The sequence below is a fragment of the Armigeres subalbatus genome, chromosome 3 (genome assembly GCF_024139115.2).
Source record: "Armigeres subalbatus isolate Guangzhou_Male chromosome 3, GZ_Asu_2, whole genome shotgun sequence".
In the NCBI taxonomy this organism is placed as follows: domain Eukaryota; kingdom Metazoa; phylum Arthropoda; class Insecta; order Diptera; family Culicidae; genus Armigeres; species Armigeres subalbatus.
Window position 1 is genome coordinate 195,393,691 of NC_085141.1, and position 113,983 is coordinate 195,507,673.

The 113,983-nt window shown below is 31.9% G+C and overlaps 1 protein-coding gene across 2 annotated transcripts; it reads right to left on the reverse strand.

Annotated features, from left to right (window-relative positions):
• Positions 1–22,872: 22,872 nt before the first annotated feature.
• Positions 22,873–112,404, reverse strand: LOC134224487 (calcineurin-binding protein cabin-1-like). Of its 2 annotated transcripts, none has more exons than XM_062703846.1 (22): positions 112,249–112,404; positions 112,046–112,137; positions 111,866–111,979; positions 111,157–111,798; positions 110,955–111,102; positions 53,712–53,892; positions 46,053–46,209; positions 45,740–45,993; positions 45,516–45,681; positions 45,156–45,452; positions 39,448–39,598; positions 39,243–39,390; positions 37,005–37,133; positions 36,546–36,824; positions 36,094–36,441; positions 35,285–35,452; positions 27,150–27,798; positions 26,814–26,927; positions 26,498–26,746; positions 26,265–26,428; positions 25,575–25,995; positions 22,873–23,354 (listed from the first exon to the last, which is right to left on the reverse strand). In XM_062703846.1, exons 2-22 carry the CDS (start codon positions 112,133–112,135, stop codon positions 22,926–22,928), a joined length of 5,298 nt encoding a protein of 1,765 aa, XP_062559830.1. In that variant the 5' UTR covers positions 112,136–112,137; positions 112,249–112,404; the 3' UTR covers positions 22,873–22,925. The 2 variants fall into 2 exon arrangements, with proteins under 2 accessions (XP_062559830.1, XP_062559831.1); XM_062703847.1 differs by having other exon boundaries at positions 112,046–112,170; positions 112,249–112,400.
• Between the last annotated feature and the right edge of the window lie 1,579 nt (positions 112,405–113,983).

Here is a 113,983-nt window from a genome sequence, read left to right on the forward strand (position 1 = left end):
CGGACAGCAGAACAAGGCGGACCAAAACGACAATCTTTATCTTGTAACTAAAATAATTTTTGTGTGGATCTACCACATCAACACCATCCTATTTACTACTTTGGACAGAATGCAGGAGCAGTTGATCTCCACAAATGTCAAATCTGAAACTAATCCGCAGGCAAATTGGCAACCATTTACGCACGCGGAATACAGTATACCATACATGACTGAGAGTATTGTACCGCACATAAAAAATCTACTCCTCCGCTTATTGATAATCGCAACAAAAAATGAGCGCCAGACAGTTGCCTACTTACATCCAGAAAAAAAAGCTACTTTGATATTTTTAAAAATTCGGCCGCCACGTGTTGGATTGTGTGGATTGTGGCGATGAATGCTTTGATCGAGGTTAAGGAGTACAAGAGAAAAACAATTGGATGGAATGGGGCATAGATAGCGATGTTGTGGCACGTTCATTGCTGATTGACGAGGTGTAGACAGGGATATACTGTAATGATACAAACAAACGATTTTTCGAGCGAAGCGGGTGGGAACAAGGTGGTAGCGATTGGACATTACCTTGAAAAAGTCGAGCAATGTGAAGGTGATCCATACTAAGGTGATAGTATAAGAGCGATTTGAGAGAACACTCAATATGGTTCGTGTTCAGAAAGAAAGGGAGTGAATTCATGCCCAAAGCCGATAGCGCGAAGTGTTCGCGCTCCTCGATTTCAAATAGCACCAACAACGGCATACACAGTGTGCGCATCGGCAACAACCAGCGATGAGAGAGCATAGAAGGCGAAACGAGTCATCATCATCGCCATTATCATCACCATCATCATTATCATCATCGTACAGTTCGTATTTCACTCAGGAAATACTGTGAGTGACCGGCCTCATTGAACGAATAGCCTCTAAAGAACTGAGACTATCCGTAAAAAACGAAATATTTATCAGAGGGAAGAGAGGCGGTTCGCTCTAATGCATAGTGTATAGCCGCTAATTCTGCGATATATACGGAACAAGGGTTTTAAGTCTTCGTATGAGCGGTGCTATGAAGATTGTTAAAGACTCCGAAACCAGTGGATTCTGTTGTTTTTGACCCGTCGGTTAAAAACCTTTTATCACAACTAACATGACCGTACTTGTTGCAAAAATTGGTGGTATCGATACGGATCTGATATTCCATGGATCTCTTGTTTCATGGTCAGATCAAAAACCTCAGTAGAACTGGAGGAGTCCAGGAAGCAACCACGATTGGAAACATTCAAAGAAGGACCAATCTCTAGGCTCATGTAGCAGTAGTACACTGTCATAAATTTTAATTGGAAGTTTCGTTCGATTAGCTTCTCAAAATTCTCAATAACCAATTGGTTTAAAACCTCACACCGAATGAGGAACCTGAACGACAATTCCACGAAACGATCTGATAAAGGAAGTACTCCCGCAAGTACCTCTAGACTCATTGCATGAGTCGAGTTCATACAGCACGAGCTATTTGTACTGCGGATATTTTTTTCACATCTGTGAATGCCTTGGAAAATGATCACAAAAGTTGTAATTTTGTTTCAAGGCACAATACATCTAAGACATTCTAAATCTTCTCTATATACCGCCATCGGGGTGACAATGGGTCTGGGGGTGAGAATGGGTCATCGCTCTCACCGGCAGCCCTTATATTTTAGTCTTATTGCCCTCAGATACATTCAATCCATTCTACAAGCATTCTAAGTAATTGAAATAGTGACCCATTCTCACTCCCATTCGACCCATTGTCACCCCCGACGACGGTAATAAAAATGAAATAGTCTGTGTTCGTAGCCGCATTACTCGAAAACGGCTGGATGGATTTCATTCCTTCAGCAAATATGTTCGTTGTCATTTCCGCCGGGTTTATATGGTATTTCCTTATGCGAAAATCACGATTAAAGTTGAGTTAATCGTGAAAAACTAAAATTCAGAATCGTTTGGAAATTTCGCATGGGCAGTTCATGGGCGCGCATTTTCGCCTACCATGCAGGCCAACGTCTGTCGGGGGTCTAATAGCTTAAGATAAAAGAAGCAAATCATTCAGATCAAAATCAAGCATCAATGAAAATACTCTAGTACCGGTATTTTCCCGATACTACCGGTACTGAGCTTTCTCAGTACCGTAGTACCGGTACAACAAAAAGGGACCGATACTAGGAACCCTATTCGGGGACTGCCACAAGGTGCACACAATTTTACCACCCAACGACTTTGCCAGCGAATTACGCAAAATTTAAAGCGGTGACATATATATTTTTATGTTGTAAACAAATGTAAACAAATCAACAAGATGTTTATGCTCCGTTACTTGTGCAAACAAATTGAATTTTCCGGGAAAAACTACAGGTCAATCGAAGGTTCAATACGGAATTGTCCGGAGTCACAAAGGAAGAAACAAAAAATATTTAAAAAAAATTAAAAAATCATGTGGAAGTATATAATAATGAAACCAATGAAAATCTTTCAGCATAATTTAATATCCCATGAGTTTTCCCTGGTTTTCCCGATTTTTACATGAGCATGAGCGCGAAAAAATGAAGCAAAGAAAATAGGTATAAATGTAACGTTCCGGTCTTAGACGATCGGTATGACACAAGGCCCTCGGTCGGCGCGACCTATCTACGTATACGAGGGGCTCTTCGATAATGTTAGAAAGCTGCGCTTTTGAATGTGTTCTGTATCGTCATAATAATTAATTATAGTATGTGAGTGAAAATTAGCTCATTTTGGTCATGTAGAGTAGTACTATTGTTACACATACGAATAATAAACAGTTTTTGATTTGTTTGGTTTAGGGGAAGTGCACCGGTGCAACTTAGTACCTATTTTGGCCAACCCTGAAATCGTTGAAGCTGCGTTGAAGCGTGAGGGATATATCTCTTGTTGGAACTAATAAAACCCTTGCGAATTGCTTTATTTTTGAAGTTATTCGCAAAATTGGCCAAATTAGGAACATGTCCAAAACCGGTACAGTTCCCCTACCATAATCACCAAAAGACATTACAAAATTACGAATTATGCTTAGCTTAGCTTAGACTGACTGTACATATCAATGGTTGCTACTCCGTGATTGATCAGAACTGGTGCAAATTGCACTACGATCCAAGTGAATAGTGGTTGGGATTTACCAAATATTCTCGAAGTGCACGTTTCAGCAGCTCGCAAATGTTGATCAATAACGGCACCGGCCAAGTCCTTACAGTCAGTTGGGAAAGGGAGGGAATGTGAGTGTGTGGTAATTGTTGCTACTAGAGACCGAGAATACCTCTGCATCTCCACATTTACCACGGGAAGGAAGTAGTGTTAGTTGGGTGGGGTTATCAGTAACATAGATCGGGATTCACCATGGAAAGTGATGTGACCTATGAAACTTCTACACAGCAGTATTAGCATTTTCTTAATTTGTGCAATTGTTCATTCTTCGCGAGAATAAACAATCAATCGCTCAAAGGGAGCGATTGGTCATGTTAATTTCGGAGTAAGCGCCCGCTTTATCATTTCATTAACGTAAGAAAAGTAAAAAAGAAACGGGATTAAAATTGAAAATAATTGATAGTTAGCGGAAAGCTAATGTTATTCAGCAACCCTTATTTTATCTCTATTTGACGTTAAGTAAGAATGTAAATTTACGTTCATTTTACATGTCGTTTATTTTGCATTACTTTCGCGCGCGTGTGTGTGTCACTTGCCATGACCAGTATACCGTAATCAGGATCTCACTGGTATTAATCCTGATGTGCCGGTTGGCACTTTTGTTGGGCTTGTGCGCTTTGAGCGGCACACGGTCGCTTCCCAGTCTACATAAAATCGCACATGGTGCAATACAAGATGCTAAATTGGAGACGATATACATACATGTTGTGTGGAAAAGTACCTCTATCGCCTGCACTTCAGCATCCTACACGACACCATATACGTTCATGTGTTGACTGGGTTTGATAGGGCCTGCTTATGGACACATGCAGCTTTTGTAGAGGTTTAACAGAGCCCACTGTCAAACCCCACCACATCCTAGGCAGGCCCCCTAACTCGCAGTGGCCATGGGGAGGGGTCGTCAAGCCCTTGGACATAGTCCCTGCTGCCCCTACCAAAAGACATTACAAAATTACGAATTATGAATGAAAAAAATATGTTTCAAAGACCTACATATTTTTTTCGATTTACAACTAGTTCGTATATCCCGGGAAATCCCGGGATCCCGGGATGTTTGTATGTTTCCTTAGAAAACTTATTTTTGATTTAAAAACGATTTTATTCAATGTTCGTGGGCAGCAGGGACTATGTCCAAGGGCTTGACGATCCCTCCCCAGGCCATCTGCGAGTTGTGGGGCTTGCCTAGGATGTGGTGGGGTTTGACAGTGGGCCCTGTTAAACCTCTATAAAAGCTGCATGTATCCGCAAGTAGGCCCCACCAAAGCGACCGTGTGCCGCTCAAAGCGCACAAGCCCAAGTCCTGGTGTTAGGTGGGACGCTAAACAGCCCTGACACGACGGCCCTCCGACGAGACAGGAGGTTTGCGCTGGCCCAATAAGCCGCCTAGAAAACCAATCATTACGAACAATATAAGAGATAATGCGACTCGATATAATCGGCAAAGACCTAGGCGACGAATACAGGATCACGATTGGAAGCTTGGAACATGGAATTGCAAGTCGCTAGGTTTCGCAGGTTGCGACAGGATGATCTACGATGAATTACATCCCCGCAACTTCGACGTCGTGGCGCTGCAGGAGATTTGCTGGACAGGACAGAAAGTGTGGAAAAGCGGGCATCGAGCGGCTACCTTCTACCAAAGCTGTGGCACCACCAACGAGCTGGGAACCGGCTTCATAGTGCTGGGTAAGATGCGCCAACGCGTGATTGGGTGGCAGCCAATCAACGCAAGGATGTGCAAGCTGAGGATTAAAGGCCGTTTCTTCAACTATAGCATCATCAACGTGCACTGCCCACACGAAGGGAGACCCGACGACGAGAAAGAAGCGTTCTACGCACAGCTGGAGCAGACATACGATGGATGCCCACTGCGGGACGTTAAAATCGTCATCGGTGACATGAACGTACAGGTAGGAGGGAGGAAATGTATAGACCGGTCATCGGACCGGATAGTCTGCACACCGTATCGAATGACAACGGCCAACGATGCATAAACTTCGCAGCCTTCCGCGGAATGGTAGTCCGAAGCACCTTCTTTCCCCGCAAAAATATCCACAAGGCCACATGGAGATCACCTAACCAAGAAACGGAAAACCAAATCGACCACGTTCTAATCGACGGTAAATTCTTCTCCGACATCACGAACGTCCGCACTTACCGCAGTGCGAATATTGAATCCGACCACTACCTCGTTGCAGTATGCCTGCGCTCAAAACTCTCGACGGTGTACAACACGCGTCGAAGTCGGACGCCGCGGCTTAACATTGGGCGGCTACAAGATGGTAGACTAGCCCAAGAATACGCGCAGCAGCTGGAAGTGGCACTTCCAACGGAAGAGCAGCTAGGCGCAGCGTCTCTTGAAGATGGCTGGAGAGATATTCGATCCGCCATTGGTAGCACCGCAACCGCTGCACTTGGCACGGTGCCCCCTGATCAGAGAAACGACTGGTATGACGGCGAATGTGAGCAGTTAGTGGAAGAGAAGAATGCAGCATGGGCGAGATTGCTGCAACACCGCACGAGGGCGAACGAGGCACGATATAAACAGGCGCGGAACAGACAAAACTCGATTTTCCGGAGGAAAAAGCGCCAGCAGGAAGATCGAGACCGTGAAGAAACGGAGCAACTGTACCGCGCTAATAACACACGAAAGTTCTATGAGAAGTTAAACCGTTCACGTAAGGGCCACGTGCCACAGCCTGATATGTGTAAGGACATAAACGGGAACCTTCTTACGAACGAGCGTGAGGTGATCCAAAGGTGGCGGCAGCACTACGAAGAACACCTGAATGGCGATGTGGCAGACGAAGATGGCGGTATGGTGATGGACCTGGGAGAACGCGCGCAGGACATAATTCTACCGGCTCCGGATCTCCAGGTTTTCTATACTTTCTCGCATTGAAAGTCTAATCACGTCTAACAGCACCAACAGCCTGTTCGATCTAACAGTCTTTTGCTGTAAAAGACAAGCTAAGACTTTATTGGTACCTGGAAATCTGCGTAAATGCAGGAGGCTCCCAAGGAATTCCAAAAATACGAATAGACTTCATAAAAATTCCTAAAAATATGGAAGCATATAGACTTTTTTGAACAAACACTTGAAAATAAACAGGAATTTGAAGAAAAAAAAAGCAGATAAACTTTTGATAGCGATTGAAGACCTAGCATTACCGTAAGTCATTAACAAATTCCAAAGAGGCTAAATGTTGGTGAAAACTTATAAGAAAGTACATAGTTAAAGGAATTCTAATGAAATTATACTACTAAACATTTAATCAAATCAATATTTACTTAATCGAAGCATTGTTTCGAGACTGATTTGCGATTCGATTCTGTAGAATGCAAACGTTTCCCCTAAAACTAATTCCCATTTTTGATAGAGAAAAGCTTATTCTGTCGGATACATATCGTTAATTTCTCAGAAAATACTCGCTTTAGAGTGAAAATACTCCAGCCCTCCTGCGGCTCCGGCGTGCTTCTATTTGACAGAATGGTATGACCTTTTTAATATTCGAATATCCCTCTATTAGTTGCACTGAATGAATTAAGAATATATAATCGTTTAGATGGTGTAAAATCAAAGAGCAGAACTTTTTGCACAAAATGTAGGACAACATTGTTTGCTTTCCAAGGTTTGTTTACAAAATAAGTTACGCCCAAATCGCAAATCTGTCCTGGTTTGTAGATGCTTTTTTCGAGTAATTCTCATAATTCATTTCAAAAATACAGCCTCGAATTCAAGAATTCAAGTGTTTTAAAGTTATAATCAGATCAGCTATATAATAAACACAGAGAAACAGACGTCTCACTTAGAACAAAATGCAATCAAAATCATCGTCACGGAAACATTATCGCCCAATTCTAAATTCATTGTGTTCACTCAAACACAAGCAAAATCTAAGGAATCGCCATCAGTGGCCGATTGACCGCCCACAAAAAAATGAATCCACCGTTAAAAAGGTGAACGATGGAACATGTGTTGAGTGAGACGTCTGTTTCTCTGTGTTACAAAATTAACATATAGGCACAGAGAACAGACGTTCATCTTCATTCGCGTTGTTCTGTAAAAGTTTGTACTGGTAATTTTTAAGGTAATTTTTAGTGTACTGATGAATATGGTTAAAATTTGCCGTGTTTTGCTTTTTGGCGCTAGTGTTCATTCCTAATTGCTCCTAGGCTCGCTCCTGGGTAGCAGCACTACATTATTTGTGTAGTGTATGTCAACGCCAGCGCTTAGTGAGATTGAGCTTTTATGTCGGGCAGCCTGCGTTGGCGGTGCTGAGGTGCGATTTAAATCTTTACACACTTTTTAAACGAAATTTTGTTCGAGCATCCATGTTTGTTCTCTGTGATATAGGTACTTTTGGATTATAAATTTTTAAATTAAAAAAAATGCCTACGACTGCATCAAATTCCCGGGGTTTTCCCGGTTTTTCCCGGTGATTTCGAATTCCCGGGTTTTTCCCGGTTTTCCCGGATTCCCGGGTGATTGGCCACCCTGACCGTCTCTCTCAGGGCACCAGGAGAGAGTGTGCATTATTTGTTAGACAGTAGGAGTCCAAGCAAAGCTTTGGTCAGGAGCTGGTCAGCAGCAAGAACCAAAAAAAATAGGCAGAGCATCGGGGTCGGACCACTTGTACTTGCGCACGTGCTGGAAAGTTTGTTGTACGAACGTCGATTGGAAGGACGTGAATTGGATCAAGAATTGTTTTGCAGGCCAGAAGCTCAGGAAGACTGACTCAATGTTGGGCGGCGCGAGAAGATTAGTAAGGCGAATATCAGCTAGTTAACACAACCTCGCTAGAGACGAGAGATGGGTAGGAAACAGGCGCCAAATAGATTTAGCCGATCTTGTACTGTAGATACTTGTCGTTTAATTAATAGAGAGCTGTAGCTGCTGGAAAAAGTATAAGTAATTAGTTCTCCATTGAGTGGTATAGGGGAATCTAATATTTTTTGTGAAGGTGTTCTATTAACTACTTCCGACATTTTCAAATAAAATTGCTTCTAGATTTTTGAGAACAGTTTTAAAACATTTCCCGTATGCTTCTCCGTGCATTTTTTTTACAAATATCACCCTTCAACTTCTTCTTCTTCTTCATACAACCTTTAAGGTTCCTTCAAACACACGCGACGCGACAATCGCGATGCGATTCTATCGCTTGGTGACTGCGATTCTGTCGCCGTTGGTATGAAAGCGTAAATGGATCATTGCCTGCAGCGACCCAATGATAGCATCGCGGCGACTAGCTGTCGCCGTTGCGGCGATGAAATCGCTTAGGTCTGGGGAGCCTTTAATCGGCAATACCGACAAGTGTGTTTCCACAGTTCGGAATTTTAATTTTGCGTTGCATGAAATTGTTCGATTAGGAAAGATTAGTCGTTCTGCACACGACTTTCAGAACATTTGGTTGGAAACAGTTCCCGCATAATGGAATTTCTAAAATAGGAAATTAGGAACACAGGACTTTTGCGTTCACCCAGTCTATGCTGTGACCACTATTTTCTGTGTGTGCTGCCACGCTGGATTCGTGCGCTTTCCCTGTGTCTACTGCGTTCCTGTGTTCTCGAAGACGAACCTTGATCTTGCGGCGTGTTTGACCAATATAAACGGCTGAACAGTCTTCGCAGGGAATCTGATAAATTCCGGACTGTTCATCCGAAGGGATCCTGTCTTTTAAATTACACAACAAGTCACGTAATGTGTTTTCACTTTTGTGAACTACTTGTAGCCCATGTCGTCGAAGTGTGGTTTTGATGGGATTCGTCAATTTGGGAAAAACGGTAAACTGATTCTCCTGTTTTCGTTAATTGCTGGTTCTAGGGTTGTAATATTCTGACGGAGCTTTTTCCGTTCGTGTTTACGGAATATTTTCTCTACAAACTTTTCATCGTACCCATTGACTTCTGCAGCGTTGAGGATTATTGCTTTTTCCTCAACAAAGTTCACATTCTCCATGGGTATGTTGTAAAGCCGGTGGGCCATGGAATGAAAAGCAGCTTGTTTCTGCGAACCAAAATGGTGGAGTCGGATCTGATGTATCGGTCAGTCGATGTAGGTTTACGGTAAATTTCAAATTTCACTGTATCGTCATCCTTTCTTGTAATCATCAGATCAAGAAAAGGAAGTTTCCCTTCCATCTCTTTTTCCATGGTGAACTTGATTGTACTATGTTGTGAATTTAGTAAGGCAAGTGTTTGGTCTAGGTAGCGTTCTTTGACTTGTGCAAAAATATCAAAGGTGAGGTGAGAGTTTACTGCCCATACTGAGACCGAACGTTTGAGAGACAAATAAGACATTTATTAAATTATTAAAAAGTTATTTTAAAAATAGTTAAAATTATTAAAAGGTTAAGAAAAGTAGAAAAGTAGAGAAAAAACACAAACAACAAAAATTAGGACACACTCTGTTGTTTTAGGCAGAAGCAGTAGCAACTGTACCACCACGCCCATCTTGAAACTATTATGACCAGAAAGTCGATAATGTTATAATCCAAAAATTCATCTTCATTTTGGCAATCCTTGCAGGGATAACTGGAAATCCAGAAGAAGTATTGTAATTGAAAAGAATATTGATAGGTTAAACTCCATTACCACCAAGCCAGTGCCAGTGTGAACATTTCCATTCGGTCAAACGGTAATCGTCATCAATAAAGTAGTAACAGAACTGGAAATGATTGCATTATTAACGCACATATGGGCTTAGTTTTCCTAGGGGCGTTGTGATTAAATTGATGTTTATTGCTAAACGAAGGCTTGCTAAACTAATTCAATAACAACTGCGTTTTCCACGTTTGAATGAATTTTGTGATTCGCGGTCACCAAACTGAAGCGATAAATGTTGCTTCGTAATTTATGCAAATTATACCAAACCGACTGACAATGATAGAAGCTACTATTTGCTAATGGATTGATTATCTGTGTACCACCAGTGTTTGAATAAGCTTGTTGGATTTGCAAATATAATAGAATTCTTTATTTCCTGTCCGACAAGTTGTCCACATTTTTGTTTTTTAAACTCATTCCTAATGAAATAATCTGTTTTGTTTTTTTAATATGGATAAAGATACTTTGTCTGCATTTTTTTTGAATTACCTGCTGCACCGATCTGCACTATTTCTTATTTGCATAATGAGGAATTGAATTAACTCCCGAATGCCTAACAGACGAGGTAGTTAGTTTTGACGTAGAATTACGTACTTCGGAAAGATTTTGGATTCCACGAAAAGAGTTCAGGAAGTAAAAGCCAATAACTCAGCCGTTTTTCAACGGATTATGGAGATCTTGGTATGAATCGATCAGTAAACTTTCTAAGATTTCATACAACTTTTCTAAACAGTTGATACAATGCATTCAACTATCAAAAAAATTAATTTCGTCAGGCAGTTTTAAAATTTCACTTTTTTAGTAAATTGCCTACATTTCGGCAATTACCCATCCGGCATGAACACGCACAAAATGTTAATGATCAAATTTCGCATCCACTATCCGCACTATACGTAATTCTATGTTTAATTTGCGGTCGTGTCTTTGATACAACCTTCTACTTTTTGTAATTTTAAGTTGTTCAGATTTTGAAAAGTCTTTGATTTTAGTCAATAAAATATACTTCAATGCATGGTAAAATTTGATTTAAAAATATATATCAAAATTCTACACATTTATTGAGAAATTTGGGCTTTAGATGTTTAGTTTTTTAGTGAAGTTTAGTCAGTTCGGAAAAACAAATTCCTATGGAATGTATCACGTCATTCGAGTCAAGTTGATGACCTTCTTGCTGCTCTGGTAGCCAACAAAAGAATCCATCAATGGATTTAAGAACTAGAAAGGATTTCTGGCAAGCCTAGCCATGATGTCTGATAGAGAAATAACTTGTCTGAGGAAATGCGACACCGCCAGCACAGTGGGACATGGGACAACTATGCTTGTCCCTGTCTAGACCGGCACCGGGAAAAAAACCCATCCACTTTCAGCATGGTCTTGCTTTGTAGCCGCGCGTCTTATCGCTAGGCTAAGGAGGGCCCCTGAATTCTGAATGATGCTCATGTTATTATGTTGGCAACTTTCATTATTGTTCAACCTTCAAGTGACTTCACGCGAGTGTTCACTTCTAAAGATTTTCAAACCGATAACCAAGTTACCCACAGAGTGCATACAATAAATAAGTTTCTTTTCGCTACTTTATTGCGTGTTTTTAAGTTGTTTCTAAATAAAATCTAATACATTTTAATTTGGGCCTCCTTAGCCGTGCGGTAAGACGCGCGGCTACAAAGCAAGACCATGCTGAGGGTGGCTGGGTTCGATTCCCGGTGCCGGTCTAGGCAATTTTCGGATTGGAAATTGTCTCGACTTCCCTGGGCATAAAAGTATCATCGTGCTAGCCTCATGATATACGAATGCAAAAATGGTAACCTGGCTTAGAAACCTCGCAGTTAATAACTGTGGAAGTGCTTAATGAACACTAAGTTGCGAGGCGGCTCTGTCCCAGTGTGGGGATGTAATGCCAATAAGAAGAAGAAGAACATTTTAATTTTCATGTTTTAATTCGCCATATTATAGCGTCAAGCAGATGATTCAGCGTTATTTACTTTAATGTATTGCTAATTGAATTAGTTACAGTTAATTACTTTTTTTATTTATCTATGTATTATGTATTTGTTTAAATTTTGTATTGTTTTTTTCTCTAAGAATATTTTTGGAGATTTTTTACTCGTTGGAATTCAAACATTAAATGTTGCTAACGTCTTCTGGGTTTTAAAAAAGTTTCCAGGAAATTGTTATTATTTTTGAAATTTTATATTTAGTAATTGCTTTAACAGTGATGACAAATTCTACTCCATTATGCAATCATCAATTTACTATTATCAGCAGACGGTGGAATCAGAGGCACTACAAAGTGCAGCAGTACAAATTGAGGATTCATAGAAACGGATTGTTTGCGGTCAACATAAAATGTGTTTCAACAAAACCAACTCAAAAAGCCAACATAAATTTTATGCTTAAATCTAAACTCGGTAAACATAGATTGTTTTTGTTAATTAAACCCGTCCCTCGAACATGCAACAATACACAACCTGGCATGACAGTCGTACCTACTTCATCCCGCCCTCAAAGCATGTGTACTTTTTGCTCGTGTGAAAAACACGAGACTTCCCATTCTACGTGCTCCGTTGTTTGCAGGTTATGGAAAACTGTCGTTGAAAGTGTAAAGATTAATTCCCCGGAAGGTAGAATAAACAAAACGACAAAAAATGAGATCTCGATAGATAGCTATAGTTCTTAAACGAAGAGTGAATTCAACGTATCCAACCATATATTTTAGAAGGATGCACTAAGCATGGGAACGACCACAAAAGTGACACGAGTTCTTCTGGAGTGTAACTATCCAAAGGATCTGCACCTGAAAGTGTGCAACAATTTAATTTCTTCATCAAGTTTCAGACGTTTCTGCTTCAAGGTTGAAAAAAACATGTCAATTAAAAAAATATGAAAGCTGTTATTTTCACACATCCTCCAATTGAAACATTACCATGTCGCAGCTCAACTCGGTTGACATCAGCACGTCTGTTCTACAGTTATAATCAGAACTGTGCAATATTAGGATGGTGTTTGTACATTGATAGAAGACTCAAATTGATGGTCTTTTTTATATGGATAACCTTCATTGTACAAAGCGATTTTTATCTGCTAGCACAAAATAAAAGTAAAAAATAAATAATTACAAAAACCGTATGATCCATATGAAGATGTCAGAAAATATCAACATTTCCATTTTAAGTGGTGATGTTCTGTTTTTGGAAAACTATACAATAATTATAAACGTATAGTTATCGATCAACTCAGTGTAACTCCTGAAACTTGGAACACACATACCTTATCTTAAGGAGATGATGATAGGTGGGTTAGAGATGCTCTTCGCTAAAGCAGGGGGGTGGGGGGTGAGGGAACGAGTCTAATGTTTAGTTAATGCTTAACTTAGTGTAACTTCTGAACCCCTTGGCCGATTCCAACCAAATTTGGAACACACATTCTTTATTTTAAGGAGACAACGATAGTGGGTTAGAGATGGAAAAAAGGAGTGTATGGGGGAGAGGAATTGTTCAATTATCGATCCACTCAACCCTTCATCGAAATCATGGTTTGCCCAGTGAAAAGAAATTATTAATGTGTTTCCTTCTGGATAGTGAATGTGATCCCTTCTTTCAAAATAGACGTTTGCCCGGAATAAGGCATCGGTGGGTGTTTTTCGTTCTTTAAAAATAGACGAAATAAGGCGATTATGGGTATGATTCCTTCTAATCAATCAATGTTTTCAAATGAAATCTGCCTTCTTTTAATCAAATGATGAAGTATCAATAAGAAAGCACAATTAGTCATAATTAATCACAATTATCCTGTTGACCAATTGGTTTATTCATACAATCATACAATTCCCAGCAAGGCCGGGTACATACAGCTAGTATAGTAATATGCATAGGTATCCGCGAGAGCCATTTGGGCCAAATTACAATCAAAAACAACCTGGCGCGAGGTCAAGGCCTAGTTGAAGTTTAACACGGGTATTGGGCCCTCCTTAGCCGTGCGGTAAGACGCGCGGCTACAAAGCAAGATCATGCTGAGGGTGGCTGGGTTCGATTCCCGGTGCCGGTCTAGACAATTTTCGAATGCGAGGCGGCTCTGTCCCAGTGTAGGGATGTAATGCCAAGCAGAAGAAGAAGAAAAGAATTGACAAAAGGCGCAAGATTGATTTTTGCTTTGCATACACCCAACCGGCGGATGTTAAATTTTCTAACAATTCTGTATAAGAATCTACCAAAACCTGTATAAGAACTGGGCATATGGGAAATTGTTAGATCCTTATACATGTATTGTATAGAATCTAACAATTTTGTTAGCTTTTCTAACAATATTTGTTTGAGAGCTTACATTTTTTGTATAAGAATCTAACAATTTCGCATATGCCCCGTTCTTATACAGGTTTTGTTAGATTCTTATACAGAAATGTTAGAAAATCTAACAACCGCCGGTTGGGTGTAGTACCTTCTCCTTAGCCGTGCGGTAAGATGCGCGGCTACAAAGCAAGACCATGCTGAGGGTGGCTGGGTTCGATTCCCGGTGCCGGTCTAGGCAATTTTCGGATTGGAAATTGTCTCGACTTCCCTGGGCATAAAAGTATCATCGTGCTAGCCTCATGATATCTTCTTCTTCTTCTTATTGGCATTACATCCCCAACACTGGGACAGCTTAGTGTTCATTAAGCACTTCCACAGTTATTAACTGCGAGGTTTCTTAGCAAGGTTACCATTTTTGCATTCGTATATCATGAGGCTAACACGATGATACTTTTATGCCCAAGGAAGTCGAGACTATTTCCAATTCGAAAATTGTCTAGACCGGCACCGGGAATTGAACCCAGCCACCCTCAGCATGGTCTTGCTTTGTAGCCGCGCGTCTTACCGCACGGCTAAGGAGGGCCCCAATGATATACGAATGCAAAAATGGCACCTGGCTTTAGAAACCTCGCAGTTAATAACTGTGAAAGTGCTTAATGAACACTAAGCTGCGAGGCGGCTCTGTCCCAGTGTGGAAATGTAATGCCAATGAGAAGAGAAGAAGAAGTACCTTCTTATCTGGTTGGCTACAGGTTGGTCTGATTCCAACGCGTTCAGCCAGCGTATTCGTGGTCTTTCACAAATTCGATGGACTCTATTCGGCTCTCTGTTGAATATTGTTTTCGCTATTCTTTCTTCCGACTCTCACGCAGCCTACTGAAGTCTGTCGTATTTTTTACGTAATATTCCGATTTTATCACCCCCTGGTGGATGTTGGGGTGACAAAATGAAACTGTTGAAAAATGCAGCAGTTTATACCTTGGTAAGGCAAAATGCGTACTTGTTATTTTTAGTCACAAAACCTAGTAAAATCTACTCATAGATTATTCATAATAAACCACATACGGTAAAGGTTATTCCATGGATATCATGTTATTTGCGGTATTATTTACGAGAATAAAACGAGCGACAAAATCTGGTCGAAAACGTGATAAAATCGTGAGCAGACGAAATCAGGGAGTGACAAAATCGGTTAAACACTGTATCATCTCTAATTGCATATTATTCGGCAACTCGGCCGTACTAGAAATATTTTTTTGTTGAATAACTTGGCCGCGATATGCACAGCACATGCTTCCGAAATGGACAAATTGATACTAAATTTGCAAAACCCCTGGAATGAACGAATGCTTGATTTGCCGAACAGTCACATGTGCTCTACTGTTGTATATCCACAGTCAAGCGAGCCCACATTGTTTATTATCGAGAACTTCACACACTATGGTCGCTAACAACGGACTGTGTTATGATTTGCTTGATTTCAAATGTTATTGTTCAGCTTTACGGATAAATAAGATATTGAACAAAAACTATATCCAATATTTATCTTTATCGCCAAATCACGAAATAACAAAAAATTGCACCAGTTTTTTTAAAAAAATGGTTATCTTCTGGTCCGAATTCGGGTCATTTAGTACTGTTTTTCTTCCCTTTTTCAGCAGTTTAACAAATGTGTAGTACACTAAATTAATGATTTCGTGTGTGTTACTTCTACGTGAAGTTAAACGATTTACAATGATAAGGAAATGTAATATCATCTTCCAAACTTGGACGTACAGCCAGTGGAGATATATCAGCTTCCACACTGATATTCTTCCCTCCCTCTTCATACGGGAGCTTGGCAGAAGGAAGGTCGTGTGATATGTGCCATCACAAATATTGCCCTCCGCTCGCTTTCAAATCGACTTCTATAAAAACATTATTCACGCCTGCCGTATCCTAACGGGAACTATCAATTCTATACTTTCGCCTCTAATTCTATCATGAACATGTACGTCCAAGTTTGGAAGATGATATTAGCATTTCCATATCATTGTAAATGTGTAGTGTTTCCCAAGCTTGTTGACCATAGACCATAGTCGCGGGGTGAACACCGATACCCGAGCAAAGTCTGAAAACATAAAGAGCGCATATAGAAAACATATTTTGATATAGATATCAAATTGAAATCATAATTTGTTTTCAAATATGAATCATCATGACTGATTACATATTTTGATCTCATTTTGCTGTTAATTTTTCTAAATTGTATGATATGACATCAAACTGTGTACTTATTTTGTTATCGGAACCAATATCAAAATTAGTTTTCGATTTGCTCTCAAGCTTTGCTCGGGTATAAACACAAATACGTCGAGTGGAAATAGGCCCAAACAAATGCCTTTAGATACAGTCCTTATATAAACGAAAGGGGTCTCCAGTTAGCCTTGCGAGCAAAGGCGTGGAGATGGTTAGTTCGATTCTCGGTCCGGACTATGATGTTTTGACTTCTATAAAAAGCTGCATCCGCAACCAGGCCCCAACAAACCAACCGTGCCTAGTCCTGGTGTTGGGTGGTACTTTAAACAAATTTGACCCGACTGGTTGAGCGTCTGTTCACCAGGGAGATAAGGCTCCAGCCAGGTAATACAGCGGCTGAGTATGAAATGCTATGCCCCAGAAGCTAGATTATGTTGCCGTGAACCATTTTCAAAGTCCTATGAGTTATCCTAGTCCGGATTCAGATGAAGATTGGTGCGACTCTTTGGCAGCAGCAGACCGAATTTCGTTCCAGAAGATCCTGTATGGACCATATTGTCAAGCTCCGCATCATTCTATACTACCACCACTTGCATAACAGTCCCATATTGTTTTTTCGCATACTGAGATAATGGTTCAAATCGCATCTTCCATTCATTGAGTTAACTCAAAAGCTTGAGCTTGAGCTTGAGCTTGATTGACTGCTCGTAGTTGCTACTCCATTATGACCAGATCAGCTGTTCTTGCACAGGGAACCAACAGATGTTTGCTTGGGACTAGCACACATCTTAAATGTACAAGTACTGGTGATCTCATTTGTTAGGTCATACTGGCGCCTGCCACGTCAGAATGCAAGTCAATGTAGGGAAGGGAGGAAATGATGATGCAATCACTCGCCCACTGCAAGCCGAATATACCTCTGCACTTGCCACGAGTTCATGCGGAATTTGTTGGAATTTCTGGGTTAGGTTGGAGAGGCAGTTCATTTCCAATTCTAGCAGATTACTGATAGAATACTCAAGTTGAAGGTATAGGAATAGTAATGGAAACGGTATGGAAGTCCATTTCCAGTTCTAGCGATTGCTAGAACATGAGAAATAAAGAGAAAGATACAAAGTAGGAGAATGGAACGGACCTGGGATTGAACCCACGACCTCCTGCGTATGAGGCAGAAGCAGTAGCCATATGACTACCAAGCCCGCTTCCCATTCATTGAGTTAACTCAAAAGTTATGAAAAGTCAAATGGGACTGCTATGCGAGTGGGGGCAGTGTTGCAGGTTAACGATTTCCTAGAGTCTATATATTTGGTTTTCATTGACTATGAAAAAACTTTCGACCGTCTCAATCACGAGAATATGTGCCCTGAGACGCAAAGGGATTCCTGAGAAAATCATCGACATCATCGAGGCACAATACGAAATCTTCTCGTGTAGTGTGCTGCACAAAGGGGTCTTGTCTGACCCCATCTGGGTCCTAGCCGGTGCGAGGCAAGGATGTATCCTATTTTTTTGAATACTTTATTAACGTGATTTTTCATTTTAAAAGTAAGTTCATCACGGGAGATGTATCCTATTGCCGCTACTGTTCCTCATCGTAATCGACGAGATTCTAGTAGGTGCGATTGGCCATGAATTAAACCACAGGCTGCTTTGGCAGCCTGTAACCATAGAGCACCTAAACGAATTGGTGGATTACGTTGTACTCCTCGCTCAACGGCGTTCTGATATGTAGAGTAAGACCTTGCTGAGCGCTCGTCTTCGGCAGATTTAGTCATCTACGTCAAGAAGACCACATCGTTTAAATGTGAACAATGCGACTCCTTCCAGTTTCACAGTAAATGGGCAATCAGTGAGAATGTTGGTGGTAGCCGTGCCAAGATCGACATAGGCGCAGTATTTTCGATTATTATTCTAATGCAATCTGCTACTACCATAATTCCGCTCACCTCTACTCTCTTCTGTGATTATGTTTGGTTTAAAAAATCGCTAAAGAACACTTAGTTGATTTTTTTCAATTCTCTATCATGTTAGTTCTCCAGTCACAAGAACTTCGATCAAACCATAAAATCAAAAAATCATCAACCATCGTTCTTTTCCATTGCTTTCATATTATTTTTGTAACTCTTCATCCACCTCAACCGAAGGCCAAACTGTTTCTTTTTTTTACTCAGATCTTGTACCGAAGTCCAAATTGTTTTTGTTATAGATCAACTTTTTTTTGTTTTAGATCAACTTGATCTCCGTCTATTTCCATCGCAGAGCATTTCTCAGTTAGTTTCATCGCATTTTTTCATTTGTTTCTCCTCTTTTGGGGCTGTCCATGTACCATGTTGACAGGTTTTGGTCAGTTTTAGATACCCCCTCCTCAGCGTAAATTTAAAAAAATGTATGGATCGTGGACATTTGCCATACACCCCCTCCCCCTAAACTATCCACATGGTATATGAACAGCCCCTTTCCGGATCATCTTGTACTTTTGCTACTCCGCCTATTTCCGCCGGAGCGCATTTCTTATCTTTTTTTTTTCGAACTTTTCCTCCTACTTACTCTCTTTTACACAACAAAATACCACCGCATGGCTAGCTACCAACCACGCCATGTCTTAATCGAGCGAATGTCTTAAGACATCCGTCGAATAACTCTTTGATTGGAACATGGCCTGCTTATCAACACCTATTAGCATTTCAGTATTCTAGTACCTAGCATTTCTTCAGTTATTAATTTACAGCTATTCTGTGCCCGACATTGCATGAGTATGTACCTTATTGACACACATAGAAACATAGTGTAGAAATTTGCTTTTCTTCAACTGACGTGATGACATAGACATAGATGGCATCCTTGGCGATGTTTCACATCTGTAACGGGATAAGTAAACATTTCTGCCTAGGGCTAAAAGTCTCCTTAATAAAGACACACAAAAAAACATTTCTTGGCAGACAACGGCGAAAGGAATACATACAAAAAGGGTTTAACAGTAAACAACAGGAAGACATTCTTAAGGGAATAGATCAGCGAAAGGGATGAGTGAACAATGGTTACAGCCTAACATCAGCGGCTTTCAAAAATGGTGGACAAAGGGCATTCAAGATCACGACCCACCAACACTTCCCTAATGAGCTTCGGCTGCTTTCCTCAGACCCTCTGCTGTGCAAATTTCGATTTTAATTTGATTTCTACCTAGCGTGATAACCTTAACCTGTTGCCAATTTAGATGTTAGTCGACTTCTTTTATTTCTTTATTGAGACTTTGCCGCCATGAGCTATGAGTCTGTCTCTGCTGCGATGTCATGCTGAGTTCACCTGCCGTTGAATGTTCTCCACTGATACACACCATGTTTCGCTAGCGTATAACAGCACAGATTTTACGTCAGAGTTAAAAATACGGATTTTTTACCGTTCACATATCTGCCGTTTTTATAAATGTATTTGTTTTTATTCGCAAAGGCCGCCGTTGCCATCTAGATTCGTGCGCCTATGTCGATCTTGGTACGGCTGTCTGACGTTATTTGGCTAACAAGATATTGGAAGCTTTCAACATTCTCACTGATTACCCATTTAGTGTGAAGCTGGAAGGAGTCGCCGTGTTCACATTTAAACGATTTGGTCTTCTTGACGTTAATGACTAAATCTACCGAAGACATGAATTATTTGAATGAATTTTGAACTTCCAATCAAAGCAATCGACTTCCAAATAGTAGACTATCACATAAATAAAAGTTTGATTGACAAAACGGAACAAAGAAAAAGAGACGATACTAACCAGAATGTTTGGTACATCGCCTATGTATTACTAGAACTACTGGTTCGATCGGGACATACTTCAGAGTACACAGCCCACGAGAATTCAAATATTCGACGGATGTCCTAAGACATTCACCAACGAATAAGGAGGGACGAAAAACTGGAACGACTACAATTAGGCTGCTAAGCTCTTTTCAAATGTTATTCTAGCTACAATAAATCTTCGCTGCAATAATTGTCTTCCAGTGATATAATTGAATTCGTGCTATTTCAAATCTCAACACATGTTGTAAATACGCTATAAGCAAATTTCAGGGCTGTTACAAAATAGTCGAATTTCAATCCGCGAAATCCGCGACTAGAAAATTGAAAACCGCGACTGTAAAAACAAATCCGCGACAAACAAAAATATAATTTCTTACTTATAATTATACGTTTTATAATTTTAATTTTTTTCAATATGTTTGCTTCTAATCTATTGGCATATTCATCAATAGAAAACAAAATGAAAGAACATTTACTTATTTATGTTATATATAAAAGAACATAGTTAACGCTTTAACTATATCATGAGCCACAGAAAATATATGTGCAGCGTTGAACTATGCCCGAAAGTAATTCAATTTTTAATATTTCCGGGAAACCCCCCATTTGAATCGATGTTGTATCATTGCATTTCTTTATAAGTAGGTTGTGCAGATGGCAGTCTGTTGTCATAGGGCTATATTTGAATTATACTTTTTTAGTACACTATATAGTATTCTTCTAATCTCTACTATCATTTTACAAGGGCTTGGACGCATCAATAACCTGTCAGGCTATTTATTGATCAGTCATTGCATTGTGTACTTCCATCAATTCGTCAGCTAGGAAATAATATAAGACCATTTTTTTTTCAAAGCAAGCGATTCTCTACAGAACTCTGCAGAGGCCCAAGCAAAGCCTGACGAATCTGATTTAAAAGTACTCAGGCGAAATGAAACCAGAGGAGGCCTGCGAATTTTTAAGAACTTGGATAATATTCACGATTTGAAAAATGATGTCATTATCACTACGTATGAGATAATGGATGGGTATTGCTAAGCTTATACAACACGGCAGACTCGACACGTTGTTCATTTGACGGAAGAGCGTCAAGCGAAGATAACATGCACTAGACATCCTAGAAGAGGCCGTAGTCTTCTTGGTAAGCCGCGTACACGATGGCGTTTTGCCATCTATAGTGAGCATTACAACATCGTATGTGCTATCCATCGTAGGATTCGTTTGGAGTCTCAAGGAACAAGTTCAGTCAGACAGTTTACTGCAACTGAGTAATCACGAACTCTCAATGGATATAAGAACAGCTAGGAATTTTGAAGCGAAAGTAATGGAACAAAAACTAGCCTACCAAAAAGTTATTGGAATGCATAATAGAACAAAGGATGATTACTGAATGGTTTGAATAGGATGCCTGCAATAGTGGGAGTCATTGAGCATGGTACAAAACTAGACCCAACTGATGGTCGGGAAATAAAAAAAAACCTCTCGTTCAACCGACGATATTCGGATTTCTGAATATCACCCCAACAATTGAAAGGCAGTCTGATCCTTACTCACAAAAAGAAAGGTCGAATAATCCACAAGGATTTTCTGTGTGGCAGCTAATATTGGCGAGAATGGTCAAAATGTGGCATTCCCAACCTAGACCTCAATCCTTCAGCTACAGCAGCAAGTTAACATACCACCGGAGAACAGCGCGCATAAAAAAGATTACTGCGAGACACTCGAGGATGCAGATGAACCATATTTGCACCACCCTTATGAAAAAAAAGCCATACAAAGCGGCAGGAACCCCAAGATTCCAGTCCGGAGAAGCCGGAACCGTCGAACCCTATCATCGCAATTTTTGTCTATTTTATTAGTGTTTTTGTGTTTTTTTTTTCTACCAAATTTTATTCTTACAATCATTTCAATGTAGTAATATTAATTCAAATAACTGACGAAGCCCTTGGTTGACTCACAAGACGGTCCTTCTGGTCCGGCCTTCCTCTTAATTGAAATTGCTAAATCCTTTTAATTTCTTTCCTCATTGGCGTTGAACCTAAAATTATAAATTTCAAAACACCTAAATAAAGACAGCTTCGATCAGCTATCAGTTCCGTCCCGACAGTTGCAGGTGTGAATATTACTGCGTTTGATCCGACTTTATCATCGACACTCTATACAGCGCCAGTAATCATAATTGTAATTCCGCAATTAGCGGCACAAAAGTTCTAAGCAATAAAATAAATAGCTCTCGGTATTTCGGTAATCCAGAAATGCAATATGATCGATCTGACAATTCGACAGACTTTCTATGTGTCCACTTACACCAACATCCATACGACTATTGAAAGATTATTCAAATACTATGTGTTTGGATGTCGAGGGGTTGCCCATTTTGCAAACACCCAAATAAATGACATGTTGACTTAATCCTAAAATTAAATTGAGGGAAATCGCGATTTTCGCGTAGTTATCGTAGTTATCAATCCGCGATTTTCGCGACAATATTTGACGGAACCGCGATTTTCGCGACTGGAAGTGTAAATCCGCGACAAATCCGCGCAATTCGCGAAAACGCGAAAATCGCGAAATCCGTTATTGTTGTAACAGCCCTGAAATTTAAATCTTCTTCATCTGGCGGTATTGTTCACCGCCTGAACCATTATACGTCATGTCATATTATAGGCGGTATTGATCACTAGCTGTCCTAACTTCTCTAGATAGAAACTTCAGATAAAGAATGGTTAATCCGAGGATGATTTACTGTAAAATAAATGTTGATGTGATATCTGTAATAAAAACATTTAATATTTTATTGCAAAAAAAACTTTTTTCATTTATTTTTCAACGCATACATTACTCCATTGGTGCGTTTACGTCCTTATTTGTAGTGCCACTAGACGTAGATGGTTTACTCAGGAATAAACTTTCAGCAATCATCTTGTTGTATTGAAAAATTGCGTTATCATAGCCAAGATTAGAAAAGCTCCCGAAGTTCATCCTCGAGAAATCAGATACAGTATCCGTCTTAGAACATGTTTTCAATAGTTCCGATGCACTGCGTGAAACAACTGGTGATATAGTAGTGTTTGGTGCCAGAGTTCCGGATGATGAAAAAGATGGAGTAATTGTCACAGGTGTAATCGTAAGTCCTGGAAGAGACACTGAAGTAATTGATGGAGAACCTACTGGAACCATTCCATGAGATGTAGCTGCCGTGTTTGAAGCGTTTAATAGTTTTGGTGCAATAATTTTACGATGCTTCGTCAGTCCTGGAATAAAAGCCTAAACAAAGAATAATTATGTTTAGTAGGCATCTAAATTAAATTAAATAAATTCATTACAAATATTTTCAAAGAACTATGTTCTCTCACATTTGAACCGAGATTCTGCTGGAAAACTCGTAACTCTGGGTAGAAACCTTTACGTGGTGTGTTACAAGGAAATATATATTTTCAGCCCATTCTGTCCATAACGCCATTGATGTGCGTAGTTCGAGTTTTAGGGGCATTCTCGAGTCCCTTTCGAAACCGGCAGAGGATTACGGCAAGGTGATGGTCTTTCGTGTCTGCTATTCAACATCGCTTTGAAGGGACTAATACGAAGGGCAGGGATTGACACGAGTGGTACGATTTTCACGAAGTCTGTCCAGTTATTTGGCTTCGCCGATGACACGTAACTTTGATAAGATGGAGGAAGCCTACACCAGACTGAAGAGCGAAGTTTAACGGATTGGACTAGTCATCCACACGTCAAAGACGAAGTACATGATAGGAAGATGCTCAAGAGAAGACAACGTAAGCCACCCACCACGAGTTTGTGATGAAGTCGAGGTGGTTGAAGAATTCGTGTAATTCAGAACAATTCGGAGACGCATGGTGGCAGGAAATCGTACGCCCTTTGGACTCCGCAAAACGCTCCGATCGAATAGAGTTCGCCGCCGTACCAAACTGACTATCTACAAAACGCTCATTAGACCGGTAGTTCTCTACGGACACGAGACCTGGACGATGCTCGTGGAGGACCAACGCGCACTGGGAGTTTTCGAAAGGAAAGTGTTGCGTACCATCTATGGTGGGTGCAGATGGCGGACGGAACGTGGAGGAGGCGAATGAACCACGAGTTGCATCAGCTGTTGGGAGAACCATCCATCGTTCACACCGCAAAAATCGGAAGACTGCTTTGGCCCGGGCACGTAGCCAGTAATTCGGTGAAAATGGTTCTCGACAACGATCCGACGGGAACAAGAAGGCGAGGTGCACAACGGGCAAGGTGGATCGATCAGGTGGAGGACGATTTGCGGACCCTCCGCAGACTGCGTGGTTGGCGAAGTGCAGCCATGGACCGAGCTGAATGGCCTTAGTCCGGCCTTAGTCTGGTAATAAATAAATGAATTCTAAGCCAAGTTACCATTTTAGCATTCGTGTATCATGAGTTAACGTAATAATACTTTTATGCCTAGGAAATTCAAGAAAATTTCCAAACCGAAAATTGCCTAGACCGGCACCGGGAATCGCACCTATCCAGTCAGCATGGTCTTGCTTTATAGCCGCGCATCTTAGCGCCATGCTAAAGAGGACCCCTTATAAAAATGTCGGCCACCAACTAGGTAAAAAAAAACAGAAAAATCTCCTTATGCTTTCGACGCATTCACCAACAACTTTTATCGCCTCGCGTTTTAGGCGAGTGTACCTACACTGCCGTCCTAAGAATAGTTGTCCCATGTTGTTTTTTAGTTGATGGCCTTCTTGCTGCCCTGCACTGCTAAAAAAGTTTACACACAAAAGACTTTGAAATATGCTCTTTTGACTATAAAGTATTCAAATATGACCTCAAAGTACGCTCTTTCGTGGGAGAATGGGACTACACACAAAAAGGAATAAATATTATGCACAATTATGACTATCTTTTATTCACAAATGAATAACATTTATGCATAAAAACAGGAAAAGTGTGTAAAACTTATTCTTTTTATGCGTCAAATTTTACTCCTTTTGTGGGTAGTCCCATTCTCCCGGAAAAGAGTGTATTTGTGCCCAAAAGAGCATACTTTCATCTGTGCGTGTGGTGGCCAAAAAAAGAATCCATCAATGGATTTAGGAACTATAAAGGATTGCTGGCAAGCCTAGCCATGATGTCCGATAGAGAAATAACTTGTCTGATCAAATGCGACACCGCCAGCACAGTGGGAATGGCATCGTTAAAAACGACATGAACAACTTGCTTAATACGGCAACAGTTATGTCACCTTTTCAAATGTTCGGTAAACACCTTTTCAATACCTTCAGCGAAACAAATAAATTAACTGGATTTGTTCACCTTGTAGCGCGAATGTCCATCAACTTTTCGTCCCCGGTGGGATCCGAACGAACTGGAGCATTTTGCTCTACCCTCCCTAAAGTGTAACGAAATAACAAAACTATGCCCCAATGAATTTCGGGCGCCACTTCAATGGCCCCATAGATACACTAGCACTAATTCTAGTCAAAGCGTTTCACTACTTACCGCAGATATTGGCTGCATTGGCGTGATCATGGTGGATGGCGTATCGGTGCACAGGTTGACAATTTTGTTGGCTTTCTCCATTTGTTTACCGACCATTTTTTCCATAGATTTACGATAGTTTATCTCATACGTACATAGCTTTACGGCGAGGTCCAATACGTTGGCTGACTCAGGAATTGTTGCTTTATCTTGTACAAACGATTTATACGCGTCGAGCAACACAGCAGAAAAATTAAACTCTTTGTGTTGCATGTGTTTGATGCACCTTCTGTACCCTTTGAAAATGTCTACGAGAAGCGTTAGGAATGCAATATCATTTTTCTGTGCTGCTATTTGCTTGAGAACGCTTCGGTACACTGAAATACAGGTTGACACAGCCTGGAGAGACAATTCGTTGCGATCATAGTCATTCAAATATTCTCTGAAAAAAAACACAATGAATGCTTTAGTTACTAATTGGCGCCCAATGAGAAAAGGTCTATTATTTTGACGTCTGACATAAATAAAAACCCCGAGACGAGCCAGCCTTGGGCTGAAAGTCTTGCTAATAAAGATATAAAAAAGAATAACAACCGAGGTATTCAGATTATTAACATGCCTTTCAAATTATATGAATATTATTAGCACATTATTTGACTCGATGACTGAACTATACATTGTCTAAAACCCACTTTCGTCATCTTTACTTACTTATCGGTATCCGGTCTTCGATAGAGTTGAATCGCCAACTCAAGAAGCGTTTCGTGATCGTTATTGTTTTTAAGTGTTTCAATTAGTATTGCTACGCATTTGAACAAATGCGAGGCGAAACTTCCGGGCCTGTCGATATCCGACGAAGGAATTCTCCAAATACCCTTAATCATATAATAAAAGAAACAGAATATGATGAAGAAGACATTTAAATCTATGTTGAGTCTACTTACATTGAAAAAGTTATTGCTTCTCCTTTCCGTGAATAAGCCAGCAATTTGATTCCCTAATGTAGCCTTATACGATCCTAATAACAGCTGATTACATTTTTCAAACGATTTAGTCTCGCCTGGAGCATTCAAGTAGTGGTACGCTAGCCTGTATACAGATTTGTAATGCTCTGGAAATCTGATAACACATTCTTCTAGATTTTTTATGCAGTCTTTAAAAATGGCATCCCGATCGGTAGATGTAATGCATGTCTGAAAAGTGATAACAAAAAATATTGATGACGTACCTCGGCGATAAGTTCATATTAGGTTAGGCTACCTCGTCATCAGTGGTAGTGTCACTATCAGTTCCAGAGCTTTGAGAGTCCGATACAGATGACATTGAACTGGTAGCATTGCTTGTTGGAGTAGTATTGGATAAAGGGGTGCTTTCCTAGATAAAAAAAAAATCAAGTAAAAGTTTCAATGAAAGTGTACCTACTGCAAAAAACGAGAGGGTGTTCAATTTTTGATTAAATTTCATGAATATATGCAATCCTCATCTAGAACAGAAGCATGCGTGTACTGAGTACACGTGGTTTAATAAATGCCCCGATCTAATTGCACCTTATATTGTATCTATCACACGCGTTATAAGAATCATAAACGTTCTTACCTGTGATGCTCTTCTAGACAAGCAATCCATTTTGATAGGCTTCAATACACGATTTTCGAAAGGATTTTCAATTCCTGTCGGCTTATTTTCTTCAGTGGCAGTGTCAGATGCAACGTCACTTTTCGACATCGCTACCGGACTAAAATTCACATTAGAAGCCTGAGGTTTATCAACTGATTCAACCAGCTTTCTCTTGAAAGCCGCGTCACTAATTTTGGCTCTATTGACTGCAAATGGGCTTACTGATAACTCGTTGAGGATTTTTTTGAATAAGCTTGCCTCTTGTTTACAGATTGATGAATGTTTTTCAGTGTACTTCATGATTGCTGCATTGGTACGATAGAATAGTTCCAGCGCTTCGATGGAAAGCTGAGAAGGGTTACTGTGGTTGATCTTGATTGGATATGTTGCACTGCACTCATACAGACATTTGGCAGCTTTTAGATAATGAGTGAGATAAACTGCCGGTCGTTCTTTCCTTTTTTCAGCAATTTTACCCAGCATATAATGGTACAACCATTTGTCGTCCTCGCTGACTTCGTTGTCGTGATCCTCTTTCTGGTTTAAGTTGAATACTTCATTCACTCTGGTGAAGCTTCCAAATGAAACGTCCAAATAATATGTTTGTTGCGTCTTCAAATATGACGAGCTGTGTACAAAAAAATACATTAGATTTAACAAATGCTTTCATATTTGATTATTCAAAACAATTCAAAACAAAACAGAATCTAATTCGCAAATATTTTACAGACTTTGCGCAACCTCAACTTTCAGTTCGAAATTACAATCAATAGACAACGACAAATAGGATTCAAGAACTAAGGCCACTCCGTTGAAGTTATGCAGTTAGTAATTTATCGAAACTACATCACAATTGTGAAAAGCAAAGTATATCAAGAAGCTTGATGAACCCTGGCATCAGCTCCATCATGGCGGATAGAGAATCTTGGGCTAACAACTTACATTATGTCAAAAAATAGTCTGTACATTGATCGCTTGGATAAAAAGTAAGTAAAATGAAAAAAAAACCAGACTGATCCACTTAGCAGTGATTACGCCTTTCTCGTGTATTATTAAACAACCCAATCAAATACATTATCGGGGAATTCGTAGAAATACTGAATAATTTGTGATATTAATTTTAAAATCACTAAGTAAAGTATTGGCGTGCGCGTTTTATGCGAGCTTTTTATTATACCAGAAAGCTGGAGAAACGTTATGGCGTTATGCATCGTAACCTGCATGCAATCAGCTTGCGTTTCAATTGTAGTCCTAAAGTCGTGTACTAAATCGAATAGAAGAGCTTGCATGGATTGATACTTCAAGGCATTGCTATAACTTAATTACTATGTTTCATAACTATTTAAATATTTAGATTTTTTTTTGAATGCACAATCGTTATGAAATTCAATAGTGATCAACTAAGCTTTATTCTCTGTCGAATGTAACTTGGTGTGAGAGAATCGGTTTAGAATTAGTATGTGAAAAATTGGCTAATGTTTTTTCACACACACATACACACGGACAGACAGACATTTTCTCAGTTCGTCGTGCTGAGTCGATTGGTATGTAACACTATGGGCATATGGGTCTCTGAGCCTTCTAGAAAAAGTTCGATATTGGAGTGAAAAGATAGCCTTTCGGAACAACTTTGTTGCACAAGAAAGGCAAAAACGGTGAGTACTTTGTCTTTACTCCTGTGTTGAATTCTAACCCACCACTTGCTTTCACCAACTAAAAAATATGTTTTTTCACTTATCCGGGATTATGGCGGAAAAAAACTAAAATTTGGCTTCATCCACGGAACAGCACACGTTGGGTAGAGGAAGCTTTCTTTGTTTTTCATAACAAGCATGAGAGAGAGAATGAGAAAACTCCCTAATGATGAGTAAAAATTTGAATGAATTCTCAATTTTTCCCATATTAAATATCACATAAACACAAATTGCCTGGCGCACCCCCCACCCCCCACCCCTAAATAACCACCAAATTGCATGAAATTATACCAGACACATGGAGTAGCTTGTAACTGTATAGCCTGTGGGTAAAAACTGATGAAATTTTGACTGTAGCTATCTAAGAGTGTAATGCTCACATTGGCAGAAGTTTATCACAATCATTCAAGTGGTTATTGAGATGGCATCGTAACAAGAACAGTTCCACAAAAAATGTGTGCGTCGTTGTGGTAACCCCGACTGCCATAGATGGATCGGGAAACACCTGGGAATCCATCATTCGATGGTATCACGGGTGACGAAATCATTCAAGGAGATCCAAATGAGCCAGCGGCGGCCAAGCAGCGGCATAAAAAGAAAGAAAACTAATCCGGAGAAGGCAAGGAAGGTATTGAATCTGCTCAAGCGTCAACCAAATCTTTCGATCCGCGATGTGGCGAAGAAAGCGAAGGTTTCCATCTGATTTGTCCCACCTTATCTGAAAGAATTCGCCTCAACCTTGGAAAGCTTGCCTAATTAATCTATACCCGCAATGCTGGATCATTTCAACGACTTCGAACTGGCACTACTAGTGCCAGGGTGCACGGTTCGAAAAGGCATGAAATACTCTTTGTAGTGAGTTAAAAAAAAAGTTGAAAAATTAGCATAGCATAGCATAGCATATGTGATTGTACAAATCGTGGGTGGCTATACAATGCTCAATTCAAGCTCCATCCGGAATAAGGGCGAATGTCGCAAGAGAAGACTCTCCCCTTAAACAAAAGTGACAAGCAGCAGATCTCTCTCTGGTTTATCACTTCAGAACGAAAGAAAACAATGCGAACTTGCATTCTGAGGTGATAAACTGCAAAGAAACTCCCTGCCTGTCACTTTCATTCAAATAAGGGGGAAGTCGACGAAGAGAACCCTCTCCCGCGACACCCGCCCCCTTACCAGCCAGAGCTTGAATTGAGCAATCTACTGTATATTGTCGCAAATTGGTACTTGGGATTAGTACCTTTTTCTATACAGTAGCAGTTGTATACCTGGCCACGTCCTTACAATCACGGAAGGAAGGGAAGGAATGTTAGTTCAACATCTACTAGTGAAGATGCAGGGAACCCATACTACCTTCATAGATGTCTCGGGAAGGAAAATTTGTGTTAGTGGGAAAGGTAAATAATAGGGAGCTCTATTCGACAATATAGAGCGTTTGTCAATAACAGTATATGCTGTAAAAGTAATAAAATATATTCATCAATTTACTTACGAACCGTCCTAAGGGAAAAACAAAACAAAACACAAAATTTCGGCAAATCGCGCCGTCGTTCTGCCGTCCGAAACAAGAGCCAACACGCACTGAACTAATTAACTTTATTACCGGCCGCGCAATGCAAAACACGAAATTTCGGCAAATCGCGCGATCGGTCTGCCGTCCGAAACAAGAGCCAACACCTTAAAAAAAAAAAAAAAGTTGAAAAATTCCCCATAAATAATCGTGGGTGTCGCCAAAGGGCGATAGCAGTGGCGCCGGTAGTGGGTGGGACAAGTAGGACATGTCCTACGCATAAAAATACCTGGGTAGGACAGTCGAAGCATTGTGCTACCCATGATTATGGTAAGATCATATAATATAATAGAGCTAATAAACTATAGAGGAAGATTGTCGCTGTCGTCACTGGCGGAACATCTTTTGCTGGCGAGGATAGGGCACTAAATGGCAACAAAGGAAAAATCAGTACGTTTTGACAGATAGGTACCCTACATGTTTGGGACGATAACAACGGGAACCGCAGCGACAATCGTCCTCTATAGTTTATTACCTCTATTTATAATATGGATAATTATAAGATCTAATACTGTTTCAATTTCTAGATCGAAAAAAAATTTGTTCAAAAACGTTTCAGTGTTAATCAGAGGTTTGAAAGTTTATCAGAGGTTAAACTGACAATCGTGGAGGTTTTCAGGATTGTAAAAGAGAAATCTATTCTGAAAGGCTCTTCAGAGTTTCAGGTTTTTTTTCTATTCCAATAAGTGGTCAATGATGTTTTGAGATTTTCCAAGAAGTCTTGAAGTTTCTAATAGTTTTGCTCTTCCATAAAATTGAAGAAAATTTGCTAGAAGTACGTAATGATTTCTGCTAGTTCGGGGATGCTCAGAGAATTTCTGAAATTTTATAAGAATAGACAGACCGACAGGCGAATTGAACAAACGTTTAATATCTAAACAAGGATATAACTTAGCTTAGTTCAGCCTGACTGTACTTGTCAATGGTTGACTGATCAGAATTGGTGTAAATTGCGCTACGATCCAAATGAATAAAGCTTGGGATTTACCACATATTCCGGATCTACACGCTTCAGCAGCACTCAAATATAGATCAATAAGGGCCCCAGTCAGTCAGGAAAGGAGAGAAATGTTAGTGTGTAGTTATTGTTCTTACTAGAGATCGAGAAAACGTCTGCATCCCCGCAAAACCACGGAAAAGAAATTTCGTTATTTCTGTAGGGTAGATAAATAGTAAATGTACACTTCCATCGAGGATTTACTTAAAAAAGTGATGTAGAATTTATGTGATGTAGTCTTTGTCAGACCTCCTGTCTATAAGGCAGAAGCTGTAGTCACTAGGCTGGCGAGCTCGTTTCCAAAAATTGAGAAACTAAACAATGATATGAGAGAACAATTGGAGAAATATGCAAAAATTAAGTAGTTTATGATGATTGTAGCACATCCGCTCCTCTTCGGCAGGTTTAGTCATCAACGTCAACAAAACCAAATCGTTGGATGTAAACACGGTGACTCCTTCCAGTTTCACAGTAGCCGGGCAACCAGTGGAGAATGTTGAAAGCTTCCAATATCTTGGTAGCCAAATGGCGTCAGACGGCGGTACCAAGATCGACATAGGCGCACGGATCAAGAAAGCAAGGGCTGCCTTTGCGAGTTTAAAAAATATCTGGAAAAACAGGCAGATAAGTGAACGCACCAAAATACGAATTTTCAACTCTAACGTAAAATCTGTGCTGTTATACGCTAGCGAAACATGGTGTGTATCAGTGGAGAACACTCAACGGCTGCAGGTGTTCATTAACAGATACCTGCGGTATATAATTCGGGCCTGGTGGCCTCACAACTGGATCTCAAACAACAAGCGCCATCGTCGTTGTCACCAGAGGCCGATAGCAACAGAAATTCGGGATCGGAAGTGGGGCTGGGTCGGCCACACTCTACGTAGGGGCGGAAACGAAATCTGTAAACAAGCATTAGACTGGAACCCAGCGGGACATCGCAGCAGAGGCAGACCCAGAAGCTCATGGCGACGAAGCCTCAATAAAGAAATAAAAGAAGTCGACCGAAATCTAACCTGGTAACAGGTTAAAGCGATAGCCGGGCAACGCTCAAGATGGAGATCTTTCAAGTCGGCCCTTTGCACCACCGGAGGTGTACAGGATCCATAAGTAAGTAAGTAAAAAGGATGTGTGGACTTTGGTAGCAAGCCAATTAGAAAAATAACTATGAATGTTTCGTAGAGTTAATTTAAATTTGTAGGAATCACAAATATACCTACGCTTGCATGACATTTAAGTAGTTAGAAAGAAAGAAGTCTAAAATACGGAGTAGCATTATTCTTGAGATTTCTGAAAACTCATGAATCCTACAGTACTGTACTAATTGTTTATTGTGTGATTTCATCAACAGACTACAATTGGCCCTAATGATGTATGTAAATATTAATTAATACTAAAAAACGCACATAGTCAAGAAAATATAACATAGTAGCATTTTCAGGATAAAAAATTAAAACAAATAAAATGCAGCCTTATCACATACAATCAACGAAAAAATTCAGAAAATCTACGACGAAGAACATTCCGCGTCAAGTTCAAGTCGAACATGGAAGAAACGTTCTCTGGAGGCCGTAGATTGCAGTTTCTGCACCGTAGTTAGTGCGACGAAGGGGGAGCCTCAGCATTGAACTGTTCCGTAGCGGTCTTGGTTGAACGTTCATGTTGACTTGTTGTAAAACTTGTTCGCAATCCATTCTTCCTTGAAGTACATCAGCTACACATAGGGCTCTGCCCACATCCCGGCGGATACGCAGTGGCTCTAAGGCAATCAAGCGACAGCGATCTTCGTAACTAGGAAGATGCAACGGGTCTCTCCAGTTTAGTCTTCGAAGCGCAAACCGCAGGAAACGCCGTTGAATAGATTCAATACGTTCTACGCCGTTGTTGTAATACGGGCTCCATACTGACGAACAATACTCTAGTGTAGAGCGCACCAAAGAACAGTACAGCGATTTCAGACAATAGACGTTCGTAAAATTTTTCGCTGTTTTCATGACAAAGCCCAGGGTTCTAGACGCTTTGTCGACAACGTATGAAAGGTGGTGTGAAAATGTCAGTTTTGAGTCTAAAACCACACCCAAGTCCTTCACGTGATTCACCCGTTCGAGTGTAGTTCCCAGCAAATGGTAATTGAAGATAATCGGCTCTTTTTTGCATGAAAATGTGATAACGGAATATTTTGTCGGATTAACAACCATCCGGTTCGTAGTGCACCAATCAGCGAAAGCATTGATTTGACCTTGGAGAGTATGTCAATCAGTAACCGAGCAGATACGTAGGAATATCTTGAGATCATCGGCAAATGATAATTGTGGACCCTTAACAGCGTGATGGACATCATTGAAGTACATGATAAAAATCAGCGGTCCTAAATGGCTGCCTTGTGGTATACCCGACGTTGCACGAAAGTACGTTGATCGGTTGTCGCCTAATGCGACCGTTAATTGGCGGTCAGTAAGATACGAGCGAAACCATTTCAAAAGATCCCCACCGATACCTAATCGGTCCAGTTTTGCGATCGCGATGTCATGATTCAGCTTATCGAACGCAGCAGAAAGGTCTGTGTAGATCACATCCGTTTGGGCCCGAGTGTTCATACTTTCCGTGATGTACGAGGTTGAACACAGTAAATTCGTAGTTGTGGAGCGCCCAGTTACAAAGCCATGCTGGTCTGTGTTGATGTGTTGCTTGCAGTGTGCACTGACGTAATCAATGATAACAAGTTCAAATAACTTCGATACGGCGCATAACGATGTAATTCCCCTGTAGTTATTAACATCGCGCTTGTTACCCTTTTTATATACAGGAAACATTTCGGCTATTTTCCAACAGGAAGGGAATACTCCGCTGGAGATTGAAAGCTGGAAAATCTTTTGAACTGGAGCCAGTACTGCCGTAATCTGAAAAAGTGACGTATAGGCCATTTTCCAAAAATGGTGTTAACGAGTACTACTCATCGAGCTCTTTAACAGAAAAATGGAAAACATGCCTGTTGTAAAATGGCTGTTACGTCACTTTTCCAGATTACGGCAGTACTGTTCTACTACTAATACTGAACACCTTGAAAGATTCTTCGACGATCATAAGCGTTACTGGTAGATCGTAGAGATGTTTCTAAAAAAAATGAAAAAATGGTTCGAATTTCTAGAATTTTGTGATAATAATTGCTTGAAACCATTGAATATTTTATAAAATTTACAGAAAACCATAATCAATTCTGGAAATTCGTAAAGATGTTTGAATACATACTTTTCGGAAATCTTCTATAATCTATGAAAATGCAATGATTGTCTTAATAGTCATAGGGAATAACTTCTCTGGGGATGTCCGAAAAAATATCTTGAAATGCGAGAGGATCTCCGGAAAGTCCCTGTAACTTTCTAAAAGTATTTTATAGATTTTTGTCCTCCCCACGTCTCGGACCGTGACGGCGCCTCTGGGCGATAGCAACTGGAATTCGTGAATGGAAGTATGACTGGCACAAATCTCCCAAATTGAGGTGAACGTTCTGAGCCGACGTTCTGATGACTGGGTTGGTTACATAGTACGTTAACAAGTGAAGAAGGTGGTACATACAACATATAAAGTAGTGGCTAAACTGTATAAACTACGTACCGCCATCGGGGGTGAGAATGGGTCATTGCTCTTACAGGCAGCCTGAAGGTCGGATAGCAAAATCGTTCAAATAGGTCTCTTATATTCTAGTCTTCTTGTCCTCAGATACATTCAATCTATTCAACAAGCATTCTAAGTAGTTGAAACAGTGACCCATTTTCACTCCCACTCCCCATTGTCACCCCCGACGACGGTATTGAAAATGTAATGCATGTATGCATAATTAGACTGAAATACTTACCAATCCTTCGAGTGAATGACTGTTTTGATATGCCTACCACAAAACGAGCTAACATAATACGCAAATGAGCCATATTCAACCCATACTTGCGGATCATCGTCATTAAACTTCAACGCCTGCTCAAAACATCTTATTGTGCTGCTAGTTTCATCCAGAAGAGATCGATAACTGTAAATAAAATAATAAGTATTTTACACAATGTAAATTTGTAGTGTGACTCTTATGCTATGTTATGTAATGGGACTTTAAATATGGGACGCACATGACTTGGTACTTGTTACACTCATGGACATGCAAAATTGCTATTTTTATTATGATTAATGGAAGTAGGTATATTTGAAATGAACACTATTCATTGGATTAACTCAAAAGTGATGAAAAGTCAAATGGGACTGTTAAGCGAGTGGAGACAGTCTAGCTACGTCAAGTTTTTAATACACACAATTACTGTACTATGTTGCCAAAACAATATTTCTTTTAGTCCGAAACAAATATTATTTTCTTCTTCTGTGAAATAACAATGTTTGAGTATGAGTTCATAACATTTTTGGGAAAATAAAAAATATTCATCGTTCACAGAAAACTCTAAGAAAACTGATGTGTTGTGATTTTAATATTTTTCACGCACCCTCCATACTCCAAAGAACAGAACAAAAGAATTTAATATCTATTCCGGTCTTTTTGATTTCTGAGCCTATACTGGAAATGGGACCATTATCTGAAACACGTGTTATTGCCCTAAGATAGGTCCCACAATTGTATTTAGTAATTATGTCCAATTTACAATTAACGAGAATTTAGAAACTTACTTCAGCACTTCAGCAGAATTCAAGATTGTTTCACACTTGCTAGCTTTTGATAAGGAAATTCCCGCCCACGAATCGAATCGGGTAGGCTCAACAGTCAAATCCATTGCATAGTATTTTATCGCTTTACCAAAGTCTCTGTTCTTAAAATAATAGTCCGCCAAGATATAGTATATGGTGCGAATTTTGAAACATAGCAGATCCTCGCGAACAACATTGGTGAAAACACTCTCTTTTCCATTGATGAATTCCATAATTGCTCCGGTATATGGCGCAACGTCGCAGGCCTCTGGCATCAATAACAAAATGTGCTGAAGAAGTGCTTCCATGTCAGTTGAAATTGAATCGATTCTAGAAAAAAAAGTTGGCCTAATTTATTGAATTCTCACATACCTTCATTTTGCTTTCAGTTACCTCGTAAAAACCATGAAATTGTAATTCTGTATTACACTTACTTGTAAGAATTGAATTCCGGTAATACATCCGGCCGATATATGTCGAACAGCTGAACAGCTCGTTCCCAAGTTAAATTTGCTGCAGTAGATTCATGATCTTGTAGATGTCTGGTTCTTCCCTTTTTCGGTGGATATCCGTAAAGACAATACGTGGTCTGCTCTATACATTCACTTACAATATCCCGGTACGGTTCGAACATGGGAGAACGTATCATAGGAACAATGGCATCAAGTACCATAAACAAGAAGACGTTGTTTCCTTTGGAGCACCACTGTCGCCTAAAGAAAAAATCATTGATACGTTCAAAAATACGTCTCGGATTACCCTTGTTAGACCCTTTCTAACCCATCTTCGCATTAATTATCTAAAAGACATATGGATCGTCAAACTTTGCAAACCGATCCCCCTCCCCTAAAAACGTGACGTTATTTGTTGATGGATACTTTTTGTATAACTACCTTCCGAGAAGATCATGAGCAACGAAAAACAGCATCACAGAACTAAACAGAGATTCCTCTTCCATGTCAATTGTAGGTACTTGGTTGATCCCTCTGTTTTTCCGACAAACCATATTCAAATCATCTTGCCTGCAATAAATAAGATTATTAATGTTTTATTTTCCACATCATTTAAAATTAATTTTAAGGTTCCTCCGTAAAAATTGGCTTTTTAGACTTATGAAAACAATCCACTAAACAAGCTCTAAGGTATATTAATAAACGAAATGGTCTGCCCCAGTGGCTATCATAATTTGGCAACCGTAACTGATCTCTCCATGGTAGTCTACGCAGTGCAAATCGTAGAAAACGTTATTGCAGGGACTCGATAAGTTGTTCTGCACCGTTCATAATTGAGATACCGAACGGCGGAGCAAAACTCCAGTACCTACCGCACCAATGAGCGATACAGAGACTTCAGACAGTAAATGTCAGAAATTTTTTAGCCATCCAAAAGATTAAGCCCAGGGGTTTGAAAACCTTACCTACAACGTACGCGATACGCACGTAGGTTTGGTAACCAGAATTACGCCCAGATATTTGACATGAGTCAGACGTTCTATGCTGGTATTCAAGAGCGTGTAGTCAAATCTAACCGAATTTTTAATCCGAGAAAAAGTGATCGTCGAAAATTACAACCTTTATACCGTGAAGTACCCTAATTTCGCGCAGATCTGACAAAGTTAAAACGTTCATTGAAAAACATGTAGTGGCCATTTGGGAACATTTGCTACTGCATCACGTAGAAGGATTCTAGGTTCTCAAAAAAATGTTACTTGCAAACCTTGCTGCTATTTAAAAAAAAAAAATGCGGTATGAATTTGAGACCGTTGTATGCTCCTTATTTCGCGCAAAAGTGTTCCTAACTTCGCTCATGTTTGGAATGGAATATCGTTATTGGTTTGATGAAATATAATCAATTGACCAATAGAAGCATGCATCCATTGTTCAAAATATACAGATAACGGTATCAGACAGCCGTCAGTGACCCATTCTTTAGTCGAAATGGTATGCCCCTATATTTCGACCCTCTGGAGCTTTGCTTAGATTTTACTTCATGAATTTTAGTTGACACAAGTCATAATTCCCAATATATAAATCCTATTTTAGGAAATAAGATATTGTATCAGCAATGTTTATTAAGCAATGTGCATTAAAAAAATTAATTTTCGAGACATCATGTATGAAAGTCTATAATTCCGCTATCTCTTACTTAGACAATCTTCAAATATGTGTTTCATATAAGACATCTTCAATATTTTATAGAGTAATTCTCGCTGAAACCGGGCCACTATTTGCACGAGGTTCTTAAAAATGCCTAAATTTACATTCTTTCGAAAGCTTTCGGTGAGTATATTAAGGATCTGAGTTAAATTCATCAGAAATATGAACCCCTCGTTAGTTATACACGAAATCATTTTAATGAACCCCTCGATTTTTGTCAATTCTTGACTCACCAAAACTGTCATAACTCCAACATTTCTCAACCGATCATAGAGATCAGCATATCGTTGGAAACAGGAAGAGTGTATCCTCAATTTGCAATAATAAAATTTCAAGCAGCCATATTGAATTTGGCCGCCATCTTGGTTTTCTTTTTAAAAACCATTTTTTCGCCAAGTTTGCAATAACCGATTTTGAATAATAATACATCGATGGAAAGCTTAGCTTATATTGTGCATTCTTTCCGAAAGTCTCAGATGTATGTTTTCTCTATCAAAAGTTATGTATGTTTTCCCAAATTATTTTTTGAAGGGCCATCTGACCAACGAACATAATTTTTATGGTTAATATGGTAATACGACGTCAGTTCCTTGATTTCATACACTATTCTAATCCAAATATGTTTCAAAAATCAAAAGCATATCTACAACAGTATTTTATTTGAAGGGCTCAAAAGTTTTGAGCATAACGGAGCCGTATTCAAGTTATTGTATTAAATAATTCAAGAATTTTTGTATTGGTGCGCTTGAAAAAAAAAAAAAATTCAAGATCGAGAAAAAAAATTTTATTCGAGGGTGGTTGGAATGCATAGTAATTAATGCAAAACCATGCAAAATGATAGAAAATATGCGATCTATTTCCCTAAAGTGCTTTTTTGACGTTTCTTATGTGATTTTTTCAGTAAATTTTACGATGCACCGGAAAGGCATCATCGCCGCTAGGTGGATTAATCTGGGTTTTTTAACTAATACTTACCTTTGTAATATGTAGTGTATAACAATCCAAGCTCTCCAGCACTCAACCAAATACTGGTTAGATGAATGTTTGTCGTGGTGGGTGTCCAACAGATGAGTTAGTAATTTGTGAATAGTTTGCACCATTCGAGGAATGTTTTCAAAAGACACTAAAATAGATTGTGCGTTTACATAATGAATTAATCAATAGTTGCAATAAGCCTTACATAAGTTGTCTTCGCTTTTCTCGATTAATGATTGAACATATAGCAAAACGAAATTTGCTAGCTTTGCGTATTTACTTTGATGATAGGAGTTCGAAGAAACATACAAATCGACTGCAAACTTCAACGATTTCTCTGACCAAATCATACAGTCCTGAAAATAAATAATTTTCATTATTTTTATTTAAGACTAATAGCCTACAGGCTTTACCACTTAATAAAGAATATTTTGATGTGGAAGTTCAGACATTTTATTTTCACCTAAACTACAAAGTGTTCCAAAAGAATTATCTCTGGAACGTGCTAGGAGTGTCAGTGTTGGAAAGAAGGTTATGTGTTTGAATATGTTTAAATGATATAACGCATTGATGTTGTTTAACGAATAATATTTGCGATGTTTTCGTATGATGTTGAGAGAACAGGTTTGATGTTGGAATGAATAAACGTGATTGATCAGTTGAGATTGAGTCCTCACGAAAAGATCAAATGTTCTAATTTTATTATGCAGTAATCACGGAAGTATGAATTGGTATAAATTCGAAATCTATGCTCGCCAATGAATTACCTTTAAAGAAAATAAGTGAGAGCAATACTCTGTCAAATCGAAGGTCAATATATCTCTGTATTTTTGATTTCCTTGAAATTTTGCTCATACATTCTTTGTGATAAAAAAACATAATTTGCATCATTGGTTTGCCATTTTGACTCTAGCCTAACCTTTGACAAGGGCCTAAACATATGCAAATTAAAATTCAAAAAAATATAACTTGAAAACGGTTTGTCCGATCGTTTTGGTGTCTTCGGCAATATTTTAGGTAATCATTGGGGCTATGTGAATATGTTGTAGTAGATAATATATGCACTTTTTTGCACTATGGGTCATGATGGAGAAATCATGGACAAAAATTTTTTTTCAAATAAGTTGGTTTTCCAAAAATAGCCAAAATATTTGTTTTACGTTTTTATCGAGTCGATTTTATGAAAGTGCACAAAATTTCCAATGGAAGTGGTTTACTGTAATTTTATTTCTAAGTGCCACTGTTTTTGAGATACAGCGGTTACAAAATAAAATATACCGATTTTTAAAATTTTCAGTCATGTTTTAATGTTTTTCGATGCCATTCAACCTGGAATCACATTTTACTGATCCATTGACATTTATTGACAAATGCTAGTAATGGAATAGTGGTTGTCCATTTTCATGGTATGAAATGGTGGAGAAAAAAATCTTTACTTAGAAAAAATCCAATCCGAATCCTTCAACCTAACTATTTTTTGGTATATCATTTAGCGGAAGACTTATTATGAATATTGAAGGTTGATCAGGATGGTGATAGACAAATATAGGAAAAGAATTTAAAAATTACTATCCTTAGTTAAGAGTAGAGGAAAAGCCTTGTGTATTTTTAAACCTTTTGGCATTCGTTGCAGTATATGGATTTGTATTCAATTTGTTCGTCGTGCAACGCTGGATGGCTCGAAATCAAGTATTCGGATTGCAGACAAGATGTCAACCTCGTTTGTGACCTTAGATGGATTGAAGCAGGGTGATGCATTTTCGAATTTATTGTTCAACATTGCATTCGAAGGCGCTATCAGGAGATCTGGCGTCCCGAGCAAAGCTTTAGAGCAAATCAATAACTTGTTTTCATGTTGTGAAATCGCCGAATATGATTACTTAATTTGATATCTTTTTGGTCGTTTTAACGGTAAAAATAACAAATTGTATAGCAGAAAAATCTTACTGTGACATCAAATCGAAAACTATTCCTGCTATCGATGAGAGCAAATCGATAACTTATTTTGATATTGGTTTCGATAACAAAAATATATATATATAGCTCTTTTAGTGGAATGTATTCAACCGTCTAAGACGAATTAAGTACTGTCCATTTAATTCCACCAGTTAATTTTCGTTATCTTTGCAGATACGTATTTCGACCACAACTGTGTGGTCGTCTTCAGTGTCTTGTACTTGACTCGACTTAAAGAAAACAATCGCAACTTACACTATTTATACTACGCTAGGTACCTAATCTAATCTTATTTGCCTACTTTATTAACCTATACAGTAAATTACTTTATTGCTTAGGTAGAAACTTGAAGAGCCAAGAGCTGCCATTTCCCTGATCCTTATTCAACAGCGCTGTTTGTACCTGTCGGTGGATTTCCAAACTCTCAGCTACATCGAGTTTCCATGGGGAAGAGACATTTCTTAAGATTTTAATATTTTTATTACGGCATCAAATATTAAAATCTTATCTAGTTATCCCACTCGCGCTGCCATCTGGCAACCGAAGTCACCCTGGTACGCTCGCGGGCTCCTCTGGTGCCACGTAGCTCAAAACACTCCTCGTCTTCCCGGATGACCAGCCCGACTGGCAACATACTCGCTATCACGCAGAATGCGTCGTGCGATACCGTGCGGTAGGCCGATATCACTCTGAGACACATCAAGCGGTAGGTGCTCTCCAGTTTCTGCGAGTAACTGGTTACCTCCAGTGCTTTTGCCCAGGACGGGCCGCCGTACCGATCCCTCCCCAGGCCATCTGCGAGTTGTGGGGCTTGCCTAGGATGTGGTGGGGTTTGACAGTGGGACCTGTTAGATTCCTATAAAAGGCTGCTTGTATCCGCAAGTAGGCCCCAGCAAAGCGAACGTGTGCCACTCAAAGAGCACAAGCCCAAGTCCTGGTGTTAGGTGGGACGCTAAACAGCCCTGACACGACGGCCCTCCGACGAGATAGGAGGTTTGCGCAGGCCCAATAAGCCGCCTGGAAAACCAATAATTACGAACAATATAAGAGATAATGCGACTCGATATAATCGGCAAAGACTTAGGCGACGAATGAAGGATCACGATTGGAAGCTTGGAACGTGGAACTGCAAGTCGCTAGGTTTCGCAGGTTGCGACAGGATGATCTACGATGAATTACATCCCCGCAACTTCGATGTCGTGGCGCTGCAGGAGATATGCTGGACAGGACAGAAAGTGTGGAAAAGCGGGCATCGAGCGGCTACCTTCTACCAAAGCTGTGGCACCACCAACGAGCTGGGAACCGACTTCATAGTGCTGGGTAAGATGCGCCAACGCGTGATTGGGTGGCAGCCAATCAACGCAAGTATGTGCAAGCTAAGGATTAAAGGCCGTTTCTTCAACTATAGCATCATTAACGACTACCCACACGAAGGGAGACACGACGACGGGAAAACAGGTGGAGCAGACATATGATGGATGCCCACTGCGGGACGTCAAAATCGTCATCGGTGAGATGAACGCACAGTAGTCCGAAGCACCTTCTTTCCCCGCAAAAATATCCACAAGGCCACATGGAGATCACCTAACCAAGAAACGGAAAACCAAATCGACCACGTCCGCACTTACCGCAGTGCGAATATTGAATCCGACCACTACCTCGTTGCAGTATGCCTGCGGTCAAAACTCTCTACGGTGTACAACACGCGTCGAAGTCGAACGCCGCGGCTTAACATTGGGCGGCTAAAAGACGGTAGACTAGCACAATAATACGCGCAGCAGCTGGAAGTGGCACTCCCAACGGAAGATCAGCTAGGCGCAGCGTGTCTTGAAGATTGCTGGAGAGATATTCGATTCGCCATTGGTAGCACAACATATTCCAGAACGAAATATGTACATTCTACGAATGGTGCAATAAAAGTTCATTTAATCATCGTGCAATGTTCTGTGGAATTGTTCTGTAGCATACCAACAGCCCTTTTTGCAATTCTGAGCTCAATCGATCAGAACCAATTTCCAGATCGAATGAGTGTCGGAGGTGTATGTTCCTATATATTTTGTTTGAAATCCCCATACAAGCTTCAAATCAAATGCGCCAGCTTATGCAACAAAAACAAGCGATTGAGCTGAAATTTTCAGAGATTGATTTGCTCACCAAAAGACACAATCCTGGGGGTGCCCCGTAGAATTCGACAACATTTTTTCCCCCATACTAAGCTGGGCCAGTCTACTACTCACGATCTAGTTGTGACATCAGAAGCTATACAAATCGACTTTTCCAATTATTATGTTTTTAGCTGAAAGCTTTGTAGCTCACGTATAAGTGTATTTCATTTTCTTCAAATTTAAGAGAAACTGACTTTTGACAACAAATCACATAATAATGCGAATATTCTAATAAGGTATTTGAATCAAAAAAGACCGAATGAACTCGGCAGAGCAACAAAGTAGACCGGAGAGAGTGCGCGCTCGCTCCGGTCAATTTTGTTACTCTGTCGAGATCATTCAGTCTTTTGTGATTCTGTCTTATGTGATTCGGCCTTTCGTAGTAGACCCAAAGATTCTTTCCCAAGATATTTCACTTTAAGGTTGTATTTCGAAAAACAAATCATTTGTTTTTGTCTATGTAAAGTATTTTATCAACAACCTTCTACCATCAAAATTACCAACCACTGCTCCATTACTAACAATCGTCAATAAATATCGATGACTCCGTAAAATTTTATTCTATGTTGAATAGATTCGAAAAACATTTGAAAACGAATGAGAATTTAAAAAATCAGTTTATTTTATCTTTTATAACCGCTGTATCACAGAAACGGTAGCACTTAAAAGAAATACCATGAACTTTTTCTATTGGAAATTTTGCGTACTTTCATAAATTCGAGTCGATAAAAACGTAAAACAAAATCCGACCATTTTGATAAACCAACATTTGAAAAATATATAACTTTTTGTAAATCATATCTCCATTATGACCATAGTGCAAAAAGTACATATTTTATCTGCTATAATAATAGAGGTAATAAACTATAGAGGACGATTGTCGCTGCGGTTCCCTTTGTTATCGTGCCCAAACATGTTGGGTACCTATCTCTCAAAACGTACTGATTTTTCCTTCGTTGACATTTAGTGCCATATCCTCGCCAGCAAAAGATGTTTCGCCAGTGACGGCAGCGACATTCTTCCTCTATAGTTTATTACCTCTATTGCTACAACCAGAGTGTATGTAATTAAGAGTGGCGACATGTGCCGCATTTGACAGGTCTCCTGCTCGTTTGGAACACGATTTTGTATGGGAATGACAGATGAATTTTGTTCCAATTCTGACAGTGTCGCCACTCTTAATTACATACACTCTGGCTACAACATATCAAAAAATAAAAAAAAATTAAAAATTTGGTTTTTGAGAAAATCGATTTTTAAGTTTAATTCTCAATTATTGAACAATTTTTTGATAGTGTATATTTTTTTCACACAGCCTCAATGATTACCTAAATAATTGTCGAAGACACCAAAACGATCGGACAAGTCGTTTTCAAGTAATATTTTTTTGAAAGTGTTCAAGGTGTACCTGGCCCTTGTCAAAACTTAGACTAGAGACAGAATGGCAAACCAATGATGCAAATTATGTTTTTTGTTCACAAAGAAATGTATATGCGAAACTTTAAGAAAATCAAGAAATACAAAATTGAAATTTCGAAAAACTATCATGATTTCACAGATAATTGCTCTTGAGCAAACCTTGTATCCCCGACTAAGTAAAGACGGTGTGGGACAATCTAAACAGGGTAAAACTAAATGTGAGTAATAAGCAATAGTTTACTATGTCGTATAAAACTTTAATAAAAATTTAAATATTTTAGCTATCGTTTTAAGAAGATTCGAAGGGCAATACCGCCTGAATGTCTGGCATACCTATCGAATCCTCAAAGCAATTCTCAGTGCAGCTACTTACCAGATACAGTTCCTGATGCCACAAACATTCCAGCAATAGTTCAATTTGGGTCGATACACTCAAAATCCGCTTATTGTCAGACACGATATCCGATGAGTTGGTCAAACTGTCTTTCAAAATGTTCACTATTTCGTCGTAGCTGGCTGCAGCATACAAATCCTGCACACTGTTCAAACAAATTTGTCGTCTGAGAGATACGATCATTTTTTGGATTGTCATTTGGTTAAACAAATTATTATCTTGCTGGTTAGGCAAATGAACCTCAACGGAAGGATGATCTTCGAAGACCGCACTCATCTGAAAATGTTAGCTATTTATTATCAACCGTATATCGAATGCGAATCTATGATCATATCATACCAGCAACAACATGTTCAATGCAACAGGGAGATTATTTTCATACTTCGATACAGAATAATTTAGCCATAAGAGTCTTGAGTGATAGATGGTGATGTATTCAGCGGGCAGGACAGACACATATAATTGTAGAGCACCCAAAAGACTTTTGAAAATTGATTTATTTTTGCTAAATATAAATAAGAAAGATTAAATTTCAATAGAAAAGTAGAATATCCACTACGTACCATTCATTTTCAGGTGATCTCGCTTCTTCTGTACTATCTTGACTCAATTCCATGTAAAATAAAGTAATTCGATACATTACAATGAGGTCTTCATCTTCCAGTTGATTCCAGGATTCGTAATTAACGAACTTAGCCAAAATATCGTAAACCTGAATGTACAGAGAGCGTAGCTCACTGGGCATTTCTTTATCCCAGTGCAATGACATATGATGAAGGTATAAGTTAATTAGCAAATATAAATCGAGTTCACGGTCCTGGAAAATGAGATATGATAACAAGTAGTAATAAAAAAAAAACATTATTAATTTCTTACACCAATTTCACTTATCATGGTATCGAAATCGTCTTTCGTAACTTCCGTGAATTTGTTTGCAATATTAGATGCAGACTCCCCTTTCACACTAGCCTGTACAGTGCCCTGCTCATATGGCTGCTCTGTGAACGGAGACTTATCGCTGTCATATGATACTCTACAAAAAGAAAAACATCAGATAATAAGATAACTAGAGTTTCCATCCCGGACGAGAAATCCCGGGATTTCCTGATTCAGTATATTATTTTTGAAATCCCCAAATTCCCGGGATACCCGAGGCCAAAAAATATTTTTACTTCAGGCTTACTAATAGTATGTATGCTCACAATTTTATTTGCATTGAACGCCCAATGCCAAGGGGAACTCTCTCACAAAGAAAACACAAGAGTAGAGTTTTCTTTACACTATGGCGGTCTACTGACTGATAGTTCTGCCAGAAACTGCAGCTCTCTTATATTTAAACAAGTACAGGTTTACCTCGATTATATGGACCCTCGATTATATGGACCCTCGATTATATGGACTTCGATTATATGGACTTTTTACCTCGATTATATGGACATTTTTTTAAGCTCAATTTTTTTTTGTGTTTTGGGGTTTTAAAAAGATGTTGAATATTGTAAGTCATATTTTACATTGATTCTTTATTTATTATGGTACATTGGGGCAAATAAAGGCCCGTAAGGCATGTTGTGATGTTATATATGGATATGCACTCTGAGTCATATGTTCGATTGACTTGATCGATTTACCATTTTCGCGTTGGAAAATTTCATTGTATATAATAATAAATATACAATTCTTTAATCTGCAACAGCCACGGCCACGTCCTTACAAATAGGTGGTGAAAAATAATGCGTATTTTTGGTGATCTCTGCCATACGAAAACGTGAAGTGAATTGTCAGACTGACAGTATGCGGAGCAAGTGATAAGATGAGATTGTCATTGCTTCCAACCTTTTTCTGCTATTGGTGCATGGAATTAAGTATAGAAGGACGGATGATGCATTAACATTTAGCAAACCGGACCCACTGAGACAGATTTCTTAGGTATATCCACGAAACTGGAAGAGTTTATTTCAATATGTGATACATAAAGTTCCAAATGGTTTTCAAACCTGGCATTATTTCTTCTGGACGAACTTGATAATTATTTGAATGTAAAAAACTGAAAGCTCTTCGAGCAGTCTTTATGTTTAAATAAATGTTGTCGAATATCGAATATGTTTAAATAAATGTTGTCGAATGAACAAATTCACATTTGTTCAGCACAAGGCTTAAGGATTATACTGACGCTCAACGGTAGGAAAAGAAATTGAATATCTTTAGAATGTTCTTGTTAGCAGTTCTAAAATAAATTGCTGCTAAACCGTTCAGTAAAGCGTGATCCTGAAATGCTCATGCAAACTCGCTCACTCGTGTAATGTGAGCGATGTGTTTTTCTTTAGTGTTGTACAAAATACAACAGCGCGCGGTGGTGAAATTTTGAATGCAATCTCAAGTTTTGTCCGGGATTTTTATGAGGGCCCGCCATTGTGCGTCGTTTTGAATTTTAAAACCCGGTGCAAAATACAGCCCTGCTTTGATATACGAACATAGTCCAAAATAGCCATAACAATTTATCCTTTAATATTTCACTTAGCAGGTGTAGGTGCACTGTGCAATTGACCTTTCCGTCCAATTTTTATCCGCTCAATCGATTCTTCAATTTTCGAGGACAACTTTCCCAAAGAACCCATACTTTTGACGCCATACTTTTTGGCGAATAGTACTGGTTTCCCAGCTTGACCTAACATTCGCCCGATTTTGAATTAAAATAAGGCCAATTACAATTCTTCAAACGTGTGGCACTTTTCCGATTTTTTTTTTGTTCTAAAATATGAATTCTGTGAAAAAGTTGAACTTAAATAGATCAAAGAATTGACTGAGACAATAAAACGAGATACATTTTTTGGCGGGAAATGTCAATTGAATCTTGTAAAAATGACACTGATACGTGGATAGAGCCCCTTATTTACATTGATTTAAATTCTTTTTAAGAATATCAATCAAACGCAACTTGTTGCAAGGAGATCTTTTAAAGTTAAGTGTCAGAAAAGTGAAACTCTTTCTACGCGATTTTTGCATAAACAAATGCATTTTGCCCATATCTTCTGAGCCCATAGTCCAATCCGGCCAATTTTTATAAGGAGACAATAGGACAAAACTTTACATCGGTTTTAATTTGCTGCGACCAAATCAAAAGAGGACAAGTGTCAGTCCTTCTATATAAAGCCAGTTTTTGAATCTAACATATACCTTTCTCGACCACTCAGTGTTTGCTTTGTTGCTGAAACAGGAAGGCACTGTAGTTGAATTCGTGAATAAGTATATTAGTGTGCTCACATTGAGCTGGGCGAAGTCTTCATTACTAATGTATTCTTAGAAACAAGCGGCTGGAAAAAAGGTTACGTTCTTATAGAAAATCATAATCTACTGAGTTATCATAAAATGAGCCCAAACATGCGGATTAGACTGTAAGGCAATATATGGATATTTTCTTTCAACTTTTAAGACTTATTTCATCGTGTAACACAAATTTCGAGAAAAAAAAATTTGCTTCGATTATATGGAAAATTCGATTATATGGACTTTTTTGCATCGAAAAAGTCCATATAATCGAGGTATACCTGTATCTACAATATATCGCTAGCTAACAATATGCCTTGATATGACAAAAGAGCAGATACATCTAACTGGTGTATAGTTCCTGCTTATCTTCCGTCTACAACGATGAGTCGCACACTATCCGATACATATTTCAGCATTTCTCTACACAGCCTGAAATATTTTGAAAATCTACATTCATGTTGATGCACATGTTTGGAGTTTTAATTTTAAATCTAAATTGATTAAATTCATTGATTGATGTGATAATAGTTTTAATAAATCAAAAAAAGTTTATATTTGCTTTTCTATTTTATTTTATTTTGCGATTCTCGTTAATCTTCTCGGCCCGCCTAACACCGAGCTAGTCATCCTGCACTCTTCGTCCCCTATGTTTATGTTTTGGTTCCTTCAAGACTTCTGCTGACCAGCTTCTGAATGTTTTGGGTTAAAGCTCTTCTTAGAATTTTGCTGATCTGCCCCGATAAATTCGGTACGACGCTACCCATGATTAACGGAGTCAATTCATGATCCCACGGCGCTACGCGACTTATTCAACCGATTCATGGATCACGTACTGCGATTACGTCAAAGATTAGTTACTTAATTATTTGGTCTTTGAATCTTTGGGACTAGTTTATTGACACTAAGTTGTAGACCTGGAACCATTCCTGGGCCTATATCCTGTTGTTGATGAATAGGGGGAGCTATAACTGCTGGTAGAAGTATCAGTCAGTAACCTGCGATGGAGTATAGGGAACTCTACTATTGTGTTTTCGTTGTGACTCGTGAGTTTATGGTCCCAGTACGATTACACTGCGCATCTTCCATCTACAGCGAGGTGTCTGACACTACCGAGTGTTGCCACAGAAAATACGTTGCTTGAATGAAAACTTAGAAATGGTCTAAATCCAAAAGAACGCACCAAAATACGAATTTTCAACTCTAACGTGAAATCTGTGCTGTTATACGCTAGCGAAACATGGTGTGTATCAGTTGAGAACACACAACGGCTGCAGGTGTCCTTCAATAGATGCCTGCGGTATATAATTCGGGCCTGGTGGCCTCACAACTGGATCTCAAACAACGAGCTTCATCGTCGTTGTCACCAGAGGCCGATAGCAACAGAAATTCGGGATCGAAAGTGGGGCTGGGTCGGCCACACTCTACGTAGGGGCGGAAACGAAATCTGTAAACAAGCATTAGACTGGAAACCAGCGGAACATCACAGCACAGGAAGACCCAGAGGCTCTTGGCGGCGAAGCCTCAATAAAGCAATAAAAGAAGTCGACCGAAATCTAACCTGGCAACAGGTTAAAGCGATAGCTGGGCAACGCTCAGGATGGAGATCTGTCAAGTCGGCCATTTGCACCACCGGAGGTGTACAGGATTCATAAGTAAGATCAGTAAATCAATACCTATTGAATTTTGCCACTACAACCAACACAGTGTTTGAAGGACTGTGGAACAAAAGGTAGAGTGATTTAAATTTAGAACCTAAAGGCTCGGACGCTTCCATTTGAGGTGCATGATGGCTTTTTCCAAAAATCTAAACAGCTTCGTTGCAAGAGGCTTGGAAGCCTCCTTTCAAGCAGCTGGTAAACTTCCTTTCGAAAGTTTCGGAAGACTCCTTTTAAGAGGCTCCGAAGCCTTCTTTCAAGAGTTTCAGATGTCTCCTTTCAAGAGACTCGGAAGCGTCCTTTCAAGCGACTCGAAAGCGTCCTTTCAAGAGGCTCCGAACCTCTTTTTGAGAGGCTCGCAAGCCTTCTTTCAAGAGACTCACAAGCCAGAAGACACTGTGAAGAGGCTCAGAAGCCTCCTTCTAAGGGGCTTTTCAAAGGCCTACTTTCAAGTGGCTGGGAAATCTATTTGAAAGAGGCTCGGAGGTCTCCTTTAAGAATCTCAGAAGCTTCCACAATCCCTGAAAGTATGTATAAACTTAAGGACAAGCATCTCGGAATCCAAAACAAAATTCACTCGCGTTTTCAAAGGCACACCACTGAAAGCATCGCACAACTGTCATTTTAATTATTCCACGCATGCTGCGACGCATTAAAGCTGAAATCTAGGAACTTTTTCAAATAGGCGTAACTGCGTTTGACCTTGAAATTTGAAATGGCTAATACTCTCTCAATTCAGCATATTTCGTTCAGCTAACGGTACTATCAGATAGATCGGAATCTATTCCTTCTGTTAGGCACATAAGTTCACCAAAACAGTTTAATTAATGAGCACAGTCGCCGTTCCAAAAACCAAGCTTAGAATCATGTACGCCTATTTGAAAAAAGTTTCTAGAAATAATAGAAACAAAAATTGTCCGTTGGCTCCATATTGAGTGGTGTGCCCTTGAAAACGCGAGTGAATTTCGTTTTGGATTCTGTGATGAATGTCCTTAATTCGAATTGGAAAGCTTCACGGAAAAGCGAAAATTTCAGACAACTTTTTGGAGTGCCATAAATCCTGTTAGTTTTTAGGTACGTTTTTCAAACTTATGCTTATTTTCATTTACCTACAGCGAAAAAAATGGAGGGTACACCAAAGAATGTAAAAGCTCGAAGGGGTACCTCTCAAGAAAAAGGTTGAGAACCGCTGCTCCAAAATGTCCACGACTTTTGTACGCGGACGATCTTAAGATCTTTTTCCAGATAAATTAATCCGAAGTTTGCCACCTCCTGCAAAATCAGCTCTTATCATTCTTAAATTGGTGCATTATCAACCGAGCCCAGCAAAATGTTCGACAATAACCTTCTCACGGAAGAAAGGCTTGATTAACTTTGACTATGCGCTTCTAGGCACCATCACCGAACGCAGGACGCAGGTGAACGATCTGGAAGTAATTCTCGACTCTCGATTAACGTACAAATTACACATTTCGTACATAGAGGATGAGAGGACTTCCTTAATCGAGCGGTAAGATGCACGGCTACAAAACAAGATCATGCTGGAGGTGGCTGGGTTCAATTCCCGATCCGGTCTAGGAAATTTTCGTGTTGGAAATTGATGAGTCATGATATACTGTCACTCTCCGACGTCCACACGTCTGTAAAGTGGACGTCCTAGCCCCCCAAACTAGCTCAGCCAACTTCTCAGGGTCGACTCCTTCCTGCTTAGGTAACTCACTGGTAAATCGATGCGGACCAAATACAAATTAAGGAACCCAATGGACATGCATGTACTCGTAGAAAGAAAAGAGGAATTGATACATTTTACTTGGAGATTTATTGTTTTTTTTCTTGTTGAGTAGGAAGTTTTGGGGTTACTTTTAAAATAAGGATTGTTGCGGCAGATCGGTGAGTTGGGGCCCATCTCTCACATGCGAGGTGGTAATTGTGCACGACATACCTTCGGTTCTGGGGCAAACGTTGTCGCTGGTAGAAGTGCCAGTGAAGGAGGAGCTCGGGAAACGGTTCTTCAGGTGCCAACTACGGTCCAACGGGCGGCCGAAGTGTATGGCCGATGCTTGATTGGACGGGGTATGGGTCTTGCAGTACTGCGAACGGGTCGAACGGGCAACCTGGTAGCCAAAATGCCTTGGCCGGATCCCAGGGCTGTCGACGGACCGGAACGCACGGCTACGGCATGATCGGGCGACCGGAGTGCCCAGAGGAAATAGTTCTACCCCGTTGGGCCGGAATGTACCACTGCGATTGTCCTGCTGGAGCTTGAACTGACGGTCGAATTGCCGAAACGCACTGAAACGGCTTGATCGGGCGCCCGATCTGCACTTCTAGGGCTGAAACGAGCTACTGGGTGTGTCGGTATTCGTCACTATGATGACCGGAATTAAGTCTCCCGTCAACAATGGGCTACCACGTCGTTAGGCTGTCTTTCGTCGCTTCTACCTTTGACACGTCTTGCTTTGTTTAATCTACAACTTCCCTCTATTCTTCGCTCCGAACTCTCTCCTCCCTAGTTTATCTCTTTCGTTTTTTTTTCCTGCTTTTCGCCCGGATGTGGCCTTGCCCTCGGTGCTTTTATGCAGTAGGAAGTGAATAGGGATGGGAAGATTTGACAAGGGAGTATTCTGGGTAGTAGCGCAATACCATGCTGGGTAGTTACTATATTTCTATTTCGTTTTGTTAACGTAAACGGTAAAAATACGAATGCAAAAATGGTAACTCGGCTTTGAAACCTCGCAGTTAACAACTGTGGAAGTGCCTAATGAACACTGCGAGGCGGCAATGTCCCAGCGGGAGGTGTAATGCCAATAAGAAGAGGACATAGAGGAAATAGACTCTCGGACTCTTGGATTTATTTTCTGCATGGTGAAATTAAACTCAGGCCCGTGCATGAGATTTTAGAATTAACCTTTTTAATTTAAGCTGATGATGATAATGATGAGATTACTATATCAGCAAAGGAAGAAACATTTTTGATTACTCAATACAACTGTAAAGTGTAAGCTTAATATTACGCATATTTGTTCCATTTTCGCTGGGATTTCTTATATACATGGAACAGTTTTGCGTATAACGGCAGTACAGTGTTCAGTTATATCCACCCTTTTATTACTGCAATAAAAATTTATTTATTATGCAATATACCTAAAAGGATTCAAATTGAGTATGTAAACACCGTCATACAACTTCTTTACATTGAAAGATTGAACGTCGGCGTTGTACTTACTATAAATACCTAATCGAATAAGATTGATTAGATCGCTGCTGAACAAGTTTTTCTTTATGGGACAGCATAATATGTTGGTTGGAAGATTGAAACTTTTGTATTATTCGGCATTTTGTATAATTCGGCCTTTTGCGATTCGACCTTCTGTGGTTCGGCGTTTTGTGATTTGGCCTTTCGTAATGATCCCGCCAAAATATGTATATTCGTTTCACCTTTAACTTGAACACAGCAAATTCTTCAGGATTCAGTAGCTCCCAATTTCCTGAATACATAACTTTAGATTGTTTTGAAAATCTTGTGCAATTGTTTTCATAAATTTTAGGGGACACAGTTATTTTTAGAATTATCCTTCGAAATCATAGTTTTCCCGGCATGTAATACACTTACGTAAAATATTGTCCCAAAGCACGTTTGAGAAATCCATCAGCTGTTGATTCCACAAAGTCCGGGCTATCGTGCATGCTTTTCTTTTTGGTAGAACGTCGATTCTTGTGCCAGCCCCACTGCTCCAAAATTTTCAGTTCACTGCCTCTACGACGACTTTTAGATTCAATGTCATTTACCAAATCTGAAACATAAAAATATACGAGAAAGGCAAAAAACAATTTTAACCATTTAAGTGTAAAAAGTTTAAAATAAATATTTTTTTAATCTATGCTAATGTGTTTTTATTTAATTCTAAATTAAGATCAACACCGAATACATCAAATACAGAAATCCATACTCCAGAATTCCATTCTCCAGAAAACCAATCTTAAGAATGTATTATTGTTATTTATTCAGACTAAGGCCGAAGTGGCCTGTGCGGTATATAAGAGTCTTCTCCATTCGGCTCGGTCCATGGCTACACGTCGCCAACCACGCAGTCTACGGAGGGTCCGCAAGTCATCTTCCACCTGATCGATCCACCTTGCCCGCTGCGCACCTCGCCTTCTTGTGCCCGTCGAATCGTTGTCGAGAACCATTTTCACCGGGTTACTGTCCGACATTCTGGCTACGTGCCGGCCCACCGCAGTCGTCCGATTTTCGCGTGTTAACGATGAATGGTTCTCCCAACAGCTGATGCAACTCGTGGTTCATTCGCCTCCTCCACGTACCGTCCGCCATCTGCACCCCACCATAGATAGTACGCAGCACTTTCCTTTCGAAAACTCCAAGTGCGCGTTGGTCCTCCACGAGCATCGTCCAGGTTTCGTGTCCGTAGAGGACTACCGGTCTAATGAGCGTTTTGTAGATTGTCAGTTTGGTACGGCGGCGAACTCTATTCGATCGGAGCGTCTTGCGGAGTCCAAAGTATGTACGATTTCCTGCCACTATTATGCGTCTCCGAATATCTCTGCTGGTATCATTTTCGGCAGTCACCAGTGAGCCCAAGTACACAAATTCTTCTACCACCTCGATTTCGTTACCACCGATGTAAACTCGCAAACTCGATGCAAACCGGTGGGTGGCTAACATTGTCTTCTCTTGAACCTCTTTCTATCATGTACTTCGTCTTCGACGTGTTGATGACTAGTCCGATCCGCTTGGCTTCCCTCTTCAGTCTGATGTAGACTTCCTCCATCTTCTCAAAGTTACGTGCCATAATATCTATGTCGTCGGCAGCTGGACGGACTTATTGAAAATTGTACCACTCGTGTTAATCCCTGTTCTTCGTATTACCCCTTCCAAAGCGATGTTGAATAGCAGACACGAAAGACCATCACTTTGCCGTAACCCTCTGCGGGTTTCGAAGGGACTCGAGAATGCCCCTGAAACTCGAACTACGCACATCACCCGATCCATCGTCGCTTTGATCAACCGTGTCAGTTTATCTGGAAATCCGTGTTCGTGCATTAGCTGCCATAGCTGGTCCCGACCGATTGTATCATATACGGCTTTGAAGTCGATGAATAGATGATGTGTGGGCACGTTGTATTCGCGGCATTTCTGCAGTACTTGGCGAATGGCGAACACCTGGTCCGTGGTGGAGCGTTCGCCCATGAAACCCGCCTGGTACTGCCCCACGAACTCCCTTGCAATTGGTGCTAGTCGACGGTTTAATATTTGGGAGAGTACCTTGTAGGCGGCGTTCAGCAATGTGATTGCGCGGTGATTGCTACAATCCAGCTTATCGCCCTTTTTTGTAGATGGGACACACGACACCTTCCATCCACTCCTGTGGGAAAAACTCCTCCTCCCAAATCTCGATAATGACCCAGTGCAGCGCTCTAGTCAGTGCCTCACCACCGTGTTTAAATAGCTCTCCTGGTAGTTGGTTAACCCTAGGGGCTTTGTTGTTCTTCACCCGGCCAATCTCCTCCTGGATTTCCTGGAGATGCGGAGCCGGTAGAATTATGTCCTGCGCGCGTTCCCCCAGGTCCATCACCATTCCGCCATCTTCGACTGCCACATCGCCATTCAGGTGCTCTTCATAGTGCTGCCGCCACCTTTGGATTACCTCACGCTCGTTCGTAAGAAGGTTCCCGTTTATGTCCTTACACATATCAGGCTGTGGCACATGGCCCTTACGTGAACGGTTCAACTTCTCATAGAACTTTCGTGTGTTATTAGCGCGGTACAGTTGCTCCATCTCTTCACGGTCTCGATCTTCCTCCTGAAGCTTTTTCCTCCGGAAAATCGAGTTTTGTCTGTTCCGCGCCCGTTTATATCGTGCCTCGTTCGCCCTCGTGCGGTGTTGCAGCAATCTCGCCCATGCCCATTCTTCTCTTCTACTAACTGCTCACATTCGCCGTCATACCAGACTTTTCTCTGATCCGGGGGCACCGTGCCAAGTGCAGCGGTTGCGGTGCTACCAATGGCGGATCGAATATCTCTCCAGCCATCTTCAAGAGATGCTGCGCCTAGCTGCTCTTCCGTTGGGAGTGCCACTTCCAGCTGCTGCGCCTAATTTTGGGCTAGTCTACCGTCTTGTAGCCGCCCAATGTTAATCCGCGGCGTCCGACTTCGACGCGTGTGGTACACCGTCGAGAGTTTTGAACGCAGGCATACTGCAACGAGGTAGTGGTCGGATTCAATATTCGCACTGCGGTAAGTGCGGACGTTCGTGATGTCAGAGAAGAATTTACCGTCGATTAGAACGTGATCAATTTGGTTTTCCGTTTCATGGTTAGGTGATTCCCATGTGGCCTTGTGGATATTTTTGCGGGGAAAGAAGGTGCTTCGGACTACCATTTCGCGGGAGGCTGCGAAGTTTATGAATCGTTGGCCGTTGTCATTCGATACGGTGTGCAGACTATCCGGTCCGATGACCGGTCTGTACATTTCCTCCCTTCCTACCTGTGCGTCACCGATGACGATTTTGACGTCCCGCAGTAGGCATCCATCGTATGTCTGCTCCAGCTGTGCGTAGAACGCTTCTTTCTCGTCGTCGGGTCTCCCTTCGTGTGGGAAGTGCATGTTGATGATGCTATAGTTGAAGAAACGGCTTTTAATCCTCAGCTTGCACATCCTTGCGTTGATTGGCTGCCACCCAATCACGCGTTGGCGCATCTTACCCAGCACTATGAAGCCGGTTCCCAGCTCGTTGGTGGTGCCACAGCTTTGGTAGAAGGTAGCCGCTCGATGCCCGCTTTTCCACACTTTCTGTCCTGTCCAGAAAATCTGCAGCGCCACGACGTCGAAGTTGCGGGCATGTAATTTATCGTAGATCATCCTGTCGCAACCTCTACGGACATGAAACATGGAAAAATGCTCGAGGAGGACTTGCAAGCACTCGGAGTATTCGAGAGGGTGCTTAGGACCATCTTTGGCGGTGTGCAAGAAGACGGTGTGTGGCGGCAAAGAATGAACCATGAGCTCGCCCAGCTCTACGGCGAACCCAGTATCCAGAAAGTAGCTAAAGCCGGAAGGGTACGATGGGCAGGGCATGTTGCAAGAATGCCGGACAGCAACCCGGCAAAGATGGTGTTCGCTTCCGATCCGGCAGGGACGAGACGACGTGGAGCGCAGCGAGCGAGATGGGCAGACCAGGTGCAAAACGACTTGGCGAGCGTGGGGCGTACTCGAGGATGGAGAAATGCGGCCTCGAACCGTGTATTGTGGCGTCAAATTGTTGATTCAGTGTTATCTGTTTAGATGTAGACTAAATAAATGAATGAATGAATCTTGTCGCAACCTGCGAAACCTAGCGACTTACAGTTCCACGTTCCAAGCTTCCAATCGTGATCCTTTATTCGTCGCCTAGGTCTTTGGCGATTATATCGAGTCGCATTATCTCTTATATTGTTCGTAATTATTGGTTTTACAGGCGGCTTATTGGGCCTGCGCAATCCTGTCTCGTCGGAGGGCCGTCGTGTCAGGACTGTTTAGCGTCCCACCTAACACCAGGACTTGGGCTTGTGCGCTTTGAGCGGCACACGGTCGCTTTGGTGGGGCCTACTTGCGGATCATGCAGCTTTTTATAGGAATTTAACACTGTCAAACCCCACCACATCCTAGGCAAGCCCCACAACTCGCAGATGGCTTGGGGAGGGATCTTCAAGCCCTTGGACATAGTCCCTGGTGCCCCTATCTTCAGAATGTAGCACTTCCCAAATATAACCGTTCTCCAGAAAATAGGATATGTACCGTCAGCTTCCCTTATTCTACCCCTCCTAATTCTGCGCATTTCAACACTAAGACATTTTGATAAGAACATTATTTTGAGCTTTTTAGTGGAATGTTTTCACTTGTCATAATACGAGTTTATACAATCCCATTGAATTCCACCACTTAATTGTATCTTGACAGATACGTATTTCGACCTCAACAGTAAGGCCGTCTTCAGTGTCTCGTACCAGATAATAAGGCAATGAATTAACGGTAAAATCGAAGATGTCAAAAAAAGGTGGCCGCCTTTTCATAAATGGCGAACTTTAGTTAAAAGGCAAAACTGTGACAACACAATGACATCGGAAAGTTGTAAAACGGAGAAAAAAAATGGAACGTCGAAAGCAAGTTGTGGTGAGCAATCGGATAATGGTCTTGACAAATGAGTAAGATTTTTGCGCACATACAAACGAAAGGCACACATACACGTACACATAGGCATCATCTGGGCAGCAGGGACTATATCCAAGGACTTTACCACCCCTCCCCATGGCCTCTGCGAGTTAGAGGGCCTGCCTAGGACTTGGAGGGATCTGTTGTGGTGAGATGGAAGAACTAGATTGAGTATCATTACATGTCTATCTGCCTGAATAGATTATTTCCATGTTTCTTTTCAAGAGGATGTAAAACACTTTTATTACATCACCAACATTGCCAGGACCAACGGCAGGCAGTGGATCCTGCCTGTGAAGAAACATGGAAATGAGAAAACAGAGCGAACGATCGCTACCCACTTGAGGGTAAGCAATCGTTCTCATGAGTTTAGGTTAAGTCGTTTTCCTAATAATAAAGATTAGTCTCACCAGAACCATTGACGTGTACGTTAATGTATATCACAGCCACCGCGGACTGGCATCCTTTTAGGTTTCGCAAGTCCTACAACCGCAAGGGCCCAGACTGTAGCAACCTGTGTCGTCGTTGTGGTGAGAAGGGCACAAGGCGCAGGAATGCGATAAGGAACCAAAGTGCGCCAACAAAAAGCAATCATGTATTGATTTGATTTATTGGACTATAGGTTGTACTTATACATTATACACATCATTATAGTAACATATACAATTTTCCACTCAAAAATAATCTTAATCTATCACGAATTACTTCTGTTGTCATGTTTGTGGAAATTACATCTTGTAGTCTGCTAAATTCATTCATGAACCTGCTGGTAGGCTCGTGCTGCGTGTAGTTCCTTGATCTAAATGGAGGATCGAAGACCCTCCGACGACGAACAGTAACCGGGCAAGTGTTGAAGTTGAGCCGGTTATAGAGATATGGACTACTAATTCGCCCTCTGTTACAGAAAAAGACGTCGAGGTTAAATAACGAGCAGAGATTCTCATAACTCTTCTCTCCATCCAAGGTTTCTCACAGCAAATCTTAAAAACTTTCTCTGTACTGCCTCCAACCATTGAATATGTACTTCATATTGTGGCCGCCACACAATGTAACCACGTAATGGTTGAACCTTCGTGTTCCATCGCAGAGACAAACAAGAAGAAGCCGTGCAAGTAACACAGCTTAATCTTAACCACTGTGTAACTGCCAAACAGAGATCGCTCAAAATTAGACGGAGGTGGTTATCGTCAACAACCGCAAGTCGGTTCAACATGCAGTGATTCATTTGGGTGAAGTCACGATCGCATCAAAGCAGAGTTTGAAGCTTCTTGGGGTCATAATAGACGATAAACGAACCTTCGGCTGACCTGTCGACTATGCGTGCAAGAGGGCTTCGAACACTGTTGCCAGCCGGGATTATCGCGGATCATGTCCAACAGTTCCAATATGCGTGTATTTAATTTAATTTTAGTTGATTTCATTTTATTTAATTGCATTTAATTTTATTTTATTTTATTTCCATTAATTTCATTGTATTTCATTTAATTTTATTTTATGTGATTTAATTTTATTTCATTTAATCTTACTTTATATCATTTTTTTAACCGTATATTTATTTGGTAGGCACTCTGTGTTCTTAACCGCTACTGTGCCGTGATCTACTGTGGTGCTCTAAATAATCCCCACACAGAATATATTTTAAGATGTCCATAATTCGCCATCGTTGTCGTTGTCAGTCCGTATCATCATGTGTCCATTGTTTTTCATTTGTCCATGTGGTGAATCCAATGATCGTTGCTTTGTTCGGTTACCATAAATCGAAATACGTTGGAGGACTGCGCTTCTGACGACTGACTAAGGTTTGGTGGAGGGGCTGAGAATCGAACCCATGATTATTCGCTTATAAGGCGAACGTGTAGCCAACTACGCTACGGGACCCCCCTACTTTATATCATTTAATTTTATGCACTGAAATTTATGCCTCGATAACATCGTTTGTAGCGAAACGGATGCAGTGTCTCTTTCACCCGATGCGCGCAGCTCACAGTTTAACGATGCCAGTTTACTTTAATTCCGATTAATTTCACTTAATTTCATTTAATTTTATTTAATTTCATTATATATCATTTAATTTCATTTGATTCTAATTTATTTTATTTTATGTCATTTAATTTTACTTAATGTCATTCAATTTAATTTTATTTCATTCAATTTCATTTAGTTTCATTTGATTTAATTTAATTCCATTTAATTTCATTTTATTTCATCTAATTTCATTAAATTTTATTTAATTTTATTGAATTCAATTTCATTTAATTACTCTAATTTCCTTTAATTTCATTTAATTTCATTTAATTTCATTTAATTTCATTTAATTTCATTTAATTTCATTTAATTTCACTTAATTTCATTTAGTTTCATTTTATTTCATTTTATTTCATTGAGTTTCATTTAATTTCATTCAATTTCATTTAATTTCATTCTATTTCATTTAATTAAATTTCATTTTATTCAATTTTATTTAGTTTCATTTAATTTCATTTGATTTCATTTAATTTCATTTAATTTCTTCTAAATTCATTTAATTTCATTTGATTTCATTTAATTTCATTTAATTTCATTTAAATTCATTTAATTTCATTTGATTTCATCAAATTTCATTTAATTTCATTTAATTTCATTTAATTTTATTTAATTTCATTTAAATTCATTTAATTTCATTTAATTTCATTTGATTTCATTTAATTTCATTTAATTTCATTTAATTTCATTTAATTTCATTTGATTTCATTTAATTTCATTTAATTTCATTCAATTTCATATAATTTCATTTAATTTCATTTAATTTCATTTGATTTCATTTAATTTCATTTAATTTCATTTAATTTTATTTAATTTCATTTAAATTCATTTAATTTCATTTAATTTCATTTAATTTCATTCAATTTCATTTGATTTCATTTAATATCATTTAATTTCATTTGATTTCATTTAATTTCATTTAATTTCATTCAATTTCATTTAAATTCATTTAATTTCATTTAATTTCATTTAATTTTATTTAGTTTCATTTAATTTCATTTAACTTCATTTGATTTCATTAAATTTCATTTAATTTCATTTAAATTCATTTAATTTCATTTGATTTCATTTAATTTCCTTTGATTCCATTTAATTTCATTTAATTTCATTTAATTTCATTTAATTTCATTTGATTTCATTTAATTTCATTTGATTTCATTTAATTACATTTATTTTCATTTAATTTCATTTAATTTCATTTAAATTCATTTAATTTCATTTAAATTCATTTAATTTCATTTAATTTCATTTGATTTCATTTAATTTCATTTAATTTCATTTAATTTCATTTGATTTCATTTAATATCATTTAATTTCATTTGATTTCATTTAATTTCATTTAATTTCATTCAATTTCATTTAAATTCATTTAATTTCATTTAATTTCATTTAATTTTATTTAGTTTCATTTAATTTCATTTAACTTCATTTAATTTCATTAAATTTCATTTAATTTCATTTAAATTCATTTAATTTCATTTGATTTCATTTAATTTCCTTTGATTCCATTTAATTTCATTTAATTTCATTTAATTTCATTTAATTTCATTTAATTTCATTTAATTTCATTTAAATTCATTTAATTTCATTTGATTTCATTTGATTTCATTTAATTTCATTTGATTTCATTTATTTTCATTTAATTTCATTCAATTTCATTTAATTTCATTTAATTTTATTTAGTTTTATTTAATTTCATTAAATTTCATTTAATTTCATTTAATTTCATTTGATTCCATTTAATTTCATTTAATTTCATTTAATTTCATTTAATTTCATTTATTTTCACTTAAATTCATTTAATTTTATTTAATTTCATTTGATTCCATTTAATTTCATTTAATTTCATTTAATTTCATTTAATTTCATTTAATTTCATTTAATTTCATTTAATTTCATTTAATTTCATTTAATTTCATTTAATTTCATTTAATTTCATTTGATTTCATTTGATTTCATTTAATTTCATTTAATTTCATTTAATTTCATTTAATTTCATTTAATTTCATTTAATTTCATTTAATTTCATTTAATTTCATTTAATTTCATTTAATTTCATTTAATTTCATTCAATTTCATTTGATTTCATTTAATTTCATTTGATTTCAATTAATTTCATTTAATTTCATTTAATTTCATTTAATTTCTTTTAATTTCATTTAATTTCATTTAATTTCATTTAATTCCATTTAATTTCATTTAATTTCATTCGATTTCATTTAATTTCATTTAATTTCATTTAATTTCATTTAAATTCATTTAATTTCATTTAATTTCATTTGATTTCATTTAATTTCATTTAATTTCATTTAATTTCATTTGATTTCATTTAATTTCATTTGATTTCATTTAATTTCATTTAAACTCATTCAATTTCGTTTTATTATTTAATTTCATTTGATTTCGTTTAATTTTATTTGATTTCATTTGATTTCATTTGATTTCATTTAATTTCATTTAATTTCATTTAATTTCATTTGATTTCATTTAATTTCATTTATTTTCATTTAATTTCATTTAATTTCATTTAATTTCATTTAAATTCATTTAATTTCATTTGATTTCATTTAATTTCATTTAATTTCATTTAATTTCCTTTAATTTCATTTAATTTCATTTAATTTCATTTAATTTCATTTAATTTAATTTAATTTCACTTAATTTCATTTAGTTTCATTTTATTTCATTTTATTTCATTGAGTTTCATTTAATTTCATTCAATTTCATTTAATTTCATTCTATTTCATTTAATTAAATTTCATTTTATTCAATTTTATTTAGTTTCATTTAATTTCATTTGATTTCATTTAATTTCATTTAATTTCTTCTAAATTCATTTAATTTCATTTGATTTCATTTAATTTCATTTAATTTCATTTAAATTCATTTAATTTCATTTGATTTCATCAAATTTCATTTAATTTCATTTAATTTCATTTAATTTTATTTAATTTCATTTAAATTCATTTAATTTCATTTAATTTCATTTGATTTCATTTAATTTCATTTAATTTCATTTAATTTCATTTAATTTCATTTGATTTCATTTAATTTCATTTAATTTCATTCAATTTCATATAATTTCATTTAATTTCATTTAATTTCATTTGATTTCATTTAATTTCATTTAATTTCATTTAATTTTATTTAATTTCATTTAAATTCATTTAATTTCATTTAATTTCATTTAATTTCATTCAATTTCATTTGATTTCATTTAATATCATTTAATTTCATTTGATTTCATTTAATTTCATTTAATTTCATTCAATTTCATTTAAATTCATTTAATTTCATTTAATTTCATTTAATTTTATTTAGTTTCATTTAATTTCATTTAACTTCATTTGATTTCATTAAATTTCATTTAATTTCATTTAAATTCATTTAATTTCATTTGATTTCATTTAATTTCCTTTGATTCCATTTAATTTCATTTAATTTCATTTAATTTCATTTAATTTCATTTGATTTCATTTAATTTCATTTGATTTCATTTAATTACATTTATTTTCATTTAATTTCATTTAATTTCATTTAAATTCATTTAATTTCATTTAAATTCATTTAATTTCATTTAATTTCATTTGATTTCATTTAATTTCATTTAATTTCATTTAATTTCATTTGATTTCATTTAATATCATTTAATTTCATTTGATTTCATTTAATTTCATTTAATTTCATTCAATTTCATTTAAATTCATTTAATTTCATTTAATTTCATTTAATTTTATTTAGTTTCATTTAATTTCATTTAACTTCATTTAATTTCATTAAATTTCATTTAATTTCATTTAAATTCATTTAATTTCATTTGATTTCATTTAATTTCCTTTGATTCCATTTAATTTCATTTAATTTCATTTAATTTCATTTAATTTCATTTAATTTCATTTAAATTCATTTAATTTCATTTGATTTCATTTAATTTCATTTAATTTCATTTGATTTCATTTAATTTCATTTGATTTCATTTATTTTCATTTAATTTCATTCAATTTCATTTAATTTCATTTAATTTTATTTAGTTTTATTTAATTTCATTAAATTTCATTTAATTTCATTTAATTTCATTTGATTCCATTTAATTTCATTTAATTTCATTTAATTTCATTTAATTTCATTTATTTTCACTTAAATTCATTTAATTTTATTTAATTTCATTTGATTCCATTTAATTTCATTTAATTTCATTTAATTTCATTTAATTTCATTTAATTTCATTTAATTTCATTTAATTTCATTTAATTTCATTTAATTTAATTTAAATTCATTTAATTTCATTTGATTTCATTTAATTTCATTTAATTTCATTTAATTTCATTTAATTTCATTTAATTTCATTTAATTTCATTTGATTTCATTTAATTTCATTTAATTTCATTTAATTTCATTTAATTTCATTTAATTTCATTCAATTTCATTTGATTTCATTTAATTTCATTTGATTTCAATTAATTTCATTTAATTTCATTTAATTTCATTTAATTTCTTTTAATTTCATTTAATTTCATTTAATTTCATTTAATTCCATTTAATTTCATTTAATTTCATTCGATTTCATTTAATTTCATTTAATTTCATTTAATTTCATTTAAATTCATTTAATTTCATTTAATTTCATTTGATTTCATTTAATTTCATTTAATTTCATTTAATTTCATTTGATTTCATTTAATTTCATTTGATTTCATTTAATTTCATTTAAACTCATTCAATTTCGTTTTATTATTTAATTTCATTTGATTTCGTTTAATTTTATTTGATTTCATTTGATTTCATTTGATTTAATTTAATTTCATTTAATTTCATTTAATTTCATTTGATTTCATTTAATTTCATTTATTTTCATTTAATTTCATTTAATTTCATTTAATTTCATTTAATTTCATTTAATTTAATTTAAATTCATTTAATTTCATTGGATTTCATATAATTTCATTTAATTTCATTTGATTCCATTTAATTTCATTTAATTTCATTTAATTTCATTTAATTTCATTTAATTTCATTTAATTTCATATAATTTCATTTAATTTCATTTAATTTCATTTAATTTCATTTGATTTCATTTAAATTCATTTAATTTCATTTAATTTCATTTAATTTTATTTAGTTTCATTTAATTTCATTTAATTTCATTTAATTTCATTAAATTTCATTCAATTTCATTTAAATTCATTTAATTTCATTTGATTTCATTTAATTTCATTTGATTCCATTCCATTTTAATTTCATTTCAATTCATTTAATTTCACTTAATTTCATTTGATTTCATTTAATTTCATTTAATTTCATTTAATTTCATTTAAATTCATTTAATTTCATTTAATTTCATTTGATTTCATTTAATTTCATTTAATTTCATTTAATTTCATTTGGTTTCATTTAATTTCATTTGATTTCATTTAATTTCATTTAAACTCATTCAATTTCGTTTTATTATTTAATTTCATTTGATTTCGTTTAATTTTATTTGATTTCATTTGATTTCATTTGATTTCATTTAATTTCATTTAATTTCATTTAATTTCATTTAATTTCATTTAATTTCATTTAATTTCATTTGATTTCATTTAATTTCATTTAATTTCATTTAATTTCATTTAATTTAATTTAAATTCATTTAATTTCATTGGATTTCATATAATTTCATTTAATTTCATTTGATTCCATTTAATTTCATTTAATTTCATTTAATTTCATTTAATTTCATTTAATTTCATTTAATTGCATATAATTTCATTTAATTTCATTTAATTTCATTTAATTTCATTTGATTTCATTTAAATTCATTTAATTTCATTTAATTTCATTTAATTTTATTTAGTTTCATTTAATTTCATTTAATTTCATTTAATTTCATTAAATTTCATTCAATTTCATTTAAATTCATTTAATTTCATTTGATTTCATTTAATTTCATTTGATTCCATTCCATTTTAATTTCATTTCAATTCATTTAATTTCACTTAATTTCATTTGATTTCATTTAATTTCATTTAATTTCATTTAATTTCATTTAATTTCATTTAATTTCATTTGATTTCATTTAATATCATTTAATTTCATTTGATTTCATTTAATTTCATTTAATTTCATTCAATTTCATTTAAATTCATTTAATTTCATTTAATTTCATTTAATTTTATTTAGTTTCATTTAATTTCATTTAACTTCATTTAATTTCATTAAATTTCATTTAATTTCATTTAAATTAATTTAATTTCATTTGATTTCATTTAATTTCCTTTGATTCCATTTAATTTCATTTAATTTCATTTAATTTCATTTGATTTCATTTAATTTCATTTAATTTAATTTAAATTCATTTAATTTCATTTGATTTCATTTAATTTCATTTAATTTCATTTGATTCCATTTAATTTCATTTAATTTCATTTAATTTAATTTAATTTCATTTAAATTCATTTAATTTCATTTAATTTCATTTAATTTCATTTAATTTCATTTAATTTCATTTAATTTCATTTAAATTCATTTAATTTCATTTGATTTCATTTAATTTCATTTAATTTCATTTGATTTCATTTAATTTCATTTGATTTCATTTAATTTCATTTAATTTCATTCAATTTCATTTAATTTCATTTAATTTTATTTAGTTTTATTTAATTTCATTTAATTTCATTAAATTTCATTTAATTTCATTAAATTTCATTTAATTTCATTTAATTTCATTTAATTTCATTTAATTTCATTTAATTTCATTCAATTTCATTTAATTTCATTTATTTTCACTTAAATTCATTTAATTTTATTTAATTTCATTTGATTCCATTTAATTTCATTTAATTTCATTTAATTTCATTTAATTTCATTTAATTTCATTTAATTTCATTTAATTTCATTTAATTTCATTTAATTTCATTTAATTTCATTTAATTTCATTTAATTTCATTTAATTTCATTTAATTTCATTTGATTTCATTTAATTTCTATTGATTTCATTTAATTTCATTTAAACTCATTCAATTTCGTTTTATTATTTAATTTCATTTGATTTCGTTTAATTTTATTTGATTTCATTTGATTTCATTTGATTTCATTTAATTTCATTTAATTTCATTTAATTTCATTTGATTTCATTTAATTTCATTTATTTTCATTTAATTTCATTTAATTTCATTTAAATTCATTTAATTTCATTTAATTTCATTTGATTTCATTTAATTTCATTTAATTTCATTTAATTTCATTTAATTTCATTTAATTTAATTTAAATTCATTTATTTTCATTGGATTTCATTTAATTTCATTTAATTTCATTTGATTCCATTTAATTTCGTTTAATTTCATTTAATTTCATTTAATTTCATTTAATTTCATTTAATTTCATTTAATTTCATTTAATTTCATTTAATTTCATTTAATTTCATTTAATTTCATTTAATTTCATTTAATTTCATTTAATTTCATTTAATTTCATTTAATTTCATTTAAATTCATTTAATTTCATTTAATTTCATTTGATTTCATTTAAATTCATTTAATTTCATTTAATTTCATTTAATTTTATTTAGTTTCATTTAATTTCATTTAATTTCATTTAATTTCATTAAATTTCATTCAATTTCATTTAAATTCATTTAATTTCATTTGATTTCATTTAATTTCATTTGATTCCATTTAATTTCATTTAATTTCATTTAATTTCATTTAATTTCATTTCAATTCATTTAATTTCATTTAATTTCATTTGATTTCATTTAATTTCATTTAATTTCATTTAATTTCATTTAATTTCATTTAATTTCATTTAATTTCATTTAATTTCATTTAATTTCATTTAATTTCATTTAATTTCATTTAATTTCATTTAATTTAATTTAATTTAATTTAATTTCATTTCATTTCATTTCATTTAATTTCATTTTATTTCATCTTCATTTAATTTCATTTAATTTCATTTAATTTCATTTAATTTCATTTAATTTCATTTAATTTCATTTAATTTCATTTAATTTCATTTAATTTCATTTGATTTCATTTGATTTCATTTAATATCAATTAATTTCATTTGATTTCATTATTTTCATTTAATTTCATTTAATTTCATTTAATTTCGTTTAATTTCATTTAATTTCATTTAATTTCATTTAAATTCATTTAAATTCATTTAATTTCATTTAATTTTATTTGATTTCATTTAATTTCATTTAATTTCATTTGATTCCATTGAATTTAATTTAATTTCATTTGATTTCATTTTATTTCATTTGATTTCATTTAATTTCATTTAATTTCATTTAATTTCATTTAATTTCATTTAATTTCATTTAATTTCATTTAATTTCATTTAATTTCATTTAATTTCATTTAATTTCATTTAATTTCATTTAATTTCATTTAATTTCATTTAATTTCATTCAATTTCACTTGATTTCATTTAATTTCATTTAGTTTTATTTAATTTCATTTGATTTCATTTAATTTCATTTAATTTCATTTAATTTCATTTAATTTCATTTGATTTCATTTAATTTCATTTAATTCCATTTAATTTCATTTAGTTTCATTCGATTTCATTTGCTTTCATTTAATTTCATTTAAATTCATTTAATTTCATTTAATTTCATTTAATTTCATTTAATTCCATTTAATTTCATTTAATTTCATTTAATTTCATTTAATTTCATTTAATTTCATTTGATTTCATTTGATTTCATTTAATTTCATTTAATTTCATTTGATTTCATTTAATTTCATTTAATTTCATTTGATTTCATTTAATTTCATTTAATTTCATTTGAATTCATTTGATATCATTAAATTTCATTTAATTTCATTTGATTTCATTTAATTTCATTTAATTTCATTTAATTTCATTTAATTTCATTTAATTTCATTTAATTTCATTTAATTTCATTTAATTTCGTTAATTTCATTTGATTTCATTTGATTTCATTTGATTTCATTGAATTTCATTTAATTTCATTTAATTTCATTTAATTTCATTTGATTTCATTTAATTTCATTTAATTTCATTTGATTTCATTTAATTTCATTTAATTTCATTTAATTTCATTTGAATTCATTTAATTTAATTTAATTTCATTTAATTTCATTTAATTTCATTTAATTTCATTTAATTTCATTTAATTTAATTTAATTTCATTTAATTTCATTTAATTTCATTTAATTTCATTTAATTTCATTTAAATTCATTTAATTTCATTTAATTTCATTTAATTTCATTTAATTTCATTTAATTTCATTTAATTTCATTTAATTTCATTTAATTTCATTTAATTTCATTTAATTTCATTTAATTTCATTTAATTTCATTTAATTTCATTTAATTTCATTTAATTTCATTTAATTTCATTTGATTCCATTGAATTTAATTTTATTTAATTTCATTTAATTTCATTTAATTTCATTCAATTTCATTTAATTTCATTTGATTTCATTTAATATCAATTAATTTCATTTAATTTCATTTGATTTCATTTAATTTCATTTAAATTCATTTAATTTCATTTAATTTTATTTGATTTCATTTAATTTCATTTAATTTCATTTAATTTCATTTAATTTCATTTAATTTCATTTAATTTCATTTAATTTCATTTAATTTCATTTAATTTCATTTAATTTCATTTAATTTCATTTAGTTTCATTTAATTTCACTTAATTTCATTCAATTTCATTTAATTTCATTTGATTTCATTTGATTTCATTTAATATCAAATAATTTCATTTAATTTCATTTAATTTTATTTGATTTCATTTAATTTCATTTAATTTCATTTAATTTCATTTAATTTCATTTAATTTCATTTAATTTCATTTAATTTCATTTAATTTCATTTAATTTCATTTAATTTCATTTGATTCCATTGAATTTAATTTAATTTCATTTGATTTCATTTAATTTCATTTAATTTCATTTGATTTCATTTAATTTCATTTAATTTCATTTAATTTCATTTAATTTCATTTAATTTCATTTAATTTCATTTGATTTCATTTAATTTCATTTAATTTCATTTGATTTCATTTAATTTCATTTAATTTCATTTGATTTCATTTAATTTCATTTAATTTCATTTAATTTCATTTGATTTCATTTAATTTCATTTAATTTCATTTAATTTCATTTGATTTCATTTAATTGATTTTAATTAATTTCATTTAATTTCATTTAATTTCATTTAATTTCATTTAATTTCATTTAATTTCATTCAATTTCATTTAATTTCATTTGATTTCATTTAATATCAATTAATTTCATTTAATTTCATTTGATTTCATTTAATTTAATTTAAATTCATTTAATTTCATTTAATTTTATTTGATTTCATTTAATTTCATTTAATTTCATTTAATTTCATTTAATTTCATTTAATTTCATTTAATTTCATTTAATTTCATTTAATTTCATTTAATTTCATTTAATTTCATTTAATTTCATTTAATTTCATTTAATTTCATTTAATTTCATTTGATTTCATTGAATTTCATTTGATTTCATTTAATTTCATTTAATTTCATTTGATTTCATTTAATTTCATTGGATTTCATTGACTTTCATTGAATTTCATTTAATTTCATTTAATTTCATTTAATTTCATTTGATTTCATTTAATTTCATTTAATTTCATTTGATTTCATTTAATTTCATTTAATTTCATTTGATTTCATTTAATTTCATTTAATTTCATTTAATTTCATTTGATTTCATTTAATTTCATTTAATTTCATTTAATTTCATTTAATTTCATTTGATTTCATTGAATTTCATTTAATTTCATTTAATTTCATTTGATTTCATTTAATTTAATTTAAATTCATTTAATTTCATTTAATTTTATTTGATTTCATTTAATTTCATTTAATTTCATTTAATTTCATTTAATTTCATTTAATTTCATTTAATTTCATTTAATTTCATTTAATTTCATTTGATTTCATTGAATTTCATTTGATTTCATTTAATTTCATTTAATTTCATTTGATTTCATTTAATTTCATTTGATTTCATTGAATTTCATTTAATTTCATTTAATTTCATTTAATTTCATTTGATTTCATTTAATTTCATTTAATTTCATTTTTTTTTCCAATTTCGTTTATTTGGTAGGCTCAGGCGTGTATAACACTTTACGGAGCCATGGTTCTTTGGGATATGTACAATCAATATCATTTTTTATGAAGTTAATAAGAGAAGGGAAGAAGCCAACGTACTCGTGGTGACTGATTCTCGAAATAGCGGTTCTGCTGGTACGGAATCTGGGCAGACTTTTTTTGCGAAGTTGAATATCCATCGATTGGAGTATTCTTCACTCTCATTGGTGGAAATGCGGTTCCGCATGTTGCGAGCCGTTTTCCAAAGTGTTGTCATTGAGGTTTCTCGTGATAGTCCCTCAACAAAACGTCGCCAGTAGCTACGTTTTTTTGCCTTGAGAAGATTTTTGAGTTTTCTTTCGAGCCTCAAATACTCTTCAAAAAGCTCGGACCTTCCGTGTCTACGGAATTTAATTTCATTTAATTTCATTTAATTTCATTTAATTTCATTTAATTTCATTTAATTTCATTTAATTTCATTTAATTTCATTTAATTTCATTTAATTTCATTTAATTTCATTTAAATTCATTTAATTTCATTTAATTTCATTTGATTTCATTTAAATTCATTTAATTTCATTTAATTTCATTTAATTTTATTTAGTTTCATTTAATTTCATTTAATTTCATTTAATTTCATTTAATTTCATTAAATTTCATTCAATTTCATTTAAATTCATTTAATTTCATTTGATTTCATTTAATTTCATTTGATTCCATTTAATTTCATTTAATTTCATTTAATTTCATTTAATTTCATTTCAATTCATTTAATTTCATTTAATTTCATTTGATTTCATTTAATTTCATTTAATTTCATTTAATTTAATTTAATTTAATTTAATTTCATTTAATTTCATTTAATTTCATTTAATTTCATTTAAATTCATTTAATTTCGTTTGATTTCATTTAATTTCATTTAATTTCATTTAATTTCATTTCATTTCATTTCATTTTATTTCATTTCATTTCATTTTATTTCATTTCATTTCATTTAACTTCATTTGATTTCATTTAATATCATTTAATTTCATTTAATTTCATTTAATTTCATTTAATTTCATTTAATTTCATTTGATTTCATTTGATTTCATTTAATATCAATTAATTTCATTTGATTTCATTAATTTCATTTAATTTCATTTAATTTCATTTAATTTCATTTAATTTCATTTAATTTCATTTAATTTCATTTAATTTCATTTAAATTCATTTAATTTCATTTAATTTTATTTGATTTCATTTAATTTCATTTAATTTCATTTGATTCCATTGAATTTAATTTAATTTCATTTGATTTCATTTTATTTCATTTGATTTCATTTAATTTCATTTAATTTCATTTAATTTCATTTAATTTCATTTAATTTCATTTAATTTCATTTAATTTCATTTAATTTCATTTAATTTCATTTAATTTCATTTAATTTCATTTAATTTCATTTAATTTCATTTAATTTCATTCAATTTCACTTGATTTCATTTAATGTCATTTAGTTTTATTTAATTTCATTTAATTTCATTTAATTTCATTTAATTTCATTTAATTTCATTTAATTTCATTTGATTTCATTTAATTTCATTTAATTCCATTTAATTTCATTTAGTTTCATTCGATTTCATTTGATTTAATTTAATTTCATTTAATTTCATTTAAATTCATTTAATTTCATTTAATTTAATTTAATTTCATTTAATTTCATTTAATTTTATTTAATTTCATTTATTTTCATTTAATTTCATTTAATTTCATTTGATTTCATTTGATTTCATTTGATTTCATTTAATTTCATTTAATTTCATTTAATTTCATTTAATTTCATTTAATTTTATTTAATTTCATTTATTTTCATTTAATTTCATTTAATTTCATTTGATTTCATTTGATTTCATTTGATTTCATTGAATTTCATTTAATTTCATTTAATTTCATTTGATTTCATTTAATTTCATTTAATTTCATTTGATTTCATTTAATTTCATTTAATTTCATTTAATTTCATTTGAATTCATTTAATTTAATTTAATTTCATTTAATTTCATTTAATTTCATTTAATTTCATTTAATTTCATTTAATTTCATTTAATTTCATTTAATTTCATTTAATTTCATTTAATTTCATTTAAATTCATTTAATTTCATTTAATTTCATTTAATTTCATTTAATTTCATTTAATTTCATTTAATTTCATTTAATTTCATTTAATTTCATTTAATTTCATTTAATTTCATTTAATTTCATTTAATTTCATTTAATTTCATTTAATTTCATTTAATTTCATTTAATTTCATTTGATTCCATTGAATTTAATTTCATTTAATTTCATTTAATTTCATTTAATTTCATTCAATTTCATTTAATTTCATTTGATTTCATTTAATATCAATTAATTTCATTTGATTTCATTTGATTTCATTTAATTTCATTTAAATTCATTTAATTTCATTTAATTTTATTTGATTTCATTTAATTTCATTTAATTTCATTTGATTTCATTGAATTTCATTTAATTTCATTTAATTTCATTTAATTTCATTTAATTTCATTTAATTTCATTTAATTTCATTTAATTTCATTTAATTTCATTTAATTTCATTTAATTTCATTTAGTTTCATTTAATTTCACTTAATTTCATTCAATTTCATTTATTTTCATTTGATTTCATTTGATTTCATTTAATATCAATTAATTTCATTTAATTTCATTTAATTTTATTTGATTTCATTTAATTTCATTTAATTTCATTTAATTTCATTTAATTTCATTTAATTTCATTTAATTTCATTTAATTTCATTTAATTTCATTTAATTTCATTTAATTTCATTTAATTTCATTTGATTCCATTGAATTTAATTTAATTTCATTTGATTTCATTTAATTTCATTTAATTTCATTTGATTTCATTTAATTTCATTTAATTTCATTTAATTTCATTTAATTTCATTTAATTTCATTTAATTTCATTTGATTTCATTTAATTTCATTTAATTTCATTTGATTTCATTTAATTTCATTTAATTTCATTTGATTTCATTTAATTTCATTTAATTTCATTTAATTTCATTTGATTTCATTTAATATCAATTAATTTCATTTAATTTCATTTGATTTCATTTAATTTAATTTAAATTCATTTAATTTCATTTAATTTTATTTGATTTCATTTAATTTCATTTAATTTCATTTAATTTCATTTAATTTCATTCAATTTCATTTAATTTCATTTGATTTCATTTAATATCAATTAATTTCATTTAATTTCATTTGATTTCATTTAATTTAATTTAAATTCATTTAATTTCATTTAATTTTATTTGATTTCATTTAATTTCATTTAATTTCATTTAATTTCATTTAATTTCATTTAATTTCATTTAATTTCATTTAATTTCATTTAATTTCATTTAATTTCATTTAATTTCATTTAATTTCATTTAATTTCATTTAATTTCATTTAATTTCATTTGATTTCATTGAATTTCATTTGATTTCATTTAATTTCATTTAATTTCATTTGATTTCATTTAATTTCATTGGATTTCATTGACTTTCATTGAATTTCATTTAATTTCATTTAATTTCATTTAATTTCATTTGATTTCATTTAATTTCATTTAATTTCATTTGATTTCATTTAATTTCATTTAATTTCATTTGATTTCATTTAATTTCATTTAATTTCATTTAATTTCATTTGATTTCATTTAATTTCATTTAATTTCATTTAATTTCATTTAATTTCATTTGATTTCATTGAATTTCATTTAATTTCATTTAATTTCATTTGATTTCATTTAATTTAATTTAAATTCATTTAATTTCATTTAATTTTATTTGATTTCATTTAATTTCATTTAATTTCATTTAATTTCATTTAATTTCATTTAATTTCATTTAATTTCATTTAATTTCATTTAATTTCATTTGATTTCATTGAATTTCATTTGATTTCATTTAATTTCATTTAATTTCATTTGATTTCATTTAATTTCATTTGATTTCATTGAATTTCATTTAATTTCATTTAATTTCATTTAATTTCATTTGATTTCATTTAATTTCATTTAATTTCATTTTTTTTCCAATTTCGTTTATTTGGTAGGCTCAGGCGTGTATAACACTTTACGGAGCCATGGTTCTTTGGGATATGTACAATCAATATCATTTTTTATGAAGTTAATAAGAGAAGGGAAGAAGCCAACGTACTCGTGGTGACTGATTCTCGAAATAGCGGTTCTGCTGGTACGGAATCTGGGCAGACTTTTTTTGCGAAGTTGAATATCCATCGATTGGAGTATTCTTCACTCTCATTGGTGGAAATGCGGTTCCGCATGTTGCGAGCCGTTTTCCAAAGTGTTGTCATTGAGGTTTCTCGTGATAGTCCCTCAACAAAACGTCGCCAGTAGCTACGTTTTTTTGCCTTGAGAAGATTTTTGAGTTTTCTTTCGAGCCTCAAATACTCTTCAAAAAGCTCGGACCTTCCGTGTCTACGGAATTTAATTTCATTTAATTTCATTTAATTTCATTTAATTTCATTTAATTTCATTTAATTTCATTTGATTCCATTGAATTTAATTTAATTTCATTTCATTTCATTTAAATTCATTTGATTTCATTTAATTTCATTTAATTTATTTAATTTCATTTAATTTATTTAATTTCATTTAATTTCATTTGATTTCATTTAATTTCATTTAATTTCATTTAATTTCATTTATTTCATTTAATTTCATTGAGTTTCATTTGTTATCATTTAATTTAATTAAATTTCATTTAATTTCTTTTGATTCCATTTAATTTCTTTTAATTTCATTTAATTTCATTTAATCTCATAATCAATTTAATTTAATTTAATTTAATTTCATTTAATTTCATTTAATTTCATTTAATTTCATTTAATTTCATTTAATTTCATTTAATTTCATTTAATTTCATTTAAATTCATTTAATTTCATTTAATTTTATTTGATTTCATTTAATTTCATTTAATTTCATTTAATTTCATTTAATTTCATTTAATTTCATTTAATTTCATTTAATTTCATTTAATTTCATTTAATTTCATTTAATTTCATTTAATTTCATTTGATTCCATTGAATTTAATTTAATTTAATTTCATTTCATTTAATTTCATTTGATTTCATTTAATTTCATTTGATTTAATTTAATTTCATTTAATTTCATTTAATTTCATTTAATTTCATTTAATTTCATTTAATTTCATTTGATTTCATTTAATTTCATTTAATTTCATTTAATTTCATTTAATTTCATTTAATTTCATTTAATTTCATTTAATTTCATTTAATTTCATTTAATTTCATTTAATTTCATTTAATTTCATTTGATTTCATTTAATTTCATTTGATTTCATTTAATTTCATTTAATTTCATTTAATTTCATTTGATTCCATTGAATTTAATTTAATTTCATTTAATTTCATTTGATTTCATTTAATTTCATTTGATTTCATTTAATTTCATTTAATTTCATTTGATTCCATTGAATTTAATTTAATTTCATTTAATTTCATTTGATTTCATTTAATTTCATTTGATTTCATTTCATTTCATTTCATTTCATTTAATTTCATTTGATTAAATTTAATTTCATTTAATTTCATTTGATTTCATTTGATTTAATTTGATTCAATTTAATTTCATTTAATTTCATTTAATTTCATTTAATTTCATTTGATTTCATTTAATTTCATTTAATTTCATTTAATTTCATTTAATTTCATTTGATTTCATTTGATTTCATTGAATTTCATTTAATTTCATTTAATTTCATTTAATTTCATTTAATTTCATTTAATTTCATTTAATTTCATTTAATTTCATTTAATTTCATTTAATTTCATTTAATTTCATTTAAATTCATTTAAGGTACACCGGGGCAAGTGGGACCTAAAAAAACGCTAGTTCATCGAAATTGTTAACGCATACTTAGAAAACAGGATACTTCAGAACATTAACCAGGAATACATCATTATATGCTTCCGTTGTTGAAGTGTAGACGTGTTAAAGCCATTTATTCAATTACAAAAAATATTGGTAGTGAAAGAAATAAATTCACCTGTAAGACCCACTTACCCCTTCAAACGGGGCAAGTGGGACCTATTCTGCTTTATACTATCAAATGAAACTAATTAAAGGAATTTATAATGTTAATATTATTTTTGAGTCGTAGTATTTTCAGATCATGGATGGAGGTTGGTTGTTTGTCGGACTTGTGTTTTAGATTATAGATTTTAGATTATAATGTTATAATGAAAACAAGACAACAGCCGACTCACTGTTCAATTGTCTCTTGTCTTGCTTTCTATTAGCTTACTTTTGTACCAAATGTTTAAAGTGGAAAGGATAAGTAAATTTTTATTCACCATTCGAATTAAAATTTCCCTGTTTAGAACACGAATTATTACATAAATCAAGATACTTCAAAAGAAAAGTTTTCATTCAGGCAAGGCGCAGTGTTCTAAATTTGTAATAGAACGAAACTGCCAATTTATATGTTAAGCACTTTGTGTATCTGAAAATCTGTAAATCTGATGCAAAGTTTAAAAATAACAAAACACGAAACAAAACCTGCTGACCTATTGCAGAATAAATGAGTTATTTGCACTGTAAACGGAAATATATCGTATAGTAATAACCATTGCTCTTTTTCATTCGGGAGATAATTTTAAGAATGTAAAATAAACACCTGTTAATGAACTGTAAAATACTTTTTAACAACGAAACCAATGATATCAAACCACATCTGATTCAGATCCATATGATATATGAATGGCAAAGTTATTTTTCACTAGACAAATATCTAAAGAGTTAAAATTGTTCTATCGAAAATGTTGTTCAAATATGTCCCACTTGCCCCATGTATGTTAAAACTTAAAGGCAAGTGTAAACTGCAAGTTTTGGGTTGAATTAGAAATTTTAAAGCAAGTTTGATGTCACACAATTATGAATTTGCTCAACCGATTCGCTTTCCACATCAATTAAATATTTAGGAACGACTATTCTGTTGGAGATCCATTGAATCAAAATAAAAGTAATAGCTTTTCTCGGGAGTTTTAAGTCATGATCAAACAATAGCATTAGCACGGTGCCTCAATTGGTTTTAATTCCAAATATTTTTGTGTCGGGTGCATTCGTTGATAGTCCTGCTTCATCTTTCTAGAACATTGTTACCATTAAAAACGTTCATCGATTCATCGGCAGCCATAGTACCCACTTACCCCGTATTTTCACTTGCCCCGGGGTACCTTAATTTCATTTAATTTTATTTGATTTCATTTAATTTCATTTAATTTCATTTAATTTCATTTAATTTCATTTAATTTCATTTAATTTCATTTAATTTCATTTAATTTCATTTAATTTCATTTAATTTCATTTAATTTCATTAAATTTCATTTAATTTCATTTGATTCCATTGAATTTAATTTAATTTAATTTCATTTCATTTAATTTCATTTGATTTCATTTAATTTCATTTGATTTAATTTAATTTCATTTAATTTCATTTAATTTCATTTAATTTCATTTAATTTCATTTAATTTCATTTAATTTCATTTAATTTCATTTAATTTCATTTAATTTCATTTAATTTCATTTAATTTCATTTAATTTCATTTAATTTCATTTAATTTCATTAAATTTCATTTAATTTCATTTAATATCATATAATTTCATTTAATTTCATTTGATTTCATTTAATTTAATTTAAATTCATTTAATTTCATTTAATTTTATTTGATTTCATTTAATTTCATTTAATTTCATTTAATTTCATTTAATTTCATTTAATTTCATTTAATTTCATTTAATTTCATTTAATTTCATTTAATTTCATTTGATTTCATTGAATTTCATTTGATTTCATTTAATTTCATTTAATTTCATTTGATTTCATTTAATTTCATTTGATTTCATTGAATTTCATTGAATTTCATTTAATTTCATTTAATTTCATTTGATTTCATTTGATTTCATTTAATTTCATTTAATTTCATTTAATTTCATTTGATTTCATTTAATTTCATTTAATTTCATTTAATTTCATTTGATTTCATTTAATTTCATTGATTTTAATTAATTTCATTTAATTTCATTTAATTTCATTTGATTTAATTTAATTTCATTTAATTTCATTTAATTTCATTTGATTTCATTGAATTTCATTTAATTTCATTTAATTTCATTTAATTTCATTTGATTTCATTTAATTTCATTTGATTTCATTGAATTTCATATAATTTCATTTAATTTCATTTAATTTCATTTAATTTCATTTAATTTCATTTAATTTCATTTAATTTCATTTGATTTCATTTAATTTCATTTGATTTCATTTAATTTCATTTAATTTCATTTAATTTCATTTGATTTCATTTAATTTCATTTAATTTCATTTAATTTCATTTAATTTCATTTAATTTCATTTAATTTCATTTGATTTCATTTAATTTCATTTGATTTCATTGAATTTCATTTAATTTCATTTAATTTCATTTAATTTCATTTAATTTCATTTAATTTCATTTAATTTCATTTAATTTCATTTGATTTCATTTAATTTCATTTAATTTCATTTAATTTCATTTAATTTCATTTAATTTCATTTGATTTCATTTAATTTCATTTAATTTCATTAAATTTCATTTAATTTCATTTAATATCATATAATTTCATTTAATTTCATTTGATTTCATTTAATTTAATTTAAATTCATTTAATTTCATTTAATTTTATTTGATTTCATTTAATTTCATTTAATTTCATTTAATTTCATTTAATTTCATTTAATTTCATTTAATTTCATTTAATTTCATTTAATTTCATTTGATTTCATTGAATTTCATTTGATTTCATTTAATTTCATTTAATTTCATTTGATTTCATTTAATTTCATTTGATTTCATTGAATTTCATTGAATTTCATTTAATTTCATTTAATTTCATTTGATTTCATTTGATTTCATTTAATTTCATTTAATTTCATTTAATTTCATTTGATTTCATTTAATTTCATTTAATTTCATTTAATTTCATTTGATTTCATTTAATTTCATTGATTTTAATTAATTTCATTTAATTTCATTTAATTTCATTTGATTTAATTTAATTTCATTTAATTTCATTTAATTTCATTTGATTTCATTGAATTTCATTTAATTTCATTTAATTTCATTTAATTTCATTTGATTTCATTTAATTTCATTTGATTTCATTGAATTTCATATAATTTCATTTAATTTCATTTAATTTCATTTAATTTCATTTAATTTCATTTAATTTCATTCAATTTCATTTAATTTCATTTGATTTCATTTAATATCAATTAATTTCATTTAATTTCATTTGATTTCATTTAATTTAATTTAAATTCATTTAATTTCATTTAATTTCATTTGATTTCATTTAATTTCATTTAATTTCATTTAATTTCATTTAATTTCATTTAATTACATTTAATTTCATTTAATTTCATTTAATTTCATTTGATTTCATTGAATTTCATTTGATTTCATTTAATTTCATTTAATTTCATTTGATTTCATTTAATTTCATTTGATTTCATTGAATTTCATTTAATTTCATTTAATTTCATTTAATTTCATTTGATTTCATTTAATTTCATTTAATTTCATTTGATTTCATTTAATTTCATTTAATTTCATTTGATTTCATTTAATTTCATTTAATTTCATTTAATTTCATTTGATTTCATTTAATTTCATTTAATTTCATTTGATTTCATTTAATTTCATTGATTTTAATTAATTTCATTTGATTTCATTTAATTTCATTTGATTTAATTTAATTTCATTTAATTTCATTTAATTTCATTTAATTTCATTTAATTTCATTTGATTTCATTGAATTTCATTTAATTTCATTTAATTTCATTTAATTTCATTTGATTTCATTTAATTTCATTTGATTTCATTGAATTTCATTTAATTTCATTTAATTTCATTTAATTTCATTTAATTTCATTTAATTTCATTGAATTTCATTTAATTTCATTTGATTTCATTTAATTTCATTTAATTTCATTTAATTTCATTTGATTTCATTTAATTTCATTTAATTTAATTTAATTTCATTTGATTTCATTTAATTTCATTTAATTTCATTTAATTTCATTTAATTTCATTTGATTTCATTTAATATCAATTAATTTCATTTAATTTCATTTGATTTCATTTAATTTCATTTAATTTCATTTAATTTCATTTGATTTCATTTAATTTCATTGATTTTAATTAATTTCATTTAATTTCATTTTATTTCATTTAATTTCATTTAATTTCATTTAATTTCATTTAATTTCATTCAATTTCATTTAATTTCATTTGATTTCATTTAATATCAATTAATTTCATTTAATTTCATTTGATTTCATTTAATTTAATTTAAATTCATTTAATTTTATTTGATTTCATTTAATTTCATTTAATTTCATTTAATTTCATTTAATTTCATTTAATTTCATTTGATTTCATTGAATTTCATTTGATTTCATTTAATTTCATTTAATTTCATTTTATTTCATTTAATTTCATTTGATTTCATTGAATTTCATTTTATTTCATTTAATTTCATTTGATTTCATTTAATTTCATTTAATTTCATTTAATTTCATTTAATTTCATTCAATTCCATTTAATTTCATTTATTTCATTCTATTTCATTCTATTTCATTTAATTTCATTTAATTTCATTTGAATTCATTTAATTTCATTTGATTTCATTTAATTTCATTTGATTTCATTTAATTTCATTTAATTTCATTTAATTTCATTTAATTTCATTCAATTCCATTTAATTTCATTTATTTCATTCAATTTCATTTAATTTCATTTAATTTCATTTAATTTCATTTGATTTCATTTAATTTCATTTAATTTCATTTAATTTCATTTAATTTCATTTAATTTCATTTAATTTCATTTAATTTCATTTGATTTCATTTAATTTCATTTAATTTCATTCAATTTCATTTAATTTCATTTGATTTCATTTAATTTCATTAAATTTCATTTAATTTCATTTGATTTCATTTAATTTCATTTAATTTCATTTGATTTCATTCAATTTCATTTGATTTCATTTAATTTCATTTAATTTCATTTAATTTCATTTGATTTCATTTAATTTCATTTGATTTCATTTAATATCAATTAATTTCATTTAATTTCATTTAATTTCATTTAATTTCATTTAATTTCATTTAATTTCATTTGATTTCATTTAATTTCATTTTATTTCATTTTATTTCATTTGATTTCATTTAATTTCATTTTATTTCATTTAATTTCATTTGATTTCATTTAATTTCATTTAATTTCATTTAATTTCATTCAATTTCATTTAATTTCATTTAATTTCATTTAATTTCATTTAATTTCATTTGATTTCATTTAATTTCATTTTGTTTCATTTAATTTCATTTGATTTCATTTAATTTCATTTAATTTCATTTAATTTCATTCAATTTCATTTAATTTCATTTAATTTCATTTAATTTCATTTAATTTCATTTAATTTCATTTAATTTCATTTAATTTCATTTAATTTCATTTAAATTCATTCAATTTCATTTAATTTCATTTGATTTCATTTAATTTCATTTATTTTCATTTAATTTCATTTGATTTCATTAAATTTCATTTAATTTCATTTGATATCATTTAATTTCATTTAATTTCATTTAATTTCGTTAATTTCATTTGATTTCATTTAATTTCATTTAATTTCATTTGATTTCATTTAATTTCATTTAATTTCATTTAATTTCATTTAATTTCATTTAATTTCATTTAATTTTATTTAATTTCATTTAATTTCATTTAATTTCATTTAATTTCATTTAATTTCATTTGATTTCATTTAATTTCATTTAATTTCATTTAATTTCATTTGATTTCATTTAATTTCATTGATTTTAATTAATTTCATTTAATTTCATTTAATTTCATTTAATTTCATTTAATTTCATTTAATTTCATTTAATTTCATTCAATTTCATTTAATTTCATTTGATTTCATTTAATATCAATTAATTTCATTTAATTTCATTTGATTTCATTTAATTTAATTTAAATTCATTTAATTTCATTTAATTTTATTTGATTTCATTTAATTTCATTTAATTTCATTTAATTTCATTTAATTTCATTTAATTTCATTTGATTTCATTGAATTTCATTTGATTTCATTTAATTTCATTTTATTTCATTTTATTTCATTTAATTTCATTTGATTTCATTTAATTTCATTTAATTTCATTTAATTTCATTCAATTCCATTTAATTTCATTTATTTCATTCTATTTCATTCTATTTCATTTAATTTCATTTAATTTCATTTGAATTCATTTAATTTCATTTGATTTCATTTAATTTCATTTAATTTCATTTGATTTCATTTAATTTCATTTAATTGCATTAATTTTAATTTAATTTCATTTGATTTCATTTAATTTCATTTAATTTCATTTAATTTTATTTAATTTCATTTAATTCCATTTAATTTCATTTAATTTCATTTAATTTCATTTGATTTCATTTAATTTCATTTAATTTCATTTGATTTCATTTAATTTCATTTAATTTCATTTGATTTCATTTAATTTCATTTAATTTCATTTAATTTCATTTGATTTCATTTAATTTCATTTAATTTCATTTAATTTCATTTGATTTCATTTAATTTCATTTAATTTCATTAAATTTCAATTAATTTCATTTGATTTCATTTAATTTCATTTAATTTCATTTGATTTCATTTAATTTCATTTGATTTCATTTAATTTCATTTAATTTCATTTAATTTCATTTGATTTCATTTAATTTCATTTAATTTCATTAAATTTCATTTAATTTCATTTGATTTCATTTAATTTCATTTGATTTCATTTAATTTCATTTAATTTCATTTAATTTCGTTTAATTTCATTTAATTTCATTCAATTCCATTTAATTTCATTTATTTCATTCAATTTCATTTAATTTCATTTAATTTCATTTAATTTCATTTGATTTCATTTAATTTCATTTAATTTCATTCAATTTCATTTAATTTCATTTGATTTCATTTAATTTCATTTAATTTCATTAAATTTCATTTAATTTCATTTGATTTCATTTAATTTCATTTAATTTCATTTGATTTCATTCAATTTCATTTGATTTCATTTAATTTCATTTAATTTCATTTAATTTCATTTAATTTCATTTGATTTCATTTAATTTCATTTGATTTCATTTAATATCAATTAATTTCATTTAATTTCATTTAATTTCATTTAATTTCATTTAATTTCATTTAATTTCATTTAATTTCATTTAATTTCATTTAATTTCATTTAATTTCATTTGATTTCATTTAATTTCATTTTATTTCATTTTATTTCATTTGATTTCATTTAATTTCATTTTATTTCATTTAATTTCATTTGATTTCATTTAATTTCATTTAATTTCATTTAATTTCATTCAATTTCATTTAATTTCATTTAATTTCATTTAATTTCATTTGATTTCATTTAATTTCATTTTGTTTCATTTAATTTCATTTGATTTCATTTGATTTCATTTAATTTCATTTAATTTCATTTAATTTCATTTAATTTCATTCAATTTCATTTAATTTCATTTAATTTAATTTAATTTCATTTAATTTCATTTAATTTCATTAATTTCATTTAATTTCATTTAATTTCATTTAAATTCATTCAATTTCATTTAATTTCATTTGATTTCATTTAATTTCATTTATTTTCATTTAATTTCATTTGATTTCATTAAATTTCATTTAATTTCATTTGATATCATTTAATTTCATTTAATTTCATTTAATTTCGTTAATTTCATTTGATTTCATTTAATTTCATTTAATTTCATTTAATTTCATTTAATTTCATTTAATTTCATTGTTCCGGAGACGAGCCAGCCTCGGGCTGAAAGTCTCCTTAATAAAGACACACAAAAAAAAAAAAAAAATTTAATTTCATTTATTTCATTTAATTTCAATTAATTTCATTTAAATTTATTTAATTTTATTTAATTTCATTTAATTTCATTTAATTTCATTTAATTTCATTTAATTTCATTTAATTTCATTTAATTTCATTTAATTTCATTTAATTTCATTTAATTTCATTTAATTTCATTTAATTTCATTTAATTTCATTTAATTTCATTTAAATTCATTTAATTTCATTTAATTTCATTTAATTTCATTTAATTTCATTTAATTTCATTTAATTTCATTTAATTTCATTTAATTTCATTTAATTTCATTTAATTTCATTTAATTTCATTAAATTTCATTTGATTTCATTTAATTTCATTTAATTTCATTTAATTTCATTTAATTTCATTTGATTTCATTTAATTTCATGTGATTTCATTTGATTTCATTTAATTTCATTTAATTTCATTTAATTTCATTTGATTTCATTTAATTTCATTTAATTTCATTCAATTTCATTTAATTTCATTTAATTTCATTTAATTTCATTTAATTTCATTTAATTTCATTTAATTTCATTTGATTTCATTTGATTTCATTTAATTTCATTTGATTTCATTGAATTTCATTGAATTTCATTTAATTTCATTTAATTTCATTTGATTTCATTTGATTTCATTTAATTTCATTTAATTTCATTTAATTTCATTTGATTTCATTTAATTTCATTTAATTTTATTTAATTTCATTTAATTTCATTTGATTTCATTTAATTTCATTTAATTTCATTTAATTTCATTTGATTTCATTTAATTTCATTGATTTTAATTAATTTCATTTAATTTCATTTAATTTCATTTGATTTAATTTAATTTCATTTAATTTCATTTAATTTCATTTGATTTCATTGAATTTCATTTAATTTCGTTTAATTTCATTTAATTTCATTTGATTTCATTTAATTTCATTTGATTTCATTGAATTTCATATAATTTCATTTAATCTCATTTAATTTCATTTAATTTCATTTAATTTCATTTAATTTCATTTGATTTCATTTAATTTCATTTAATTTCATTTGATTTCATTTAATTTCATTTAATTTCATTTAATTTCATTTGATTTCATTTAATTTCATTTAATTTCATTTAATTTCATCTGATTTCATTTAATTTCATTTAATTTCATTTAATTTCATTTGATTTCATTTAATTTCATTTAATTTCATTTAATTTCATTTGATTTCATTTAATTTCATTTAATTTCATTTAATTTCATTTAATTTCATTTGATTTCATTTAATTTCATTGATTTTAATTAATTTCATTTAATTTCATTTAATTTCATTTAATTTCATTTAATTTCATTTAATTTCATTCAATTTCATTTAATTTCATTTGATTTCATTTAATATCAATTAATTTCATTTAATTTCATTTGATTTCATTTAATTTAATTTAAATTCATTTAATTTCATTTAATTTTATTTGATTTCATTGAATTTCATTTAATTTCATTTAATTTCATTTAATTTCATTTAATTTCATTTAATTTCATTTAATTTCATTTAATTTCATTTAATTTCATTTAATTTCATTTGATTTCATTTAATTTCATTTGATTTCATTGAATTTCATTTAATTTCATTTAATTTCATTTAATTTCATTTAATTTCATTTAATTTCATTTAATTTCATTTGATTTCATTTAATTTCATTTAATTTCATTTGATTTCATTTAATTTAATTTTCATTTAACATTTGATTTCATTTAATTTCATTGATTTTAATTAATTTCATTTGATTTCATTTAATTTCATTTGATTTAATTTAATTTCATTTAATTTCATTTAATTTCATTTAATTTCATTTAATTTCATTTGATTTCATTTGATTTCATTGAATTTCATTTAATTTCATTTAATTTCATTTAATTTCATTTGATTTCATTTAATTTCATTTGATTTCATTTAATTTCATTTAATTTCATTTAATTTCATTTAATTTCATTTAATTTCATTTAATTTCATTGAATTTCATTTAATTTCATTTGATTTCATTTAATTTCATTTAATTTCATTTGATTTCATTTAATTTCATTTAATTTAATTTAATTTCATTTGATTTCATTTAATTTCATTTAATTTCATTTAATTTCATTTGATTTCATTTAATTTCATTTAATTTCATTTAATTTCATTTGATTTCATTTAATTTCATTTAATTTCATTTAATTTCATTTGATTTCATTTAATTTCATTTAATTTCATTTGATTTCATTTAATTTCATTGATTTTAATTAATTTCATTTAATTTCATTTAATTTCATTTAATTTCATTTAATTTCATTTAATTTCATTTAATTTCATTTAATTTCATTTAATTTCATTCAATTTCATTTAATTTCATTTGATTTCATTTAATATCAATTAATTTCATTTAATTTCATTTGATTTCATTTAATTTAATTTAAATTCATTTAATTTCATTTAATTTTATTTGATTTCATTTAATTTCATTTAATTTCATTTAATTTCATTTAATTTCATTTAATTTCATTTGATTTCATTGAATTTCATTTGATTTCATTTAATTTCATTTTATTTCATTTTATTTCATTTCATTTCATTTGATTTCATTTAATTTCATTTAATTTCATTTAATTTCATTCAATTCCATTTAATTTCATTTATTTCATTCAATTTCATTTAATTTCATTTAATTTCATTTGAATTCATTTAATTTCATTTGATATCATTTAATTTCATTTAATTTCATTTGATTTCATTTAATTTCATTTAATTGCATTAATTTTAATTTAATTTCATTTGATTTCATTTAATTTCATTTAATTTCATTTAATTTCATTTAATTTTATTTAATTTCATTTAATTCCATTTAATTTCATTTAATTTCATTTAATTTCATTTGATTTCATTTAATTTCATTTAATTTCATTTGATTTCATTTAATTTCATTTAATTTCATTTGATTTCATTTAATTTCATTTAATTTCATTTAATTTGATTTCATTTAATTTCATTTAATTTCATTTAATTTCATTTGATTCCATTTAATTTCATTTAATTTCATTTAATTTCATTTGATTTCATTTGATTTCATTTAATTTCATTTAATTTCATTTGATTTCATTTAATTTCATTTGATTTCATTTAATTTCATTTAATTTCATTTAATTTCATTTGATTTCATTTAATTTCATTTAATTTCATTAAATTTCATTTAATTTCATTTGATTTCATTTAATTTCATTTGATTTCATTTAATTTCATTTAATTTCATTTAATTTCATTCAATTCCATTTAATTTCATTTATTTCATTCAATTTCATTTAATTTCATTTAATTTCATTTAATTTCATTTAATTTCATTTAATTTCATTTAATTTCATTTAATTTCATTTAATTTCATTTAATTTCATTTAATTTCATTTAATTTCATTTAATTTCATTTAATTTCATTTAATTTCATTCAATTTCATTTAATTTCATTTAATTTCATTTGATTTCATTTAATTTCATTAAATTTCATTTAATTTCATTTGATTTCATTTAATTTCATTTAATTTCATTTGATTTCATTCAATTTCATTTGATTTCATTTAATTTCATTTAATTTCATTTAATTTCATTTGATTTCATTTAATTTCATTTGATTTCATTTAATATCAATTAATTTCATTTAATTTCATTTAATTTCATTTAATTTCATTTAATTTCATTTAATTTCATTTAATTTCATTTAATTTCATTTAATTTCATTTGATTTCATTTAATTTCATTTTATTTCATTTAATTTCATTTGATTTCATTTAATTTCATTTTATTTCATTTAATTTCATTTGATTTCATTTAATTTCATTTAATTTCATTTAATTTCATTTAATTTCATTTAATTTCATTTAATTTCATTTGATTTCATTTAATTTCATTTTGTTTCATTTAATTTCATTTGATTTCATTTAATTTCATTTAATTTCATTCAATTTCATTTAATTTCATTTAATTTCATTTAATTTCATTTAATTTCATTTAATTTCATTTAATTTCATTTAATTTCATTTAATTTCATTTAATTTCATTTAAATTCATTCAATTTCATTTAATTTCATTTGATTTCATTTAATTTCATTTATTTTCATTTAATTTCATTTGATTTCATTAAATTTCATTTAATTTCATTTGATATCATTTAATTTCATTTAATTTCATTTAATTTCGTTAATTTCATTTGATTTCATTTAATTTCATTTAATTTCATTTGATTTCATTTAATTTCATTTAATTTCATTTAATTTCATTTAATTTCATTTAATTTCATTTAATTTCATTTAATTTTATTTAATTTCATTTAATTTCATTTAATTTCATTTAATTTCATTTAATTTCATTTAATTTCATTTAATTTCATTTGATTTCATTTAATTTCATTTAATTTCATTTAATTTCATTTGATTTCATTTAATTTCATTTAATTTCATTTAATTTCATTTAATTTCATTTAATTTCATTTAATTTCATTTAATTTCATTCAATTTCATTAAATTTCATTTGATTTCATTTAATTTCATTTAATTTCATTTAATTTCATTTAATTTCATTTGATTTCATTTAATTTCATGTAATTTCATTTGATTTCATTTAATTTCATTTTATTTCATTTAATTTCATTTGATTTCATTTAATTTCATTTAATTTCATTTAATTTCATTCAATTTCATTTAATTTCATTTAATTTCATTTAATTTCATTTAATTTCATTTAATTTCATTTAATTTCATTTAATTTCATTTAATTTCATTTAATTTCATTTAATTTCATTCAACAGTGAACTCTCCCTTACTCGATATTGAAGGGACCATCGAGTTAGGGAGGTATCGAGATACGGAATATATTTATATTTGGCCGAATGCCATTTAGCCGAATAGTTTAAATTTGTTTCCTTATGAAGTGAATTGACAAGTGAGATGTTCAGAGTGAATAGTGAACAGCGAGAACTGGGAAGTGAGAAATGAGATGTTGGAAATGAGTACAGAGTAGTGAGAAGTGAGTACTGAGACATTTAAGTGAGTATTAGGTAGTGTGATATGTGCAGTAACATGTGAGTAGTGGGAAGTGAGACATGAGAAGTGAGGAGTGAGAAGTGAGAAGTGATAGTTGCAAAGTGAGGATAGTGTGATATGAGTAGTTAGATAAACAGAAGCAAAGGGTGACCAATGAGAGATGATAATTAGGTAATGAGAAGTGAGATGTTGAGTTGTGAGAAGTAAGTGTAAGGACATAAGACATAAAGAAGAAGGAAGACACGAGAAGGAAGATGATAAAAAGGAGACAGAAAAAATCGTTTCTCACTCGTTCGTTCCTAGGCTCTCAGTTTTCATTTCTTACTGCACCCTTCTCACACCTCACTTCCCATTACTTACTTCTTACTTCTCTTTTCTCACCTCCCTCTCTCCACTATTCACTTCTCATTTCGAACTTTTCGCTATTCATTTCTCACTTCGCACATCTCACTTTTCAGTATTACTTCGCACTAAAAATGTCGCAGTTCTAACTTCTCACTTCCCACTATTAATTTATTACTACTCAGTTCTTATCTCGAATTTCTCACCGCTCACTTTTAACTTGTCACTTCTCACTATTCATTTCTCACTTCACACATCTCACTTCTCACTCCATACTTTTCATTTTTCACTTTCACCTTCTCACTTATACCTTCTTATATCTCATTTCTGACTTCTCATTTCTCACTTATTACTAACATATAATTTTCCCTTCTTGCTTTTCACTTCTTACTTCTCATTTCTCACTTCTCACGTCTCGCTTCTCATTTTTCACTTCTTCTAATTTCTAATTAAACTTCTTCAAATATCTCACTGCTCTCTATAAACTTTTCACTTCCAACTATTGATTTCTCACTTTTCACCTCATACATCTCACTTCTCGCTTCGTACTTCTCATTTTTCCCTTTTCACTTCTCACTTTTCACTTCTCACTTTTCACTTATACATTCTTATATCTCACTTTTGACTTCTCATTTCTCACTTACCACTTTTCACTTCTAACCTCCAACTTTTTCCTTACTACCCGACAAGTTAGTCATAACAAAATTTTATCAAATTATATCAATATGTGTTACAAATAACAATACTTGCAATAATTTTGTTATAAATTCTCTGTCAAAGATGGAGCAAAAAGAATTTTATGATCATCATAACATGATTGTAACGAAAGGTACCACCTCCAGTATAACTTGAAGCTAGTTGAACCAGCTGGACAAAGTTAATTGCGTACATTATGGATAATCAAAATTTGTTATAGAATAAGCTATTTTCACTACTTTTTATGTAACACATCCAGTTATATTTGTGTTCAATTAATAACATATTTAGTAATATTTTTGTGAAAAATAGAAGAGATTTTGTTACAATTTTTGTTATTTTAACTACTAATGGTACATGTTTTATAACAACCGCTGTTATAAAAATTTGCTGTAACTGAATAACAAGATATGATATAAATATGTTACTGTATACTGGTCGGGTACTTTTCACTTCTCACTTTTCTCTCCTCACTTCGAGTTTCTCATTTCAAACTTCTCACCACAGACAAACAGACATAACACTCGCCAAATTTACATCGTTCACTGATTTACTGGTCGATTCAAAAAATCATTAGTTGGCCAATCGATCACTCGTGGCGCGCACATCGGATTTGCTCAAGTTTGACGTTTGCTCACTACCGCCATCTGGTTCGTGATTTGCCCAACTAACTGAAATCAACAGATGTCGTTAGTGTTTTAACGACGATGAATTTGATGAGTGAATGTTCAATGTGTTATGTCTGTTTGTCTGTGTTCTCACTTTTCATATTTCAATCGCCACTAATCACTTCTTACTTCACACTTCTCACTCCTCATTTCTTACTTTTCACATCTCACTTCTTATTTCTCACTTCTTACTTCTCATTTCTCACTTCCCACTTCTCATTCTCACTTCTTCGCTTATCACTTTTCAATTCTAACTTCTTATTATATCGTGCATGTAACTGTTTCAGACAACATCGAGTTAGCGAGGTAAAAATACATTGGGAAATTACTTCGACTTAGAGAATATCGAGTAATGGAGATATCGACTTACGGAGTGAACGCAGTATGCTACAATCAAGGGACTTTGAATTTCATCGAGTAAGGGAAAATATCGAGTTACAGAATATCGAGTTAGGGAGAGTTCACTGAATTTCATTTAATTTCATTTGATTTCATTTGATTTCATTTAATATCAATTAATTTCATTTAATTTCATTTAATTTCATTTGATTTCATTTAATTTCATTTAATTTTATTTGATTTCATTTAATTTCATTTAATTTCATTTAATTTCATTTAATTTCATTTAATTTCATTTGATTTCATTTGATTCCATTAAATTTAATTTAATTTCATTAAATTTCATTTAATATCATTTAATTTCACTTAATTTCATTCAATTTCATTTAATTTCATTTGATTTCATTTGATTTCATTTAATATCAATTAATTTCATTTAATTTCATTTAATTTCATTTAAATTCATTTAATTTCATTTAATTTTATTTGATTTCATTTAATTTCATTTAATTTCATTTAATTTCATTTAATTTTATTTGATTTCATTTAATTTCATTTAATTTCATTTAATTTCATTTAATTTCATTTAATTTCATTTAATTTCATTTAATTTCATTTAATTTCATTTGATTCCATTGAATTTAATTTAATTTCATTTAATTTCATTTAATTTCATTTGATTTCATTTAATTTCATTTAATTTCATTTAATTTCATTTAATTTCATTTGATTTCATTTAATTTCATTTGATTTCATTTAATTTCATTTAATTTGATTTCATTTAATTTCATTTGATTTCATTTAATTTAATTTAATTTCATTTATTTCATTTAATTTCATTTAATTTCATTTGATTTCATTTAATTTCATTTAATTTCATTTAATTTCATTTAATTTCATTTAATTTCATTTGATTTCATTTAATTTCATTTAATTTCATTTAATTTCATTTAATTTCATTTAATTTCATTTAATTTCATTTGATTCCATTGAATTTAATTTAATTTCATTTAATTTCATTTGATTTCATTTAATTTCATTTAATTTCATTTAATTTCATTTGATTTCATTTGATTTCATTTAATTTCATTTGATTTCATTTAATTTCATTTAATTTCATTTAATTTCATTTAATTTCATTTAATTTCATTTAATTTCATTTAATTTCATTTAATTTCATTTGATTTCATTTGATTTCATTTGATTTCATTTAATTTCATTTAATTTCATTTGATTTCATTTAATTTCATTTAATTTCATTTAATTTCATTTAATTCCATTGAATTTAATTTAATTTCATTTAATTTCATTTAATTTCATTTAATTTCATTTAATTTCATTTAATTTCATTTAATTTCATTTAATTTCATTTAATTTCATTTAATTTCATTTAATTTCATTTAATTTCATTTAATTTTATTTGATTTCATTTAATTTCATTTAATTTCATTTAATTTCATTTAATTTCATTTAATTTCATTTGATTTCATTTGATTCCATTAAATTTAATTTAATTTCATTAAATTTCATTTAATATCATTTAATTTCACTTAATTTCATTCAATTTCATTTAATTTCATTTGATTTCATTTGATTTCATTTAATATCAATTAATTTCATTTAATTTCATTTAATTTCATTTAAATTCATTTAATTTCATTTAATTTTATTTGATTTCATTTAATTTCATTTAATTTCATTTAATTTCATTTAATTTCATTTGATTTTATTTGATTTCATTTAATTTCATTTAATTTAATTTAATTTCATTTAATTTCATTTAATTTCATTTAATTTCATTTAATTTCATTTGATTCCATTGAATTTAATTTAATTTCATTTAATTTCATTTAATTTCATTTGATTTCATTTAATTTCATTTAATTTCATTTAATTTCATTTAATTTCATTTGATTTCATTTAATTTCATTTGATTTCATTTAATTTCATTTAATTTGATTTCATTTAATTTCATTTGATTTCATTTAATTTAATTTAATTTCATTTATTTCATTTAATTTCATTTAATTTCATTTGATTTCATTTAATTTCATTTAATTTCATTTAATTTCATTTAATTTCATTTAATTTCATTTGATTTCATTTAATTTCATTTAATTTCATTTAATTTCATTTAATTTCATTTAATTTCATTTGATTCCATTGAATTTAATTTAATTTCATTTAATTTCATTTGATTTCATTTAATTTCATTTAATTTCATTTAATTTCATTTGATTTCATTTGATTTCATTTAATTTCATTTGATTTCATTAAATTTCATTTAATTTCATTTAATTTCATTTAATTTCATTTAATTTCATTTGATTTCATTTGATTTCATTTGATTTCATTTAATTTCATTTAATTTCATTTGATTTCATTTAATTTCATTTAATTTCATTTAATTTCATTTAATTCCATTGAATTTAATTTAATTTCATTTAATTTCATTTAATTTCATTTAATTTCATTTAATTTCATTTAATTTCATTTAATTTCATTTAATTTCATTTGATTTCATTTAATTTCATTTGATTTCATTTAATTTCATTTAATTTGATTTCATTTAATTTCATTTGATTTCATTTAATTTAATTTAATTTCATTTAATTTCATTTAATTTCATTTAATTTCATTTAATTTCATTTAATTTCATTTAATTTCATTTGATTTCATTTAATTTCATTTAATTTCATTTAATTTCATTTAATTTTATTTAAATTCATTCAATTTCATTTAATTTCATTTGATTTCATTTAATTTCATTTAATTTCATTTAATTTCATTTGATTTCATTTAATTTCATTTGATTTCATTAAATTTCATTTAATTTCATTTAATTTCATTTGATTCCATTGAATTTAATTTAATTTAATTTAATTTCATTTGATTTCATTTAATTTCATTTGATTTCATTTAATTTTATTTAATTTCATTTAATTTCATTTGATTTCATTGAATTTCATTTAATTTCATTTAATTTCATTTGATTTCATTTAATTTCATTTAATTTCATTTGATTTAATTGAATTTCATTTAATTTCATTCAATTTCATTTAATTTCATTTGATTTCATTTAATTTAATTTAATTTAATTTCATTTAATTTCATTTAATTTCATTTAATTTCATTTAATTTCATTTAATTTCATTTAATTTCATTTGATTTCATTTGATTTCATTGAATTTCATTTAATTTCATTTGATTTCATTTAATTTCATTTAATTTCATTTAATTTCATTTGATTTATTTAATTTCGTTAATTTCATTTGATTTCATTTGATTTCATTTAATTTCATTTAATTTCATTTAATTTCATTTGATTTCATTTAATTTCATTTAATTTCATTCAATTTCATTTAATTTCATTTGATTTCATTTAATTTCATTTAATTTCATTTAATTTCATTTAATTTCATTTAATTTCATTTGATTTCATTTAATTTCATTTAATTCCATTTAGTTTCATTAAATTTCATTTAATTTCATTTGATTTCATTTAATTCCATTTTATTTCATTTAATTTCATTTTATTTCATTTTATTTCATTTTATTTCATTTTATTTCATTTAATTTCATTTTATTTTATTTTATTTCATTTTATTTTATTTTATTTCATTTTATTTCATTTTATTTTATTCAATTTTATTTTATTTTATTTAACTTCATTTAATTTCATTTAATTTCATTTCATTTCATTTAATTTCATTTAATTTCATTTAATTTCATTTAATTTCATTTAATTTCATTTAATTTCATTCAATTTCATTTAATTTCATTTAATTTCATTTAATTTATTATTTATTATTTATTTATAACATCAACAGACTTGATACAGCCCCAATGATGATTAAAAAATATAAATACAATATCACATCACTACATTAAGGTTCAAATGTCATACATCAAATCGACTTCTTTTTCTTGCTGTTCGCTTCTTTTTTTTGCGGAGAGCCTACTCATACGCTCAGATCTGATTTTGTACAAAGTACACAAACATTTCAAAAGGTATCAAACTCTATATATTTCCACAAAATATTAACGTCCTTTTCAATACCTGTACAGCGCACAGATTATGGTGATACGCATAAACAACCTCAAACATGCATCTGAGATTGATTTGTTGTGCATCCTTCTCCTAATTACACAATTTCCTACATGCATTTTACATGAATGTAAAATTATGATGCAGTTGACTACCTTCTCAAATGTTCGACCAGATTCAATGGATTGTTTACATGACCATATGACCGGTCTACTCTCTGTGTACATGAAAAGTGATGCCGTTTTAGCATTACATTACATTATCAACACTTGAATTATGAAAAAATAAATAACCTGCGTTGCTTATTAATGCTTGCGTTTTCACACTTCTAGCTCACATCTAATATTTAGTGTCAATATATAGCATGAAAAGCATCATTTTCATAGATTATTGCTTGATGTTTACGTACATATTCGAGAAAACAAGCATAACATATAGAACAAATCAACACGCAACACTGAACGATGATTTTCGAGTATCACTTTGCAGAGAGCGTGAGAGTAAATCGACGGTTTCCCCTCCTGGAAAAATATTTTTTCAACTTTGCAATATTTTCTGCAAAAGGCAGTTTTTTCAAATAATATTACGAAATTCATCCAAATGAAGCATCACACGGATGTATTGAAGTCACCACTATATGTTGATGTAGTTTTAAAACAAGAGTGCTTCCCCGATTCAGCTGGGGAATGAATTTTCTCCTCAGTGGGCGGATTTTTTCCTGGGGGTGGTACAAGCACGTGGCTGTTTTCTTGTCAATGACTGGATTACGGTAATTTGGGCCTTAAAACATTGTCAAGAGGTTAAAATACAATACAATCACAAATACATTAACTATATATAGTGTAGTCTATGTGCGTCAATTGTTTACTCGTTTGCATTATTCCGGGCAAATGCGTACTTTTAAAGAAGGAGTCATCTACTCTTTTGCATTATTCCGGGTAAATGCGTACTTTTAAAAGAGTTATCTCTTCTTTTGCTCCATCCCGGGCAACTACGTACTTTAAAAAAATGAGTCATTTACTCTTTTGCCTGCGTACTTTTAAAGAAGGGGTCAACTACTCTTTTGCCTTATTCTAGGTAAATACGTACATCTAAAAACGGAAATCACGTGCATGTTATACAAATATTAAATATTATTTTTTCTTATATCGCGCTAATACGCGCATTTAAAGAAGGGTGAATTCAGTTTTTTGTCGTATGTCGTTAAAATGCATGCATACTAAAAAGGCATAAAGACAAAGTTTATAGTCAGGTTCGCTTTATCACTTATATTCTGTAATGTGCCGCCCAGACTACGAGTTGATAGAGTAACTTGATGTAAATGTTCTTACATCTCATTTTTAAGGTTTCACTGGAAATAATGCATATGACAGCTAATATTAACATTCCGTATATCAAGTATTATATGTGGCTTATAGTCTGACGGCAAAAAACCTCGACAGCTGTACATACAAAGTACGAACGAGGTGGCATTTGCAACTCAGCTGGAAAAAATATGTCCCAATTGAAATTTTGGCAAAATGAGTCATTCCGCGAAATGGTCATTTTCCGCGCAAAGTGCATTCCGCGAAACGATTTTCCGGGATATGTTGCATCCCGTGGAATGGGACTCCGCGAAATTGAATTCCGCGGAATGGCATTCCGCCGTTTGTCATACAACCGAAGAGACAACGCAGTAGCGCCGCGGTGTCACAAAAGGCAAGCAATGTAGTGAAGAGACATTCCGAGGTGTGCTTAAGGACATAGTTGGAAGAGTATCAAGATGGCAGCCAATATGGTACCGAACCTCCCACGGGTCAACCCCACACCTCCCGCACTCCTCTCCCACCAACATTCGAATGCATCGAACAGCATTGAACAAAAGTTTAATATTCAAATTACTAACCTGTTCACAGCATATTTATTCACTTCCCGTGATAATGAACATGTTTATCCAAAGAGTCTTATGCATTTTAGCTCGAATAATATCATAAATCAGCAGTTTCGTGCCGATTTATTAGCCGTTCGCGATTTGGTGGGCTCATCACTGCACTTCACTTCTTCTCAAAGGGCACTGAAAAAATCAAGTTTTACTCACTTTTCCTCACATGAGCAGCCCGAAATGTTGATGGAATGCAAATTAAACATCACTTTTCGAAATCAGTCACTTGTTTAAACCGAAAACTTAATATAAACTGCTATTTTTGCCCGAAAAAAAACGATTAAAAACTGATCGCGAAGCGAATGTAAACAACGGCACCGGCAGCAGCAAACTAATAACTTTTGCTCCGCCACGCTCAGTCGATTATGATTTATAATTTGGGTGTCATCCGATGGTTTGGGCTGGTTTGAATAGAGGCTTACCGTGCACAGGTCGTTTCAGGTTTGTATGACAGTTGATATGGCGAGGTTGAATTTTACATTATTCTGATTGTGGCGCTCCGTCATTGGGCGCTGGCGAGGGGGGAGACCATATGAATGGATGAAATATTCAAGAGCTTTAACTCTGTAGACAATGTATATTGAATGGTCGTAGAAGTCGATTTCAATCGAGGTTGCGTGTCTTTAGCATGATAATTAGGCTTCTCAGAAGGCATCAGTGTGGCATCAGAAACGTGTGCATCAACAAAATAGCCAAAATTTGTCTGTGATATCTGTTGCACCAGGGGCAGATACTTCATACAAAAAGTGTGACATGGGGGTGAGTGGGGTATAAAATGCTATTTTTTGCGATACGTAATCAATGGATCTTTCCTGCGGTGCGATTTTCGTTCAGTAAAGTCTTTAGAATGTTGCCTTTAGCTATGTGGGTTCTCTTTTCACCAGCGTTTGGAGGGGAGGCGCTGTAGCCAGTGTAACAAAAGGTTTTGTTTTCCATACTAGTTTTCATACAAACTTGAATCGGCTTGTGCTCAACCAGTTTTTGTTCGATTCGATTTTTGGAGGACACTCGGAGCATGGGACGGAATCGATTGAGCGTGCTGGAGCTGGGTCGTTTTTGAACCACCCTACTAATATTTTATGGTTTTTATAAATACGATACCAATACTACTACAGTATATGACAGTTTTTATTGTACCAATACTTCCAAAGCTTTGGTTTGGTACTCAACCCACCTTCACCTTAAACATGTAATTCAATGTGCAGTATAACATGTCGAAATAATGTGTTGAAAATCAACCCATGACCCCATTTTGAAATCTGAGTTTAAAAATAAAACGTAATTAAAATTTTAAAATTTGTGTAAGTTTTGCAATTATCGCACCCTTTGGCAATCGTTTTCAGGCGTTAGTTCATTTTAGTGACGCAAGATAGTGTGAATGTGCTGTCTGTTGCCTGACATATGGGGATTCACGAAGTGGACCACATTGTTATTATACTATATTTGGAAAAATCCTAATTGCCAGAGGCAATTGAAATGTATTAATAACAACTAGAAATATGTCATATCAAATAAGGATGATAGTGTTAAGAAAACAAGGAACACCTAGTCCAAGAGATGAATGTACCTGGCATCAGAGGGTCGTGGGTTCGAGTCCCCCCATCGAAGGAAAGTAGTTACCTCCCATACATTTTTCAAATCATAATTGTAGTGGATTATACAAATAACAAAAAGAATAATAAATAAATTAAATAAAAATTTATCTATCTCCTATAGACTTTTATTATTGGGAAATCGGACCTTTTCGATTGTTAGTCTTCTTTTCTACACCTCGTACGTTCCACTCTTGATCTTGTTTAGGCGCAAACTTTCTCCCTCATCATTTACCGTTAGGCGTACGTTTCCCCTCTTCTGTATGCTACAAGAGCGTCGTTGCATACGAATTCGCTGCGACATCAGTTCGTTTATTGATGCAACACCTATACATGTTGCAACATTTCTCGCGGTTATAAAAGGATGCAACATCGAAGACCGTGTCATTCCATTGACGATTTTCGGAGCGAGCAGACCAGCAGCCCAGCAGCCAGCCCAGCAGTCATTAGCCAGCCCAGCAGTAACCAGCCAGCCCAGCAAACACCACCCACTAGAAGCAGTTCAGCAGAAGTGGTAGCGAGTTCGGCAGCAGCTTGAATGCTAAGAGCTGAGCGATAGGCCGCGGACCGACGATCAGCGCACCGAGCGATAGGCCTCGTGCCGACGATCAGCGCATCGAGTGATAAGCCTCGGACAATCAGCGAACCGAGCGATTTGTCTCGACGGGTGTACCTAACACCTAGTTGCCGTGCCATAGGAGCCTAGAAACCGCAGAAGCGCGTCATATTCTTTCGTTGAACAACAGTACCACTCAGTTCACTCAGTCGGTTCCGGCTACGAACCTTCCGATGTCGGACCAAAGCAGCGAAATGCTGAGTTACGACAATAATCTTTTACATAATGTAGGGGGAGATCCCCCAGCGCCGGACACCTCCCAATATCGGGCACTTGCACTTGCAGAGACCCCTCCATTATCTTATGCAGTACAGAAGAAAACTATTGAAAAGTCCTTTACCTGCATGGAATATCAGATCCCCATGTTATAAGCTTTGTACAAAATTTGAAATTGAACAAAAATGTGGAAAATTTTCATGTTTCGCCTTATTTTAGAAGGTTTGAATCGTCAATATTAAAATCAATCAAATGCATTCTGATTATGTCGAGATGGTCAATGTTAGTCATATGAGGCATTCCACGGGGGCATGTCAGTCGATCCTGAGCGACCATTTCGAAAATATTTGAAACTCTGCACAGTTTTTCAATTTCATCTAAATCGTCATTTTTCGATATCAAATCTTCATATTGAGTCACGACTAACTTTTCAAAAGGGTGTATGTGAAAATGGTTCAAAAATATTTAAAAAGCTGCACAGCAAAAACGGAATGTTCGATTGTTATGATTTTTCAGCAAAGTTAGACAACTAAATGGTGATTCTTAAGAAAATGTGCACAGGAAAAAAAAAAAAAAATTGGGCCTTTAAAAATATCAATTTTTTCACAAAAACTCAAATATCTCAAAACCCTATCTTTTTTCTAACGTAAATATTTTAGGAAAAACGTTCCATTATATTAGCTATCTGCCATAAAAATTTGGTGATGGTAAACTAATAACCAACAAAGTTATGACATTTCAAACATTTCACAATTTTCACATTTAGTAAAAAAAAAATTTTTTCTGTGTAAGTTATTTCGAGAATTGCAGTTTGATGCAGATTTTATTGTTAAGGGACGTGATTTAAACAAGTTGTTTTCATGATATTTTGATTTAATTATTCATAGCATCTATAAGAAACTTAGACACGATCCAGTGTTGTGATCAAAAGTATTGATAGTGTCATAATTTTCATTGCACGTGACTGGCGAAAAATTCTTTTAATAGTGTTGAAACCTGTTGATAATAACGTTGATAGAAACATATCAGAAATGTTATTTTTAAGACTGCAAAATCAAAGATTTATATACACGTGTACGTCTATAGTTTACCTGCAAAAATATACCTCTTAGAGAATAGACTTTATGATCGGGAGGAAACGGGTATCTTCAACAACAACAAATGCATGATAGGTACATACCATGACAATGCTCACGAAAAGCAAAAAATTACTACTACTAAGGTTGTTAAAAATCTTATAGTAATTTTTTCTTCAGTCAAGCAAATGACACCAAACTAGTCAGTAAAACTTAAAAGTGATTTTGTTTATTGAAATATTACGAACAACATGAGTAGCCGCTTTCTCAACTGTTGTAGGCCGTTTGATGGAAAAAAGTGTTCAAAAGAGTTACGAAATCTCACCGAAAGCACCATAGATAAACTGAAAGCGACTGGTTATGCTCCAATGTCCACATTGAATACAAATTTACGCATTTGCACGTCCTGCCGTCTAAACGTTGACAAAAGAGCAATCTGTATATCATCGGTTGAGCAGAGCGCAGGAAGTTCGAAAACGACAGCAACTGAGGAATTGCCAGATGTATCGACAACAACTGAGGAATTACCAGAAGTATTAAGTGCTGAGAGCCTTGCCACCGTACCATCAGCGAAATCTGTTTCAACAAATCAATCGGAAGATGAGTGTATCCAAAAGGTCAACATCGAACGCTTTAACGAGGGCATAGCTGGGATAAAAGTGACTCTGATTAAATGGAGTAAGATGGACTACGTTTATTACCCGGAGAAAAATACCGTGAAATAAACGAAGCTGTACGAAGAAACCTCTTCAAATTAGGACCTGATGATGTGGAAAATACAGACTACGATGAGGTAATTATAAATATGAAGGAAAGGTTCTCGAATGCAGCCACGACAAGGAAAGACAAATTATTGATTTTGTCGATGCTGCCAAGTTCGTGGTCTATTCAGGATGCCATTGATGAGTTCAAAACCAATAGAAATACAGTAAAAGAGGCAAAACAATTGAAGAATAACTGTCTTTCAACCAAAAATACTAGGTCTAGTACTGCATTAACAGATGAGACAAAAGAAATAGTAGTTCAATATTTTGAAGATGATGAAGTAAGTCGAGCTATGCCTGGTCAAAAGATTATGTATCAGTAAAAAGATGGAAAGCGTCGAGCACTCCAAAAACGATTCATGACGCCGACTTTGAAAGAAGCGTCCACACGCTTCCCGGAACTTCCAGATCATATTCAACTAGGTTTTTCCTCATTTGCACGCCTTCGGCAAAGGAAATGTAAGCTTCTTTCCAATTCAGGAACACATAATGTGTGTGTGCACAACCCATGAGAATATTAATCTTATTTTACATAGTTTGAAAAGAATCAATTTAACAAACGATATTAAAATGTTAACTGGTAGTCTTTTGTGTGAAAATACAACATCAAATTGCTATCTACGATCTTGTTCGGGTTGTCCAGTTTCTTCATCATTGGAAAATACTTTATTCGCTGAGTTTGAAGAAAATATATTGATCAGTTATCATTTGAGCAATGGGTGACCACGGATAGGTGTGACATAGAAACTATTGTAAAACCTGTAGATGAGTTTGTGTCATATTTTGCTTGAAATTAGAAAGTTTAATCCTCACGATTTCATTAAAACAGAACAATCCAGCTTTTTAAAAAATACGAAAAATACATTACAAAATGGTGAATTTTTAGTCATTTGTGATTTTTCTGAAAATTACAGCTTTGTATTGCAAGATGAAGTGCAGTCCCATCACTGGAACGTACAACAAGCTACAATTCATCCATTCGTTATTTATTTTAATGGAAGTACGCAAATTGAACACTTAAGTTTTATTATAATTTCCGAAGATTTAAGACACGATTCAGTATCCGTAATCCAGTAATCCGTAAATGATTAACTTTTTACGCGTTGATAAGCATAAAGAAGTCAAAAAGATATATTTCATGTCTGATGGAGCAGCGTCGCAGTACAAAAATCGTAAGAATTTTTCGAGCCTATGTCAATTTAAATCAATGTACGGAATTGATGCAGAATGGCATTTTTTTGCTACATCACATGGCAAAGGTCCTTGTGATGCTATTGGAGGAACAATAAAGCGCATGGCCACAAGAGCAAGTTTAGCCAAAGAACGTGAGCATCCAATTAAAACTGCGAAAGAACTTTTGATTGGGCAAATCGTAGAAAAGAAAAAGATTTAACCAAATTATCATTTTGTTTTACTACTACTGAAGAGTACGAAATAAAGGCTTCAGAGCTCAGCGAGCAATTTAATAACGCGAAAACGATCCAAGGAACCCAAAAATTTCACTGTTTCATTCCATTGTCGGAAAATAAAATTAAAGCAAAACTATACTCAAACTGTGCTGATAATAATTCAAAAGTGTTCGATATTTTAAAAATTTGAATAAAATAAATAAAAATAAGTATTAAAAACTGTTTCCATGATATCATAACCCATATCAAAATTCAAACCCAAAACTCTTAGAGTTTCTATAACAACATTGTGTAACTGCCACATTTAATTTAATACTTAGGATAATATTAATTCATTTTTATTTATTTATACATATAATATTTATACATATAATATACATAATATCGATGAATACATAAATATGGAATATCATACAAACAACTTGTTTAACTCACGCAAGGCCCTTAACAATAAAATCAGCATCAAACTGTGATTCTTGAAAAAAAAATACACGGAAATTTTTTTTTGTTTACTATATGTGAAAATTGTGAAATGTTTGAAATGTCATAACTTTTTTGTTTATTAGTTTACCATCACCAAATTTTTATGGTAGATAGCTAATATAATGGACCGTTTTCCCTAAAAAAATTACGTTCGAAAAAAGATAGGGTTTAGAGATATTTGAGTTTTTGTGACAAAATGATATTTTTAAAGGCAAACAAATTTTTTTTTACTGTGCACATTTTCTTAAGAATCACCATTTAGTTGTCTAACTTTGCTGAAAAATCATAACAATCGAACATTCCGTTTTTGCTGTGCAGCTTTTTAAATATTGTTGAACCATTTTCACATACACCCTTTTGAAAAGTTAGTCGTGACTCAATATGAAGATTTGATATCGAAAAATGACGATTTAGATGAAATTGAAAAACTGTGCAAAGTTTCAACTCAATAGAAAATCATGAATTAAAAATTTTCTTAAATTTTGATGCTGTTGCTTGGAATCGCTCATATTTCAAATAGTATTTATGGTGCAAAATCGATTTCTGTATCCGGAAGCTGTCCTTCGGGTCCGGACAGTGAGTTTTTTCATGTGATCAAATAGCCATTCTTTGCACATGTTTTGTTAAACTTACTTCAATTCAATTATTTTTTTCTCGCTGAGGTATCAGAAAGCTACAGAACTAAGCAGAAACAAAAATTGAAGATGTCATTGAAAATGGAGGGAATTTTAAATAGGATGTAAGAAATTGTGCTGAAGAGTAAAATAAGCTCTACTAACACGTGTTGATATCTACAACGTGAAGCAAGTAAAAAATATTACAATTCTAAATGATGTCTTTACTCATGTACTAGAAACTTGGTCATGTTTGAACATTATGCAATAGTGTCCGGTACTCCGGGACACATTTCTGAACCGCGAAACTTTTCACTAAATTTCATCATCGAAATACCTACATCGTCGAAAAACGTGTTCAAATGATCAAATATAGGGGAACTACTCCTTGAATTCATACCATGTACCCAAATCAATACCATTCGAAAACAAAGTATTGGTGCGCAAATTGATTTATTTCTCATTTTTGTGATTTTTTTCAGCGGTGAGCACGCCGGATAACAACAAAACACGACATAAATTGAGCCTAAATTTCCTGTTTTGCGAATGTTATTGATATAGGAGTATGTTAAGAATAATGGAACAGATACCCTAGTTTGTATGAATCATCAATGATCATATTTTGTGTGCATGGTATACATAATACAAGTAAACATAATCCGAATAATTAGAGAGTTTTTCGTCAAATGGCTTATGTTTCCGGCACTGGAGGATCTCCCCCTACATATTCATATCTGAATTTTCAGACATTGTAAATTAATGTCCAAGTCGGGTGGTTTAATACCCGGAACATAGGCACTTAACATTGATTGAACCAAATAAAACTAGTTCAAAAAAAGAACAAACAGATTTTAATTTGTTAAATTTTGGTCGGTTAAAATTTGAACAAAATTGGACAATCACTACCAAAGTTATTGCATTTTTTTGAATTGTGGCAATTTTTGACACTTCCCCTCCATGAAAGAATCTGTAAATTTGCAAAATGTCTTTTACATAGGGAGCGGGACCATTTGGGCAGCACCCCCTATTCCCGTCCGCAACGTTAAAGGTTTCCCCAAACACACGCGACGCGACAGTCGCGACGCGATTCTATCGCTTGGCGACAGCGATTCGGTCGCCGTTGGTATGGAAGTGTAAATAGAACATTGCCTGCAGCGACCCAACGATAGAATCGTGGCGACTAGTTGTCGCCGTCACGGCGATGAAATCGCTTAGGTCTGGGGGAGCCTTAATAACTCGACCGCATTGCAACCAAATGGCTTGATTGTTTGTACATCACTAGATATCGACGGAAACTCACCACGTACTATTTTAATGAACGTTGCTGCCGGGAATAGGGGGTGCGGCCCACATGGTTATCTACCCTAATAGGTATGAATAAATTCTGAAAATTTTAGGCAAATTAGAGACACTTCGATACAAGAGGGGGTCGCGCTTCTCGCGAACTGGCTCTTAAATAATATTATATCAAAAATGAAATGAAATTAGATGAAATCAAATGAAATTAAATTAAGGTACCCCGGGGCAAGTGGGACCTAAAAAAACGCTAGTTCAGCAAAATTGTTAACGCATACTTAGAAAACAGGGTATTTCAAAACATTAAGGTGACACGGGAAGCACTAACAATCATCAAATCGTCATCATTTTCATCATTGAATGCTTAACTTTTATTCTACTACAAATATGATTTTGAAAAAGTATCACCAGCGCGTGCTTACTTGCAATCTACATGCTGATACATTTACCACAGACAAACAGACATAACACTCGTCAAATTTCCATCGTTCACTGATTTACTTATCAATTCAAATAATCATTAGTTGGCCAATCGATCACTTGTGGCGCACGCATCGTTTTTGCTCGAGTTTGACGTTTGCTCGCTACCGCCATCTCGTTCGTGATTTGCCCAACTAACTGAAATCAACAGATGTCGTTAGTGTTTGAACGACGATGAATTTGGTGGGTAAATGTTCAATTTGTTATGTCTGTTTGTCTGTGCATTTACAGTTACATCAAACAACTGAAAACCGAAATACGCCGCTCCAAAGTTGCGAGGTGATAATGCTAGAAAGAGACGAAATATAGGAATAATAACACGGTGTTTAGTGCCTCCCCGAGTCACCTTAACCACGGATACATCATTAAATGCTTCCATTGCTGAAGTGTAAAGGTGTTGGAAGCCATTTATTCAATTACAAAAGCATTGGTACTGCTAGAACTAAATTTACTTTCAGGACCCACTTACCCTTTCAAACGGGGCAAGTGGGACCTATTCTGTTTTCTACTGTCGAACGAAACTATTTTGAGGAATGTAGATTAGACTGGCCCAGATTACTATGGGGAGAAAAAAATGTTGTCGAAATCCACGGGGCACCCCCCAAAATTGTGGTCTTTGGGTGAGAAAATCAATCTCTGAAAATTTCAGCTCAATCGCTTGTTGCATAAGCTGGCGCATTTGATTTGAAGTTTGTATGGGGATTTCAGCCAAAATGTATAGGAAAATACACCTCCGTCACTCATTCGATCTGGAAATTGGTTCTGATTGCTCGATTGACCTCAGAATTGCAAAAACGGCAGTTGGTATGCTACAGAACAATTTCACAGAACATTGTATGATGATTAAATGAACTTTTATATAATTTTCGGCTGATTTATTAGGAGCTGATTTGTGTATTTTTGATCGAAATGCATCAGCCGAAACCTATACGAAAGTTCATTTAATCATCATACAATGTTCTGTGAAATTGTTCTGTAGCATACCAACTGCCGTTTTTGCAATTCTGAGGTCAATCGAGCAATCAGAACCAATTTCCAGATCGAATGAGTGACGGAGGTGTATTTTCCTATACATTTTGGCTGAAATCCCCATACAAACTTCAAATCAAATGCGCCAGCTTATGCAACAAGCGATTGAGCTGAAATTTTCAGAGATTGATTTTCTCACCCAAAGACACAATCCTGTGGGGTGTCCCGTTGAATTGGACAACTTTTTGTTTCCTGGGCCAGTCTAATGTAGATATACTGTTCATATTATTTCTGAGTATAAGTATTTTCAGATCATGGATAGATATTGGTTGCATGTCGGACCTTATTTTTGCAGCAAGAAAGGTATTATAATGTTAGCAGATATGAAAACAGAACAACAGCCGATCTACTGTTTATATGGGTGTTTTCCTGTTTTCCATTAGCTTACTTTTGTACCAAATGATTTAGGTGGCAAGGATAAGCAAATCTTTATTTACTTTTCGTATAAATAAATATTTCTCTGTTTAGAAAACAAATTATTACATAAATCAGTACTTCAGAAGAAACCTTTTTATTCAGTGTTTTTAATTTGTAACAGAACAAAATTGCCAGTTTATGTGTAAAGCACTTTATTTTTCTGATAATCTGATGCGAAGCTTGAAAATAATAAAACGCAAGACAAATCCTGTTGACCTATTGTAGAAATAATAGATTATTTGAAATAATAGAATGTAAAATACGCATTTGGTGATTAACTGTTCAATACTTTTTAGTAACGAAATCAAACTGCATCTGATTCAGATCCATATGATACATGAATGACGAAGTTATTTTTCACTAGACAACCAGCTAAAAGCAGTTAAAATAGCTTTATTGGAAATGTTGTTCAAATATGTCCCACTTGCCCCATGTATGTTAAAAATCAAAGGCAAATGAAAATAGCAGATTTTGGCTTTAATTGAAAATTTTAAATCGTTTTCGATGTCACACAATTATTTAATTGCTCAAAATATTCACTTTCCACATCAAATAATAAATTTAGAAACAACTATGTATTTAGTTTGAAATCCATTGAAATAAAATAATTGTAATAGATTTTCCCGGTAGTTTAAAGTCATGATCAAGCAATAGCATTAGTATGGTGCCTTAAATTGTTTTGATTCCAAATATTTTTATGTCGGGAGAATTCGTTGATAGTTCTGCTTCATCTTCCTTGAACATTGTTACCATCAAAAACGTTCATCGATTCATCTGCAGTCATAGTACCCACTTACCCCGTATTTTCACTTGCCCCGGGGTACCTTAATTCAAATAAAATCAAAATTAAACGGAATTAAATTATATATGTATACCCTTCCGTTACCAAGCCCCTCGTGAAAACGAAAATGAAAATCTTTTTGCTTGTAAACTTTTTTGCCTTTCATCTTTTTTTTCGCAACTTCCTCTAAAAGAAGCTTTCTTTTTTTTCTAATTTTAAGAAGCTTTGTGGATATGGATTCCAGGATTGGCCTCTTGGTTTTCAAATGGTTATGGGCCAAACACAATGGATTCGTTTGCGTACGTTTTGACAGTTTTCTCATGGAAAAACTGTCAAAACGCACGCAAACATATCCATTGTGTTTGCCCCATTAGCCTTTGGGCGTTTACTTCGGAAACGATTATTTTAGATATTTTGTACGGAAGCAACGCACAAACTGTGCCAAATTTGATCGGTCCAAAATATGGTTTGTATTCCGGATTCCTAACGTTCCGCCGGAACCTGTAACGGAGTCATTTGGCATAATGCCGTTTGACATAAGTCCGTTTGGCATAATGCTATTTGGCATGACGAGTTGAATAGCCAGGGCCATTTGGTATAAGGACCATTTGGCATAAAAATTAAAATAATTATAAAAACTCTAGGCAGAAGCTCCATTTACAACTGTATTATTACCTTATTCTGGGCACATGCGTGATTTAAAGAGTGATTTACTTTTTCACCTAATTCCGGGTAAATTTTAATTTAAATAGATTTAAATGAAGAAATAATGTGATAATTTGCCTTATTCCTGAAAATGTGGTTTTTTAAAGCTTTTAGAGTTCTTCCAACCAAATGCACGCATGCTTTCTCGTTATAAGGAGAAATCGTGTGCTTTAAAAATGAAAACATCGGCTCATTTGTCTTATTCCGATCGTATGAGTCATAAAGTCGAAGGACTTTTTCGTTCTTTTGAAAAATGGGTCATCTAGTCTTCTATTTTCTTCCGGAAAAACGCGTATTTTTAAAGAAGGGTCCATCTACTTTTTTGACTTATTCCACGTAAATACATACTTCTAAAAATGGAAAGCATATATTCTTACAATTAACCTTTTTTGTGCCAAATGGTCGTTATGCCAAACGGCCTATTGTGTTTGATACATCTTTTAAGCGATTATAACAATGGTCGTTATGCCAAATGGTCTCTAGGTATCCAACAAATTATGCCAAATGGTCATTATGACAAATGGCCTTTAGACATTTAAGTCTTTATACCAAATGGTATTATGCTAAACGGCATTATGTCATATGGGCTTCGCCCGCGAACACCATCACGCGACACATCAAACTTCATGATTTCAAAAGTTATCTCATTCAATAGTAGTAGCACCGACCAGTAGTAGTTTGCAATTTGGGTGTAACGTATTTTATAAACAAACATTGTTTTATGGATCCCGTTGCGGAAAATGGTTTTCTGGGGAATGGTATAGAATCAAATTCATGATTTGAGACTCTTGAAAATGCCTCATTTGAGTATGGCCTGCTTTGTAGTCCAGAGTTCTGCAGGCACTAAGATTTTTCTACTCCCATGTCGCAAAGCTACTACTGAGAGTCTGCAAACATATCCCGGGATTTCGATTATTCAGGATTAAAGAAATTTGTGTTACGTAGCCTAACGGCATTACTGCACCTGAATTCGTAGAGCTCCGGAAATCTGTTACATCAGGGATAGTCTCATTGTGTAGTGTATACGATGTTTCGTCTTCGGGGTTGCTCTCATGTTCCTGAGTGTCGATTGGTTTTCCAAGAAAATCTTTAAGATGGAAATTCTTCAACATCTGAAAAAAATGGTCAGTCAATCTAGGAAGAATTTAATAAACAGATTGATTTACCTGTCCAGAATTTTCCAAAACGCTGTTTAATTCAAGTATCAAAGTTCCCAAAGACATCCAATTCATTTCTGCGACTTTAATACCATCAAAAGCAGTAGTATCTTGGATAACGTCAGCGTCGTGATGAATTATGTTTTCATTATGAGTATTATTTAGATAACTTTCCACTCCATTATTCTTGTGTTCGGCAAGAGTTGTGATCAACGATGGGCTGTCCATTATAAGATTCTCCAGAAATGGACGACTGGATTCGAATCGATGACTTATTTCACGTATGACACCAATTGCTTTTTCGTACTTTTCGTCCTTCTTAAGGCAGTGGATGGCCCATGACCAAGCTTCTATTATGCTTTCTGATGCCAAGAAAACTTGGAGCATTCCATCCAGACTTGGCCAATGATTCGGGTTTCGCTCTAAGCATTTTTCGTAATAAAGCTTTGCAACTGGAATTTGGCCAATCTCAAGCGCCAATTCCGCGAGTGAACACATTGCATAAACGTCGTTGTCATCCAGTTCAATGGCACTAACTAAGTAATCCAACGCTTTGACTTTGTCACCTCTTTCTTGATAGAGCAGTCCAATGTTACGGTAGCAGCTGTATTTAACGAGTAAAAGTCTACTCTCCTGATTGTTGTTGAAAACCTGAAATTTGAAGCCATGTTTCTTGACTATATTAGGATCTTATAATAGCAAGCTAACGAATTATTACCCTAGAGAGTGCTTCCGTTTCCAGCAACTCAAGAAACAGATCCAACGCTGCGCTACCATTCCCTGTGTTTACAAAATTTAGTGCTCTCATGTATTCCGCGACAATAATTGTTTCCTGAAGCAAAAGAGTCGTAACAGATTGAACAACAACAAGGTAATTTTAAACCTAGCTTTCACGTACCTCAGCTTCTCCCGTGAATTTTAATTCGGTTTCGCTGCTACAGCTACTAACATCATCCGAATCATCATTGAGGGCACGAATCGGCAGCATTTCTGGAACAAACGTTAGAAACAAAAACGAAATTTCTGTATTCATTCGATTGCTGCTACGTCTGTACATAATTGATTATACAAGAGAGATTCACATTGTTAATTACAATTTACCTTTAAAATCAGCAGTTAAAAGAATCTTATGGAACAATAAATAATTTTCTTCAAATTTCCAGATACCGGTGGCCACTTTTTTTTGTTGTATGATTTTTGTTTACTGTGCTTTTCTGTCAATGTTTGGTGATTTGTTTACGGGCGCCAAAATGTCATTTACACTATAAACCATAGTTCACCCATTCGATAAATAATTTGAACGCAACTGCAGAAAGTGCAAGAAAAAAATGAGTAAAGTGCGTGATAGGATTAATAGCAACACACTCTAAATATTGTGGATTTACTTGACCAATGGATTCGAAAGTCGGTTCACTTGGCTATTTCAAACGTTCCCTTTTGCAGCAAGGTTTGCCAAACTCAATAAATGTTTGGTACCTGATTACCTTGTTTTTTGCTCCTTGTCAATCAAAACAGATGTCAAAACATACACTAATAAAAATCCACACATTTTTATTGGCAAAAATCTAAAGAAATTGACAAATAAATTTTATGTGTGCGTTAATAACCACCCGCTATGGGAAAATCCACATAAAGGTTATTAATTAATAACGGCTATGTGTATTGCCACATATATGCTTTGCGAATTCACATAGCTGTTATGTGGGAAATGCTATAGTCAAAATTTATGTGTGCCACACATAATGGATATGATTGGATTTTTGTCAGTGTAGGAAAAAGAAAGAGAAGTCCGAGGGAATCAGCAAAAAGCACGTGGCAGACTTGTCAGTTTTGACAGATTTTACTATGAAAACCGGTGTGAAGGTGAAAACGGCGATTCCAACGACCGTTCAAGGAGCGACTATTTAGAACGGTCGGGTCCAAGGGATCGTTCAAAAATTACGTCCATCGTTTTTCGGCATTTTCAACCCCCTCCCCCTCCTGTCACAAACTGTCACAAATCATTGACCCCCTCCCCTGTACGTACATGTCTCATTTATATTTTAGCGATTACTGTGGTTTATCTTTTTCGTACACTATTTTCACAATAACATAGTGAGTTATGTCCCTTATACTAGTGACACACTGGTGGTATTCGTACCATGGTACAAGTTGTACCACTAGTGTGTCACCTTGTACCATGCTGGTACAACGTGGAAAACCATGGTACAATATGTACTAGGGTATATAACCGTGGTACTTGTACCAGCAGTGTGTCTTTAGTATTACTAACAGTTTAAATGTTTTTAAAATGCAAGTTGTTTCTAAAATGCTTTCAGTATTTTTTTCTTGTGGACGGACGTCACATAAGACGAACCCCCCTCCCTCCCCCTGTCACAAACTGTCACAAAACTCTGACCCCCCTCCCCCCCTCAAACCTTGGACGTAATTTTTGAACGGCCCCCAATAGGGAAATCCACGTACAATATTTAATCTGTAAATAAAAGATATTTTAGTTAAATAAATACAAGATTATATTTATTGTCGGCGTAGCACCAAGTTAGAATTCGGAAGTCGGGACTTCGGAACCGAACTTTCTTCCGAAGTTTTATTTGTCAAACTAATTGATGCGTTGTTTAGCGCATCTTTAGGCGAATCCAGCGCACTATTTCCGAAGTTGGGAAAGTTGCCTGTATCTGGAGAAAAATCCAACTTAGGAATAAAAAGCGGTATACATTTATTCCAGATAGATAATAAGATTGTCGCTGTCGATCGCTGTCCGGAACATCTTTTGCTGGCACGTTATGTGTGGCACACATAAATTTTGACTATAGCATTTCTCACAGCATTTCCCACA

Coding starts and splice junctions, on each gene's coding strand:
- LOC134224487 (XM_062703846.1), bottom strand. CDS start 112,135: ATGCTGCCGATTCGTGCCCTCAATGATGATTCGGATGATGTTAGTAGC. Junction 111,980..112,045: donor AATTCACGGGAGAAGCTGAG/GTACGTGAAAGC, acceptor CTTTTGCTTCAG/GAAACAATTATTGTCGCGGA. Junction 27,799..35,284: donor GTCATTCACTCGAAGGATTG/GTAAGTATTTCA, acceptor TTTTGTACACAG/CTCGTCATATTTGAAGACGC.